The sequence below is a fragment of the Lethenteron reissneri genome, chromosome 34 (assembly GCF_015708825.2).
Source record: "Lethenteron reissneri isolate LAM-NWPU_2019-01 chromosome 34, ASM1570882v1, whole genome shotgun sequence".
Classification (NCBI taxonomy): domain Eukaryota; kingdom Metazoa; phylum Chordata; class Hyperoartia; order Petromyzontiformes; family Petromyzontidae; genus Lethenteron; species Lethenteron reissneri.
In genome coordinates this window covers 5,598,237-5,742,415 of record NC_083812.1, presented here as the reverse complement: position 1 = coordinate 5,742,415, position 144,179 = coordinate 5,598,237, and the positions used below count along the sequence as shown (strand labels likewise).

At 47.5% G+C, this 144,179-nt stretch overlaps 4 protein-coding genes and 1 long non-coding RNA gene across 14 annotated transcripts; 2 read left to right on the top strand and 3 right to left on the bottom strand.

Moving 5' to 3' along the window:
* Positions 1-41,727: 41,727 nt before the first annotated feature.
* On the bottom strand, positions 41,728-93,463 carry NRAP (nebulin related anchoring protein). 2 transcript variants are annotated; one of them, XM_061565098.1, is made up of 54 exons: positions 93,259-93,463; positions 91,949-92,043; positions 90,769-90,856; positions 85,622-85,726; positions 83,464-83,562; positions 82,422-82,505; positions 81,363-81,467; positions 80,009-80,110; positions 79,076-79,171; positions 76,336-76,452; positions 75,469-75,573; positions 74,759-74,869; positions 73,638-73,742; positions 72,770-72,868; positions 71,904-72,008; positions 71,367-71,474; positions 71,137-71,244; positions 70,596-70,793; positions 70,359-70,463; positions 69,948-70,046; positions 69,063-69,167; positions 68,182-68,289; positions 67,947-68,054; positions 66,053-66,250; positions 65,567-65,671; positions 64,725-64,823; positions 63,577-63,681; positions 62,938-63,045; positions 62,693-62,800; positions 61,595-61,792; positions 61,123-61,227; positions 60,378-60,476; positions 60,080-60,184; positions 59,825-59,932; positions 59,589-59,696; positions 58,705-58,902; positions 58,121-58,225; positions 57,619-57,717; positions 56,974-57,078; positions 55,989-56,096; positions 54,848-54,958; positions 54,183-54,380; positions 53,256-53,360; positions 52,005-52,103; positions 51,241-51,345; positions 50,498-50,605; positions 49,060-49,371; positions 47,982-48,086; positions 46,833-46,931; positions 45,960-46,064; positions 45,047-45,154; positions 44,460-44,783; positions 43,777-43,923; positions 41,728-43,106 (listed from the first exon to the last, which is right to left on the bottom strand). In XM_061565098.1, the coding sequence occupies exons 1-54, from the start codon at positions 93,325-93,327 to the stop codon at positions 43,008-43,010; spliced, it is 6,510 nt and encodes a 2,169-aa protein (XP_061421082.1). In that variant the 5' UTR covers positions 93,328-93,463; the 3' UTR covers positions 41,728-43,007. The 2 variants fall into 2 exon arrangements, with proteins under 2 accessions (XP_061421082.1, XP_061421083.1); XM_061565099.1 differs by lacking the exons at positions 69,948-70,046; positions 70,359-70,463; positions 70,596-70,793; ... (1 more) ...; positions 71,367-71,474; positions 71,904-72,008 and having other exon boundaries at positions 93,259-93,462.
* A 7,562-nt stretch (positions 93,464-101,025) lies between these two features.
* LOC133350595 (keratinocyte-associated transmembrane protein 2-like) lies at positions 101,026-106,173 on the top strand. Of its 2 annotated transcripts, none has more exons than XM_061565097.1 (4): positions 101,026-101,638; positions 103,922-104,349; positions 105,423-105,494; positions 105,707-106,173. In XM_061565097.1, exons 1-4 carry the CDS (start codon positions 101,197-101,199, stop codon positions 105,707-105,709), a joined length of 945 nt encoding a protein of 314 aa, XP_061421081.1. In that variant the 5' UTR covers positions 101,026-101,196; the 3' UTR covers positions 105,710-106,173. The 2 variants fall into 2 exon arrangements, with proteins under 2 accessions (XP_061421081.1, XP_061421080.1); XM_061565096.1 differs by having other exon boundaries at positions 105,423-105,550.
* A 2,770-nt stretch (positions 106,174-108,943) lies between these two features.
* Positions 108,944-121,474, bottom strand: VPS26A (VPS26 retromer complex component A). 2 transcript variants are annotated; one of them, XM_061565094.1, is made up of 10 exons: positions 121,335-121,467; positions 119,418-119,485; positions 117,990-118,139; positions 117,725-117,800; positions 116,118-116,274; positions 114,937-115,101; positions 113,328-113,434; positions 112,813-112,881; positions 112,028-112,170; positions 108,944-111,022 (listed from the first exon to the last, which is right to left on the bottom strand). In XM_061565094.1, exons 2-10 carry the CDS (start codon positions 119,439-119,441, stop codon positions 110,921-110,923), a joined length of 993 nt encoding a protein of 330 aa, XP_061421078.1. In that variant the 5' UTR covers positions 119,442-119,485; positions 121,335-121,467; the 3' UTR covers positions 108,944-110,920. The 2 variants fall into 2 exon arrangements, with proteins under 2 accessions (XP_061421078.1, XP_061421079.1); XM_061565095.1 differs by lacking the exon at positions 119,418-119,485 and having other exon boundaries at positions 121,335-121,474.
* Positions 121,475-123,218: 1,744 nt separating this feature from the next.
* LOC133350592 (uncharacterized) lies at positions 123,219-143,696 on the bottom strand. 3 transcript variants are annotated; one of them, XR_009756090.1, is made up of 4 exons: positions 143,600-143,696; positions 138,743-138,940; positions 126,565-126,637; positions 123,219-123,799 (listed from the first exon to the last, which is right to left on the bottom strand). It is a non-coding gene; the product is annotated as an uncharacterized LOC133350592 (long non-coding RNA). The 3 variants fall into 3 exon arrangements; XR_009756091.1 differs by lacking the exon at positions 126,565-126,637; XR_009756092.1 differs by lacking the exons at positions 123,219-123,799; positions 126,565-126,637 and adding an exon at positions 137,693-137,799.
* Positions 128,574-141,181, top strand: LOC133350591 (caspase-7-like). 5 transcript variants are annotated; one of them, XM_061565091.1, is made up of 7 exons: positions 128,574-128,592; positions 133,589-133,701; positions 136,034-136,173; positions 136,761-136,889; positions 137,320-137,495; positions 137,585-137,750; positions 138,781-141,181. In XM_061565091.1, the coding sequence occupies exons 2-7, from the start codon at positions 133,649-133,651 to the stop codon at positions 139,005-139,007; spliced, it is 891 nt and encodes a 296-aa protein (XP_061421075.1). In that variant the 5' UTR covers positions 128,574-128,592; positions 133,589-133,648; the 3' UTR covers positions 139,008-141,181. The 5 variants fall into 5 exon arrangements, with proteins under 5 accessions (XP_061421075.1, XP_061421072.1, XP_061421074.1 ...); XM_061565088.1 differs by lacking the exon at positions 128,574-128,592 and adding an exon at positions 128,610-128,909; XM_061565090.1 differs by lacking the exon at positions 128,574-128,592 and adding an exon at positions 131,423-131,449.
* Positions 143,697-144,179: the final 483 nt, after the last annotated feature.

Below are 144,179 nucleotides of genomic sequence, written 5' to 3'. Positions count from 1 at the left end.
ACTTCACCACGCCGGTTAGAGGCTGGTTGGTGAAGGAACGGGTGTGGGTGGTGGCCAGGACAAGTTCAGACATAACTCGCCACCGCTGTTTGGCCGTGGCCTAGAGACCCACTCGGCTGACCGTCGAGTTCACAGCATAGTGCGCTAAGTACTGCGCCACCGCTCCCAAATGCGCTCGTTTAATCTCTTAAGATATTTCATTAAAATGCACGACGCACGCGTTTGGCCAGGGCACACTGCTAACAACGGAGAAGTGTGGCTTTTGGGAAAGGGGACCGGATTTGGCACTGGGACACAAACACAGGGCCGCAGCGTCTCCGAGTCTCCGCATCACTCTTCTCCTGCTCCTCCACCACCACCACCAACCACCACCACCACCACCACCACCACCAACCACCACCACCATCACGCCGCACATGCAGAGTCCACTAATGAGCGACCATGAATAAGTTAACGCTGTCCAGCGTCGGTGTGAACGCGCAAACTTTATTTCATTCAACGGACGGGGAGGAAAACCTTTGTCATTAAAACACACATATTTGTACCGTTTAAATACATTGTTCTCTATTAAAGAGAGGCTAAAATCTGTCGAGAAAGGCGAAGCTTATTCCTTTCTGTGCACGAAGAATGGTGGGCTGAAAGCCTTGGAGGTAGGAATTAGGGCTGCCTGTGTAAACAGGCCGCTTCTGCGGAGGCTCGCAGATCACCACCCTTTGAGGATAGGCGTCTTTGTGGCGCTGTAACTGTCTCCGCCTGTAGCCAGGGAACTGGGCGCTTCTGAAAGGACCACCAGAGGGAAAAGGGCTGCGACCCTACAAACAATCGCTCCGGTTTAGCCACGGGGGGTGAGCTGAGGATCCCGAGTCTACACCACCCCCACCACCACCACCACCCCATCCCGTCCTCAGCAGAGGCCGCGGCGGTGCTGTCGTGACCACCTACATATAAATAATCCAGCCTACGGGACAATGCGAGGCCGGGTTTTTATGGTGGAATCATTGACTCTTTGTCATGATGGCACATCGGACATGCATGCCTGCCTGGATGTGTTTCACACACACACACAAAAAACGGAAAACTTTATTCGCTTTGTTAACTTTTGTAGCTTGGGATTTTGCCGAGTAATTGATGTATTATAAATTAAGGGGATGTCACTGCCATTTGTCGCACATGCATTCTTTCATTCATGTATGTATGCGTGCGTGCGTAGCATGAATGTATGTCCACGTGTGTTGTGTGTGATTAGATATTGTTTCTTCATAGTCAAACAGGGCTTGCTAAATTTTGATTTAAAGCTTTAGTGACTGCAGGGATTCATATTCTTGGTTCTTTCGGTAAAGTCGCGTAGTCGAAACGTCGTGAGAATTTTTTATGATTTTATATTTATATTATTTTATTATTTCCCTTATACGTGATTTTACCGAAAGAACCAAGAATAGGGCTTGCTAAGTAATTGATTTTAAACACTCCCACCACATTATAGTGGCCGTATACGCATACGTGCTTGCGTGAATGCACGTGTACACACCACGTGTGAGCAATTCTCATTTACTTGTGTGGTCAGGAAGGGTGCAATGCAGCTCAATTATCCATGTTCACGAGTGATGATTCCTTCGCATATTTGGCCACGTGTGATGAAACGCAGCTGTCATATTGGTAACGTTGTAACACTTACTCGGAAACCATATGAATAAGGAATATAATCAAATAATAAAAATAATGGAAATAATAATAATAGAAATAAAATAATCTCTTGGAATTGTGCCTCACTTGATACAGTAAATTTAGCTGTGACGGTCCCACCTGATGACGGAGACTTGTGTTGCCTCCGAAACTTCGTGATTTATTACGTTATTTCTATAATTTTTTTTACCAAACTAACTTTACCGAAAACACCTAAGAGTATGAATCCTTGCAGTCACGAAAGCTTCAAATCTAGAATATAAGTAAGCCCTGCTCTGCTACATCGCTCGAATCTCATCCAAAACCGGACGTCCAGCAGCGCAATAAACACTGCGCGTGACGCAGGAGAGACTTCTGGCAATTGTAATTTATCGTTACACTTCATATGATTGCAAAAGGCTCGTAAGAAAGTGATATACGGTCAACTTAGAGACGGGCAAATTTCATGCGTTTGAAAGAACACGGCCGCTGCAGACGGCACTTTACTGGCAGCAAAATACACGAGCTTACAAAGTCGAAAAACTAATTTCTTTTTTCGATTTAAAGCTTTCGTGACTGCAGGGATTCATCTTATTGGTTCTTTCGGTAAAGTCACGTAGAAGGGAAGTAATAAAATAATAAAAATAAAACATAATAAAATAATTCTCACGACGTTTCGGCCACAACGCAAGCAGCTGTCCTCAGGTGGAGACCAGGTCTGTCGGGGAGAAAGCGTCTGAATGCGTTGTGGCCAAAACGTCGTGAAAATTATTTTATTATGTTTTATTTTTATTATTTTATTACTTCCCTTCTACGTGACTTTACCGAAAGAACCAAGAAGACTAATTTCTTTACCACTGCTTTTTCGGTTTAGTTTGTTGTCCCCCCCCCCGCACACCCTCCAATTAGCGCGGGTTGGCTACGTACGGTGCGCAAGAAGTTCAACACACGCACGTCGACGCAGCATTGCAGACAGCACTGCACTTGCAGCACCACCACGCGAGTTTGTGTGTGGCCACGTCGCTCACGGGACGGTGCCACACACGAACTCCCGTCTCTTAGCCAGGCGCACACACCAAAGACAAAGGCCCCCCGTGTAGCCTTAACAGACTGTTGGGGCAAGGGCCGTGAGCGAGTAGCAACCTATGAAGGCCGGCACGGTACACGAGGGCTGTGGAGTGGCCAGCGCCACGCCCGGCCGCCTTTGTCTCCCCAAGCGGCGATGTTTACTACGTCGCACCAGGTACTCATTTTAGGCTGAGTCGACCTAGGGGATGCCCCCGGTTCGGATAATCGTCACCGGTGTTGGCCGTGAGCGGGAACCGAACTCGGGTCGCCGGGTTTTCGCAGCGCAGCGCTAACCGCTACGCCACCGCTCCCCCCCCCCCCCGCAAAGATAAAGATCCCCCGTATAGCCTGACAAGACTGCTGGGGCAAGTGCTGTTCGCGAGCACTCCCCCGCCCCCCACCGCCAACACCACACACCGCTCGCACGCAGAACGCGACCGCTTGAGAAAGTTGCAGCTGTTACTTGTCGAGGAGAGGAGGAGGGAGAGGAGGGGGGGTGGATGGAGACGAAGAAGAGGAAGGACGTTTTTGAAAACAGCTGTTGTGGAGGGAAGATGCAGCCCTTTAAGGCTGAAGGGGAAAACAAACTTCGTCTCCGCTAATGTGTTTAATTAAGCTGTTTGTGAAGTGTCAATTGTGAGAAAAAAAATTTGTTACACACCCCCCCTCCCCCCCATTCGCTCAAAGGGAGCCGAGCAGAAAGAATCTCCCTGGGCAAACAGCGCCGCCGTCGCCACGACAACGTCGCGATCCGCCGCCCCAATAGGGGGGGTTCAGCATCTTCGACGTCCTTAAGTTGTCTTATTTCATTATTTATCCGCGGCTCCTCCAACTTCATCTCGGGAGTCCTGCGGGTGGTGGTGGTGGGGGGGCAACGGTGCCCCTCGCGGAGGAGCGGTGGCGCCGCGGTTAGCGCGCTCGCTGCTGACGAACCGGGCGACCCGAGTTCGATTGCACGTCTGCTGAACTTCTTTCGCGCCGTACACAGACAACCGTGCTCATCGCAGGGAGCGGATCACAGCGCTCACGGCCACCCACCGCCTTCCCCCTAGGTCGACTCAGCCTTAAATAGAGCAGAGTTCCTTGGAGGGGCGTGTGAAAATTAACACTGGGAAGACAAAGGCGGTGGGGCCATCTACCCCCTCGTTGCGCCGCGTAATAGGCGCTCGCGAACACAACTTGCCCCAACAGTCGTTTTAATCTTCTACGGGGCATTACTTTGTTTTTGTCTCTGGTGCTCTAAGCGAGGGCGCAAGGACACTCAGTTCATTTCCTATTTTAGGGTGGAGCGGTGGTGCAGCGGTTTGCGCACTGTGCTGCGAAGTCGCGAAACCGAGTTGGGTTGACCGCACACGGCTAACGTCAGTGGAGAGGGGGCAGTTTTCAGTTTTCAGTTTCATTTATTTTGTATAGCCCTGTGAGCCATTCGGCTCTTGAATCGGGTGCAACCGCAACAAACAAAAACATGAACAAGAAAACATCTTAAAGTGACTATGCGCAAACAGAAAAATCCAGGAAAACACTGCAAAGTCTTCCAGAAAAAAAGGGTACAGCGAATCGGGGCGATCGGCCCGGGCCCCGCGATTGGGGGGGGGGGGGGGTGCTTCGACGTCGTGGTATCAGGTTTTAAACTTCCAGATAATTTTGAAGACGTCGTGGGGCTCTCCCTGGGGATCAGCCCCGGGCCCCGCACCCCCCCACCCCGACCCAGAATGACGGCCCTGAGAGTGGGAAAACTTCGATTTAAAGCTTTCGTGACTGCAGGGATTCATCTTCTTGGTTCGTTCGGTAAAGTCACGAAGAATGGAAATAATAAAATAATAAAAATAGAACCAAGAAGATGAGTGGGAAGACTGTCGGCTCTGGGCTGGTCCTGACCTACCGCCCCCTCCACTTTCACCAACCCGCGCTGAATTGACCAGCGTGGTGAAGTATCCTCAAACAAGTACACTCAAACAAGTACACTCAAACAAGCATACTAAAACAAATATACTCAAACAAGTACACTCAAACAAGTACACTCAAACAAGTACACTCAAACAAGTACACTCAAACAAATATACTCAAACAAGTACACTCAAACAAGTACACTCAAACAAGTACACTCAAACAAGCATACTAAAACAAGTACACTCAAACAAGTACACTCAAACAAGTACACTCAAACAAGCATACTAAAACAAGTACACTCAACAAGTACACTCAAACAAGTACACTCAAACAAATATACTCAAACAAGTACACTCAAACAAATACACTCAAACAAATACACTCAAACAAGCATACTAAAACAAGTACACTCAAACAAGTACACTCAAACAAGTACACTCAAACAAGCATACTAAAACAAGTACACTCAACAAGTACACTCAAACAAGTACACTCAAACAAATATACTCAAACAAGTACACTCAAACAAATACACTCAAACAAATACACTCACACAAGTACACTCAAACAAACAAGTACACTCACACAAGTATACTCAAACAAGCACACTCAAACAAGCATACTAAAACAAATATACTCAAACAAGTACACTCAAACAAGTACACTCAAACAAGTACACTCAAACAAATATACTCAAACAAGTACACTAAAACAAGTACACTCACACAAATATACTCAAACAATTACACTCAAACAAGCATACTAAAACAAATATACTCAAACAAGTACACTCAAACAAGTACACTCAAACAAGTACACTCAAACAAATATACTCAAACAAGTACACTCAAACAAGCATACTAAAATAAATATACTCAAACAAGTACACTCAAACAAGTACACTCAACAAGTACAGTCAAACAAATATACTCAAGCAAGTATACTCAAACAAGTACACTCAAACAAGTACACTCAAACAATTACACTCAAACAAGCATACTAAAACAAGTACACTAAAACAAGTACACTCAAACAAGTACACTCAAACAAGCATACTAAAACAAGTACACTAAAACAAGTACACTCAAACAAGTATACTGTTCCCAACAGTTGACATTCTCTTCCATTCCTGCCTATGGCAATTTCCTCAGTAGACGAATGCCAAAGTCGAGGTCTGGTAGCCATGAGAGGTCTTCAGCAGACACAGAGAGAGGGGGGGGGGGTAGGAGAGAGAGTTCGTGTTTATTTTACCCCCCCCCCCTCTCTCTCTCCGTCGAATGAACGCAGACTACAGCGGTTTATTGCGCGGTCCATAGTGTTTTGGGGGGGGGGGGGGGGTGTGGTTGCACGGCCACAGTCGCCACACGTCTTGTACACAGACAGCAGTGGAAGTCTGCCAGTGTCGCCGCCGGGCAACGCACGCAGAGGGTGCTGCTGCTGTTATCCTCCCCTCGCCCGGGCGCGCTCTTCCTAGCCCGCAGCGTTTGTTCAACACGGGAGGTTTCCGTGAATGCAGAAGGGAACGTCCCCGCACAGCCTTCTGTTGAGCCACCCCCACCCACCCCCCCCATGCATCCATGCGTGAAGCGCGCGACTTGCAAAGACTGCAGGTGAAACGTGTCCTGACTGTTGGCCCGGCTCACACAGCCATGCCCCTGTGTGTGTGTGTGTGCCCGGGCAGAGGGACACACACACACAACACACAGAGGGGCATGCTTGTGTGAGCCCGGCTTATCCCTTGAAAGTTTCACCCGGCACAGTGGCGCGAGCCAAGGTTTCCTCTGCCTCTGAAATCCCAACAATCGATCGCTGCAGGAAGCCGCTGCGTTGGTTGAATTTGTAACGAGAAAGGGCTACAGCGACTAAAGAGCCATCGTCATTTGCACGTGTATGAACTAACACCACCACCACCACCGCAGCCAACAACCACCCCAAGACCATCACCATCGCCACCCTCGTGTGAATAGTTGTAGTAAAATAGCACAGGATAAGATCTCACTGCACGCTGCCTGTTTTGTTCGTCGAACACGGCTCTTTGAGAGATTTAAAAGTTCCTAATAGATGTGTGTGTGTGTGCGTGTTTATGTGCGTGTGCATATATGTGTGTACTGCAGTGAAGTTATCCTATTTTATTTTTTATAAATCATTTATAGGTAGATGTATGTCACGACTAAACATTATTCGATTTATTCATGAAAATAAATGACGTTACATATAAAATGCACCCTCCGGTCAAATATGGATGCACAACGTAATATAACATGTACGTATTTTACATGTATGTATCGGTGTATATAAATGATTATATATGCACATATTTAGCGATGCCAGACTGCACCACAGAGATCAAACATGGGTTGGAATCTGGGTTACAGCCACCTGGCAGTCACCGGGTTATCAAATGTAGTTAGCTGATGGTCCCAATCAGGTGACCAATAATGTGCACAAAAAACATAATTACATATGGGTATTTCAATTAAGTTTGGTATTTCACTAACTTTCTCTCAATTCCAGCTTTGAGATTTAAATGCAACGAATGGATGAGTGCATCGATTTGATTTTTGGTGACAATGCGTTGTCGGTGTTACACAGGCGACGTTTTGGGCAATGGCGCTTCTTAATAAGCCCATGCGCTTTTAAGAAGGGCCATTGCGCGAATCGTCGCCCATTATATACGCGTAATATATTTGTTGCGTATAACGCCCCCAGTATTCACTCGAAGAGAGAGAATGACTCAGAGACGCGAGGGACCGCAGGCAAGCAGCAAGGCAGCAACGCAACAGCCGGCGCCAATGTGGGAGGAAATCGGAGCACCCGGAGAAAAACTCTGCATGCGAGGGGGAAACACTATATCCCATACAGACGGAACAGGTGGGGTCCAGTTAACGTCTCACCGCGGTGGGTTTTAATCCCGACCCTGACGCCTGTCTATTTGGAGTATGCATGTCTCCCCCCCCCCCCCCCCCCCTCGGTGGTCGCGTGAATGTTTCTCTGGGTCCTCCAGCTGTCCCCTCGTGCGTTTAGAGTATTTAGCTGCAATAAATGTCCACGTGATGAGCTATACAGCTCAATAAAAAATATATCGGTAAATAGTTCGTGTTATTCTGGAAAAGCCAGGGTATAGGCACTTCCTCGGTGCCCACGAGAAGGGGAGTTCACAGCGTCTGCGTGGTGACCCACCAACCCTCGTTGCAACGCATTTCCTTTCGAGGCCACAGGGTTATTGGCGAGTGCGTTGGGCTTCGTGTGCACGTAACAGAGCGCATTTAAGCACGCAGGTGCAAGCCGCGCAGTGAGATTTGCCCGAGCCCGCTTGTCGGCGACAGTGTGAGAGGGAGTTTCACACGCACACACACACAAAACACAAACAAAGATCCCCCGTATAGCCTTACCAGACTGTCGGGGCAAGTGCTGTTAGCGAGCACCTATGAAGGCCGGAACGGTACACGCGGGGGTGGGTGGCCAGCACCACGCCTGACCACCTTTGTCTCCCCAGTGGCGATGTTTACACACCGCACCAGGTACTCATTTCAGGCTGAGTCGACCTAGGGGAGGCCCATGACCGGTTCAGATAATCGTCACTGGTGTTGGCCGTGAGCGGGAATCGATCCCGGGTCGCCAGGTTCATAGCGCAGCGTAGCGCTAACCGCTACACTACCGCTCCCCACACACGCACACACACACGCACAAAGATCCCCCGTATAGCCTTAACATACTGTTGGGGCAAGTGCTGTTAGCGAGCACCTATGAAGGCCGGCACGGCACACGAACACACACACACAGATACACACGCACAGACACGCACACACACACACACGCACACACACGCACGCACGCACACACAAACACGCACACACACACACAGACACGTACACACACACACGCACGCACACACGCACACACACACAGACACGCACGCACACACACACAGACACGCACACACACACGCGCGCGCGCACGGGCGAGACCCCGAGAGGGTTTAAAGCCGCCCAATGTGCTGTGGCTTCTCGCGAGTAAATCCGCTTCACAGAAATGAAGCCGATTAGGCGTCAATTCACGGCACGGGCTGGGGCCGTCTCCGCCGCCCCGCCTGCCAGACTCGAGGCACGAGCGCGCGTGCCCGCGGGCGCGACGCATTCGTGGTCGTCGTCGCAAACCAACTCCCGTGCGATGCGATGACTCGTTACAACTCTAGAACCATATTTTTAGTTTGTTTCGGTAAAGTCACGTAGGTGAAAAAAATTAAAATTAATAAAAGTAAAATAAAATAAAAATCACGACGTTTCGGAGGCAACACAAGCTTCCGTCTTCAGGTGGAACGGTCACAGCCACGACAGCTGTATCAAGTAAATGAGAAATTACAGGAGATACCACTCCGTATATATAATGGTTGAGGGGGGGGGGGCAGAAATGGCCCACTTTTTATTACGGAGTGGTATCTCCTGTAATCTCTCATTTACTTGATACAGCTGTCGGGATGTGACGGTTCCACCTGAAGACGGAAGCTTGTGTTGCCTCCGAAACGTCGTGATTTTTATTTTATTTTACTTTTATTAATTTAAAAAAAATTTTACCTACGTGACTTTACCGAAAAAACCTAAGAATATGAATGCCTTGCAGTCACGAAAGCTGCAAATCTAAAACTCTAGAACCGACTTCGGTTCCGTCTTTTGTTCCTGCTCCCTCTAATTGCCCGTCCGGCCTCCTCCCCTTCTTTCCGCCCCCCCTCCCCCTAATCCGTATCTCGTGATATCACGAATTCCAACTTGCGTCCCGTCCCCGACACTTTTTTGTTTTACCAAGTTGTCAAGTTTCAAGTTTCATTTATCAGGTATAGCCCTGTGAGCCATTCGGCTCTTGAATCGGGTGCAACCGCAACAAAGAAAAAAACTAAAACATGAACAAGAAAACATCTTAAAGTGACTATGAGCAAACACAGAATCCAAGAAACCCGCTCTGACCAGCGTGGTGAAGTATGGTCAAACAACGCCCATCGCCGACACGGGCACGGGGAGGGGGAGGCTTGCGTTGACAAAGGGATGGACATGTAAATCCCTAGCATCCTTCGACCGCAAACGCTTCGCCTTCGTTGAATCACCACACCGCGCGCCTACAGCCACGGCGTATAAATAAATACGCGAATAGTACAGCACCGCCTGTGTTTTCCAAAAGCCCGGAGGCGGCTGGCTGCTCGCTATCGACCGAGTCAATAGACTGCGTAGCTCAAAGCTGCTGCCAACAAGCCTGCAAATTCAAATGCTCGCTATAGTTCAGGGATTCGAGCAACAGCGCGGATCAGCGTCAGCAGCTGCCGGTTGGGCGGGCGGGAGGGCCCACGAGGTGTCTCATCCGCAAACACAGCTGACAATCTGCGGATTCAACGAGACGCTGTTTTTTGTCTTTCTTTCCTTCACGAAGGGTTACGTGGCTCGATTTCGATCGCGCGCTCATGTCAACGTGGAGCACGATCCACTGCTGCGTGAGGTGTGGCGTAGAGTGGTCACGCTTTGGTGTGTGTGCGCGTTGAACTTCTTTCGCGCACCGCACGTAACTTGACAACTCGAGTGAGTTTGTATTATCACCCAACTGATCTGCACGAGTCTCCTTCCTCCGGGTTCTCCACTTTCCTCCCGTAGCACTAAAAAAAACGCACACGCAATGTAACTTCTACGAGCTAAATACCGCGATGCTGAAAAAAACCAATACTCAATTGGGATTACAAGTACAAACAACATTATCGCATTCTAGATTTGAAGCTTTCGTGACTGCAAGGATTCATACTCTTAGTTCTTTCGGTAAAGTCACGTAGGTAAAAAATGAAATTAAAATTAATAAATTAAATGAAATTACAATTAATAAAACCCACCTGATGACGGAGACTTGTGTTGTTTCCGAAACGTCGTGATTTTTATTTTATTTTTATTAATTTTAATTTCATTTTTTACCTACGTGACTTTACCGAAATAACTAAGAGTATGAACATTATCGCATCCTACTAGGAATGATTGACAGGCTCACGAGTTCATACATATGATTGAGATTCAATGAGACTTTTTTGGGTAAACAAGATTAATAATAAGCACCCCTTCTCACGCCGTGCGGGACCATACTTCACCACACTGGTCATTGTGCGTTGCCGAATGCGGGGAGCATAGATATGGAAGTACAGTCCAACAATTAATTTTGTTGCACTGTCCTCCGCTGCCCATCACTTAGCCCCGACGCCTATACCAGCTGTGTGCTTGTAATGTGTTCCCATAGTCACGTGTTTCAAGATGTTGTTTTTTTTCTCTTTCATATGAACATCACGCTCGGGCTATGGACGGGAATATCAGGACAACGTGACGCCTCATCCTTGGGTTCAGAACGCTCCAGAGAGGTGACGTCACGTCACTATTTGTGATGCTTTTTAAAAAAAATATTAATGTATCCACACTCGGGGTGCGCGTTTAATACGCATTGCTAAGAGTGTTCCCTGCACCGAAAGAAAAACACCCCTATGTTTGTAATTCTTATACCGGGCTGAGGCCACCGCAACGGAGAACCCGGTTTGATCGAGGGGTTGTCGGAAGCCCAGATTCAAATCCGGGCACTCCATGTTGCTGTCTCAGTGCATCTAATATTGTATCAGCTCCAGGGCTGCCTAAAGCTGTCTTTAGAACCGGGGTAAATTCCAAACGAGAAGGCCCCTCTCTTAGCCCACCCTTGGGACTTGCTGAGGTCCACTCGGATCTGAGTCCCGAGGCAAATTAAACAAAAAAATCTACTATTTAATTTTTATTTTACCAAGTAAGACCCACTGAGCAATGAGCTATTTTTCAGAAGCGTTCTGGCTATTACAAATGGCAGGTCTACGAAGTGGCTTATCACGTGGACATTTATAGCGGACACATTCTCTAAACGCGCTTTGATTCTAAATGCGCACGGTGGAAACCGGAGGACCCGTAGAAAAATCCACACGAACTCCAAATATACAGGCGTCAGTGTGTCGGTATCGAACCCACGACCTCCTGTAAACCAGGCGAGGTAATTAACATCTTGCCACCGTGGAGTTCTCTTGCCTGAGCTACAACCCCCGCATCCCTCTGCCCCCCCCCAACCCCACTGCCCCCACCGCTTCGCGCTCCTCTAACGGCCCTGAATCGTCCCTCGAGCCAACATTGGGGCATCTCACGTGCACACGTGCCGCCACACGGGCGAAGGCTATTTAGAAAAATGGACTTTTAACACGCAGTTCCAGGATTAACATATTGTCTATGCTTTCTTTGTGATCTCGGGCCAAAACATTTCACGCCATCAAAATCCATTTGTAAGCAAATACAATGCGTGACTAACGCACGTAACCCAAGGATGCACTAAACATAATTTGCTACGTTCTATAGGCGGCGCTTAATGCGCGTGACTCGTTTATAGAGAAACCATTCCTACATTTGCATGAAATAACATTCATGGACGTCTACTCGGTTTAGATCACATGGGGAGCAGTTGCGCAGTGGGTTATATGTACGTAGAACCTCTTTCGCCCCATACGTAGCCAACCGTGCTAGTCGGAGGTGCGTGAGAAAAACAACAAACTAAAAAAGGCAGTTCTAAAGAATTGAGTTTTAAATATAGATGATTTAAAAGTGCAATGCTCTCAGCGGTGTCCTGATACTGGAAGCAAGAGCGTTCTGTACGGTCGCAGAAGCGGATCTGAGAGCGCGCGGTGCAGCGTCAGCGTACCGCGCTAAGAACCCGGACATTCTGAGTTCGATTCCCGGCCACGGTTAACGTCAAGGGTGAGGGGCATCTGGACTGCTTCTGCTCCCCGACCTTCCTCGTCTCACCCCCTCCCCACCAACCCACCCATCCACCTCCCCACGTCCCTTAAATGTAACGCGCGTAGACATTCGCGAGCAATAATTTCCATGACAAAGTTGTTGGGTGAGATCGCGCGGAATATAAATGTGTAGATTACAATTGTGGGTTGCTCTCCGACACACACACACGCACAGGTGTGCTGAAGTTGTAATAAATTGGCACTTTCCGTTCACGTGACAACGTTACCAATTGTCTCCGTCGGGTGGAGAGGGGGGCGGGGTAGGACACATTTACATTCACGCGATCACAACCGAACCAAACTTTATCATGCACGAGGTCGCCCGTGCAATATATGCAGGGAGCATAAGCAGCTTGCGTCAGGTGATTGAAAGCCATTTGCCCATTGTGAACACGCACAAAAAAGGTCCCATTCGTAACACATATTGCATTGTGGTCCCTGGGTGACCGCCGGGGCTATAAGGTCCGGATATACACGCGGCCAGGCGCGCACGGGGGTCCATATAGGAGCTTCCTTACACCGCAATGACGTGTGACGCTAACGAATGAGACAATGAGAGGAGGCGCTATAGAACGAGCGAGGATCATTCACGAGGTCCCCCGCGCGGACCGAACATCTCGACGCGATGAATATACCCGGGGAGAAGGTCGGTGAAATAGAAGGAAATTAATTATCACAGTGAATCCACAGACAGCCATCCAAAGATGAGCTTTGACCCAAAGGGGTGGGGAGAGGGGGGTGGTGGTGGTGGGGGGAGGCTTCCTCTTCCTTGCAATGCGGATCCTTCAAAGCTCTCTGTTTGCTCTGACTTCACCCTCCGCTGGCCATTTACAAAACCAGTCTCATCCATTTGATGCCACCCGTGATGTGTCCGACCTGATAAAGAGGACATTTGTCATCTAGTGACCGGGGCCGGCTGCGCCGAGAGTGCATTGTCCCACATCCACCACATCCACCACATCCACCACATCCCCGGCCCCCCTCCCCTCCAGGCCCCGCGCTCCGAATACGAAACCCGGCTGCCGATCCGATATAGCGGACTGTGTGCCTCCTAACGCCTCGCCTGTGTGGCGTGTCTGTGCGTGTCTGTGTGTGTGCGTGTGTGTGTGTCTGTGCGTGTGTGTGTGTCTGTGCGTGTGTGTCTGTGTGTCTGTGTCTGTGCGTGTATGTGTGTCTGTGGGTGTGTCTGTGCGCGTGTGTGTCTGTGCGTGTGTGTGTGTCTGTGCGTGTATGTGTGTCTGTGGGTGTGTCTGTGCGCGTGTGTGTCTGTGCGTGTGTGTGTGTCTGTGCGTGTGTGTGTGTCTGTGCGTGTGTCTGTGTGTCTGTGGGTGTGTGTGTGTCTGTGCGTGTGTATGTGCGTGTGCGTGTGTCTGTGCGTGTGTGTGTGTCTGTGTGTGTGTGTGTCTGTGCGTGTGTATGTGTGTGTCTGTGTGTCTGTGTCTGTGCGTGTATGTGTGTCTGTGGGTGTGTCTGTGCGCGTGTGTGTCTGTGCGTGTGTGTGTGTCTGTGCGTGTGTGTGTCTGTGCGTGTGTATGTGCGTGTGTCTGTGTGTCTGTGCGTGTGTGTGTGTCTGTGCGTGTGTGTGTGTCTGTGCGTGTGTGTGTGTGTCTGTGGGTGTGTGTGTGTCTGTGCGTGTGTCTGTGCGTGTATGTGTGTCTGTGCGTGTGTGTGTCTGTGCGTGTGTGTCTGCGCGTGTGTCTGTGCGTGTCTGTGCGGGTGTGCGTGTCTGTGTGGGGAGCGGTGGTGTAGTGGTTAGCGCGCTGTGCGACGAACCTGGCCACCCGAGTTCGATTCCCGCTCATGGCCAACACCAGTGACGATTATCTGAACCGGTCCTGGGACTCCCCTAGGTCGACTCAGCCTCAAATGGGTACCTGGTGGGGTGTGTATACATCGCCACTAGGGAGACAAAGGCGGCCGGGCGTGGTTCTGGCCAACCACTCGCTCGTGTGCCGTGCCGGCCTTCATAGGTGTTATTCGCTAACAGCACTTGCCCCAACAGTCTGTTAAGGTTATACGGGGGATCTTTGTCTTTGTGTCTGTGTGTGTCTGAGGAGCGGTGACGCAACGGTTGGCGCGCTGCGCTCCGAAACCCGGCGGCCCGAGTTCGATTCCTGATCACGGCCAATAACAGTGACGGTTATATTGAATCCGGTCCTGACCCTCCCCTAGGTCGACTCAGCATCAAATGCGTACCTGGTGCGGTGCGTGTACATCACCACTTGGGAGACAAAGGCGGGCGGGCGTGGTGCTGGCCACCCACCCCATCGTGTGCCGTGCCGGCCTTCATAGGTGCTACTCGCTAACAGCACTTGCCCCAACAGTCTGTTAATGCTACACGGGGGATCTTTGTCTTTGCCGTTGTGTCTGTGCGTATGTTGCCTGTGTGTGTCCTTGTTTCTGCCGCGCGTGTGTATCAACGTCTCTCGCCACGTGTACACCAGTGGCTCTACCCAGTAGCTCTGCGTATCCGCCCGCGTGCGTGTGCGGGCGCGCGGAACGAGGCCCGCTCGCTCTCAGCACCCTGAGCAAACACGGCTGTGGAGACAGCGTCTCCGGAAAAGTCCGCATTGCGCATGCAAATCTCTCTCTCTCGCCTCCTCCCCTCGACCCATCTCATTGTCCCCGGCTGCTGCAGGTGTCGGAGCACAAGCCCCCCCCCCCCCCACACACCCACCCCCGGTCTGACTTCGCCATTCATCTTATTTGTCCAAGCGCTCGTAATGAAATAAGACGTGTCCGTTCGGCAGATGCACGCGTTCTCCCGAGGGATTTAGATGTCCGCCTGTACCGAGGAACCCGAGGACGTAGAAGGATCCCGGGACAATGCTGCGGACGGCCTTGCTCGCTCTTGCGTGCGTGCAGGTGGACGGAGGAGCAAGAGGGTCACGAACCCTTTCGTCCGTTATCACGAGGAGCCCGGGGGGGATTCAATTCCTCAAGCCCCGAATGTTTTTCCGGGTCACTGCTGCCACACTAACCCCCACCCCCCCGAGTTAGGTGGCGCGTGGATGTGGTGTGCCGGGTGGCGCGTAAATGTTTTTTTTATTTTCCGGGTCGTCGACCAGCGCAGATCCCCGGCTGAAATCAATCCCTCTCGAATACAGCTGCCGAGAAGATCATAAGGTTCACCAGCCACCAGCAAATGGGTGAAGCGTTTGCGCTATGAACCCCGCCCACCTGAGTTGGATTCCAGACCGCGGCCAATATTAGTTGCGAGTGCTATCTGGAGAGAACTTGCCCAGCCCCTCTGCCCCCTATTCCTTCTCTAACCTCTGTACTCACCAGCATAGTGAAGTATGAATTTTGACTTTAAACTGTGGTGACTGCAGGGATTCATATTATTGGTTCTTTCGGTAAAGTCACGTCGAAAGAAATTTGAAAATAATAAAATAAATGTAATTTTAAAAAATCTATTCAAAATAATAAAAGCAAAAACACCCACGACGTTTCGATCGCAACACAAGCGGTCTTCAATTTTTTTTATTGAAATTTAAAAGTAAAATTGTATATTCTTATTTATTTACTTCCTATCTACATGACTTTACCGAAAGAACCAAGAAGTATGTTCGAGCGAACCCCATGACGACGGGGTTTCGTTTGACCATACCTCCCCACGACGCAGCGGATGTCATCATACAGCAGTGGATTGTTCCTTGACCTCACGTGGCTGTCGAACAGAATACGCGTGTTCTCACGACACGTGTTTTGATTAACGGCGTGGAGCAATGCCGGCGTGAGAAGTGCATTTGAAGCCCAACGAGCCAAGCGACACGAATCCTCCACACCGCCACCGCGAGTCTCGTCTCTAGCAGTTTGCCGTGTCAGTCCCTACGTGAAGCTATTATTAGTTCTGTTGCACGGTTGGCGATGCACGGTGCGAAAGAAGTTCAACATACATGCATATTCTGCAGATGTATTCGTTGTCAATTGTTTTCTGACACGTGCGCATTACAATTATGAGCCTGTTAGATTATTTTCCCTCGCCTCTTTCTGCTCCGGAGATGGGGCCATTTGCCAATCGATCGGCCTAAGTTTCAAACAAGACACAGCAATATCTATGGGAGCCCTATTTGGTGTTTGAACATCTTGACACCTGTATTTATTCCAGAAAGTGCCAAAACTGTTTTATTATCAGTACAGTATGATTATTAAATAACTTGATAATGGCGAAAGGGTCCCATAGATATAATTTCTTAACCACAGCTATGCATGCTTGGGTGGTTGCATTGCCCTTGTACTGTTCGGTTTTTGGCGGCCTTTGATCTTGCACTGGTTGAGACAAAGCCATACAAGAGGCTGTCTTTGTTCTAGGTCAATCGATTTCATATGCATCTTTTATACCACACGTCTGTGTGGCTAATCCAAACTTGTTGCCTTGTTTAGTTGGTGTGGGATGACTTGCATGACTTGCATCCCACTGGGATATTTGCACAGGGTTGGTGTACGGTGATTTTTTCTGCAATATTTTTCTGTCTTTTCTTGGATTTTCTGTTTGCACATAGTCACTTTTTTCTTGTTCGTGTTTTTGTTTTTTGTTTGTTGCGGTTGCACCCGATTTAAGAGCCGAATGGCTCACAGGGCTATACTTAATAAATTAACTTTGAACTTTGTGTTTGAACATCTTACCACCTCCTGCATGTATGCCCCTTTTTTCCATCCAAGACACAATAATGTGCAAAAAAAAAGCACACAGCTATTGCCATCGTACATAGACCAAGAAAAAAACATCGGCACTTCCTGAAAAAAAGTGGAAATCTCGTCTGAGATTCCCATCAAGAGTAACTCTCATCGCAAATCTGACACACCGAACAGCAGCAGCGGCGGGCGGTGAAGTGAAGAAGTGACGGATAACTGTGGACCGGTGTCGTACCAATTCATTATTGCTCGACCAGCCACCCGCTGTGGTCAACCAACGTTCACTGCCGCGAGGGTTTGCCTCTGACAAGAGGCCCGGGCGTAGGTTGACAGCCCGAGGTCTATTATCCGCGTATCCGTTATGGAGCGGCGTTGATGCCGAACAATCGCGCGCGGTGTGAGCTGTTGCGTTCTTCTCGGTCTGTGCTCGTCAATGAAATGCTCCCCCCCCGCCCAACCCTCCCTTCCCTCGTCCTACAAAACAGTGGGGCCCACACATATATATTTATATAATTCCCTTTGTTAGCTTTTAATGGTGCCTCAATTAGCCTAAAGTTCCCGTCTGCCTTCACCCGCTGTTTAGAACGATTCAAATAAAACGCATAATTAAATGAAACGAGTTGTACAAATTATTTCAACGTTATTATTATTGTTATGTATTTAAGCGTGCGTCGTTGTCCGGCTCCATTTGTTAGGCGCCGCTTCATATCACGCCGAATTATTTCCCAGGCTTGCTGTTGAGCTGGAGAGTTTGTGCAGCGCGTGACAAATTCGTAGCCGCAAAATAGCCACAAATTCGTAGCCACCATCCGTAACGGGATGGGCGCTTGACGCGGTGTGCCGGGTTGCGGAAATAGTCTCCAAGGTCGCCGAGCCGGACAGACCCGGCTGAAGTGAATCCCTGATTTCGATTTAAAGCTTTCGTGACTGCAGAGATTCATCTTCTTAGTTCTTTCGGTAAAGTGACGTAGAAGGGAAATAATAAAATAATAAAAATAAAACATAATAAAATACAATTCTCACGACGTTTCGGCCACAACGCAAGCAGCCGTCCTCAGGTGAAGAACAGGTCTGTCGGAAAGACAGATAGTCTTTCCAAAACGTCGTGAGAATTGTATTTTATTATGTTTTATTTTAATTATTTTATTATTTCCCTTCTACGTGACTTTACCGAAAGAACCAAGATGATGAATCCCTGATTGTTGCAACGCGCATGTAAATTAACTCGTCCATGCTCCGTTTCGCCACCAAGAAATACAACTTTCATTTGCGTCCTAAATCCCTCCAATGGTCTTCTTGAAATTCTGGGAAACATTTTGTCCAATAGTCCCAGAGGTAAGATGGACCTAAATGTGAACTCAAACAAAGAACACTTTCCATACCCACAATCAATGACCAAACAACCCAGACAATAGCGCAGTGTGCGAACCGCTGTGCCACCGCTCCCTCTAACAGTACAATACTACGAATAATTGTACGCGGGAAAGACTCACCGAGGCTCAATATTATCTCTGTTTTGTTATGCACTTATTCTTTAAGAACGAGCATCATTTGCGGCACCTTGGGGCGCTGAACACGGACACTTGAACGAAAGTCGTGTAAACGCCGTGCATTGTGAAGAAGTAAGCGCATGGCAATTCTTCGATGGACGCGGCGCTAGTGAATTAAAGGAATAGAGAGACACACACGTCGCAAAGCAGAGTGCGACTCCTTGCCTCCACGCAGCGCTATGCACTTGACTCGCTGTAATAACACTGGTCAACAAAAAAAATAACATTTTTTTCTGGCCTGGACTTTTGCAGCTGTTTTAGACTCATTTAAGGGTGCTGATTCCAAATCTGATCTCAGATTTGCTCTATCGCATCTCATTTTAATGCTATCGGCATACACCATTTTCGTTGATTTTACCCGAAATTAACTCTGTCACTTATGATTGCAAGTTGTTGCGAGTCAGTGACTGCTTTAGTGTTAAAATATGGTGCTGTATTTTAAGATAGTGTGTTTATAATATCATTGTATGTAGATATCCACATTTATTTAATATTTTTCTTCTGCAGTTTTTATTGAAAATGCAATATTTGATATCTCAAAAACCTGATGTGATAGACAAAAACTGATGCCAGATTTGGAATCAGCACCCCAAAATTACCTTAAAACCGTTGGAATACCTTATGCCAGAAAAAGTGTGTTGACCAGTGTTATAAAACCGTTGGAATACCTTATGCCAGAAAAAGTGTGTTGACCAGTGTAATCGATGCGGGCTTCCACGATCAGCGCGCACTGAACGCAGAGACCTGCACGGGCGATGCTCGAAAGCGGTCGCTGCCCCATTCACTGAGAGCTGTGCACGCGCAGAGGAGACCGGCGATCTCGTCTGCCGTGAGAAGCCTGCCACGCGTGAATTTCTCGTTGGACGCGTCGACACATCCTACACCACCTCCTCTAACCCCCATCTCCTGCATGAAGGCATCGCCTTTCAGTGTCGTTGAGAGTTGTGCGTATCGCTTATAAGTAGTTTCGTTGGTTATTTTTCGATTTAAAGCTTTCGTGACTGCAGGGATTCATCTTCTCGGTTCTTTCGGTAAAGTCACGTAGAATGGAAATAATAAAATAATAAAAATAAAACAATAAAATAATTTTCGATTTAAAGCTTTCGTGACTGCAGGGATTCATCTTCTTGGTTCTTTCGGTAAAGTCACGTAGAATGGAAATAATAAAATAATAAAAATACAACATAATAAAATAATTTTCGATTTAAAGCTTTCGTGACTGCAGGGATTCATCTTCTTGGTTCTTTCGGTAAAGTCACGTAGAATGGAAATAATAAAATCATAAAAATACAACATAATAAAATAATTTTCGATTTAAAGCTTTCGTGACTGCAGGGATTCATCTTCTTGGTTCTTTCGGTAAAGTCGCGTAGAATGGAAATAATAAAATAATAAAAATAAAACATAATAAAATAATTCTCACGATGTTTCGGCCACAACGCAATAGTCGCTCCAAGCCTGGGGCTTGTCATTCAGACTCTGTCTCCTCGACAGACCTGTTCTCCACCTGAGGACGGCTACTTGCGTTGTGGCCGAAACGTCGTGAGAATTATTTTATTATGTTTTATTTTTATTATTTTATTATTTCCATTCTACGTGACTTTACCGAAAGAACCAAGAAGATCGTTGGTTATTGTTCAATATTTACAGCCATTTGTCAATCCACTGCTGGATGACGGCCTCCCTGACGCCTTGTCGATGTTGTTTGAGCATCACCACGTTGCTCAGTCTGGGGGGATCCAGGTTCCAATACAGTATATCGAAATTACGCGAACTACTGCACCACCGATGTTATTGGCTATATTCATATTTTTAACAAACAAATCGTCGTTTTGGAAGGGCGACAGGTCGAACATTTTTGTGAGCATTTTAATGATGCAGCTGCTAGCAGTAACCATAAACTGCGGCTCGCCATTTAAAATAGGTGGCAGGAATAGCAATATCAAACGATCTGAGCTCTACCAAAACAAAAAAGATAAGCCATATCCACACACTCCATGCTTCTTTTTTTACGATACGCTCAATTGCTGGTGGTATATATTATACGAAGGTGCGTGCTTTTTTTTGGTGAGCAGCGGCGGTCAGGCGGTTATCGCATTGCGCTACGAACCCGGCAGTCCAGGTTCGATCCCCACTCACGGCCAACACCGGTGACGATTATCTGAACCGGTCATGGGCCTCCCCTAGGTCGACACAGCCTCAAATGAGTAGCTGGTGCGATGTGTAAACATCGCCACTGGGGAGACAAAGGCGACCGGGTGTGGTGCTGGTCACCCACCCCCTCGTATGCCGCTAACAGCACTTGTCCCTACAGTCTGTTAAGGCTACACGGGGGATCTTTGTATTTGTTTACGCATGACAGAAAGACAGTGGACAACCGTGCAACATCGATAGCCTCGCTCAAAACTCGTCTCGTCCCTCTTGAACAATGCTCATTATTGACACGCAAACACTTAGCGTTGCCAAAATTAACGCATTCAATTAATGTGCACGTTACCCTCGCTTTGTGACGGGTTCGCTTTGTGCAATTTCGCACTTTATACATTTGATTTATGTTCGCGGCTTACCTATTTCAACCCAAAAATTCGTTTTATGCGGTTTAAATTCACTCCACGTGCGGCTATGCGGCCGGACGTGGCACGACGTTGTTTGCGTGTACTGCTTGCGCGACTCGGCAGCCAGCCGTCTCGTGCGGTTTCGCTTCGCGCGTTCCCTTCTACTGATACCGCATAAAGCGAGGCAACCATTCATCCGCGGGCGTGCGACATGATTCACACGTCCTTAAATAAAGTCCCGCTACTGCCAATAATGCCGCGCCAACTGCAGGGTCAGTGACCGTGGCTCTTATAACAGTCGTGCCTCTTTGAACTCTTTATATATTTCCCCTCTTACTCCCTACTCCTCCTCCTCCTCGTCCACGTCCTTTATTTCATCGTGGAAAACGAGAGCTGTCGACCTTCGCGCGTGAGTCTCGGCTCGATTCTATCAAGCAACAAGTGCACGCGCATTCACGGGACTGTCCCAGTCTGGTGAGAGACTCGTTCACACAGAATAAGAATTGGTGGTGGGGGTGGTGGGGGTGGTGGGTGGGGTGGGGGGTTAGGGTAAAAGGGTGGCGGGGGGGGTATTCTTTTCTCCACCCACAACCTCACAACCCACACCACCCTTTACACACTTTTTGGTTTTATTTAAAGAACCTCACTATCTGTGTTATTTCGTGATGGGATACATTAGAACGGCGCTGGTTAAAAACAAAGGGGCCTGAAAGGGCGATTGTAGTGTCGCTGTGTGCGGCAATAATACAGCGATCGAGGCATTGCACAGATCTTGTCAATCACCGCCGGGAGCTCTTTGCTGCGGGCCTCTGTCTGCAATCACGTGGGGGAAAGTAAATCGTCGACTGCTTAGCGAGCGCGGTGGGTCCACAGGGCAGGGCGATGTTGGGGGTTGATGACTTTGGGAGACGGGATTTAAAAATATATATATTTTTAAAAATATAATTAAAATAATGTTATTTATAACTAATGAGACCTTTTTTGTGTCCGTTTGAAAATTAAAAATATGAATAGGCTTTAGTCTTTTTGGCAAAAAAACTGGTTTTAAGATGTTTTAAAAGATACCTATTGAAAGGAAGGCATCACTTGTGTGGTTATGTCACAAGTATGTGTGGTTAATACAGACTTGATGCCTTGAAATATGTATATATGTGGTGTTTGAACATTTTAACAACGCCAGTTTTAATGCCAGAAAGAGTAAAGCCTATACTTTTTAAAATCAATGTCATTTAAATGTCACGCGTTTCTGAGCACACATGCCCAAAGGACCCAAAAAAAACACCAAGCTGTGAGCAACAAACAGCACTGTTAAAGTGGCAGTAGACACGAGTTAGTACGTGTCTTTAATTGAGAATAATTTGTGTAGCCGCTTCATGCAGACGCGTTGTGCGTCACGCCCTTCACGTTGTGCGTAAAGGCGCGACACTGTCTAGGCAGAGCTCTGTTTCCACACATTGATAACTCATATTTGAGTCAATCCGCCCATTGGCTTTCCAGATAAATATTATCAAGCAACATTTGTGTTGAGCAAGCAGACTCCAAAAACTTGTTTCGTCTCTTCTGGGTCTCATCGGGCAGAGTCGGGCTTTTTAGTTTTTAAACAAATTCCCCGTTGGATTACCAGCTCTTTTTATCAAGACCACTCCACTGAAGTTATGGTGTGGCCCGTGTAACGCGGCTTAAAAAAACTATCGGTCTGGAAAGCCAATAAATTAAGCTGATGGAGCAATACACCATACTTTTAGTCGTGTTGTGGAGACAGGACCGAATTGTGCTTTGAAAGCGAGGTCGCAAACCTGCGGCTCGGAAGCCGCAATGCGCCTCTTTAAGGACACTGCTTCGAAACGTTCTTCATTGAGGACCCACCGTCTCGCATTCAGCACGTGCATTGGCGACTCTTGAAATTAGATTCGAAGCTTTCGTGACTGCAGGAATTACTTTTTGGTTCTTTCGGTAAAGTCACGTCGAAAGAAATGTTATTAAATAATAATAGAATACGACGTTTAGATTGCAACACAAGCAACCATCATCGTCGTATTCTATGATGATGATTGATTGTGTTGCAATCGAAACGTCGTATTATATTATCATTTAATTGATTTTCTTTCTACGCGATTTTACCGAAAGAACCAAAGAGTGACTCTTGAAATATTCGAGAAAAAAAAATTATCTTCTTGTTATTTTGGTTGCCCGACCCGTGGCTTTGCGGTATACGGGGGGGGGGGGGGTCTGTGACACGGGGATGAGGGGGTGCCGGTGCGGGTGGGGGGGTTGGGGGGGTCGGGGGGGCTACTGTGGCACACCTGACCGAGCCGGCCCGGGAGCGGCGGGACTATGGAACAAGCAGCAAGAGCGGAGGCAAATGAGGTCTCATTGCGCTTGGCTGCACAGGAACCCGCGCTGGCAGCCGCTAACACGACACGCCTGGCCGATTGTCAGAGTTATTGACGGACAAGTCGTGCTGCGGCTAGGGGGGTGGGTGGGTGGGCGGGTGGGGGTTAAGGAGAGAGGAGGGGAAGAAGGATGAATGGAGGAGGGAGTTGGGGACGGGGGGTACGCGGTATAGTAGCAGAGATCTTCACCCGCGCTCAATCAAGCGTCAAGTCACTCTTCGCTTCATGGCACAAGCTGCTCGCATGAGTGACGGGCGGTGGATCCGCTAGAGAGGAGGGATGCTGTCTATGCACCGTCGGGTAGCCGCTGTTCAAATGCCGCATTTCAAATACGCATCATCATCGGCGATACGCGCGCGCGTTCACTTGCTGTAGAAATCAACGCGTAGAAGTTTGAGGATGCATCGTCGTCCCGGCGAGCTTGGTAGTTTGGCACAGATTTGGTTTAACGTCAAAACTCCATTGGGCTCTCGGCGAAGTTTCCAACGTCTCCCTCTCCACGCGCGACACCTTTCGTCAATCCGCTGCTGGATAGATGGCCTCCCTCGCTCACGCCGTGCGCGTCGTGGGCGTTCTTTGCTCATACTTCACCACGCTGGTGTAGAATAAGCACGGGATGGCGAAGGCGGGGAGCATAGACGTGGGAGCATAATAGAGTACAACATCGATGGATTTTGACGCAGTGTCCTCTCTGCTGCACACGAAGAAGCCCAGCTCACGAATATCTTCGCAATGCGTGTGTGATCGGAACCTGTTTGTTCGCATGTTTTGCCACAAGCACGTGTGGTTAATGCGGTCTCGATTCCTTGCAACGTCTTAACACAGCTACTGCTTGATCGCCATCAAGGGTACAACCTATTCTCGTTTCTCGTCTCTCTCTCTCCGTGATTTAATCGTCACGATGGACGGATAAATCTCAACGTTCAAACGTCCGTCTCCGACAAACAACGTTACAGCCAACTCAGCTCCGTCTCCGAGTCAGTCTGTCAGTCACGAGGCTCGTCAAGTGAGGGTTCATTCTCAAGGAAAGGAACCAGGGAGGGGGGGCATGCTGCCGATGCCCAGCCAAACAAACAAAACACATCCCTAATTAAAATACTTGTTTTTCTCTCTCTCTCCGATACTTTTTTTTTGCGGATTGTGTTGTCGTTGAAATGTCTCGACTCTCATTGCATTGCACAACATGTGTTTTTGTAATTTAATTGGGAATAGTTTGTAATTTAATTGGGAATGGTTTTGTATATTAATTGGGAATGATTTTGTAATTTTATTGGGAATAGTTTGCGATTTAATTGGGAATAGTTGGTAATTCAACTGGGAATAGTTTGTAATTTAATTGGGAATGGCTTATAATTTAATTGGGAATAGTTTGTAACTTAATCGCGAATAGTTTGAAGAGAAGAGGAATGGGGAAACTTGTGCATCTGGTGATGACCGAGGGGCTTCATTACAATCGAAGCTGTCCGGGTCGGAGCTCCGGAAAATATTTTGCCAACCTCCTCGCCACAGTTTTGGGGGGGGTGGTGTGTGGGATATGGAAGCCCTCAATATCTCCCACGTGACGTTGAGCCCCGACAAAGACGACGAGGCAAACTCGGGGCAGGGAACGAACGTCGATCGCCGGCACGCGCAGAGCGGCGAAACGCGGCTAAGTAATGAGCGGCGCGTGCAATGACAATGCACGCGTGAGCAGCTGCAGCAGCACGACTCACAACCTGCGGAGTGATCACAACCACTGCTGGGCTAGAACGATGCGTCCTCACCGCCGCGATTCGATTAAGAGGGGTTGGGTGATTTGGTTCGATGATCGTTGTTTCGATTTAAAGCTTTCGTGACTGCAGGGATTCATCTTCTTGGTTCTTTCGGTAAAGTCACGTAGAATGGAAAATAATAAAATAATAAAAATAAAACATTTTTACGTTTCGATTTAAAGCTTTCGTGACTGCAGGGATTCATCTTCTTGGTTCTTTCGGTAAAGTCACGTAGAATGGAAAATAATAAAATAATTAAAATAAAACATTTTTACGTTTCGATTTAAAGCTTTCGTGACTGCAGGGATTCATCTTCTTGGTTCTTTCGGTAAAGTCACGTAGAATGGAAAATAATAAAATAATTAAAATAAAACATTTTTACGTTTCGATTTAAAGCTTTCGTGACTGCAGGGATTCATCTTCTTGGTTCTTTCGGTAAAGTCACGTAGAATGGAAAATAATAAAATAAATAAAATAAAACATTTTTACGTTTCGATTTAAAGCTTTCGTGACTGCAGGGATTCATCTTCTTGGTTCTTTCGGTAAAGTCACGTAGAATGGAAAATAATAAAATAATTAAAATAAAACATTTTTACGTTTCGATTTAAAGCTTTCGTGACTGCAGGGATTCATCTTCTTGGTTCTTTCAGTAAAGTCACGTAGAAGGGAATTAATAAAATAATAAAAATAAAACATAATACAATAATTCTCACGACGTTTCGGCCACAACGCAAGTAGACAGACTTGACAGACCTGTTCTCCACCTGAAGACGGCTGCTTGCGTTTTATTTTATTATGTTTAATTTTTATTATTTTATTATTTTCCTTCTACGTGACTTTACCGAAAGAACCAAGAAGGTCGTTGTTTCGTTATCGAGATTACTGTGGCCCCCCCCCCTAGTGTTTGCAGGGGTCACGTGAACCCCGTTATTTGCAATGTTTACAAATCCACATAACCTCGATGCTTTCACACGCACGACTCACTGGAGGCTTCGGTATGACTCGGTGCGTCAACGCATCGCTTCGTCGATGCTTTGTATTCCATATATGCGATGCAATGCCCCATCTACAAAATACGAAGCAGACATCGCAGCGATACACTCCGCTGTTCCTCTCGCGGTTATCTGGCTCGACCACCTGCATGTGGAATTGCAGGGGAGCCGCGGTGGTTAGGAGATGTTAACTACCTCGCCTGGTATACAGGTGGTCGTTGGTTCGACTCCGACCCTGACGCCTGCTGCTGTATATTTGGGGTTTGCGTGTCTCTCTCTCTCTCATCGTCATCAAGGTGGCGAGATGTTAACTACCTCGCCTAATGTACAGGAGGTCGTGGGCTCGACTCCAACCCTGGACGCCTGCTGTATATTTGGAGTTTGCGTGTCTCTCTCTCTCTCTCATCGTCATCAAGGTGGCGAGATGTTAACTACCTTGTCTAATATACAGGTGGTCGTGGGCTCGACTCCAACCCTGACGCCTGCTTGTGTATTTGGAGTTTGCGTGTCTCTCTCTCTCTCATCGTCATCAAGGTGACGAGATGTTAACTACCTCGCCTAATATACAGGAGGTCGTTGGCTCGACTCCGACCCTGACGCCTGCTGTATATTTGCATTTTGCGTGTTCTCTCGCTCACCCTGTGATCGCGTGATTTTTTTTTCGGATCTCTGATTTTCGCCTTCACATTTACAGTATTTGACTGCTAGACACTGCCACATGTTAAGCCACTTCGTTGAGCGATCATGTGTGGCCAGGTCGCTTCTGAGAAAGAGCTATATAGCTCGGCGGCTTTTACCTGGTAGAATAAAACATTGTTTAGTTTTGGTGTGCAGTAGTTCCTCCGCATCCGTATCAGCCATACGAAAGAAGAAGAGGAATGTCACAAATCAATCGGTGGTGCTGCTGTTTCTGCCTCGGCAGTGATGCACAAGCCCAACTAACACACAAAAACAGCTCAACGCATACGTCGATAGGACTGCGCGGCCTTAAAGAAATTAATTATTAGGTATTAGGCGACATTAAAATGGCATTTATTCCTGTGCACGTGACTTTCATGTGCTATAAAGGAGGGCCATTGTCTGAAACGTCGCCTATTTTATTTGTATAGATTTTTTGTCTTCTTCTTCTTTCAAGGCCGCAGTCTTATTGACGGGCGTGTTGAATTTTTGTGTTGTTTAAGTTCGTGTCGTGCCTTTGTTGAGCTGTCAAAGAGCCCCCCGCCCCCACCCCTCCCCCCCCTACAACCCCCTCCCCCGCCCCCCTGCGAGGCTCCGTATCTCCCAGCAGGTAAAGAGCGCCCCCGGGCCGTGCACTTGAACCGCACCTAATCTCACGCACCCGTGGCGAATTCCCATGGTAAGTCCGCAAAATTCCGCCATGAAATCGACCGCCAATTGTAATCCATTGCTTTCCAATGGGGGGGGAAAGAGGGAAGGGGGAAAGGGAGGGGGGAGCCCCTTTCGGAAATGGAGTAGCGCCCAGATGAAAAGTGAGCGGAAGAATGTATGGAATATCCCGCTAATGTGCTTACACTATTTAATGCGCGCAACGGCAAAAGCGTTACCCCCGCCAATGAAAAGGAGGGCGCAGAAGCCGCTGATGGGATTTGGGCCTCGGGGTTGGACCCCCTCCCCCCACCCCCGCTGAGTCCGGGCGCGGCCCCACACGGAGCCCCCCCACCTCCCGCAGTGCGAGCCAAGGTCTCTCACCCCCCCCCCGCCGCTGCAACTCCCCCACCACCACCACCCCCCACGGCCCCGCCCCTCACTCCCCACCCACCACCTCCCATGGCAGCTCACAGCCACTCACCAACCCCAGGCACTTCCCATCGGCCCTGTCCGTCTCTTCTGCCTGTTCGCCCTCGCGAATGTCTCCGTCCTGCCCGCCTACATCTCAACTTCGCTGGTTTCTCGCTCTCGCGTTGGTCTCGTGCACGCGGTCTGTTCAATTGATTTTTTTTAACTTTTTCTTGTTTTTTTCGGTAAAGTCACGTAGAATGGAAATAATAAATTAATAAAAATAAAACATAATAAAATAATTCTCACGACGTTTCGGCCACAACGCAAGCAGCCGCTCTCAGGTGGAGAACAGGTCTGTCGAGAAGACAGGGTCTGAATGCGTTGTGGCCGAAACGTCGTGAGAATGATTTTATTATGTTTTATTTTTATTATTTTATTATTTCCATTCTACGTGACTTTACCGAAAGAACCAAGAAGATGAATCCCTGCAGTCACGAAAGAAGCTTTAAATCGAAATTTAATTAAGTTTAATTTTTATTATTTTATTATTTCCCTTCCACGTGACTTTACCGAAAGAACCAAGAAGATGAATCCCTGCAGTCACGAAAGCTTTAAATCGAAAATTGATTTATTTAACTTTAGCGCTTCGTCTTGTTGGGGTTTTTTTTCACTGGGCTCAACCCTCGTGTAGAGAGAGACGCATTTGTTGGTGAGCTTTGGTCCATACTAAATACAGTTATAATCGGGACTCAGCTGGGGTGAAATTGCAAAGTGCCTTGCAGCCAACCCGCTACCTGAGGCTGCTTCTCCGTGACTTGTTTAGCCAAGTTTCATCCCGGTCGGGCTATCGGTATCAGATACCAAACACACACACACACACATCTCACGATCAAGCACACACACACACGCACATCTCACGATCAAACATACACACACACGCACATCTCACGATCAAACATACACACACACGCACATCTCACGCTCAAACACACACACACATTTCACGATCAAACATACACACACAAGCACATCTCACGATCAAACACACACACACGCACACATCTCACGATCAAACATACACACACACGCACATCTCACGATCAAACATACACACACACGCACATCTCACGATCAAACATACACACACACGCACATCTCACGATCAAACATACACACACACGCACATCTCACGATCAAACATACACACACACGCACATCTCACGATCAAACATACACACACACGCACATCTCACGATCAAACATACACACACACGCACATCTCACGATCAAACATACACACACACGCACATCTCACGATCAAACATACACACACACACGCACATCTCACGATCAAACATACACACACACATCTTACGATCAAACATACACACACACGCACATCTCACAATCAAACATACACACACACACATCTCACGATCAAACATACACACACACGCACATCTCACGATCAAACATACACACACGCACATCTCACGATCAAACACACACACACATCTCACAATCAAACATACACACACACATCTCACGATCAAACACACACACACGCACATCTCACGATCAAACACACACAGCCGGCATAGCTAAGGAGGCATCGGGTTTACAATTGCAAAGTTATACGTTCAACTTAGCTGAAAATGTCTGTCTTTTTGCGAGACTATGCGTCTTTACGTGAGACTATGGGTCTCTGTGCGAGGCTATGGGGCCGTCCATAAATGACGTCACTCGATTTTGGACGATTTTTGACCCCCCCCCCCTTCGTCACACGGCGTCACAAAAAGTCAGACCCCCCCCTCAAATATGACGTCACAAAGCTCTGCCCCCCCCCCCTCAAAAATAAAACATGCTTCAAATCGCAGTAAACTATTGTCATTGTAGTGCGTATTTAATGTGGCGCTGCACTCTGATGTTGTAGGAGAAAACATTTATTTAAAAAGCCTATTTAATTAAGTAGAAAGTGTTGTCTATATTTATTCAAAGTTGCGCATTTTGATGTGACGTCACATTTCTCAACCCCTCCCCCCGCCCTCGTCACACATCGTCACAAATATCTGCCCCCCCCCCCCAGGTGCGTGACGTCATTTATGGACGTCCCCAACGTGTCTCTTTGTAAGTCTCTGAGTCGCCGTGTGAGTCGAGATGGATCACTCTTAGAGTCTGTGGATCGCAGTGCTCTGAAGGAGAATGCTGCTCCCATACTGCATGGCTGCTCTTTCTGTGCCGGAGTTTCTAGAGGTCTTCTCAAGCTAAGGGCCTCTCTATCCACTGCTGGATGAGGCCTTCTCAAGCTGAACACTGCTGTCTTTAGTACCGTATATTGGGTCTTAGCTGTTTTGTTTTGCTCACATACAATCGCTTTATATATATAATTTTTCGACTACTGTGGGATCTAGCAGAAGGAAGCCAGTGATTGCATTGTGTGGTGGCATCAACGATTCTGGTCATGATGACCTCTTCAGCTCTTGACACTGTGGTCGCCCCTGCGAACAATCATCATTATCATGGAATTGGCACTCCAGACAATATTTACAGATTGAATGACGTTTCCCCTTCGTTCAGCCTTATGGTTGGCTGCGTACGGTGCGAACGAAGTTCAACGTAAATACATACAACTGTGACCAGCACCTTCATCAATCTTCGGTGCTCAGTCAAAGACGATTCATTTTTAGGGCGTTATTCTTGTTGCGTTATCGCCACCGCCGCCACAATTATTATCGATCAGGCAGTGATCGCTGCTGTGCCAAAATGACGAGGCGTGAGCGCTAAGAGTCTTACGATCATATTCTTCGGGTCTTTCGGTAAACTCACGTAGATAGGTTTAAAGAAAATAATAAAAAATACAAAAAAAGCTACAACGTTTCGACCACAACACAAGCGATCGTCATCGGGAAGAAACGTTGCAGTTTTTTTCTTATTTTCTTCTTATTTTCTTTGAACCCATCTACGTGACTTTACCGAACGACCCAAAGAATGTGAATTCCTGCAGTCACGAAAGCTTTTTAGTCAAGCCTTACGATTGTCGTCAGCTCGCGACGAACAGAAGGAGGTTCCGAGCGTGCCCGCGTGAGCAGGCAACACGAGCGAGGCCTCGGCTGCCCTCGGCTGCCCTCGGCTGCCCTCGGCTGCCCGGGCTGCCCCCGCGTGCGCACCGACGGCAATGGACTCGTGAGGTTCCTTGGGAGGCCGTCTGGAGTGGCTGTCGAGAGCGGGTCGCGTGGGCCTTCTGCACACGCGACCCACTCGCATTCCCGCCCGCCCGTGTCCTCCCCTCCATGCCCATGGGTCGGGGTCGCTGCCTCCCCACCCCCCCACCAAAAAAATATAAAAAGAGGTCCCTAAAACCCACAGCACCGTGCCCACCGCATCTCACCCAGCCGCCCGCCCGCCCGCCTGCCCGAATCCCCCCACAACCATCGCCTCATTCCCAAAAAGAAAAAAGCCCGAGCAGCTTCAACTCCCCCGCCCTGGCCCATTCACAGCGAGCTGCCACAGAAGTCAGCATTTTGAAGGCTCGTCAGGGACAGCTGTCAGCCAGAAGCGCCGCGGGGATTACGCTGCCGCGCACAAACGGACATGAGCGGAATAGCCCCCAGCCGATAAAAGGACATTGATACTATTAATGAGATGGTAATCTCTCCACGAGGCAAGCACCTCGCCGGCCGTGATTACAGCGCAGTGTCTCCGACGAGGCGTGATCTTAACCAGTTTCTCTCTCGGTGTACTGCTGGCTTACAGCTGGTGCGGCCGCCTCAATGAGAGAGGCAGGGGCCCTCTCTCCCTCTCTCTCTCTCAGCGCATGTTCTCAACCCCACCAATAAAACCCGCGCGTGTGGGGTTTTGGCGACGAGATGTAAGGTGACGGTGCAGGTACTCCGATTAGCTTGCGTATGGTGCGAAAGAAGTTCAACATACTGTGTATGCACGCATACATCGGCCGCTTGGTGTGTACGCGATGTTGAACGTGGTTAAAGGCCCGTGGATTGGAGATGGACAAACATTCCAGCATGGGACCGCAGAGCTTGGGAAATTATTGGCGCAGCTTCTGGCCGCGTTCTCTTCTTGTCTGTGGCTTCCGTGTGCAAATTGTTGCACGTTGCAAATTCAACATTTTGCATGAATGACGCTATATTACAATAACAAAATGCTGTAATCATAATTACTTACACTGTTTCCTTGTGGTCTCCAATCGCTTTCTTCATGGGTATTTCATATTGATGTCTCGATATGTACGTACTGCATGGGAGGCGTGGTATAAATGATACATATTGATGATGATGATGGCCGTGCGTCAAACGCAGACTGCAGACGGCTCTGGGAGTGGTCGCTTTGTCTGGATTTTGTAAGTGAATCTCTGGTCCGATCATGAGAGGTTTAACTCAATTACAGAGGGGTTTTTTTTCTTACATTGTTATGATTATTATCATTACTACTACAAAGTTTAGCAGCTGGGTTCGTGCTACAATGAACTTCGATAGGGCAGACAGTGAGGTCTGATCCGACTTTTTAATTCCCATGCCAGGTGCGGATGAAACACAATGGAGAAACGCTGTCTCTGGCGAGGTCACAATTAATCTCCCTGCAATTGCCTCTATTTATACATTCACCGAGGATGAATCGCAGGCCGAAAAGAGTCGGCTCATTATCCACGTTTCAGTTATATAAAAAAAATCCTGGGTTAATTCCAACGGCTAAAATGCCATATTTTTTTTAAAAAGCTTGTACTTCTAAATAACGCCCCAATATATTATTGTACACATACAAGAGCCCTGTTGTCAATCCACTGCTGGAAGAGGACCATCCCTACACCGCCTTGTAGGTCATCGTATTTATTTAACCGTAATTCACTCCGCTGGTCAGTGTGTGGAGTTTGTTGAAGATCGTTTTTTTTAATTGGTTCTATAAAATGCACGGAACGTAAACGCAATTTGCTGTTATAACTGAACAGGGTTTCTGGCAATCATCGTGTGAGGTTTTTTTTTGCTGAGCACACGGCTCAAAGTCCCCAAAAACATCAAGAGACCAGCAACCAACATCACCAATGAAGTTGCAATAGCTACGAGTTAATACGTTTCTTGGATTTAAAAAAGTTACGTATACATATATACACAAACGAATTATGCTTCACGTTGGAACGTTAAGGGTAAAAAAAAACATTTTTAAACAGAACAAAGAAGGATTTGCCACCCAACGTGAAACACGTTCTGTCTCCATGCATAAATAGTCCATTGTAGTCCATCAGCCAATTGGCCTTCTGGACAAATAATTATCATCAAGCAGCATTTGTATTGGAGCAAGCAAACTCCAAAACCGGTTTAGACCTTCCGAGTCTCATCAGCGGAGCGAGGCTCGTTAAACAAATGCTGCTCAATTATTAAGAGTAAGCACATTTTATTGAATTGAGTGAAGCTACAATAAAGTGGGAAAAGATAACGGTGGGAGGCAATTCCAAAGTCGGGCAGTTGCGAGGGAAGAAGCAGAAATATATTTTTAAAAAACCGACAGAAATTAGCAGCAGATAACAATCCCTCCCCCACAACTCCATCGCACGATTAGCTACCACACCTTTGCACGGTTGGTTATGTACGGTGCGAAAGAAGGTTCTACATCTACACATCCATACAAGTTCTAGATCTATAATATATTTTGCAATCGACCTGAACGATTGTACGCTGCTCAGAGGTCGTCAGTAGTGTATGCCCGCACGTGTTGGAAGTTAGCCGAAGCTTCTAAACATAATTTATTTTGTAAAAACCTTCAGTTGTCACTCTCATGACCCCTATGATAACTTCCACTAAACACAGTTCAGCCTAATAGAGTATAATAGTGTCATAATAATTGGAGGAGGCATGAACAACAGTTTGTGAAAATATTGAGCATTGCAGTGATGGTATATAAAGTGTGTGCATTGTGAAGATTCATCCTTCGGTACTATGAATAAAACAGAACGTACTCTATAGAATGTCCACAATCAGCCATGATTTATCCACTGCTGGAGGAATACCTCCACAAGTCATCGCCATCTCTGATGTTCTGGTCAAGCAACAATCCATCAGGCTTCTGTACACAAGCTGATCCAGGAGCTCCATCTCTCTGTGGTCGACGTTATCTCATAGATGTTTCCTCCTCCTCTGGCTGCAACTCCATTATTAGTATTCTTTGGGTCTTTCGGAAAAGCCACGTAGATAAAAAAAAAAATTCGACCACCAGCCTTCATGCCCTCCAGCGACCTCTCCTGCCAAAGCACAAAGTGCCATTACACGTAAAGTACTTGCCAGAAATACGGTCACTGCATCGTGCGTTTTCAGATGTGCTATCGGCTGCCGTCTGGAATGCTCTTGCTTCCGATATTTCTCATGGTTTTCCAAAATCGCTCAAACCTGACCTTCACCTTTATTCCAAAATATGTCTCGACTTAAATCGCAATCAATATATCCCATGGGTCAAACCACTTTTAAAATGGACGAATGACCCTCTCCCAACGTCACATTTGAAGATGTACCACCTTTCATAGTGTAAGAAAAGGGAACGATCCTGGATGAGATAGTGTAACTGTGGATATCATCAAACAAGCAGGATCAGTTGTCGGGACAACATTATTAGACCCGTTTCCTAAATTCTTACGTGTAAATAAAATACCTTAATCGTTCTTCGATTGAAACAGTGATACAAATTACTTCTAGAATGTCAGTCCCATCAGCCTCTTATGCACGTGTATATTCTGTTCACGAAGATCATTAGAATAATAATAATTCAACATTTAGAGGCCAACAAACCGCATGAGCAGGCCAGGTTTAATGAAGATTTCTTTACCATCGAATGCATGCAAACTGTCAATCAGATTTGAGAAAAGTCATAAATGGGAAATATCGTTGTGCCTGACCGTTGTAGACTATAAAAGGGCATTTGCCTGAGCATAAATTTATAAAATCATCCAAGCTATCACAAATAAAGGCTTTGATAAAAAATATATATACGTTTAACATTTCTAACAAATTAGTCATTACAGCCTTTTGTCAATCCAATGCTGAATGAAGGCCTCCCTACGCCATGTTGTTTGTGGTTGCTGTTCAACCATACTTCACCACGCTGGTCAGTACGGGTTGGTGAATTGGGGAAAGGCCAGGAGGGGCTCAGACATCACTCTCCACTGATGTTAGCCGTGGCCAGCAATCGAGATGTTAACTACCTCGCCTGGTATACAGGAGGTCATGGGTTCGATCCCAACCCTGACTCCTTTGTATTTGGAGTTTGCGTGTTCTCCCCGCGGACGCGTTGATTTTTCTCCGAGTCCTCCGGTTTTTACCTCCATGTTTAAAAACATTCGTTTTAGAGTATTTGTCTATTATAAGTTTCCTCCCGATAAGCCACTTCGTTGGGCTATCATTTGTGGCCAGGTCGCTGTAAAAAAAAGCTATACAGCTCAGTGCGCCTTACCTGGTAAAATGAAAAGTTTCGTTTATTTCGATTTGGTGGTGTTCATTCAGATGCTGTCTTTCCGACAGACCTGTTCTTCACCTGAGGACGGCTGCTTGCGTTGTGGCCGAAACGTCGTGAGAATTATTTTATTATGTTAAAAAAAATTTATTTTATTATTTCCCTTCTACGTGACTTTACCGAAAGAACCAAGAAGAAGCTTCGTTTAGTTTAAAACTCAAGTTTTCCTACTCCGTAGCCCAGTGCGCTAACCACTGCTCCACCACCCCGCGGGAGAATAAATCACCTTGCCGGTATTACATCAGAATGGAGGACATTGGTAAACACGGGAACACTGCACCCAGAGGGTGCGGGCGTGGGGACCGGAGTTGAAGAAATCCTGGTTTAGAAAGATGCAGATGAGTTGCATAAAAAAACAACGGAGAGAAAAGCGGATACTATGAATGTTAAATGTGAATGAAGGGGGGAGGGAGGGTGGGTGGGGGGGTGCTGGTGGGGACTGTGGCTAACTGGGGGGGGTGGGGGGGGAGCTGCCGTGCCCATGTCTGGGTGCCAGCGGCGTGAGTCCGTGGCCCCACACAGGGCTCCCTTGTCTCGGTGCGCTCGGTGGAGGGAGGAGAGGAGAGAGAGGAGAGGGGATGGGTGGGGAGGGTTGGCCTCGGAGCTGGTGTCGCGCCCTCCCCTCGCCGTATAATCATGCCCCTCGTTTCCCATCGGATCAGCTCCGTCAGTCGCGTCGCACACAATCCGCCCATTTATTTCAATCACACCAAAGAGGGATTAATATATTAGCGCCGCTCATAATACTGTACATGTCACGCACAGGCAACTTCGCATAATAAAGGTTAAGTCTACTGTTTGCACGAAAAAGTCAGCCACCCCGAACCCTTTCTCTCACTCCTTTTTTTTTCATCGCCGGAGGGCGAGAGAAGTTTTTTAGAGGCACAGGGACGGATGGCGCGGGAAGGGGGGGGGGGTGCGGGCGGGCTGGGGCAGGAGGTGGGGGTGGGTGGAAGAGGTTTTGATGCCGTTCGGTGCGGATCTGACACGGGGTACGACCACACACAGCAGCAGTAGCGCGCTATGCGGCTCCAGCGGCGTCTGGTCGAAGGGCATCTCCCCCCCTCTTTTCATTCGCGTTTTTTTTGCCCGCAAGCGGTCGTGACTGCGGTCGTCGTCCCCCCCCCCCCCCCCTCATGGCATTAAGACAGTTGTTAAGGATTTAAGGTGTTAGGCAGCTGCTGTGCATGCGTTTAAACGAACGCGATATGAATTTGACTCGGCTCGCCAACACTTCCCCGTGTAACAGATGCACGCGCTCAGAGTGTCCGATGAGAATTCACATCTCTTTGTCCGCGAGTGTGTTCCGACTTACGAACCGTTCGACTTACGCACGGGCCTCGGGAACAAATCATCGTCGGGAGTCGAGGACTGCCCGTGCGCTGCTGGATGAAAGCCTCCCCCACGACGTGTCGCTCGTACGTATTGTTTTGACCATACTTCACCACGCCGGTCAGTGTGGGCTCGGTGAATGCGTAGGGATCACGGATGCGTGAAGCGTCTTGAGATGCCCTCGGTATTTTAGACGCCGCGGCAAAATTCAAACGGCATCTTAGTGTGTGGCACAAATTCATCAAAACCTGAGCTTGAATTCGTTCACGTTAACGGTCGATGCTCAATGCGAAACGTCATCGAGGCGAGAGAGACCTCAGCGCGGCTCCACAAAAGAAGGGGGCCCACGTCGCCGAACTAAGGAGCTCAACGCCAACGTTGATTCGCGGCGTTGACGAAGACGAGGAGACGGACGTGGTGGCCGGACCTACCAGTTGCGCAGCGCTTTCTCAAAGGCAATGTCGCGAGTCTCAGGCGACTAGCTTCTGAAGCCGCTCGGCAAACGAACCTCCCTCGAGAGTGCGAACGATGCACGTGCAACTTCCAAGCACGGAGGCAGCAGGGATGGGGGTGGTGAGTTTAATTTTCGCATCGGTACGCAGAGCCTAGGGCCGGATTAACCCAGGGGCCCTCGTTCTGCGGGCCACCCTTTCGGACCTCCATTCAACGTCGCAGGAGCAGCAGAGCGACGGTCGCGCGACCGTCGGAAATGTTTTGTGATCACATTGGTGACTTTTTTTTCGATTGAAAGCTTTCGTGACTGCAGGGATTCATCTTCTTGGTTCTTTCGGTAAAGTCACGTAGAAGGGAAATAATAAAATAATAAAAATAAAACATAATAAAATAATTCTCACGACGTTTCGGCCACAACGCAAGCAATAATACAAATAAAACATAATTAAATAATTCTCACGACGTTTCGGCCACAACGGTTGTTTGCGTTGTGGCCGAAACGTCGTGAGAATTATTTAATTATGTTTTATTTGTATTATTGCTTGCGTTGTGGCCGAAACGTCGTGAGAATTATTTTATTATGTTTTATTTTTATTATTTTATTATTTCCCTTCTACGTGACTTTACCGAAAGAACCAAGAAGATTCGTGACTTTGCCAAAGCTGAAGCTGGGAAAACTCTCTTTTTTGGGGGGGGGGAGAAATTAAGCGTGGCGAGTGATGAATTTACCTTCAGTACGAATCACAATGTGTATATTCATCTTCTTGGTTCTTTCGGTAAAGTCACGTAGAATGGAAATAATACAAATGTTGTTTTATTATTTAATTATTTCCATTCTACGTGACTTTACCGAAAGAACCAAGAAGATGAATCCCTGCAGTCACGAAAGCTTTAAATCGAAATTTAATGTGTATATTCTACACGGGTAAGTAAATAAATAAAAGCATGTGGTTCATTTTATGACTTCGTACTTTTTTGGTTGTTGCAGGACAGTGCGTGATACTTGCACGTAAGACTTGGGCAACTTCCCTCCTATTCGCCTTCGGCCCCATCATCATTTGAATCGGGCGCTGGCAGAGCCGCAACGATTGCCGCTCTCTGCCGTCGTCTGAAGCGCGGTACTTTCACCAGCATCGCCGTAACGCGCTGCTGCTGCTGCTTCTGTTGCTGCTACCGTACCAAAACCCCCTTACCTGAATACAGACCAATCCAAACCTTATTGGTCGCACCGTGCCGTTAAAAATCTCAACGTTCATCCTACAAGCTCCCATCACAAAAGAGAAAACGCAAACAAAGAGACAAAAACATTTTTATTTTCTGCCCGTATTGAGACGCATGTACGGCCGTATGGACCTGAAAACTCAATTTCCCTGCACAAGATCACGGGGTAAACCGTCTGGCTTGACATCTCTGCAGCACGACTACTGCGGGCGACAGAGCTGGAATTGTGCTTGCGATAATAAAGTCTCCTTCTAACGACGACGCCGCAGCGCACAGACGGACTTTCCACCCTGCACCCCGCCACCCACCGAGAGAATTCCGGAGCACGCTCCCGCATCTTCACAAAGGGGCACGTCGCTCATTACACCTTACAGGTACAGTCCGTGGACGGTCCGATGCTATCTCTCTGCCCATTCGAACAGGCTCCTTTGTCACGAAGTGGGCACGGGGTCACATTTGCATGTGGAATGGCTCTGTCAGTATCGATGCGGTGGCAGCGAGAAAGGTGGAAAGATTTTCCTGGGCCGCGGTCCATCGTGGGAAGCCACCGCCGGCGAGGCTGCGAACCCATTCCGACTGCGGGATTTAAACTATTTAAAAGTACATGTTTTTTTTTTTACCAGGTAAGGCCCACTGAGCTATGTAGCTCTTTTTCAGAAGCGACCTGGCCACAAATGATCGCTGAACGAAGTGGCTTATCGTGTGGAAACGCACGGCGTATTCCTAAATGGGGAGGGAAAAACCGGAGGATCCGGAGAAAAATCCACGCGACCATGGGAAGAGAGAGACACGCAAACTCCAAATATACAGTAGCAGGCGTCAGGGTCGGCATCGAACCCACGACTTCCTGTATACCGGGCGAGGTAGTTAATATCTCTGGCGAGATGAATTGGATTTGGTCTCACCGCCTTTGCCCCAGGGGCGTCTCTCAGCGAGCCCCCCCTCCCCCCCCCGCGTCTTGTGCCACGTGTGTGGCTGCACCCCACTCAACACGAACGCTTCTGCTCACCTGGCACAGGTGTCGGATCCGTCTGTCTGACGCCGCCTTGGGCCGCCGATGTGGGGTACGGGAAGGCATTTTAACTCAGCGTAAAACCCGACGCGTGCAATTCACGCAAACCCTCGCAAACCGAGGGCCGAATAATAACCTTGGTAAAAAAAAATGCGAGGATGGCACACGCGGGGCATTGCCCAGCCAACGTGAACGATGAGGCTGGAGGTCAGGCAACTCGGTTTCCGTGCACATATGTATGTTGAACTTCTTATGCACCGTACGTAACCAACCGTCTCTCTAATTCGGAGGTGCCAGCCGTGGCGGGATGCGTCACATTGAGCCGCACCTCCGCCACCCCCGCGAGCTCAGACAACGCGCAGCCCTCTCCGTGCTCCCCGGCACCGAGGGGCTTGGGGTTTGTGAACGAGGGAGACAGTGGGAGCCGGCGAGAGGGTCACAAGGTCAAATGTTAACGACCAGCGGTGGCAAGGGACGTGCGCGAAGGGGGGGTTGGAAGGGAAACGCCCCAGGGAGTTTCTGTCGCTTTTCACTCATCATGATTTTGCGGCCCCATGAGAGGCCCTGTACCCATTGATTTCATCGGCCCACGCCGCCGTTATTGCTTCAAGCCGTTTGCTTTTTAGTCAACCCGAAAACAGATGCCCCACATAAGGGGCCAGAATGTTTATGAGATGCACTGCAAACCACACCGCTGTGCCTGTGTGATGTATCAAGCACAGCAACACGCGTCTCCTTGTTTGTTAAAATAAAGCGCCTTTGTGCGTGCACCTCTCAAACGTTCACAGAATCTTAAAATTCACGTCAAATCCCGCAGTCATGATATGGCCCTTGCTCTTTACTTGCGGCACGTCACTGCGCTCATTAAGTTCCAAGTAAAATAAGCCTAGGGAAGCCTTCATTGTCCGGCAGCGGATAGATTATGACCAGTAGCGATCACGCTGATAAGGATATTTCCAAGTGGCGGGTACAAACCATAAAACAACACGGCACTCGAGTTGAACGTCGCCGTCAATGGGTGCGCAGTGACTTCTCAAGGCGGGCGAGTGCATTTCAAGCTTGGCTCCGAACGGCCCAGGCGTTCTACGCCGGTCTCGGCAGACAGCATAGAATGTCCCGTAGCCATTCGGTGCATGTCCCGTGGGGGGACACCTAAGCAGGGCTCCGCGTGAGCCAAACCCAGGCCAGAGTTCATCTTCGTGCGCGGAATGAGACGCAACTGTGGCTGAAAGAAAACGAGGGGAGGCACCGAGCGCCTGAGCTCTGCTCTCACAATGAGCCCGAAACAGGAGGAGGAGGATTTTTTTTCTCTCTCTCCGAGACTCGGTTGTTGTAATTATACCAACGAAACGTCACGGCACTCGAATAGTCAATGTTGCGGGTTTACTCTCCAACGCTCCGGTGTGCTAAACCAGTAACGTATTTGAACGTTTCTGCTCACGTGACAAACCTTGCTAATTGGCTGGTGTCGGGGTGTGGGCAGGATTAACGACGCGATCTAACCCCCAAAAACCTCTATTATGGGTTAAGCATTCTGCGTGTTAAACTAAGCCGTTTCCTGTCGCCACTCTCCCAGAGATGCCGCTTGGTGTGTGGTCAGAGGACTGCGCCCGGTTGTCCCACTGTTAAAATAAGCGCCCAGTTCGCGAGTCAATGCCGGCTTGCAAATTATTGCACAGTGCTCGCTCGGACTGCAACTCTGGGGCCCGTAAGGCAAAGGGGTGGTTTGCCGGTACCTACTTGGGGCTGGCGAATTCCACCAGGATCCACCATGGGTAGTGTTCACCATGAGCAGAAATGTGAACGTATATATTATTTTATTGATACACGTAAAACTGTATTTTCATATTCTGTAGGTGTGCCATATCGCATTCGCGTTTTTGTTCAAAACTAATATTATCTATCAAACGCACTCATCATCGTGCCCTTCTTTCACAACGATATTTGTCTCATGAACAGCTACCACGGCGACCTTCAGATAAAACGTTCGTAGAAAATCACTGTTAGCATTTGTCCCCCTGGGTGGTATCCATACAACATTTTTGGCCCAATGGCTCAAGGCACAATTTGCCCAAATCATCCGTAGCTACGCCGCTGCTGCTGCTGCTGCTGAAATTAACAATAAATTGACACCGAGCATTAATTTCACGTTCATGTTTAATCAAAGGACACTTTCCAAACACCGTACCAACAAACCTTGTGCTCATGGTTTATTGCAAAGCATCATAATGTTTAGTAACATTATTGGCGTATTTAGGAAAACAGGCGGAAAATGCTGACTTAAAAGTATTCATTTAAATCTTTCAATAAACATCACTCGCTATGTTTCACTTGCTATCTCGCACACCTCTGTCCGACTTCCTTTCCTCATGCCCCTTCACAAATCACTTGAAGATCCATTTGCACTGTTTGGCTAACATCACCTGTTTTGACACTGTTGTGACATCGCTCGTATGGCTTCGCAATAACAACACGAAAACAATGATCCTTACTTCATTCCACTGATATCCCAACAGGCGAAGATTGGTTACCGAGGTGATGGTCGTTTAACCCACCCAGAACAGGGATGATGTGTCTTCTTGATTCTTTCGGTGAAGTCACGTAGAAGGGTAATAATAAAATAATAAAAATAAAACATAATAGAATAATTCTCACGACGTTTCGGCCACAACGCAAGCAGCCGAGACGTCGTGAGAATTATTTTATTATGCTTTATTTTTATTATTTTATTATTTCCCTTCTACGTGACTTTACCGAAAGAACCAAGAAGATGAATCCCTGCAGTCACGAAAGCTTTAAACAGGGATGATGTGCTTTGTCCACCCTGACCGAGATGTGAACTCACAACCTTGAACAGCATTCCCCGTACGGTGTCTCATTGCCGACACCGCCGCTAACCTCAGAGCTACTTTCCTCTATCCCCCACCGCGATCTCACAATGTACGCGTGCACCTTCACAATTAACTTACCGCTCCACAGTTCACCTGATCATTAAATATACTTCGTCAGCAAAAAAAAAATGTAGCAAAACACACCTAAATTAGCACAGTCGTTTGCCGGCAACATTATAAAGGATTTACACTTAAAGTAATCCGTCACTCAAACAAAACCTGAATAAAAATACAGCAATAATAACAATCATCGTAAAAGCACTGCTATTCATTCCGCGTGCGGAAGAAGTGATGAGTGGGACGTGCAGCTGCGGTGTTTAAGCCGCTCTCTGAAAACGCGTGACGGTGACCGTGTCAGCTCTCACTCACGTGCCGTGCTTCTGTACGAAACCATTCATAAATATGTTCGTGTGGGGGAGGAGGAGAGGGGGGGTTGGTGGTGCGGTGGGAGGGGGGCTGTACGTAAGACATCGTTTAACTGTGGCGCTGCGCCAGGTGCGGTGCAGCCACTGGGCACGACCCTTGACCTCACATCCGCTTGCCCCGCCGCTTGCTGTGCAGCACCTCGAAGGCGTCCGGCATCACCTCCTCTCCCTGGACGCGCTGCCGCTCCATCTCCGCCTTGGGCTGGTGGGACCCCGGGGGTGTTAGGGGGTCGAACGGCCGCAGATTGTGAACTTGCACCAACCGATGCGGTCATCTCTCGATTATCCGCGAAAATGGAGGGCGGTGTTGGCCGAGATGAAAACCAAAAAGCTCGGGATAATTGAAAACATGTTCAAATTTACTAAAGAAAAAAATTTACTAAAGATTACATGTGTTGAATGGCGGTGAAGATGCAGATATAGTACAATAAGTTTTTTTTACTGGTCGTGTTTCAATACAGTAGGAGCTGTAGTAAAAGAACAAGCACTTGTTCTTACTTAAATAAAATGAAGAAACTATAGATGTACCATACACCCCCTGGCGATTCAAAGAATTGATAAGATTGTTGTTGGCTTTTACCGTCTTGTTTGTATTGCTTTTGTGGGGTTTGTCACCGTAACTTTCTACAGCGTTGGTGATGATGGTGGTGGTGCCGATGGTGGTATTGGTGAAAATGATCATTACGGCAGTTGAAATCGTGCCAATAATGTGCATGGTGATGCTGGTGGTGTTGATTACGGTGGTTGTGATCATGGTGATGATGGCGGCGGTATTCGTGATAACGATGATGACAGTGGCGGTGGTAGTGACAATTACGACAGTGACGACGGCGATAACGATTACGACGAAGATCACGTGGTACAATCCTCACCTTCGCGGGGGGCAGTCGCTGCGGCCCGCCCGAGTCTGCCCCAGATGCTGCCCTCTCTGCTGCCCTCCGTGCCACCTCCACCTTGTGTGAACCCGGGGGCACCCAGCCCACACCGCGCATCCACGCCAGGTCTGCCTTGTAGCGCTTCTGTAATAGCAGGCGGCAGACGGGGAAGGGGGAGTGAAACGACGACTTGCCTGAGCACGTGCATGCTCCTGTGAGAGTCGCGAATCTTCTGCGCTCGTGTCACTACCCTCTACTACAGACGTAGGGGGTGTTTGCCTTGCCCAGGCATCGAATAGGACTTGCAAAATGCCTTTGGCCGCACGCTACACCCCACGCACACACATTGACGTTCTACCAATAGTTTATCGATTTGTTTACCTCTCCTCTACTTTGCACTCCTACCGCGTTGTCTTGTTTTGTTGTTGCAACGTTCTGACCCGCCCCCTACTGAACAATCTGTGAAAAAGGGCTTCATAGCTCATCGGATTCCTCCAGTATTACAACTAAAAATTCTGATTCTAAACAACAAGGGGTCACCTTTACAAGTGACTGCGCAGAAACAAAAGAGAGGGCCCTTCACCACCTCGCCTGTCCTCATAGCGCGCCTATCCCGGCACGAGCGCCGCGGCAGCAGCAGCATCGCCGCCACGGTGCGACGAATCACGTTGCGCACGCACCTCGCTCTGCAGCGAGTGGGAGTGCTGGGCGTGCTTGATGGACAGCTGCTCGGAGGTGGCCGTCCCGGAGGCCACAGGCTGCCGGTAGCCCACGTCGCTGGCGTGCTCCTGACTCCGCTTGGCGTGCACCAGCGAGGCGACGTCGGCCGGCAGCGAGTAGTGGCCCCCGGTGGCGACGCGCGCCTCGTCGTAGTCGCGCCGCTGGCGCAGCGAGCTCTGCATGCGCGACGCGCTCACCCCGTGCAGGATGCGCGCGTCGCCGCTCACGCTCTGCGTGCCCACCAGCCGCCCGCGCTCGCGGGCGAACGTCTCCTTGTACTTGTACTGGGGCGGCCAAGCGGGCAAGCGGAGAGAGAGAGGCGGGCGGGGGGGGGGACTGGTTTATCGGCTGCCGTCGTCGTCGTTGCAGAGAGATGGGAACGGGTTTATGTTCAAGTGTGTGTATGTTGAACTTTTGTCGCACCGTACGTAGTTAACCGTGCTAAGCGGAGGCGTGCGAGGGAAGGACAACAAACTAAACACGAGTAGCAGTTGAGATGAGGTGGAGGAAAGGAGGGGGGGAGGGGGTGCCGGCGCTGGGAGCTCACGTCGCTGGCGATGTCGCGCGAGGCGCGTGCCGTCTGGAAGGAGAGCGCGTCAAGGCGCAGGTCGTAGCCGCGTGCCCGCGCGCTTCTCGACGACTCCCGGTACGCCCTCTGCCACACCGCCGCGCGCGTGGGGACGAGAGATTTTTGATTGAACACGAAGTAACATAACGAAAATGAGTACGCATTTTTTTTAAGACGTCGCAATAAAAAATCACGAATATTTTCGTCACGTAAACAGGCATCCCTTCGTCAATCCACTGCTGGATGAGAACCTCCCCCACCTGATCCCCCAGCCGTCCTCACGCTGACTCAGAGTCTCTCTCTCTTATTGCTCCTCTTCGTGCCAAGAGTGAAGTCCAAACTTTACTCTGAGATCACTTGCTGTCGCCGCTCCCCGTTATTGGAACGAGCTCACCTCGTGACTTCGAATAGAATAGCTCCCCTTCCCGGCCCTCATTTAAATTCCTTACTAACTCGTTTGTTGTTCCTCGTGCGCTGTTGCCCTTGATTGCATACCTTTGTTGATTTCTATTCATTGTTCTGCATTTTCAGTTATTGTTGTGCTGTATGATAACGATGTAGCATCTCTTATAAGGCACTCCACGGGTCTCTCTTGCTAAGCAGCATATGGCTGAATGTTACGCGCATCGCCAAGTAAATCGCAACTGCGCGGTCATCTGACCACAATTCACCAAACTGGTCAATGCAGCTTCAAGGCGGAGGTGGTAGTGGTGGTGGTCGGCGTGAAATCGACGTGGGAGCTCAACAGTCGGAGTGCAGTACAACAACGGATTCTGCCGCACCGCCTTCCGCTGTCGACCCCGTAGCCCTGTACGCGTGTCCCCCCCCCCCCGCCCCCCCCGCCCCCCCGCCCCCCCCCCGCCCCGCGCCTCTGCGGTGCCGCGAGTCTCACGTCGCTGCTGTGCAGGGCGTTGGCACGAGCTCGCAGGAACTCGGGGTGGTCCGGCGGCAGCGTGAACGCGTGCGAGCCGCCGCTTGCCGCCGAGCGGTACGCCAGCTGGGCACGGGGGGGGGGGGGCGGGGAGTGGGGGGGGAATGGGGAGAGTCGAGGCACCGTTCATCTTCACGCCGTCGACACCATGAAATGCATTTCTGCAAAGTGGTCGCTGCTGCACAGTCGGAGTTTGCGTGTTCTCTCTCTTTCTTTCTCTCCCCGTGGTCACGTGGATTTTTCTCCGGGTCCTCCGGTTTTTCCCTCTACATTTCGAATCAACGTGCCTTTAGAGTATATGGCTGCTATACATTTGCACGTGACACGCCACTTTGTTGAGCTATCATTTGTGGCCAGGTCGCTTCTGAAAAAAGAGCTATACAGCTCAGTGGGGCCTTACCTGGTCAAATTAAAATGTAGAAACTTTTAGCCTGTGTGTGTGTGTGGCCGGCACTTTTATCATCCCGCTGCTGGATGACGAGGGTTTCTCCACACCGTTGCGGATCGCTATCATGACCCCCTCTCTGTCGAGGGTAGAGGTGCGAAGTTTGCGAATTGTGCAATGCCAATTGGGTAATTTGACGGTCATTTTCAAATTTGGCAAATTTGGACGCTTTCAACCTGGAGTTGGGCAGCGTCAATAAGATTCTGGACATCTGTGAAAAGGAGCTTTGCAGCTCATCCAGTCTAAATAAAGATCGTTTGTACGTACGTACGCATGTTTAGCTTTCTCTGGCACCATGCATCACCGACCGTGCTACTCGGAGGTTCTGAAAGATTCTGAGAGCTCCCGCGGCCGCTGCCGCGACGAGGACCAGGGCGTGCACTACTCACCTCGCTCGACTTCTCGTAGCTCGCCTTGGCGTGCAGGATGTCGGGAGAGTCCGCGATGCTCGTGAACTGAAAGTTGTGCGGCTGCTGCCGGTACTTTTTCTGAACGGGAAAAATTCATACGAGTGAAAGGAAAAAAGCGTACGTGTAAAATGAGTTTGCGAGCAACGACTGATGAAAACGGTGACGGAGAATGGCATCTTCCTTTTGTGGTGTCAACGTGATGTGCGAGGGTAGTCAGTGTCGGAGACTCGGAGTGGCTGAAGCCCCCTTGCCGTGAACCCGTCCGTCCACCTGAGTTTGAGTCTCACCCCATGGCTGAGTGACCGTAACTCAACCGGTTCCAACTCACCCGGACTAGCGTGGTGAGGTATGGACAAACAACCCCCCATGACAAACGGCATTGGAAGGCCGTCAAAGGACTGTAAATTATTATTATCGTTATTCGTACTGAGATTCATACTGGGTGCTACAGTGGTTAGAAAACGTGACTCACAAATGACAATCGCAAGGTTACAAGTTCAAATTCCCATCTGGGTTAAATGTAACCCTTCAATAGATGTAAACTTTAAATGTAATTCAAAGTTAAAATGGAGTCAGTAACTCAGTTATACGAGTACCACTTTTTTTTTCTTGGTTCTTTCGGTAAAGTCACATACAAGGGAAATAATAAAATAAAAAAAATAAGACATAATTAAATTATTCTCACGACGTTTCGGCTACAACGCAAGCAGCCGTCCTCAGGTGAGGACGGCTGCTTGCGTTATTATTTTTATTCTTTTATAATTTCCCTTCTACGTGACTTTACCGAAAGAACCAAGAAGATGAATCCCTGCAGTCACGAAAGCTTTAAATCGAAAAGAGTACCACTTTGTCGGAAGCCAAAAGAGGCTATTCTATTGACACCTGCCATATTAATTCCACCACTGGTCCACGGCTGTAAACAGTTCAGTGTTGTCACAGAATCCAGTATGACATTTCAAAATGCCATATAAAGAAATGCGCCTTTAGTTTGACCTCTTGCTGCCTTGGTCACGATCGCTGCAGGGACACGGACCACAATGAAGGCTCGCGCAGTTTAAATGAGAGGGAGTGTAGGGTGCTCGTGGCTCCCACGGACACTTGCAAATCAATTGGAGCTCCAGCACTCACCTCGCTGACCAGCTGACCTGCCCTGAGGGCACCCTCCATCTGCACGGAGCCCTGGGGGAGCCAGCCCACGCCCTTCAGCTGAGACAGCTCGGCCTTGTACAGCGACTACGCACACAGGACAGAGACAAAGATCGCCTGTGTAGCCTTCAACAGACTGTTGGGACAGTGGCTGTTAAGTGAACACCTATGAACGTCGGCACTGTGGTGTTGGTGTGGCCAACACCACAGTGGGGGTGCCGTGGTGTTGGGGCTGTGATGGTAGGGTTGTGATGGTGGCCCGTGGAGGTGGGCTTTAGTGGTAGGGGTGTGATGGTAGGCCCATGGTGGTGGACCGTGGTGGTGGGGGTGTGATGGTAGGCCCATGGTGGTGGGCCGTAGTGGTGGGGGTGTGCTGGTAGGCCCATGGTGGTGGGCCGTAGTGGTGGGGGTGTGATGGTAGGCCCATGGTGGTGGGCCGTAGTGGTGGAAGTGTGATGGTAGGCCCATGGTGGTGGGCCGTAGTGGTGGGGGTGTGATGGTAGGCCCATGGTGGTGGGCCGTAGTGGTGGGGGTGTGATGGTAGGCCCATGGTGGTGGGCCGTAGTGGTGGGGGTGTGCTGGTAGGCCCATGGTGGTGGGCCGTAGTGGTGGGAGTGTGATGGTAGGCCCATGGTGGTGGGCCGTAGTGGTGGGAGTGTGATGGTAGGCCCATGGTGGTGGGCCGTAGTGGTGGGAGTGTGATGGTAGGCCCATGGTGGTGGGCTGTGGTGGTGGGGGTGTGATGGTAGGCCCATGGTGGTGGGCTGTGGTGGTGGGGGTGTGATGGTAGGCCCATGGTGGTGGGCCGTGGTGGTGGGGGTGTGATGGTAGGCCCATGGTGGTGGGCTGTGGTGGTGGGGGTGTGATGGTAGGCCCATGGTGGTGGGCTGTAGTGGTGGGAGTGTGATGGTAGGCCCATGGTGGTGGGCCGTAGTGGTGGGGGTGTGCTGGTAGGCCCATGGTGGTGGGCTGTCGTGGTGGGACTGTGACGGTGGCCGTGGTGATGGGGCTGCGATGGTGGCTCATTGCCACTGGAATCCTGGAACACCACGACACTGACCTCACTCTGCAGCTGGTAGGCCCTCTTGGCGGCCAGTATCTTCATGTCTTCGGGCAGCGCGGTGTAGTGGTGCAGCAGGGTGCGGTAATCCCTGTCGCTCGCCAGACTCTGGGCCTTCTGCGCGTGCAGCAGCTGCAGCATGTCATTGGGCAGGTGCAGTGCCCCCTTGGTGTCCTCGAAGCCGCGGCGATAACCCTGGCCGCTGCTCAGCTGGCTGGCGTGCAAGCAGTGCTGCAGGTTCTGGTCGCCCTCGGCGCTCTGCGCCCCCACGTGGCGGCCCTTCTGCCTCTCAAACGCCTGCCGGTAGTTGTACTGCAGGCAGAGAGTGACACGGAGCTCGGTTTTCCAGACAAGGTTGAAGGCGTTTGTGACTTAGCCCTCTGTTACTCGTTAAGATGATGCAAGTATGAACATCGTCGTACAATAAAGTTGTGATGCTCATAGTTCAAAGGGCTGCAACGAATCTTGGAGACGCACACCAGAGCCAAAATTACAATTTGCAAATATGTGAACGTGCTTTATACTAACGGATACCCGTTGGCTCAATACTGCTGATGAAATATTTACCAAGACAAAGGAGTATTGGCAACTGTTACAAAATGTGGGTTAACATCACATCGCACAAACCACTACCTACAACCACCTCCCCCCCAGTAACTAGCGGAGTAATCAAATCAGTAGAATTATTATGACTAAGTTAGCACGGATTATTACTCACTTATTCGAATTCCTACTAATGGCTAGAGCTGACCAAGAACTCAATAGTTATTGTCAAGCAGACAATGCACTTAATTTTCAGGAAACCCACAGCGACCACATGCAGGCCGGTGCTGCGTGAAGCTTGTGCCGCAAAGGGACAGCTGCCACATTGGCCAGACTGCAACAGGCCATCGGAATGGCTGAGATGAGAGCATGAGTTAAGAAGTGCTCCGAGTTGCTGGGGCATTTAAATGCCCTACAAAACCAATCTCCTTAAACACTGAAATGCATGGAAAACGCTGTGAACTAGAGATCTTATCTTTCCTTCCATGGATTTATATAGCGCCTTAGTCCCAGGCGCTTTAAAATAATCATAAAATTGTACATTAGATGATAGTGGTTAAAATAGAGAGTGTGTTTATTACAAGTTGTGGTGTAATTATGGTGACAGCAGGACAAGGTGGGAGTGGTCAAGGAGGGATTTGGGGTAGGGGTAGTGACAGGGGTTGGGGTAGGCCTGGTCGTAGCTGTTTGGCCGGGGCAGGGGACAGCAGTAGGATAGGCAGGGGAGGAGAGATAGTTTGTTTGAAGGGAGGAAGAGAAGCAGGTCAGTGGAGACGATTATCTTAATGTGCAGTTGGAGTTTGTTCCAGTGAACTGGATCAGGAAGGGAAGATGAATGAAAGCGTGACTGAGATGAGTGAAGTACTGCAGCACAGACGCGTGCACCTCGCCTCACCTGGCTGGAGATCTCCTGCGAGGACTTGGCCGCCTGGAAGGGGATGTCGTAGGCGTGCAGCGTGTAGCCCAGCGAGCGCGACTTCCTCCACAGGTCGCGGTACTGCGTCTGAGTGCCACACGGCAGACACAGTTCACACGCACGTGGCGGGGGTCCGGGACCGTTACAACATGCATCGTACAATCCGCCCCATCGCCGTGTCCGCAGCAGAGACCATACCGAAATTTTTTTATTTAATATAATTTTTTTTAAACCCACTCACATGGGATTATACGACGCTATTTTTTTATTTTTTGACCAGGGACGGCCCACTGAGCTGGCCTGGCCACAAATGAAAGCTCAGTGAAGTGGCTTATCACGTGGAAAAACCAGAGGAAGTGAAGAAAAATCTACACGACCAAATATGCAGGCGTCAGGGTCGGGATCGAAACCACGACCTCCTGAATCCCAGGTGAGGGAGATAACATCTCACCACTGCGGCACCCCTGAACAAATTAAATCTCAAATAATTGCAGAATATATCATAATTGACGTTCTCGCGGGAGTTGGGTTTTTTTTCTGAATGGTTAAAACCATCATAATAAATTGTGTTTATAAACTCTGCTGCAGAGCAGTGTCACCCAGAGCAGAACCCCACCCTTGTGTAAAGTGTCTTGAGCCACAAGACGACGAGAACCCCGCTTATTTTCTTCAAAACAACGTAAAGAAACCAGACCCTGCAGAGCAAATCGCGAGCCACTTACATCGCTCAGGTTGTGCGTGTTGATCCGGGCCTGAATGTGCTCGGGCAGGTCAGAGGTCAGGGTGTACTGGTGCTGACTGCTCATCCCAGCCTCCCGGTACCGCCGCTGTGGACGGGCAGAGCAACCGCACGCTACGAATCGCTGCGCATTCACACCCTCCATACCGTGGCTTGCCCCGGCAATTTTGTTCAATTTTCAAGTGCAATTTAATTTGAGGGACTGTGTGTTGCATTGGTGTGATCTGGGACTGTTCTTGTTACTGTTTTGCTGCCTTTCCCAAGCTTTTGCACTTGGTATTCACAAATCGGCAGGAATTTACGTACTGATGCAATTTGTATTAATATATCTTCTTGGTTCTTTCGGTAAAGTCACATAGAAGGGGAATAATAAAATAATAATAATAAAACATAAATAAATAGTTATTTTGTTATTTTATAATGGTTTATTTGTATTATTTTATTATTTCCCTTCTCCATGACTTTACCGAAAGAACCAAGAAGATGAATCCCTGCAGTCACGAAAGCTTTAAATCGAAATTTTATTTCTTTTTAGTGGCTTGATCATCTTTCATCTATGTTTCCCTCCAGATGCTTTTTGTATTGTCTGTTGTTATTACTTGCTCCGACTGGACATCTGTGAAAAAGAGCTTCATAGCTCGTCAGATTCCTTCTGCAATATAAATAAAGATTCTGATTCTGAAAGGCCAAAATGGCCACAGAACGTTCAACGGCTCGCCACCACCGGTCCGTTGGCGGCTCTCTCACCTCGCTGGACTGCAGGTACGCGTTCTTGGCGTGCAGGATCCCAACAGAGTCGGCCACCATGGTGAACTTCAGGGCGTCCGGGTGCTGCCGGTATTTTTTCTGTGGCGAAAAAAAGACGATAATCTCGGCGTCGCATCGCCGCCGTGGCCGTGCGCGGTTGCGCCAAGGCGGGCCGTGCCCGTGGGGTCCCCGCGTGCCGATTTTTGGTCGTCAAGAAAAATGTGGGACGACAGACAGATAAATACCATTCCACACAACAAATCGATATCATCGTGATGATTTGATAAATATTGCAGCTGAGATCCCTTCAATTAGACGTCTCTCGTCGCGACCCAACAAACATTACGTTACACGTGTTGCTCGCTCTCCAGGTCAGGTCAACACGGTGGCGAGGGCGAGATGTTAACTACCTCGCCTGGTATACAGGAAGTTTTGGCTTCGATCCCGACCCTGAAGCCTGTATATTTGGAGTTTGCAAGTTCTCCCCGTGGTCGCGTTGATGTTTCTCCGGGTCCTCTGGTTTTTCCCTCTACATTTAGAATCAACATGCGTTTAAAAAATATTTGGCTGCGATAAATTTGGCACATGATAAGCCACCTCGTTGAACTATCATTCGTGGCCAGGTCACTTCTGAAGAAGAAGCTAATGGCTTAGTGGACTTTACCTGGTAAAATTAACGTAGATATTTCATAAATGTGATATACTTACCTTTTCTATACTTTGCACTCTTATCGTTTTTTTCATATTGTTTGTGATTGTAACTTTCTGACCTGCCCCTACTGGACATATGTGAAAAAGAGCTTCACTGCTTCCACCTGCATAAATAAAGAATCTGATTCTTAGGCAGGGCGCATTGAGCAGGATGATGATAGTGATGATGAAGATGATAATGATAATAATGATGTGGCACTAATTTCTCAGTTTAACACAAACAAAAAGACAAGTGCTGTTAGCAAACACCTATGAAGGCCGGCATAGCACATGAGGGAGTGGGTGGCAAACACAATGCCCGGCCGCCTTTGTCTCCCCAATGACGATGATTTTACACACTGCACCAGGTACTCATTTGAGGCTGAGTCCACCTAAGAGAAGCCCAAGACCGGTTCGTAGCGCAGCCCGCTAACCACTACACTACCGCTCCCCACAGTTTAACAAACAAACACACAATTACTGGCCGAAGAAAAAACAAACGACCTCAGCTGCGTTCATTTTGCGGATCGCGAGTTTGCCATTTTGTTGCGGGCGCCTCACCTCGCTGATGATGTCCCCCGCATGCTTCACGTACGCGGTCTGCAGGGATCCAAGCGGCGTCCACCCAACGCCACGCAGGGCCCCTCCCTCCGAGCGATACAGGTTCTGCCACCACCGAGCAGAGCCGAGCCGTGAGGACGCGCGGCAATCACTACTCTCATTGCAACTGGCTACTCTACGGGACGTCTGGCAAAAAAACACATCACCGAGCTGAAGCGTGTGCAAAATTCTCTGGCACGTGTCGTGACGGGTACTGCAGGATCGGACCATGCCCGTGCAGTGCTCGCCGAGATGGATTGGCTTCCGGTTGCCGAACGAATACGTTGTTTCAGGTCGCACTCATTGCACACAAGCCACAAATAAACCAAATTGCCTTTATGATCTCGTCAAGGAACATAGAACCATCACACGTGAAAAACTCATTTCTTTAGAGCTGCTTCATGTGTTTAGTTTTTGGTGTCCTTCCCCGCACCTCCAGTTAGCATGGTTGGCTATGTACGGTGCAAAAGAAGTTAAGTCTAGATGTAAACGTGCAAAGCTCCAGTGGCTTCCTAATATCAGAAGGAAGAGTGGCCACAACAGGGCATCTGAAAGCGTGCGATGCAGCGAGAATTGAAGGTGACCTCAGAGGTAACTCTATGATATCCACTTTCGTGGGCCTTTCTCTATCATGAAACGCGGCACTGCTCTGCAAGATATCCCGTTCGGATACTTTTGTCTGATTGCCTGGCACCGAGGGCACAATTGGGATTTAATTGGGGGAAAAGACAAGACTAATATTTTGCAGCTGCGGAATCTGGCAGAGGGTATAAAGAGTTGGCGAGGCACGGTGGCATCAACGGCTCCAGCCATGAGGACGCCTTGATCTTTTTAAGACCCGGAAAAAAAAACATTACACGTGCGCTTTCGGAGAACGCCGTTACTCACGTCGCTCTGCAGCTGGTGGGCCTTCTTGGCCCACTCCACCTTGAGGTCAGAGGGCAGCGCGGTGTAGTTGTGCAGCAGCGTGCGGTAGTCCCTGTCACTGGCCAGGCTCTGCGCCTTCTGCGCGTGCAGCAGCTGCAGCATGTCCATGGGCAGGTGCAGCCGCCCTTTGGCCTCCTCGAAGCCCTTCTTGTACTCGCGCTGTGGGGACGGTGGTGGGGGGGAGGGAGAGTCCAGGGACTATGAAAATGTATCGTGGAGTGAGATACGGTACCAGAGTTCCACGATGAGACTTAACCACCCGCGTTTTCCCCTCTAAATAATCATGAATAATAATACTGCCATTTGTTTATCCAAGAAAGCCTCACGGAGCCTCAAACCTCTCTCTTTTAGGAGAATCGTTCGTTGCCATGCTTGGCCAATTCGAATTCAACGAGTCCATGGCTAGTCGGAGGAAACCAGAGTACCCAGAGAGAAAGAAAAAAAACTCTCCATGCATGTCAGGAGTTAACATTTCAAAATCGCCACAAAGGTGGATTGAGCCCATCACGGTGCCGCCATCTCCTGGCCACACGTTTCCTTCCGCGTGAGATATCGGATGACGCAAACTCCTCGGTGTCGTCCCGGCGGTTGCGTGCGCCTCGTTTTGCTCCCTGCTCGGTGCGTACGTCGCTCTGCAGGTGTGACGATTGCAGGAGGTGCAGGAGGTTGAGGTTCTGCTTCGCCGACGCTCCCACATAGTGGCCCTTGCGCTTCTCAAACGCTTCCTTGTACTTGTACTGTGCGCGAGGAGGGCGTACACACACAGCTCCGATTAGCGCGCCTGTCGAAGTATGGTGCGAAAGAGGTTCAACGTACGTACATGCAATGTACGCACGAGTGGGCTGATGTATTAGCCGCATCGTAGCACTGCACGCCAGTGCTGATTAAATATAGCCACAGCAGACTAACAGCAATACGTGTACACAGATGCACGTACTGCTGTGTTAGAGCTATAAGATGAAGACAGAGATCCCCCGTATAGCCTCTACAGACTGTTGGGGCAAGTGCTGTTCGCAAGCACCTATGAAGGCTGGCACGGCACACGACGGGGTGGGTGGCCAGCACCACGCCCGGCCGTCTTTGTCTCCCTAGTGGCGATGTTTGCACGCCACACCAGATACTCGACCTCGGGGAGGTCCCAGGACCGGTTCAAATAAGCGTCACTGGTGTTGCCAATGAGTGGGAATCAAACCTGGGTCACCAGGTTCGTAGCGCAGCGTGCTAACAACTGCACTACCTATTCTTTGGTTCTTTCGCTAAAGTCACGTAGATAGAAGATAATTCAATCAAAATAATAAAAGTAATACATTACAAATTTATAAAAACCTGAAAACTCACGACGTTTCGATCGTCATCAGGCGGAGATGTGTTGCAATCGAAACGTCGTGAGTTTTAGTTTTTTTATTACATTTTTGTATTTTTTTTTTAAAATCCCATCTACGTGACTTTACCAAAAGAACCAAAGAATATGAATTCCTGCAGTCACGAAAGTTTCAAGTCAAAAGTCACTGCAATACCGTTCCCCACAACAGCTGTAGAGGTGCACATGCTGACACAGCTTGCGTACACACCACCAGGAGGATTGAGACGGAGCCATATCGCAACTACACCAATGTACACACAGACACAGCTCCACTACGTAGACGGTCACGACGTAGCCCCATACAGCCACACCGCAGCGAGGGGATCGTAGAGAAGCGGCTACGTTCCAGGCGCAGCGGGGTGCACGCTGGCGCGTCGTCGTCGTCGGAGGAGGAGGACACTCACGTCGCTGATGATCTCGCGGGAGGCGCGGGCGGCCTGGAAGGGGATCGCGTCGGGGTGGAGGTTGTAGCCGCGGGCGCGGCTCTGCTGCCCCAAGCGCCGGTACCCGCTCTGCACGCAGCACGGAGCGCCGGCACAACACGCTCGTCACGCTCCTCGTCGTCTCACTCGTCATCCAACTCCTCGTCACACTCGTCATCCCACTCGTCATCCCGCTCCTCATCCCACTCGTCATCCCACTCGTCATCCCACTCATCCCACTCGTCATCACATTCGTCATCCCACTCCTCATCCCACTCCTCATCCCACTCCTCATCCCACTCCTCATCCCACTCCTCATCCCACTCCTCATCCCACTCCTCATCCCACTCCTCATCCCACTCCTCATCCCACTCCTCATCCCACTCGTCATCCCGCTCGTCATCCCGCTCGTCGTTATGTTCGTCGTGACACGCGCCAACAGCGCCCGCCCCCGACAGTCTGTCGCGGCTCTATGGGAGATCTTTTTTTTATGGTTTCCATATTTCAGTAGGAGCTCAGCACAGAGCACAAACCGCGACGTGGAGCCGGGAGGGGGGGGGGGGGTCCCGAAACTCTGCGGACACAAGTCCCGAATTCTGTGCTCGTAAGTTGAGAGGATGGAGGGGATTGGGCTCGCTGGGAGCTGCGAGCGGGGTGCCTGTCCTCTTACGTGGGAAGTGGAAGATGAGGGAAGAAGAGCTAAATTCTGGATTTGAAGTTTTCGTGACTGCAAGGATTCATACTCTTTGGTTCTTTCGGTTCTTTCGGTAAAGTCACGTAGGTGAAAATAAATAAATAAAATATAAAAAATTTAAAGTCACCGACGAGACTTTACTGAAAGAACCAAAGAGTAAGAAGAGCTTAGGTAAGGGAGTAAGTAGAGGGAGCGGGGGGGGGGGGGTCTATGGTGGATCGTTATCTGTGTCCTTTGCAAGGGCAGGTTGAATGTTGGAAGCAGCAGGGGGACCTCGCTGATGTTCTGCGCATTGGTGCGCGCGCGGGCCATCTCGGGCAGGTCGGCAGGCCCCGTGTAGCCGTGCTTGACGGCCTCCCCGTCCTCCCGGTACAGCCTCTGCCAGCGACAGCACGTGTCACGCACGGTCAGGGTGGACACTCGGATTGAAGTGTGGGTGGTTGTGTGGGTGTGTGGGCCTTGTTCGCCATGTGGCGATGTAGCGAGTAGCGGCGGTGTAAACGGTTAGCTCGTTGCACTACGACGCCGGCGACCAGAGTTTGATTCCCGCTTACGGCCAAAACCAGTGACGATTGTCCGAATCGGTCATAGGTCTCCCATAGGTCGACTCAGCCTCAAATGAATACGTGGTGTGGTGTGTAAACATCGCCACTAGGGAGACAAAAGCGGGGGGGGGGGCGTGGTGTTGGCCACTCACCCCCTCATGTGCCTTGACGACCTTCATAGGTGCTCGCTTACAGCACTTTCCCCAACAGTCTATTAAGGCTGCACGGGGGATCATTGTCTTTATTTCGGGCCATGTTTGTACAGCAGACCAATTCCTGATCCGTGAGTGATTTGATCGTATGCATATGACGATAATAATCGTCACCGTCACCGTCATCGTGACTGCGGCCAGAGAGAGAGGGAGAGACTCACATCGACCGCTTGCTGGTAGCTGATCTTGGCCTGGTTCATCTCCGGAGTGTCCAACACTGACGTGAACCTCATCGAGTTCGGGTGCTGCCGGTAGGATTTCTGAAAAGCCGCACAGGAGCACAGAGGAGCGAGCGCGCCGTCAAACGAATGCCGCGAGGTGACCGCGGCGGAGGTCCCGGGGGGGGCACTCGAGATTTCGTAGAGGGTTGAACATTTCGTGGCAACCGTCGTCCCCAGACGCTGAGGTCACTGGATCTTCCCCGCAAATGCAGGGATAGAGGAGCTCACGAGAGCGAGGCCACTCACGTGGAGAGAAGTTATGGGTCCGTTTTTGTGTTTATGGTGGCAGGGAGTGTCTGCGAGGGTGAGTGTGACTGTGAGCGTTCGGGTGAGTTTGAGGATGAGTGTGGCTGTGAGGGTCACTGTGTGAGCGTGGGGGTGAGTGTGGGAGTGATTGTGTGAGTGTCGGGGGTGACTGTGAGGGCGAGTTGAGGGCTCTCACGTCACTGACGAGCTCGCCCGCACGCTTCGCCTGCTCCACGTGCACCGAGCCTTGGGCCGCCCAATTCACTCCCCGCATCCACGCCAGGTCGGCGCGGTACTCGGTCTACCGCAAACAACAACAACACACAACACAAACAAACACACACAGCCGTGAGCCACCGAGCCTCCCTCCAGCAGCTCGAGCAGCACCGAGTGGACGCAGGCCACGTGACGCCGTCACGATGAAGGGTTGTAAATCCACGCGACACAAACTCTGCGGGGCGCTCACTCTAAACGAAACTACAAACGATTTTTATTTTACGAGGTGAGGCCCACTGAGCTGTTTAGCTCTGTTTGTCAGAAGCGACCTGGCCACAAGTGACAGCTTTAAAACGCACGTTAATTTCGAATGTGGAGGGGAAAAACCGGAGGACCCGGAGAAAGATCCACGCGGCCACGGGGAGATCATGATGACTTCAAGTATACAGCGAGCTTCAGGGTTGGGATCGAATCCACGACCTCCGCTATACCAGGAGGGTCATGGGTTGTGTACAGGGCAAGGTAGTTAACATTTCCTCACGGAGGCGCGGGTCGCTCACTCACGTCGCTCTGCAGCTGGTGGGCCTTCTTGGCCCACTCCACGTTGAGGTCAGAGGGCAGCGCGGTGTAGCGGTGCAGCAGCGTGCGGTAGTCCCTGTCACTGGCCAGGCTCTGCGCCTTCTGCGCGTGCTGCATCTGCAGCATGTCCATGGGCATGTGCAGCCGCCCCTTGGCCTCCTCGAAGCCCTTCTTGTACTCGCGCTGCGGGGACGGCGCGGGGTTGGGGGGGGGGGCAGAGAGAGTCCAGGGACGATGCAAGTTTAATTCAACACAGGTGGAGCGAGGAAATGGTCCCTTAGCTGTGACCGCCGCTCCGACATTTACTCCCGGATGACTCGAGTTGCTTCGTGTCGTTCGTGACGTTAAAATGCACGAGTTGTTAAAACGAGTTGTTCTGCTGCGATTAAAAAGCAAACAAACGGAATACTTCGTTTGGGAGTCATATTTGTATTGTGTTGCTATACTCACTTCGTCTGCTAATGTGAATGTGGAATGAAAATAAGCAGCATGCATCGATGTCTCTTAAACCATGTGTTTCTAAAAGGAGCCTTTTCAAGCCTTGAGTTTATCGTTCACCATCAGCCAATCTCACTGAGTCTCAACATGTTACAGGCAGTTGCTGCATTTAAATATTTGAGCCAATTCAAGACTACGTGCAGATGTATCCATATTCATCCAGAGACGACGATGCAAGTGATAAAACGAAACTATGGACTCTACCAACTCATAACTTCCATTGGGTCACATTGGTTGGAAGTGAGATCTGGTGCAAATAATAATATTTTAAACCACACTCCGGACATTCATCAAGAACACTATAATAGGCGAGGTTTCAAGCAATGACCCTTCTTCATAGCATGTAAAGCGTGACCGTGTGCACTCCTCACCTCGCTCATCAGCCTGCCGGCGTGCATGGAGTGCAGGGTTTTGGTGTCGTACTCGGACGATCCCACGGATCGGCCTTTGGTCTTCTCGTAAGCCTCCCGGTACTTAATCTGCGCGCACGGAACATCCGGCACGTCAGCCGCGAGCCTCCGCCACGCTGCCACGGTCGACGGTAGCCGTCGCTACGCGGGAAGCCGGGGGGGGGGGGGGCAGGAACCGAGTCGCGGGAGAAACTCACATCGCTCGCCAACACCCCGGAGGCACGAGCGGCGAGGAGCGAGATGTCGTCCATCTTCATCTCAAAGCCCTTGCCCTTGGTCTTCTCCCACTGCTCGCGGTACTTGATCTGGAACGGGAACGGCCGAGGCAAGGGTCAAGAACACAGCAGACACGGGGTCAAGAGTCCTCTGAACGACTCCTCAGCACTAATATTGTGTCCAGGTGTAAAGAAGCAACCAAGTAATCTGTTTTGTGTCACGGCCGTTGAACTCACGTCGCTGAACGCACTGGCGTTGGCTTTGGCCTGCAGCAGGTCTGGGGTGTCGTGCGTCAGGGTGTAGTGAGACTTGTTCTGCTCGTACTGAGAGCGGTAGCTCGTCTGCACAGACAGGTAGAGCGCAGAGTTGGAGAAATACGCAAACACAGGAGAGTGTCCAAAACACGTTCATTTACACACACAAAAAAGCCATGCACATTTGCAGCAACATTTTTTTATACTCTTGGTGCGAAATTCAAGTAGAACGGTGGCTATCCTCTGCTTGAGTGAGCGGCGGTGCGTGGGTCTCCCGTACGTCGCTGAGCTGGTGGGCGTTGATCCGGGCCTGCGCCATCTCTGGAGTCTGCGACACGCTGGTGAACTTGAGCTGGTCCACGCGCTGGCGGTACTTGGGCTGAACGTACACACACACAGACGCACACACAAGCACAGAGCGCGGTTAAAGATTTAAGGATTCCCATTCATAGGGTTCTTAAATGCCCCAGGAACTCAAAGTGACTAAATGCATAACATCTTCATCTCGACCATTCCAATCCCCTGCTACAATCAAGTTAAGAGGACCCCCAGTGGCAGCTGTCCTGCGCAGCACAAGGGGAACGCAGCCTCGGCCTGCAAGTGGGCATTAGCCGGCAAAGTATGCAAGCGATGTTGCTTTGCAGCTTCCCGATTATGTAATGCGTCAGTGAATTTATCAAAATGTGAACTACTACATCGGCACGGATGGCCTACTTTTTCGAATAGCGTCACGGGAACCTTTAACGTCCATTGTGATTAATGCACCTGCAGTATTAACCAGGGCGGCCATGGGGTTCTAACAGCGAGGCTGCGTTGCAATTGATTTATTTCTTAACATTGATTTTTCTTTTTACCATGAGGCTGTTTAACAAGCAGCAAGCACGCTACCACGCGACCACATCCCAGGTAGAAGTGCTGAACCGGTTACTCCTGAGACGCCGCACACGGTGGTAGATTCTAAAAGACGATCTCGTACTGGTGCCGGAGTGGTTTGTGACGAGGCCCTCGACGTCACCGATCCTCACCTCGCTCAGGATGTCCCCGGCCTTCTTGGCCTGCTCCATGTTGAGGCTGCCCTCCGCCCCCCAGCCCACGCCCCTCATCCACGTCAGGTCCGCCCTGTAATCCGTCTGTGCGGAGACACACAAAGGCAAAGATTCCCCGTGTAGCGTTAACTCTTGGGGCAAGTGCTGCGAGCGAGCACCTATGAAGGCCGGCACGGCATACGAAGGGGTGGGTGGCCAGCACCACGCCAGGCTGCCCTTGTCCCCCCAGTGGCGACCTAGGGGAGGCCCAGGACCGGTTCAGATCATCGTCACCGGTGTTGGCCATAGCGCAGCGCACTAACTACTATGCCGCCACTTCCCACAGAGAGACACGCGCACACTCGCGTACACATACACAAACACACACAGTGACCGTCAGCGACAAGGGTGGCTCTGGCTGGAGGGCTGAGGCCAAGCAAGCGAGCACGAGCCAGGCGGGTCGCTCACTCACGTCGCTCTGCAGCTGGTGGGCCTTCTTGGCCCACTCCACCTTGAGGTCAGAGGGCAGCGCGGTGTAGTTGTGCAGCAGCGTGCGGTAGTCCCTGTCACTGGCCAGGCTCTGCGCCTTCTGCGCATGCTGCATCTGCAGCATGTCCATGGGCATGTGCAGCCGCCCCTTGGCCTCCTCGAAGCCCTTCTTGTACTCGCGCTGTGGGGACGGTGCGGGGGGTGGGGCATGAGTGAAAAATTAAATATATTCTAAAAAATTATTTTCCAAATGGCAGTCCAATTTTGCTGTCTGCGTCGTGTGATGAGACGAAGTCGCCGTACGGAACTCTCGCAGAGCCGTGAGTCACCCTGTGTGTGTTTCGAGTGTCCCCGAGAAGGGATATTATGGAATACTTTTGATATTCCTTCAAGTAAACGAAATATCCTTGCCTTACGCTTTTGCAAATTCCCACACCTTCATAGAGGAAAATATTCAATGAGATATTTTGTAGGTAGCAGAGGTGGTAATTAAAAAATGAATATCCAGTTTTTTGTGATGGCGTCTCGAACTTGTGAATCTTATCCTACCGAAACAAAATTTAGATTGCGCCTTAACCAAGGCGCTTTACAGAGAATAAAAAATGTAATGGCGGTGATGAGGTGAATGAAATAGATGAGAGTAAGCAATGGGGGCAAATCTGTGATGATGCGTGAATTCGGTCAAAGCGAAGTTGGTGACAGTAAATTATGTTGAATGGATTGAATGCATGAGTGACAGCCATATGATGAGTATGTTCTCTTTATTCTTCCTTTAAGGTGTTGAGTTCAGTCGGGTGAACAGGAAACGAAGCAACTCAAGAGACTATTTACGGAAAACCCAGAGCATAGCCGAGGACGGCAATCTGAACGGCGCTGAAGCGTGAGCAGAGGTGGCACGAGGCTGACCATGTACGCACAAATATTGTCACGCCATTCCTAAACAATTTACCAGCTCACAGCCAGCCCCGCTGAATGGCTAAGGAACCTATTATATTCTTTATTAAATATGCGTAAGTTCAACGAGCGCACATTTTCTTTTTTCAAGGAGTAATTTCTACCCCAGACCGTGCGCACTCCTCACCTCGTTCATCAGCCTGCCGGCGTGCATGGAGTGCAGGGTTTTGGTGTCGTACTCGGACGATCCCACGGATCGGCCTTTGGTCTTCTCGTAAGCCTCCCGGTACTTAATCTGCGCGCACGGAACATCCGGCACGTCAGCCGCGGGCCTCCGCCACGCTGCCACGGTCGACGGTAGCCGTCGCTACGCGGGAAGCCGGGGGGGGGGGGGGGGGGGGGGGCGGGAACCGAGTCGCGGGAGAAACTCACATCGCTCGCCAACACCCCAGAGGCGCGAGCGGCCAGGAGCGAGATGTCGTCCATCTTCATCTCAAAGCCCTTGCCCTTGGTCTTCTCCCACTGCTCACGGTACTTGAGCTGCGGGTGAGAGGTGAGCGCACGCAAGTAAGCAGAGCGCACCTCCGATTAGCACGGTTGGCTATATAGAAGTTAAACGTGCGTACAATGTGAAAGGCACGGCACACACTTCCTCCGAACGAAACTTTCACTCAGCAGCGACATGAGCTGCGAAACACTTCACTGCCAATATAATTGCGGCGGCTGTCACCCTGGAAGAGATACCGTGGCCGCTCTGTCTCTACTCCCCAGATCCGAACCTGGACCGGCCAATTAACCCCTTTGACACCGACCGGGTTGGCTCGAGGTTGTTCCACCAGTTGACGTCGTTTGATTCCCACCAACCCTCATCCCCACCCCAGCTTCCTTTTCCTTTCCCACCTGTTGGAGACTGACCAATGCGCTTTCGCAGACAAGGGGATATATTGTGATCACGTTTCCTGAACTGGCGAAACAACTCGGCGCACCTGTTATTCAAGGTGCGTTTTAATCCAACGTGAACGAAAACGAATCGCGTGTTGTGCTTTCTCTAGAACGCGACGCGGAACTCACGTCGCTGAAGGTGCTGGCGTTGGCTTTGGCCTGCAGCAGGTCTGGGGTGTCGTGCGTCAGGGTGTAGTGAGACTTGTTCTGCTCGTACTGAGAGCGGTAGTTCGTCTGCACACACAGCAGATGGACAGTGAACGAGGGCGCATACGCACTACTTTTTTTGTTCTGACAAGACGGTCCTTTCCGACTATGGGCATTCTGAAGCAACGTTTGGCACCCGCATTGATTGAAGGAGGCAATCCCTAGAGGTGGCAAGGTGGCATAGCCCTGAACTTGCACCACTGACATCCTGGGTGTGAATCCCAGCAGCTGCCGTGATCAAAACAGATTCTCAAGTGTAGGAAGTTGATGGTCTCAGCTTGGTCGTCTATGACTGGATGGAAGACTTGATTTTTTTTTTATCCACGTGTTTAACTCTTGGCTGTAAGAATTCAAATGATCAGTTTGGGAGTCATGCCGGTGTGAAAGTGCCGGTAAGGATGAAGGATTTCAGAAGCAGCTCCTGTGATGTTCCCATCCGCAGATCGTCGTCGAACACAGGCCGACGCACCGCTCTTAGAGCGTTCGGAATGGACTATTCATCGCATCCACAGCGCGGACAAAAAGATCAACGAACGTGAAAATCAAGTAGGCCAATTTTGACCGGTTTCGACTTCTTCTTGGTTCTTTCGGTAAAGTCACGTAGAAGGAAAATAATAAAATAATAAAAATAAAACATTATAAAATACAATTCTCACGACGTTTCGGCCACAATGCAAGCAGCCGTCCACAGGTGAAGAACAGGTCTGTCGGAAAGACACCACTTGGTGGTGTTCATTCAGACGCTGTCTTTCCGACAGACCTGTTCTTCACCTGAGGACGGCTGCTTGCGTTGTGGCCGAAACGTCGTGAGAATTGTATTTTATGTTTTATTTTATTATTTTATTTCCCTTCTACGTGACTTTACCGAAAGAACCAAGAAGATGAATCCCTGCAGTCACGAAAGCTTTAAATCGGTTTCGACTTGCTCAGCAAGGTTAAACAGGAATATTAGCCGTCGTCGCTCGCGCCCGATGACCCAACGTAGACGAAAGGCAATCGGAGGATAACATTTCCCTGCTCCCTTCTGACCCCCGCCGGCCCCTTCATCAACGTCCTCTTCCAGCACGTACGTCACTGAGCTGACGCGCGTTGATCCTGGCCTGCGCGATCTCCGGCGTCTCCGACACGCTGGTGAACTTGAAGTCTTTCGCCCGTTGCCGGTACTTGGGCTGAGAGACGTCGTGAAAACAACAACAACAACAACAAAAACACGGACGAAGATAAGGACAAAGTTTCTCCACCCCCCCCCCCCCCCCCGCGACGCCACACGGAACTGTCGGCGCTATTCAGAATCGGGATATTTATGGAGACTGGAGGTATCCGATGGGCTATGAAGCTCTTTTTCACAGGTGTCCAGGAGGGGCGGGTCAGCAAATTACAACAACAAACAAGACAACAACAAAATGCATTGCCATCAATGAACTCTCATCAAGGCCATCGCTTAACGCGAGGAGGTCGCGTTACCATCACGACGCCCGACCAGGTTTGCCTTTGCAGTCCTGATGTTTACACACTGCATCAGCCGCGCATTTAAGGCTGAGTCAACCTACGGGAAGCCTAGAGCAGAATCAGTTACTTCTTGCCAGCTGTGTTGCTTTTTTCCCGCACCTCCGATTAGCACGCTTAGCTACGTACGGTGCGAAAAAAGTACAACATACGTGCAAGGCTAAGAATCTAAACAGGAGTTTTTCTAATCATCCTGCAACAAAAAAAACAACAACCGTCCCACCGTGCTCATCGATGAGCACGCAATGCACAGAGAAGAGCACAGGCGATGACAAAGGAGTTGATGAGATTTGCAGAACAACGTCAATGGAAGACACAGAGGCGTTGGTGACACTCCGAGGAATCCCCACATCACAGACCCAATCAGCAAGTGAAAAAAAAAGTTATGAGGTCGGCGTTGCCCCACCTCGCTCAGGATGTCCCCGGCCTTCTTGGCCTGCTCCATGTTGAGGCTGCCCTCCGCCCCCCAGCCCACGCCCCTCATCCATGTCAGGTCCGCCCTGTAATCCATCTGTGCGGATACACACACAAAGACAAAGATTCCCCGTGTAGCCTAAACAGACTGTTGGAGAAAGTGCTGTCACGGCACACGAGAAGGTGGGTGGCCAGCACCACGCCCCCCCACCGCCTTTGTCTCCCCAGATGTTTAAACACCGCACCGGGTACTCATTTGAGGCTGAGTGAATCTAGGTGGAGGCACAGGACCAATTCAGATAATCGTCACCGGTGTTGGCCGTGAGTGGGAATCAAACTCACCCAGATAGTAGCGCAGCGCGCTAACTGTTGCGCTACCGCTCACGTACACATGCACGCATTGCGAACGGAATACAGGATGGAGGCTAGAGGCCAAGCAAGCGAGCACGAGCCAGGCGGGCACGGGTCGCTCACTCACATTGCTCTGCAGCTGGTGGGCCTTCTTGGCCCACTCCACGTTGAGGTCAGAGGGCAGCGCGGTGTAGTGGTGCAGCAGCGTGCGGTAGTCCCTGTCACTGGCCAGGCTCTGCGCCTTCTGCGCATGCTGCATCTGCAGCATGTCCATGGGCATGTGCAGCCGCCCCTTGGCCTCCTCGAAGCCCTTCTTGTACTCGCGCTGCGGGGACGGTGGTGGGAGCCACATCAGGAGTGCTCAACAATGAGATCATAGTGCTGAGATAAATCACTCGAAACCCTTATTGCATGTGAATCAACCGGGCATCATCCCACAGTGCAGAAGGTCAAACATAATCTTGAAGAAACACCGCCTACTCTGTATATTGTTTCCTCTTCAGAGCAGTGATGTTGACGATGATGCTGGATGTAATTACCAGCGAAACGTCACGGAACTCAAATTGTAAATGTTGTGGATTCACTCTTCAACACACTGATGGGCTGGAGTAGTAACTAATTGGCGTTTTGTTTACGTGACAAATCCCTTACTGATTGGCCGTGTCGGGTGGTGGAGGGTTTCGACAAATTTATACTTACGCGATCTAACCCAAAAACCTTTATTGAGAGTAACATTGGTCGCGATAGCCTGCTACGTGTTAAAACGAACACATTGAGTTACTATTATTTGCTTTGTGTGCCGCTACGTGAACACCGCATCACAAAACTGCTGTTGTTCAATTAAAAAGAGATAAGCTGTCACTGTCATTGGGATGTCATCGTGTAGTTTTAGTTTTTGTTGCCGAGATCCAGATGAGCTCGGATATCCACACCACGCAATACTACGACGAGACTGAAGACTGCACAGGTAATAATAATAATGCCATATATCATGTGACATCCTTTGCCAGTACCAAAATATACTAATAGGGTTTTTCCCCTTTCTTGTGTGCGCCTTTTGGCATCATCTGGTCGAACACCATATGAGACTAGGCTCTAAAGAAAGCTGTCTCTGGTGTGGACCAATCAGTTTCAAAGACAATGCATAAATTATCAGAGTATTGTTTTTTGTTTGCATTTGACTGCAAGTATTGTGGTTAATGTAAGCATGATTCCTTGCAAAAGGTGTCAGTTTTGTTGCCAGAAAAAAGGGGAAAACCCTATTATAATAATAAAGCCCTTGACCCAGCAGAACTTCGTCTAGACTCAAAACCCTCTCTGGGAAGGGGGTCCTGAGTTGAGGTCGATTGCTTCATTTCACGTCATGACAGACAGCTCGTGAAGCAGGGGCAACGCCAACTGCGGCCGCAGAACGGAGCAAACGCCGGAGCACATGGGTTCACCCGCCGCTCATTGCGAACAATTAGCAGCAGTGGCTCTTCACACATTTTCAGAGGTGGAGGGGGGCCGCCACTTTCGCCGATAAGACATCATCAGCGTGCGAGGGCCCCCACGCATTTGATAACCATTGGGATTTGACTGAACGATGATGCTTATGATAGGGGGTGTTTGTCACTCGTTGTGTATTGTCGGGGGGGGGGGGGGGGGGGCACGTCAGGGGCCGCACTTAAGGCCGCCGGTGGCCCCGCGGGCGTTGCAATGAAGAACGCTGATTTAGCGGCAGCACCAAAGCGATCCTGCAGGTGACAACCAGTCCCGCTGGACGGCTAAAGAACGTGGACATCGATTTAGAACTTCTGTTGCTGTTCCCAAAATCGGTTGGTCCTCTGCGCAGCGCGCCGCACGAAAGAGCAGAGGTGGCACGAGGCTGACCATGTACGCACAAGTATTGTCACGCCATTCCTAAGCAATTTACCGGCTCACAACCAGCCCCGCTGAATGGCTAAAGAACCTATTATATTCTTTGTTAAATATTTTTTTTCAAGGTGTAATTTTTACCCCAGACCGTGCGCACTCCTCACCTCGTTCATCAGCCTGCCGGCGTGCATGGAGTGCAGGGTTTTGGTGTCGTACTCGGACGATCCCACGGATCGGCCTTTGGTCTTCTCGTAAGCCTCCCGGTACTTAATCTGCGCGCACGGAACATCCGGCACATCAGCCGCGGGCCTCCGCCACGCTGCCACGGTCGACGGTAGCCGTCGCTACGCGGGAAGACGGGGGGGGGGGGGGGGGAGCCGAATCGCGAGAGAGACTCACGTCGCTCGCCAACACCCCGGAGGCGCGAGCGGCGATGAGCGAGATGTCGTCCATCTTCATCTCAAAGCCCTTGCCCTTGGTCTTCTCCCACTGCTCGTGGTACTTGAGCTGGTGAAGGCAAACACGGCGTAGAGGCACCAGTCATAAACGACGGCAACCGTTCGAACGTTCCCGAACGAAACTGTGTGAGGGTTTAAAAAAAAAGGTTCAAGCCCTAGTGTCTTGGGAGTCGGTTAGGATGTAAAAGGAGAAATGTATAGCCACGCAGCAAAACAACAAAGCCTGAATTGTCACAAACACGGTGATCGATGTTATTTCCAAGAAGCGTATATAACACTGGTCAACAAAAAAAAAAATTTCTGGCCTGGACTTTTGCAGCTGTTTTAGACTAATTTCAGGGTGCTGATTCCAAATCTGATCTCAGATTTGCTCTATCACATCTCATTTTTATGCTATCGGCATACCCCATTTTCATTGATTTTACCCGAAATTAACTCTGTCACTTATGATTGCAAGTTGTTGCGAGTCAGTGACTGCTTTAGTGTTAAAATATGGTGCTGTATTTTTAGGATAGTGTGTTTATAATGTCATTTTATGTAGATATCCACATTTATTTAATATTTTCTTCTGCAGTTTTTATTGAAAATGCAATATTTGATATCTCATGATGAGATAGACAAAAACTGATGCCAGATTTGGAATCAGCACCCCAAAATTACCTTGAAACCGTTGGAATATCTTATGCCAGAAAAAGTGTTTTGACCAGTGTAATTAATGAAGGTGATGACGGTGAGACTGATTAGGTTTTTTGTTGTTCAAGGATCGTTTCACCGTCGAAACTTTTTAAATCGTTGCCGCGCGACGGCCGTCCGGTGTCTTACGTCGCTGAAGGTGCTGGCGTTGGCTTTGGCCTGCAGCAGCTCAGGGGTGTCGTGCGTCAGGGTGTAGCGAGACTTGTTCTGCTCGTACTGAGAGCGGTAGCTCGTCTGCACATTCGGGAGACACGGTGTGAGCAAAGACACACTCGCAACAGCTCGAGGGTTCTGCGCGTTTTTTTGTTTTTACTATTTATATAATCAAACATACACGTTTGATTAATATGAATGCGATGAAAACAATTCTGCCAAAAAGTTTTGAGGCTATGAAAGCACAACAGCGATGCTGCCATGCATAATTTGTTGAGATGACAACACCATTCTAGCATATATCCTGCACAGTCCGTGAACGGCCGCGAGCTGGATATAATAATGTCCCTCTAATCTTGATGCGCAAAGGATGCCGAGACTTTTTGTTGTGCTCTTCAGATCCAACGTTTTTTTTAATAATTACCATCGTGTTTCTGCCCCGCACACATTTTCCTGGCTGATGTGGTTCAGTGCCGGATTAAGCTAGTGTGGGGCCTGTAGCATATGTTATTAAGCAGCCCTAAGTAAAAATAAAACACGTAAATATTAAAACACACATTTTTTACTTGCATAGTAAAGTAATTGTACTTTTTTATTTACTATACATTCAGATAATACGACAAATCGCTAACCTTAAACACCCAGTCGTTCGTAAAAGTTGAAGGCAGTATAGTACTATAGTAATAGAGCAAGTGCAGAATCACTGAACTGGAATTGATAGCTTTAAAGCATTTAGCGCGGGGCCCTTGAAAATTGCGAGGCCCGTAGCATGTGCTACTTTTGCTGCTAGGATAAAGTGGCACTGGTGCGGTTTCTTATGAGCTAAACAGAAAGAGTTTGATCAACTCAAGTGATCCGTACGTTGCTGAGCTGGTGGGCGTTGATCCGGGCCTGCGCCATCTCTGGAGTCTGCGACACGCTGGTGAACTTGAGCTGGTCCACGCGCTGGCGGTACTTGGGCTGATCGCACAAACAACATCAACAACAGCAGTAGCAGCCGCCATTCACCACTGAGTGAAGGTGACATCACCGCAGCGATTGTGCCAGGCTATGTGCACTTTGAGGCCACTAGCAGGAGGTCACCCGACAGACCCCATGTGTTGTGGGCGAACCGACCGAGATGTACGCATAAACGTACACATGCACACAAACACGGGTTAGATGCACACAGTCATTCCTAATAGGCTGCAAGATTCTGGTTTTATTCACGCAATCTTAACATGGGTGCTCGTGGAAGTTTGTGATGAGATCGTGGACATCATTGAGGCCCACCTCGCTCAGGATGTCCCCGGCCTTCTTGGCCTGCTCCATGTTGAGGCTACCCTCAGCCCCCCAGCCCACACCCCTCATCCACGTCAGATCCGCCCTGTAATCCATCTGTGCGGACACACGCGCACACACACGTACACACGTGCACACGCACACAGTGACCGTCAGCGACAAGGGTGGCTCTGGCTGGAGGGCCGAGGCCGAGCAAGCGAGCACGAGCCAGGCGGGTCGCTCACTCACATTGCTCTGCAGCTGGTGGGCCTTCTTGGCCCACTCCACCTTGAGGTCAGAGGGCAGCGCGGTGTAGCGGTGCAGCAGCGTGCGGTAGTCCCTGTCACTGGCCAGGCTCTGCGCCTTCTGCGCATGCTGCATCTGCAGCATGTCCATGGGCATGTGCAGCCGCCCCTTGGCCTCCTCGAAGCCCTTCTTGTACTCGCGCTGCGGGGACCGTGGGGGGGAGGGCAGGGAGAGTCCAGGGAAGATTGGAATGGGATAAGTAACACTCACACTGCCGCACAGACCCATTCGGCTACATTCACTTACAGGCAATGGATGCATATGAGAAAGAAAATGGTGTTCTCGATCGACGAATAACTGGAATGGGTCACGTTGGTTGGAAGTGAGATCTGGTGCAAAGAAACATATTTTAAACCACTCCGGGCAGACACAACGCATTCGTCAAAAACAATGTGGCCTTAAACAGAAAAAGTATATATACGGTAATAGGCGACAGACAATGACCCTTCATAGCACTTAAAACCTGACCGTGCGCACTCCTCACCTCGTTCATCAGCTTGCCGGCATGCATGGAGTGCAGGGTTTTGGTGTCGTACTCGGACGATCCCACGGATCGGCCTTTGGTCTTCTCGTAAGCCTCCCGGTACTTAATCTGCGCGCACGAAACATCCGGCACGTCAGCCGCGAACCTCCGCCACGCTGCCACGGTCGACGGTAGCCGTCGTAACGCGGGAAGCCGGGGGGGGGGGGAGCCGAGTCGCGGGAGAAACTCACGTCGCTCGCCAACGCGCCGGAGGCACGAGCGGCCAGGAGCGAGATGTCGTCCATCTTCATCTCAAAGCCCTTGCCCTTGGTCTTCTGCCACTGCTCGTGGTACTTGATCTGGTGAAGGCAACCGCGGCGTGGGAGGCATCCATCATGATTCCAGGTTCCACGAAGCAGCAGAAACGGAAAAACAGACACGACACACAACACCTACTCACACCAATGTCTGCAAATGCACTTCGGCGGGAGTCTGAACACTCTTCCGATATTAGGAAGCCACTTGAGCTTGCATTTTTTAAAATCTAGATTGAAAACTCATTTCTTTAGAACTGCTTTTGTATTTAGTTTGTTATCCTTCCCCCCGCACCTCCAATTAGCACGGTTGGCTACGTACAGTGCGAAAGAAGTTCAAAATACATGCGTACATTCTTACGTTCCCACGAACACCTCCGCTTAGCACGGTTGGCTACGTACGGTGCAAAAATCGCTCAACGCACGAATGTACGTACGCACACACGAGCCGACGCCGAGGTAACGAGCACTCACGTCGCTGAGGAGGTCTCCGCTCGCCTTGGCGTGCTCCATCTGCGGGTTGTCCTGCGTGATGGTGAAGCGCGTCTTGTTCTTCTCGTAGTCGGCCCGGTAGTTCATCTGCGGAATGCCGCGGGGGGGTGGGGGGGGGGAACGAGGCGACGACGTGAGAAATGCAGCGCTTCTGCGGGCTGCGCCGCGCGTCGTTCGGCAACGTTGGCCGACGTTTCGCTCCGCGTGCAGAAGTGGGCCTTTTTCAGGAGTTCCTGGAGCAGTTGCTGAAGTAGCTGCCGGCCGCGAGAAGCGGCACTTCGGACAGTGCACCCAACGACGCGCGGCACGACCCGGAAAACCCATCGCGGCACGAACCGCGACGGCCTACGCAGCGGTGCGGTTACGAATGCTCTCGCCGCATCCTCGACGATCTGAACGTTCTTCCCGGACTTCAAAACTTAAGCAATTTTTAAAAAATATTTTAGCAGGTACTGCGCTATACGGCTCTATTTCAGAAACGACCTGGCCACCAAACGAAGTGACTTATCACGTGGGAATTTCTAGCAGCCAAATGCCCTAAACGCACGCTGATTCTAAATGTGGAGGGGGGAAAACCCGGAGGACCCGGAGAAAAATCCACGCGACGACAGGGAAAGAGAGAACACGCAAACGCCAAGTTTTCCATGCGTCAGGGTCGGGATCGAAGCCACGACCTCCTGTATACCAGGCGAGGTAGTTAACATCTTGCCACCATGGCACCCACAAGCTCATCACCCTGGCACAAACTTCTCCTTCGCGAACACAGCCAAGCTCCGTCCCATCCGCGAAAACCACCTCAGTTTTTTTTTCCTTCAAACGACCCTGACCCCCCCCCCCCCCCCGCGTACGTCGCTGAGCTGGTGGGCGTTGATCCGGGCCTGCGCGATCTCGGGAGTCTCCGACACGCTGGTGAACTTGAGCTTCTCCACGCGCTGGCGGTACTGGGGCTGTGGAAACACGGGCAGCCACAGTTCTAGCAGCGGCAGGCGTCATCCTAGGGCGCCGGAGTCCCTCGATGTACGGAATCGTCACGCTGTCCTGTCACGCGCGGTGGCGCACGTTTCTAATCGAGCAATTCGTGAGTGAGGTTGGTGGAACACACAGAGATGGAGCTATTGAGTATGGATGCAGGATGAGGATTTATTATGCATCGTGTAATCGTACAGTACGCGCGAGATACACGTGACGCACACCAAGGTATAAGAATAGGTTTGATCCTTTCTGGCAACTAAACAGTTTGTGTTAATATGTTAAAACACCAAACTGAAACCTTTTTCACGGAATCATGTCTGCATTAACCACACATACGTACTTGTGGTCAGAATGCAAACAAAAAACATGCTCTGACAGTACGTGCATTGTCTTTGAAACTGATTGGCCCACACCAGAGACAGATTTCTTTAGAGCCTCGTCTCAAACAGCGGTAGACCAGAGGTCAACGCCAAAAGGCGAACAGCACAAAGACAATGCCACTGTCATGTGTGGTTCACGCAGACATGATTCCTTGCAAAAGGTTTCAGTTTGGTGTTTGCACATATTAACACAAACTGTTTAGTTGCCAGAAAGGGTAAAAACTGGTGATATTTGCTGATAGTGGCCTAGTATGATTGGCTTGCTACGACGGACGGCCATTGAATGCTTAATGCTGTAGTCAAGTGCGCTGTGCGGGTGCGTGATGTTTCAGACGTCTCCATACGAGCGTGTTTGCGTGCTTACGTCACGGTACAGCTCCTGCTTTTTGTGCGACTCGTACGCGGGCGTGACGGTGGCTGGGAAGTTGACGTACGCCTTGTCCTCCTCGTACTCCGCGCGGTAGTTCCTCTGCGCAGAGAAAATTCAATCCCCAGAACTTCTTTCGTGGTGCTTGTTTAGATGAGTAAGGACAAAGTGTCAAGATCGTAGTGCGCGCGTCTCTTTGCACGTGTGTTGAACTTCAACGGAGCTGTGCGCCGGGCGGCTAATACACAGCAAGTTGGCACAGTAGTGGGCACAGGTGGTGCATCTGCCGGTCATATCAGTCAGTCGAGCCATGGCACCTGGGTCTGTCCCAGGTGACCTCCTGTCAGCGGGCGTTCGACACTTCGCGTGGTCTTATAGTTCACGTGGCCTTCACTGAGGGGGGCGTTTCTGACACGTCCCCCTCAGTGAAGTAGATGTGATAGCTGCCTCCCCTGGTGCTTTTTCATTGCAGTTTCATGACGAGACCAGCGAGCCTAAATATCTTTATACACATACGTGAAATAAGTTACCTGGAGTATGGAAGGCGAGGACATGAAATGAAGGGGTCTACAAACATTACATTGGTAAGATACTGAGATAGTAACAGGCACGCGCTTATTGCCTGCGCTCCATTCAGTTACTGAGGGGTTGCGCAATCAGAGGGGAGGCTGAGCTCGTCGCTGCCTCACCTCTCGTCTCTCCCTGTATTTGCAGCGGAGCTCCGCAAATTTGGCGATTCTGACTATAAAAATGATTGGAATCGTACAGAAATGACATTTATAACACAGATCAGCGGAAAAATCTGAATTTTTAGTTTCTTATTTTTTACTTTTCTTAACAGCTATTTTCATCGGAGTATGACAGGTGAGGCTGTGCCTCCCCTGCCTCCCCGGACCGCACGTCCCTGGTGGCCTGGCACAAGCGCCGTGGTGACATCACCGCCAATTAGTGGCGAACGGCGGTTGTGGTTGTTCTGTTGAACTTCCTTCCCACCGTACGTAGCCAGCTACGCTTGGCGCAAGCGCGTTGCCGAGGGTTAGATTGAGCCCAATGCTGCAGCTGGCGCCATCTCGACGAGCCGGAGGTTGGGCAGAGGTGGACGTGGTGGCTGGGCTCACCTTGCTGGCCAGATTGGCCACCTTCATGCAGTGCTCGGTGCGCTTGTCCACCATCGCCACGCCGGCGTAGTGGCCCTTCACCTGCGTCTCGTACGCCTCCTTGTACTTGAGCTGCTCGCCGACACCACGCGAAGACGCGACGATACTTAATAATGACACTTCCATTTTTACATCACGTCATTCGTGCCAACAAGGATCCCGCAAAACGCTCGATGTAAATTTGTTGACCAATACTCTTTGGTTCTTTCGGTAAAGTCACGCAGGTAGAAAAATTAAACTAAAAATAATATGTCACAGAGTTTTTATACCGACGTAACTTTACCGAAAGAACCAAAGAGTATGGATTTCTGCAGTCACGAAAGATTCAAATCAAGATCGTTGACCAATGTCTTTTTTTTTGTCTCGGCCTCGCTGTGCGCTGCGTTGCACCGCTAGCTGAGTAGTTAACCTCGTTAAACTCAATAAATGACGTTTGGAGTCGGACGTTCATCCTGGCTCCGAGGGTTTATTGAACGCGAGGTTAACTACTCAGCTAGCGGTGCAACGCAGCGCAAAAAGCAAAATGCGCGTCGTGCAGCCCCCGTCCACCCAACGCGCGGGCCGAATGAAGCGAAGCGTGACCGCGAAGCGTGAAGAGCCGCCACGTTTCCGCGAGGGCCCAACCGGAGCGCGCGGTGGGATCCCGGGCGCCGCGCGCGTGCGACGCTCACGTCGCTGGCGAGATCCCCGGCCTTGCTGGCGCTCTTGAACTGCTGCGTCTCGCAGTAGTTCACGCTGTGCCCCTTGGCGCTCTTCATGTCCCTCCGGTACGCGTTCTGTCGAAAGTGGGGGGGGGGGCACAGGGGGGGGGGCACAGGGATTGCCCGCGAGGGGTTCACGCTCAGCGGATCGCAACGCAACGGCTGCGTTGTCGTTGTTGTTTTACTTTACTCTCGCTGATGCTGGATACTCGACCTGCAGTATACAACCCACATAAATATGACGCGATCATTTTTATGATTATAATTTGATTTCACATTTACTGTATTATTAGTCGTCGGCAGTCCCTCGGGGTCCGAAGATGATGTCCATCAGCTTTGGTGGTGGCTCTTGATGGTGGCTGAGGAGTCCAATTCTGGATCCGCGGATCTTCGGGCATTGGTAGAAAAACCTTTTTCCAAATCTAGATCGCTCAAATGGCAGGTTGGCCTCGAACATGCGGCTCCAAACGGTCTAACGGAATTTTCGATTTAAAGCTTTCGTGACTGCAGGGATTCATCTTCTTGGTTCTTTCGGTAAAGTCACGTAGAAGGAAAATAATAAAATAATAAAAATTAAACATAATAAAATAAAATTCTCACGACCTTTCGCCACAACGCAAGCAGCCGTCTTCAGGTGAAGAACAGGGCTGTCGGAAATACAGCATTCAGACGCTGTCTTTCCGACAGCCCTTGTATTTTATTATGTTTTATTTTAATTCTTTTATTATTTCCCTTCTACGTGGTCTAACGGAACTGAGATTCTTCAGCTTCACTTGATTGCATTATAATTATGGTTGTTGTTGTTATGAGTGGTGGTGATGTCGCTGTGGTACTGACCTCACTGACGAGCTTGTTGACCTTCTGCGTGCGTTGCAGCTCCAGGTTTCCCTCACTGTGCAGCGAGTGGAACCGCGCAGCGCCCTTCATCTGCTCCCTCCCTGCCTTGTACTTGACCTGCGCACGATGCACGCGCGAGCCTGCTCAGACGACGCTCACCGACATCGCTCACCTCTACACCAATGGAACCTCATTTGCCAGTAGAAAAATATGATAATTGTTTTTTTTACCCTTTTATCTGGCAACAAAACTGACACCTTTTTTTACAAGGAGTCATGTTTGCATAGACCACAATACCTGCAGTCGTAATGCAAACAAAAAACACAACTCTGATAATGTATGCACTGTCCTTGAATTTGATTGGTCCACACCCGAGACAGCTTTCCTTAGAGCCTAGTTTCACATGGTGTTGGACCAGATGACGCCCAAAAGGCGCAGGTGTCGAAAAGGTGTCAGTTTTGTTGCCAGATAAAAGGGTAAAAAAAACAATTATCATCGCTCACCTCCCCACCCACACACAAACGATCGCTCACCCTGCCTGCTTCCCATCACCACTCCGCTTGCTCACCCGCTAATTCCCGAGAAGGCTGCTGTTTGTTATGCGACACGATCAGGACCAGTTGGCAGCTATGGAGGTAACTGAAAACCGAATTTAAATAACACTCCGACTGCAATTAGTCACTCTGCATGGAGCAGGGAGAGGAAAGTACAGCATCTCACGTACACTGATACTCAACCCATACCCCTTTGGCACATCGCTATGGAAAAAAAACTAAACTACCCTAGCATCTTCCAAGAGTCTTAATTTCCAAGAGTTTTGTATCCTTATGTTTTTAACGTAAGCCCCTAGGCACACTCATTTCAGTGCAGCCAACGGGATTCGATTCCAACGGGGGAGTGGGAGGGCCGATTGACTGCACCTCTATTGACGGACTACTGCATAAAATTTCGATTTAAAGCTTTCGTGACTGCAGGGATTCATCTTCTTGGTTCTTTCGGTAAAGTCACGTACAAGGGAAATAATAAAATAATAAAAATAAAACATACCAATCTATATAATATTATTTTATTATGTTTCATTTTTATTATTTTATTACTTCCCTTCTACATGACTTTACCGAAAGAACCAAGAAGATGACTACTGCATCGCTACGGTGCCGCGGCACGAGACGATGATGACGCGGCTTGAGTATCAAGGGTAGAAGTGCAGTCCCACGGTATCTCGGTTCGAGCCACTGCTGGCGAAAAGCCCTCCGGCTCGAGGCAACTCTCGAGAGAGCCCCTCTGGAGGGTGTTTTGAATCAATCAGCCACGCTGTCCGGACGCCGCTAGAACAGGGGTCGGCAACCTGCAACTCCGGAGCTTCGTGACCTTCTCATATTGACGTGCCATTGTGGCTCCTGAAATATGACTTTTGCATGAATTTTAAATTAAAAGCTCCACATGTTTCGACTTAAAGCTTTCGTGACTGCAGGGATTCATCTTCTTGGTTCTTTCGGTAAAGTCACGTAGAAGGGAGATAATAAAATAATAAAAATTAAACATAATAAAATAATACAATTCTCACGACGTTTCGGCCACAACGCAAGCAGCCATCCTCAGGTGAAGAACAGGTCTGTCAGAAAGACAGCGTCTGAATGAACACCACCAAGCTTGGCAGCGTATATTTAAGCTGGGTTAGGGGAGGAAGAGCGCCTTGTCAAGGCTCTTCATGTTATTTCGGATGCCGACTCCTGGCATAGAAGTGGGAAAACCTACAATTTACACCCAGGTATTAAAAAGGAAGTGCCCACCGTAAATTTAGTGGGAAATAGCTCTTTCCGACGAGCGGTCACGAGGAGGGGGGGGGGTGGCAGTGGGGTGTGGGGTGGCAGTGGGGTGGCTAATTATAACCGTACAGTTTCATGGGGGTTACGCGGTCGCAAATAACCGCGGGGACGCTCCCGGCTGGCACGACAGGCCGGTCCACAAATCTATCTGGAAGATTCTCTGAAATGCGTGGGGCATGCATCACCCTCCGAAAACTCCGCCGGCTTCGTGGCCGGCGTTAAATTACGGGCTCGTGCAGACCTTTTATGAGCCTGACTAGCACCTGGCTCAGCCAGAAAGTACTTTGTCAAAGACTGTTTTATCCTCTTCAAATCTCACAGGGCTTACATCTTAGAGCTCCAAGGTCCTGCCTGCATATCTATACGGCCTCTGGACTCGGGTGACAAAAACTGCGCTTGCCACCGGCGTAACCAGATTTCTGCCACCAGATTCCCCGATCACTAACCGCAACCACATGGCAATACCACCATCGCCTCCTCCATCACCGTCTCAATCACGGACACCACCACCACCATAACCGTCAGCCTCAAACGCCCGTCTGCCTTCTCTGCCACCAACACCACCATCACCACCACCAGAGACAAACACCAGCATCACAAAAACACCAAAACAGCATCACCACCTTCTCCAGCACCCCTCCAGTAATCATAATTTTGACAACAACAACTGCCGCTCGCCACTAAGTGGTGGTGACATCACCACAGCTCTTGTGCCATGCCAGGTGCACTTTGAGGCCACATTTCTCATCACCACCTCCCACTGTTAAATGAATAGGAACACTGCTTTCGCTGTGCCCCCAACGCCCCGTGCCCGCCTGTCCCCCCCGTGTCCATCCCACCCCTCCGCCCCCTGTGCCCCCGCCCCACTCCCCCAGCAGGCGAGGCAGTAGTCGGGTAGGAGAGGCACTCACGTCGCTGGCGAGCTCGTGGGCTTGCTTGGCGCAGCGGTAGCCTGGGGTCTCGTTGGCCGGGAACGAACCGCGGATCTTTCTCAGCTGACGCCCCTCCTGTCGGACAACACGCACGGGGGGGGGGGGGTGGGGGGCATTGGAGTCTGTGCATCGCCTGAATAAGTCTCGGAGCTTTTGTACACGTAATGCACACGCGTGTGTGTGTTGTAGAGGTTAGCGCTGCGCTGCGAACCTGACGACCCGGGGTTCGATTCTCGCTCATGGCCAACACCGATGACGATTATCTTAACCGGTCCTGGGCCTCCACTAGATCGACTCAGCCTCAAATGAGTACCTGGGCGCGATGTGTAAACATCGCCACTGGGGAGACTAAGGCGGCCGGGCGTGGTGTTGGCCACCCACCCCCTCGTGTGCCGTGCCGGCCTTCATAGGTGTTCGCTAACAGCACTTGCTCCTACAGTCTGTTAAGGCTACACGGGGGGGGGGGGGGGTCTTTGTCTTTGTTGTTAAAAAAACACACAAAGTGCACACGCATAAAAAGATACAGATCCCCCATATAGCCTTTACAGACTGTTGGGGCAAGTGCTGTTCTAGAGTACCTACGAAAGCCGGCACCGCACACGAGGGGTTGGGTGGCCAACACCACGCTCGACCGCCTTTGTCTCCCCAGTGCCGAACCAGGCACTTATTTATGACTGATCCAACCTAGGGGAGGGCAAAGGACCAGTTCAGATAATTGTCACTGAGCCGGAAACGAACTCGGGTCGCCGGATCTGTAGCACGGTGCGCTAAGGGAGCATTACATTGAGTAGGTGCGCAAAAACCTGTCAAAACTTGACCCCTACCCCCATCGGGGGAGCAGTGGTTAGGGTCCCTTAGCCTATCGCTGAATATGCTTATTACTAACGCCTCGTGCCATCCTAACCCACCCACCTGTTGCTCCTCGATGACTCTCTGAGCGCCGGCGGTGATCTCCAGCCCTCCGCTCGCCTGGTGGCCCTTCATCTCCTTGTCGTACGCCTCTCGATACTTCACCTGCTCGCGCACGCAGCCCCGGACACCCCGCTCGGTCTGGCACCACTCACCCCGGACACACCGCACGGCACGGCACCACTCGGGCCGGGCCGCACTACTAAGCATGGCACCACGCAAGGCGGACGCACCGCTCGGAACGGCAGCTACCGGCCACACTTCGGCCGAAAGACCAGCACGCACTAGAACGTCAACCGTGGAGAGAAACGCGAGCAAACGAGACCACCGAAGGAGAGACGGAGCGGTAATCTCAGGGAAGCACGTGGGAGTATCGTGGATTCACAGCGCATCACGAGGTGCTTGTCAAACAAAATAATGTTTTTGTTTTAAGAATGATTAATACATTTAGATTTTACCGGACTCTCATCGTGGAGATGGAGCAATGAAATCAGCTCGTGTGCAGTTGCCAGGTGGATTGTTACATTGCAGGAATGTGAGAGACTGCGACGGCTTTGGGAGGCCTTCGTCCAGCAGTGGATTGAACATTGCCAAAGATGATGATGATGGATGAGTGGTGGAAAAAAATACTAAACGTTCACCATCATAACTAACTCCAGAAATGCACGTATTCATTAATTTGCAAGCTTATACATTATGCACAACTTGGAGTGGCTGTACACCCAATTGTCTAAACGCTTCTCAGTGTCCCAACGTACGTTGCGCAATAGCTGACTTAAATCCTCAGTAATGTCACGTGACGAATGCATTTCCGAGTTAAAAAGTGCCAAACAACAGATTGCAATACAAGTATTGAAGAAAATTTGTAATTGTATGATGAAGAACAACACCCCCAGCAAAGTTTTCAATCAGTGGGCGTTGCTTGCTATACCATAAGGATCATAGACACTGCCAGAAATCCCTCGGGAATAACAAAAAAAACAATAATGCCACAAGCCAACAATACAGCCCCATCAGGCCAATACAGATGCTGTGGAAGTTACGGCAAACCACGTCGGACCGTTCGGTGGAGCGCATGCAGACTGCTGCATCAAAAACTAAATGTAGTTGTAAATGAACATCTCCGTCTTAAATCCAGGTGCGCGCCGTCCTTCACGGCAGCCGTCAAGACAGCTCAAGTCCGTCGGCAATGCCGTGACGAGGTCGTTTATCGGCTGGCTGCATATGAGCTGCCAGCGCCGATTAATAACAGGCTCCAACTAATAACGGTGCCAGTCAGTGCCGGACTAAGCTCGTGCGGGGCCTGTAGCATGATGTTACAAAAGGGGCGATCTTTGTACGCGTGCGCGCGGCTCACCTCGCTGGCGAGAGCGGATCCGACGCGCGCGTGCCGCATGTCCCAGCTCTCTGCCACGGACGTGAATTGATCCTTCTTTTCCTTGAACTCGCGCTTGTACTGCACCTGCACACACACACACACATCCATCCACCCATGAGGCAAGCGTAAACACTCTCACCCGCCTGCCTCGCTGTGACTTCCACTTATTACTGTTGTTATTATTGTATACAGCTTTTATCATTTTCACCGGAGGTAGCCAACTGCGCTCAGCGGAGGTGCGGGTGGAAGGACAACAAATTTAACACAAAAAGCAGTTCTTAAAGAAGTGAGTTTTTAATCTACTTTAGATTTAAAAATGCATAGCTCCAGCGGCTTCCTAATATCGGAAGGAAGAGCGTTCCAGACGGCCGCAGAAGCGCATCTGAAAGCGCGCGATGCGGTGATCCGTCTTTGTTCGACGCCTAGACAAAAGCCGCTGCTGTGAAGATGACCAGAGTCTGCGTGATGGTTTATGCTCCTTCATGATATCAGCAAGGTATTTTGATTCATTTGTGTCAAGCACTTTGTGCGTAACGAGTACGACCTTGTAACATATTCGTTGGGCAACCGGAAGATACCTATGTGCTTCTTAATTCCATTCGCCTCTACGGGACTTTTTTTTTGTTCCATTTGTGTGAGGTGCGATAGACATGAAGCAATCAATGAGGGTTACGATGACGACGATGATATGGGTGTGTGTGTGTGTGTGCCCGTGGGGAGCGGCAGTGTAGTGGTTAGCGCGCTGCGCTATGAACCCGGCGACCCGGGTTCGATTCCCGCTCACGGCCAACACCCAGTGACGATTATCTGAACCAGTCCTGGGCTTCCCCTAGGTCGACTCAGCCTCAAACGAGTACCTGATGCGGAGTGTAGTAAACATCGCCACTAGAGAGACAAAGGCGTCGGGCGTGGTGCTGGCCACCCACCCACCCCCTCGTGTACCGTTCCGGCCTTCATAGGTGCTTGCTAACAGCACTTGCCCCTACAGCCTGTTAAGGCTACACGGGGGATCTTTGTCTTTGTGCGTGCAGGACATACATCGCTGACGTTCTTCTGTGCCTGCACCATGCGCTTGTACTCGGGAGTCTCCGTGTAGACGAGATTCCCCTCCACCAACATCTCCTAATGAGGGATGGGGCATCACGACACACGCAGCCAACGTTTCACCTCCAGCAGGTAACAGACGTCCGCCGAGCATTTGCCAGCTGCAGCTAGCAAATCTCCAATGGCAAACAATTGTTTTTGCACTGATTTATATTTGCTTCGTTGCTGTTCTATATTATTATATTTATTTTACTTTCGTGACCGAGGTTTTATCTTGCACATTTTTTTTTTAATTATCCTCAACCCATTCGTTAACAACACCGTCTTAAAAATAAAAAGAATACAATATGTGTTGATATTTTTTTCGCACCATACTTAGCCAACTGTGAAAGGATTTCAACATACAGCATGTAGAGAGGCATGGCCTCCTGAGTTATCAGCTGTTTAAGCAAATAAACTTAGTAAACAACATCCCCACATAGTTTTTTGAGTGTGAACGTTTGGAATACACAAACAGACAATGGTATTTCCAGGAACATCACTTTGGGGTTTAAGAGTCAACTCTCAATTATTCAGGGTAAATGCAGGGGACCAAGATTAAACGAAAACACAAAAATGCAAAACGTAATTAAATTATACGATGAAATGTATTCACTAAACACGTCATATTTCACTGTCAGGTGGTGCATGATCCTAACACAACTTTGACAAGATCTTTATGCGGCCTAAATTAAATATCAACGATGAATCAATGTGCTTATTGTTTACCTATGTATAATGGGAGAAATATAAAAAAAATAATGCGCGTTCTGTTTGAATTGTTTCTGAAAAAAATCGGTCAAAAGTGGGAACGGACTCACTGAGCCTCGACGAATGAGTAACATCTGACAATGAAAACCAGCACGGCTCGCAGAAAGATTTATATTCCAAAGCTCGGTTAATCCACAACTGGGGTATTCCACCCGACACAGAATCTCGAGTTGACTGCACGACACGCGGGGGAGGTGTTGTAAGAGTGTAGCAAGGTTGTGATCACCTGCTCATAGAGTTGTTCGCTCGCGGAGTTCCTGGCGATAACGTCGGGAGGGAGATGGTAGAACTCCTTCTGAGCATCCCATGACTTTGTGTACTCCACCTGCGGCACAAACGCCACCTCGGTTACGAGCCATCAAGCTTCAGCAACACGGGCTTCGAGTACTTTCCACCTCCGAATGGAACATTTTTTTAACGTGGAGGAGTGTTTGTTAAAACGCAACAAATACAACGAGTGCACAATAACAGCACGATATATTTACGTTTTTTATTATTATTTTAATTACATGCTTTTATTTAACTCACTCCAAAAAATAAATCTTGTAACTCAACTTTAACCCACTTCCCAATGTGCTATCGACTGCAAACTTGAAATACCTATGTCATACTAATGACAACACTATATTCTATCAGAAAAATCCAAAACATATATTTTTAAACATTTTACACGCTTTTATTTAACTTACTCTGTGTGTTGTCGTATGCTAAAATATTGTAACTCAATTTTAACCGTATTTCCAATGTCCTATCGACTGCAAACTTGGTATAGCTATGTCATACTGATGACAATACTATATTCTATCATTGAAAATGAAAAATATATATTTTTAAACAATCTTTTTAACGGCTCTAATTGTCGACGCTCAACTCGCGTTGCCTGTCAATCACCACGGTCCCTTACGTCACGGCAAGCCTCGGGGAGCCACGCCGAGGGACGGGGGATGTGGAAGGAGGGGAGGAGCGATGGAGGAAGGGCAGCTCGGACAGTACATTTCATTAAGCGTGTTTTTTTTTTAAGTATTTTTTAATATTTTATTTCTTCTCATTTTTCAAATCACGTTTTGCGCAGGTCACACCAATGTGTGGGGCAGGCCACGTGCAGCCCACTTTGTCCACGCGCTGCTGGATGGAGGCCTTCACGCGATGTGCGGATTCTTGGGAGTTGGTAATAGCGGGAAGCATAGAAGTACAGCGCAACGCTGTGTTTGGATGCGATGCAGACCGCATAAGGCTCCACAGTACAATCAATGTGTGCGTGACCTGCCTGATGGGTCACAGTTGTTACAATGCAATAGTGGACCGCCACAAGGGCTGCAGATGTACACATGTACATGCAACAAAGGTACTGGCAATTTCTGACTCAAAGGGATAAATATAATCGCACCTCGCTAACCTTGCTTGAGCATCGAAAATACTGGCTGAGGGTTGTGGAGGTCGAGCGGTAGAGCCCCGATGGTTTATAAACTATAAATAAATAAATAAATACTATAAACAAATTTTATTTCACCATGTAAGGCCCACTGAGCTATATAGCCCTCTTTCAGAAGCGACCTGGCCACAAATGATAGCTCAACGAAGTAGTTTGTCATGTTGAAAGTTAAAGTAGCAGCCAAATACTCGAAACGCATGTTTGTAAATGAGGAGGAAGACCCCGGAGGACCGGGAGACAAATCCACGCGACCACGGCGAGAGAGAGACACGCAAACTCCAACTATACAGCAGGCTCTAAGAAAAGCTGTCTCGGGTGTGGACCAATCAACTGCAAGGACAGTGCATATCATTATCATTATCAGAGTTGTTTCTTTTTGTTTGCATTTTGACTGCTTGTGTTGTGGTTATTGCAAACATGATGCCTTGTATAAAGGTGTCAGTTTTTGTACCAGTTGAAAGGGTAAAAACCTATTACTAGATTTTGCCACTGGTAAAGGAGGTCTTATAGAGTAGTATACAGCAGGGGTCAGGGTCAAGATCGAGCCCACGACCTCCTGCATACCAGGCGAGGTAGTTAGCATCTCGCCACCGCGGCGCCCATAGACGTGAAACCATAAACACACTATCATTCAATTATAACAATGGACTGTGTTGCACTGCCCCTTTGCTGACCGCAGCCTATAACAACCTGTTCGTGCAAGGTGATCACGCATCCAAGCGCTATCCAGGCTTAAATTCCTGCTTAACTTTCCAGATCTTCCAAAACGGGACATTATAACCTGGTGATTTGGTCATAGCCATCATTGGAGAGAGAGAGAGACACGCAAACTCTCAATATACAACAGGCGTCAGGGGTTGGGATCGGAACCCACGACCTCGTGCGTAACCAGGCAGGCGAGGGAGATGTGAGCGGGGACCGGGGTGGGTGGGGTGGGTGGGCCCTACGTTACCTGGCTGGAGAGGTGAGCCACTTGTCGGATGTGTTCCATCTCGCGCGACTGCATGTCCCAGTGGTACTCGGTGCGGAACTTCTCGCTCGCCTCGCGGTATTTGTTCTGCGCGCACAACGAGGATGGGACGCCCTGGTCATGGCGAGCTTCGGGATCGGCTCCGGTGTGTGTGTGCACGTAGCTGTATCATTGTATGTGCTGTGTTTGCGCGGCGTGCACGTGGCTGTATCATTGTACGTGCTGTGTGGGTGTTGAAACTTCTTTCGCGCCGTACGTAACCGGCCCGCGCTAATCGGAGGCGTGGGGGAAGGACAACACATCTGAACACAAAAATAAATTCTAAAGAAAATTAGTTTTTTTATGTAGTATCGTGCAGTGTATTGCAGTGTATAGTGTAATGTATTGTGGTGTATAGTGTTGTGTATTGTGGTGTATCGTGTAGTGTGTGGTGTAGTATGTATGTTGAACTTATGTCGCGCCCTATGTAGCCCTAGGATCGGCGTCAATCGCTTCCGAACGCCGTCGAAGCAAAGTTGAAAGCGCGTGTGCATTAGCTCGGAAGTCGCGTGCGGCTCTGTGAAGGGCTGCTGCTGCTGCGTCACGTTCTTGATCAAGGACCGCCGTCCCGTATTCACCGCATTGCATCGCCTCTTGAAATTTTGAGTTTGTTTTTAACATATACCCCAACAAAAATGTCGAGTTATTTTCGTTGCCGACTCCCCCCACCCCCGTCCCTCTGTCCGTGACAGGAAGACGCAACGTTGCAAGCACCCTGAGCTCGAACCTAGAGGGTGAGTTCAGTCGGTGTTCGGGACTATCCCTGTTGAAGACCGGACAAATCCATCAGATTGTAGGTGTCTCACACTTGGAGGTGTAGAGCGAAACGACTACAGGCACTGCATTTGCGAGAATGCAACTGCATGGATACCCATGGGATATATGAAAACACAACGTAGCCGTCGACCCATACGGTTTTATCCCCGTATTCTTGTACAGGGAAACGGCGCACAGCCGTTTCAATACGGGCAATTTAAAAAAAAGTGTCTATTTGTTTGTGTTTCTCCCTTGTGATGGAACTCTGTAGGGTGAACGTTGAGATGTATAAGGGGTACGGGGTGACCAATAAGGTCTGAATTGTTCTGTAGTAAGTAAGGTAGGGCACTGATAAGGGGTGGACAGGAATGACATAACAATTACCCGTCGGCCTCCTTACTCCTAATTAAATACAACACTTCCAAAGTTAAACACACATACTGGAAAGTGTTGCAGAATCCATGCGTTACACATTATATATATTTTTTCCGAATGTGTTATTGTTTACGCCGTAGCAGACAGATACGGACATAAGTCTGTCCGTGCTACACGCATGCATAAAGCTATGCGTTAATTAATTAAGTACCGTGCAGCCAATAACTGTTGGTGGGGGGGAGCGGTGGCACAGAGGTTAGCACACTGCACAGTGGGCTCAGCAACTTGAGTTCAATTCCCAGCCATGGCTAACACCAGTGCCCACTGATATGTGGGCCCGTCATTACCATCCGGCACTGACCAGCGTGGTGAGGAAAGTTCTAACAACTTCTATGATCGGCTCGGGAATGGACGGGCTTCATCCAGCAGTGGATTGACAAAGGGCTGTAAGTTATAGTTTATTGTGACTGAAATGTGCTGTAAACGTCAGTGTATTTATATTCGGAATGGAACGATTCAACACCCCAGGGGGTGTAAATGATTTGCCAGAATTCAGATCCGTGATTAAAAACGAGAATATTTATTTTCGCCTTTCTTTATCGCTTCCTTCACATTGTTTATGTTTTATTTTGTCTCGGTTGTGGTTTTGATTACTCACGAAGCCCAATTTTAACATTAGCGTCGCATTTGCTTGAAAGGTATAGAATCACATATTGGAACCTCCTTTGCCAGTAGCAAAATATGATCATTGATTTTTTTTTACCCTTTTATCTGGCAACAAAACTGACACCTTTTTTTACAAGGAGTCATGTTTGCATTGACCACAATACCTGCGGTCGGAATGCAAACCAAAAACACAACTCTGATAATGTATGCACTGTCCTTGAAATTGATTGGTCCACAGCCGAGACAGCTTTTCTTAGAGCCTAGTCTCACATGGTGTTGGACCAGATGACTGGGAGCTTGAGAATACATTTCAATCTCAGAATCCACTAAGTTGCACGCTTTATTTCCAATATGAGAACAAGCTCCCAGTCACGCCCAGCTTAATTCCGGGTGCAAAATTGCGTCCGTTCAAAATAAAATCGACTTCGAGAGGAGGGGGGGGAAGTAAACCTCAGAATGTTAACAAAATAATCTCAGGAGCTGTCACTGGATCCCACGGGAGCTCAATGCGGCCTTCTCGCCGTAAACAGCTTCGGCTTCAGCAGCAGCAGCAGGAGTGGCAGAGACAGCTGTGACCGTGCGCGCAGCGTCTCTCTCCTGCCAGCCAGCCAGCCACACTTCGCGTGGACTCAAGGTGGCACCTAGCCCGGCACAAGCTCAGTACCCGCCACTTGTTAGTGGCGAACGGCGTTTGTTGTTGTTGTTGTTCGTGTTGTGTCAGCGGTAGTCAGCACACACTGGTGCTGAGAACCCAGGGGTAGTGGTTAGCGTGCGCCGCTACCAACCCGGCAACCTGGGTTCGATTCCTGGCCAAGGCTCGCATCAGTGTCCAGTGATATTTGAACCGGTCCTGGGCTTCCCCTATGTCGACCCGGCCATAAATTACGACCTGATGCGGTGTGAGTGTTAGAACATCAGCGCTGGGTAGATACAAGCATCTTAGGCGTGGTTCTCACCCCAAAATCCCCTTGCACGCTCTTCCAACCTTCATAGGTGCTCGCTAACAGCACTTGTCCCCACAGTCTATGTAGGCTATAGGGGGGTCTTTGCCCTTTGCCTACGTGAATGTACCTTAGTCTGTGCTTGTTTACTGCTGTGTTGTTGTTTACGTGTATATGCGTCGTTTGTTTGTACATAGGCGCGGGCCCAGAACTGGATTCAGACATCAGTCGGCACTGATGTGAGCCGTGACCAGGAATGGAATCCAGATAGCTGGGTTTGCAGCGCAATTTGCTAGCCACTACTGTCTACATTTTAACGCGCAGGCTTTCGCCTTAATAGTAACGAATTGGCACGTGCTGTTTACGTGACAAACCTTACTAATTGGCTGTGTCGGGTGGTGGTGGGTTTAACGACACATTTATATATTTATGCGATCTAACCCCCCCCCCCCAAAAAAAAAAACCTGTATTATACTGTGTACATGTTACATGTGTAATAAAAGGACTCAGACACTTCTTGCTGACTCCGTGTCCTTTATTTGGGGTTCGCGTTCTCCTTCCCACACGGCACTCCTCCTGAGACTCTCTCCCTGGCAGCCCCACATTTGCCTTCGCTCCCGTAGCCTTCCACGCTCCTGCAGCTCCGCTGCAGGCTCTTGGTACAGCCCTCTGGCTGCTCCCCCAGCAGCTCCATCTCTGCTCCCTGTTCCTCCGTGCGTGGCGATCTCGCCACCTCCCAACGTCAGCCCTTCGTGGCCTCTGTGGCTATCTCGCCATCTCCTACCTCAATCCTCCACTCTCTCTTCCACCCCGCTGGCTGGCGCCGTCATGAGCCCCTCAGCCACCAGGCTGAGGCACGGCGACCACCCAACGTGTTCACCACCCTTCACTCCCCCGACTGCCCCAGATAGCTTCCTGTCTCCCCGCTATAACTTCTCCCCCACGTCACCCTGACTCCTCCCTCTCGGATCGTCATATCCGCCCCGCCCATTTACGCCCGCATTACACATGTACACGTGTGTGTGTGTGCCGAAGCAGCCTTCATTGGTGCCCGCTAACAGCACTTGCGCGATAAGCACGTCGAGGCTATACGGGGGATCTTTGGCATTGTGCGCTAATGGGGCCCTGCTAATGGTGGGTGGACAGGTCACGCCACTTGAGCTTCGCCCAGAATAACCTGTCACCTCATCCGAGGCCACAACAACAGCTTCACTGTTATCCATGTGACGCCTCGGTTTGGAATCTCATATCGAGTCTCACTCGTGCTGAAATAGGGACTCACTCACGCTTCAAGCACACGGCCAGGAGAAGCAAACGGCATGCGCACTGGAGCACGGCATTTAATGCTGCTCTAACTTAACATTAGATTAGTCTGGTTAAATCCACAATGCCGTAATGACAATGCGATCTCCTCTACCTTTGGCCGCATCGACTGGATTGCGAACGATCCGATCAGATCTCAGCACTTGTCCAGGTTGAGCCCTGGATGAGTGCTGAGCTCAACAAGTGTTACAGGCTGCCGCCGTGCTAAGCTGTGGTCAGCAGAGGGCAGTGGAACACAGTCTATTGGTTGTGTTCTGTTTATATGGCCCCATATGTACACTTCTTATCTTCACCAATCCCGTGCTGAAGTTTAGTCCAATAGCCCCCCACGTTCCACGCAGCACGGTGGAGGTCCAATAATTGATTGTACATTTAAATAATTCAATTAATTCACATTTTCAGGAGGTGTCCTGCTTTGGGCCCTGTATTGATCAGACACAGGCGAGCATGGTCACAGTTCGAACGGTTCGATCACAGTTTGGAAGGGTGCCAACCCTAGGGGCTAAGCAACAACGTCCAGGAACTTGTACCCAGGCCCAAGCTCCTGGGATGTAGCGATGAGGTCAAGTGGATGTAGCCATGAGGTCAGGTCGATGTAGTGATGAGGTCGAGTGGATGTAACGATGGGGTCAAGTTGATGTAGCGATGAGATCGAGTGGATGTAGCAATGAGATCGAGTGGATGTAGCCATGAGGTCAAGTTGATGTAGCGATGAGATCGAGTGGATGTAGCGATGAGGTCGAGTGGATGTAGCAATGAGATCGAGTGGATGTAGCCATGAGGTCAAGTTGATGTAGCGATGAGGTCGAGTGGATGTAGCGATGAGGTCGAGTGGATGTAGCGATGAGGTCAAGTGGATGGAGCCATGAGGTCAGGTCGATGTAGTGATGAGGTCGAGTCGATGTAGCGATGAGATCGAGTGGATGTAGCGATTAGGTCGATGCGATGTAGCGATGAGATCGAGTGGATGTAGCGATGAGGTCGAGTGGATGTAGCGATGGGGTCGAGGCGATGTAGCGATGGGCTCACCTCGCTGGCATTGACGCTCTGCTGCTTCACGTTGAGATTGAGAGGAGTCTCCAGCACGCTCGTGAACTTGTTGGGTTTGGGACAGTGCCTGCGCAACCAAAGCAATGAAGCGTGAGTTCTCGACATCAATAGACCGGGCACACGTGCAATAACACACTTAGTCTACAGGTGGACGACATTCCGTAGAAGTGCACTTTTTGGATTACACCAAAGACTTGTTGGGAAGAGACAGTTTTGCATAATTACTCTTTGGTTCTTTCGGTAAAGTCACGTGGAAAGAAATTAAATTTAATAATAATAGAATACGGCGTTTCGATTACAACACAAGCAACCATCATCAGGCACAAATGAATGAGAAAACAAAGTAAACTTGGAAATATAATGCAATACAACACAGAGAGTCGGCCAACACAACAGTCAACACCCCACCTGGTTGATTACGTTCTTCCAAAGATTGCTAAATTTGAGAGAGAGACAAAACATAGACACGGAGACACACAGACACACAAGCAGAGAGAGACTCACACAGAGACACACAGAGAGAGAGACACACACACATAGGCACACATTTTCTGTGTGCCGATGTTTTGTCTCTCTCTCAAATTCAGCAATCTTTGGAAGAACGTATTAAACCAGGTGGGGTGTTGACTGCTGTGTTGGCCGACTCTCTGTGTTGTATTTCATTATATTTACAAGTTTACGATGTTTGTTTTCTCATTCAAATGTTAAACTGCCTGTTTGTGCGATTAATGTTCTTCCAGAATCTTCCAGTTATCGTCCACGGGCATGAGAATAAATCGGAACCACCTAAGGTGCCTATTTATTTATATGGCTAATACGAGTTGATTATTCGATAATCCGCTCATTTCAAATGGTCATCAGGTCATGGAAAGATAAAGAAACTGGAACCACAAATGTTATGCCACCTCAGGTGGAACCGAGAAGTGAAATATCTCGTCTGGGCTCATGGGACTATTCATGGATTTGTTTTTAACAACGTCATGTTGTGAACACATGTCCATCACTGTACACTGCCAATTATGATCAAGTGTAAATAAGACACGATAGTATGTCCTGTTGTAGTGCATGTGGTTCCTCCTTGGCTTCCTTAAATCTTATGCAGAATAGACATATAGCATCAAAGTGAAATACAACAGATGTCACAGATGTTCAGACTCACGCATGGCAGTACGGTCGCTTCTCGAAGCTTTTGAAGTTGTTGACTGTGAGCACCGTTTCACACTCCTCGCAGTAGAAACACATCTTGTGCCATGTCTGTCAGGACAGAAAGCAAAAGACATTTTACAAGTGCACATCATCCATGAACACAATCAGGCCAAGTTTCAAGAATATCAGAATTTTTGTACTAGGCTATGTAGTTTATTTTTAGGTAATAGGTTCGTGTGATGGTCCTGCAGTCACTAGAGGCCGCTAAATTCCCCACAATGTAAAAAATACATTATTAATTCAAATCTCAACCTAATAGCTGTGGAACAATCAACCGTTACACCTCTAAAAATTGGTATTACCGTACGGTACTTATATTTCGTTTTTTACTCTGATGTATTCACATGTGGAACTTATAGAAATGGGACACATTGGCTGTATTTGATTAATGTAGTGCATTTGATAAGCTAATCTTAGCACGTTCTTAAATGTGATAAAAAACAAACGGAATATATTTCTAACCAACAATGTGAATACACTTAAATATACATAGAGTATGTTTTAGGCTGATAATATACACTTGGGTTACAGAAAATCTAATTTTGTATTTAAATATCCCGTCCAAAATTAACATTTTGTCACAGCTTTAACATATTCAATTCTAAATATTAACACCACACGCACCTCCGAAAAGTATAATCACTTTTAGTACCGTGTTATATAGCCAAAAATAATAGCAGCTATGCGACATCCTTTAATGCCAAAACAAAACTTTCCCAAATGTCTAATTCCCATCAACCGTTGCTCTCCGTGGCATCCAATTTACACAACGATTTGTACAAAAACATGACTGAACAAGACTTTCCAATGCATTGTAAGATGTTCCGCATGTTATGGTGAGATGTTATCTCCCTCGCCTGATAACGCAGGAGGTCACGAGTTCGACTCTGACCCCGACGCCTGTATATTTGGAGTTTGTGTGTTCTCCCTCCCCATAGTCACGTTGACTTTTCTCCGGTTTTGCATTCCACATTTAGAAACATGCGTTTACATTATTTGGATAGTATACATCCCCACACTTGATATAAGCCACTTCGATTAGTTATCACGTGTGACCAGGTCGCTTCTAAAACGAGCTCATAGCTCAGTGGACTATACTCGGTAAAATAAAATAGTAAATGCATGTACGTATGTTGAACTCCTTTCGCACCGACCGTGCTAATCGGAGGTACTAATAGTTAGTGCGACTTATCCCACATAACTTGAGATATAACATCAGCCGTTTGTCTTATTTTTAAAAAAGAATAGAAAAGAATATCTTACCTGGCCCAGGCAGTCAAGTTTTTCCAGTGGGTAAACTGGGTGCTGGCATCGTGCACACGGCTTGTTCATCTTGAAATCTCAGGCAAGAGTACGAAACACTCAAAAATCACCGCTATCTCTTCCACACTCAACGCACACGCTCAGATCCAATCTACTACTCACGCTCGCTTCCCAACTGCCCGTTTTCTCTCTCGCTGCCTCTGCTTGTCGGTGGCTATTTTCAGGGCATCATGTCGCCCGGCTAATCTTAGCCCAGCCGGGAATGTGCACTGCCCAATAATACCAAGTTGCCGTCAGAGGTCAGAAATTAAATATTGCTGCAACCTATCTCAATGTACAGTCGTTTTTTTGTTGTTGTCAATTTCCTAAGCATTCTGTGAACAATAATCAGTCGCGTATTTTAAGCAAGTGTGCATTATGTTGATTCTGACCGAATATGGTGTGTGAAACTTTTCTCCGTAGTTGGCATGGTCTTTTTTTGGGAAGCTGAACAGATTTGATCTATTTAAATCCAATCATGCGCTCTTGCTGCTATATTAAATTGAAACGCGTGTTCAAACACACTTTGTAATTATAGCATGCTGATGGCTGCTAATATCCCATTCAAGAAGTTTTTCCAAACAACTGCAAAATGGTACATGTCCTTCCATCAACACCGATGAGTTACAAATCTATATTCAGTTCTGTATTATTAACTGCAACATTCATCATATAATCATTATTTTCATCAGCCAGGATCTACCCACTGCTGGATGAAAGTCTTCGTCAGCTTTCGCCATCGTTTATGGTCCTGTGAAGAAAGAATCCATCTCAGCTGCTGCCTATGGGCTGATCTCATCGCTCCATCTCCGCGGTGGACGGGACCCTCAAACGCGTTCCCTCCTTTTGCTGTCACTCTGTCGTGAGTCTCAACCAGAGGTCGCAAACGGGTTTGATTCCTTACCCGTACCCGTACCCGGCCGTACTAGGGTCGTAAACGGGTACCCGTACCCGTACCCGGCCGTACCCGTACCCTACCCGTACCCGGCCGGGTACGGGTAGGGTACGGGTATCGGGTACCTGATTGCGACCTCTGGGATGAAGCCATGTTGTAGGCGCGGGTGGGTTGATTCTAGGAACTTGAATTGTGAGAAGAGACAAGACGTTGGGAAATGAGTGACAAACAGTTACTCACCAGTGACTCACGGTCTACCCGTACCCGTACCCGGCCGCACCAGGGTCGCAAACGGGTACCCGTACCCGGCCGGGTACGAGTAGCCGGGTATCGGGTAGGGTACGGGTATCGGGTACCCGGTTGCGACCTCTGGTCTCAACTACCGGACATCGTCACTTCCAGTGACATCTCCTGCCCAGGCCCACTCACTTCTCATAACTGTCAATATGGTGTCTCTGTTGACTTAAGACAAAGATCTCCCGTATAGCCTTGGCAGACTGGGGTGTGATCGTGGAACGGATAAGCACGCTGCGCTCCGAACCGGTGACCAGATTCCCGCTCACGGACAACACCAGTGACGATAAACTGAATAGGTCCTGGGTTTCCCCTAGGTCTACTCAGCCTCAAATTAGCACCTGGTGCGATATGTAAACATCGCCACTGCAGAGACAAAGGCGGCCGGCCGTGGTGCTGACCACCCATCCCCTCGTGTGCCGTGCCGGCCTTCATAGGTGCTCACTGACAGCACTTGCCCCAACAGTCTGTCAAGGCTATACGGGATATTGTTGTCTTTGTCTGTATACATGCGTTCTCTAATCCTTGTCCCTCTTCTTGTATCCATGTGTAATTCCAAATCTATCTTTCCCAACGCTTGCTTACACACTTTTCATCTTTTGTTCAATTGTATTAGTTCATGTTTTGTTTCTGCTCCGATGTCATCGCAGGTGATATCGTTGCAAACGTATTTATTTAGGTACATTGGTATGTTGATTTTCATTTTTAAGTTCAGTTTCCCAAAAACGCTCAAACCTGCTCATGTCTGCATCTTTATTTCATAATTATCTTGTTAAGTCGTCCACCGTCAATCAATGACGTGGGTCGGCACACTCTGGTGTGTATTACAGTTGTGTCACTCCGGCAGATGTTCTCAATTGTCTAGCGAACCTCTTGTCTGTGACTCTTCGTTTGTTGACTTTTATTCTGAGCCTCGCTGTAAGCCTCCTTCATGTACAGTACTTTCTAGACATTATTTTAATGATTCTCATATTGTAGAATGGAAATAATAAAAATAAAACATAATAAAATAATTCTGTGAGAATGGAAATAATAAAAATAAAAACATAATAAAATAATTCTGTCAGAATTATTGTATTATGTTTTATTTTTATTATTTCCATTCTACGTGACTTTACCGAAAGAACCAAGAAGATGAATCCCTGCAGTCACGAAAGCTTTAAATCGAAAAAAAATAATATCATATTGGATTTTGTTACTTTCTTCATTCAATCTCATTGTCGAGGTTACTTTTTATTAACTGTATAACATTATTTTTTTATAATTTAAAAATATAGTTTTTTTTAGGTGACAAGAATCAAAGGCTCGATTGAAGTCTACAAAATAAAATATAATCTGCACATTCTCAGCTCTTCTCTATTTTCTCCCGGATAGTAAACAAAAATCACTGCAAACACTTCTTCTCTAAGTGCTTAGTGGTTTTCCCTTTACACATATATGCCTGCTCATCCTCATAAGCTACACACTTTCCCTCGAGTGCTCAGTGTTGTGAGATGCAGTCTGCATGAATGATGCTATTTAAAAACACGTATTAAGGAAGCCTATCACTCAAACCTTATCATCGATCAGGGTGCATGTTATCTTCTGTGAGGTGTGATTAAATTAAGGGGAGAAGAGGGCAAATGGAGATGTCATGGAATGACCATGGAAGTCTTCACATGGAAATGCCATGGTAGAATAATTCCATGGAAATTCCAAAACTTTCAATGGAATTTACATTAAACCTGTTGGTAAAGTGAACCCGTCTGACAATGGACGCGGTGAATTCTCTATGTCACTCAACGACCCCTGATGCATATTTTATAGGGGGCCCGAGTAGGTAACAACGAAGCCCTGCAATGTCTTGCTAACTCCACTACTTTGCACAAGGGCTTCCACTAGAGGGAGCTTGAGTGATTGACTAAAGAAAATGTAGTCGATTTTCATTTTTATTTGATTTAATCGACAATCGGACGAGTGACCCCGTCTTTACCTACTCATGGAATTTTTCTAGAAAACGCGATTTTCAAAAGTAGCTGTGGCTGTGCACTGAACCAATAAAACAAAGCAATGCAAACAAATGTTTGATAATGATTTGCTTGACTTTCGGACACAGAGAGCCACAGGAAGCCACAAGTTCCATTGCCACCAACTGCCAACCCACAAGACCACAGACTTAAACGAGCTGCCACACAAAAGCATTGCGTAATGCAGTTAGTTGTATATCGTTACTGTCACATAGTGGGATATGGTATATTCGCATCCCCCACCCATACATTTTAAACGGGTTCGTTGTGATGAATAAGGGTGGTCAGTGCCGTGCCATAAACACACTGGTTTAAGAAACAAACACTTCAATAATTACAGGTTTAAGAAACAGGCCAAAGCTCTACATGAAAGACAATCCACGTTTTCAGCAGCTGTGAAACTTAAGTCACAGAAAAGGGCACGTACTTTTGAGCTCACCCAGCCCCATGAATATTCTAGAATATTCTGGTTTGGTGACGTACGGTCCACGCAGATAGTTTAGTGCCAAGGCACACTGATCTGTAAGGTCAAGTGTGAGTACTGTACAGACTTGTTTTGTTTGCAGAGATGAGTCTAAAATGTGATATGTGTGGAACTGGTTGTGTGTGTGTGTGTTTTCTTCACATTAAACTGAGCGTGCCTGTGAAATAATAGTCATCCCTATTCATGACCACCCACAGCAGTTTCATAGAGTTGGTGGGGGGTCAACTGCCCCATAAACCATTCTACAGATTTTTTTTTTACAAATGTTGAAATTGTATATAAAGTAATTGAAATGCTTTAGTACATCACATTTTCGATACATTTCACATGATATAATTGAAATCATGTATTGTATATGCAATGAATATTTTCCCAAAATTAATCACTTCAATCTGACCCCTTCCAGAAAGTTTAATCTGGGTGCCTAACTGCGACCGCTCAACACAGATTCAATCCCTGATAGTTGTTATCGTCACGTGCTATGGTACAGTTTGAGGTTTATTCCGAATGTTTCCATTGCTTTCATACAATTCTGCCTGCACAGAACAAGAATACTGCACGACTCCGTGCTTTGAACAAAATTCCATTTCCAATTGAACTGAGTTGACCTTTTCTGTTCAGTGTTCTTGTTCTCAGTTGGCTTACCTGGCCTATTATTAAGGTCATTTACCTGAAACAGATGTTTACCCAACGCATGGATATCATTCGCTAAGCAAACCGGATCCATTCTAATTGTTTATTACTCTTTAAACAATGTGTTTGGTATTGGACTTTACTCTCAAACAGAAACCCCTCCATACACAAACAAACCTGGTGGTTACCACGCATCTAATCTCACGTATCAACACAGTCGTACAACTGGCATTGAACAACCATCACGTGCAACATTTACACGCAGATTACAGAAAATTTAATACACTTTTTTTGCGTGTTGCATTGAGTGAATTGACATTAGATTGCCGTGGTATAACCTCATACCTGTCAACCCCTTATCAGTGCCCTACCTTACACCATTGGAACCTCATTTGCCAGTAAAAAATATAATTGGTTTTTTACCCTTTTATCTGGCAACAAAACTGACACCTTTTTTTACAAGGAGTCATGTTTGCATAGACCACAATACTTGCAATAATAATGCAAACAAAAAACACAACTCTGATAATGTAGTCTCACATGGTGTTGGTGTTGGACCAGATGACGCCAAAAGGCGTCATCTGGTCCAACATCATGTGAGACTAGGCTCTAAGGAAAGCTGTCTCGGGTGTGGACCTTCAAGGACAGTGCATATATTATCAGAGTTGTGTTTTTGTTTGCATTATGACTGCAGGTATTGTGGTCTATGCAAACATGACTCCTTGTATAAAAGGTGTCAGTTTTGTTGCTAGATAAAAGGGTAAAAAAACAATTATCAGTGCCCTACCTTATTACAAAAACCAGGACAGGCGGCACCTCTACCCAGAGGCAGGAAAATAAAAATGGTTCCAAGAGGTGTGTGCCACCACAGCCACACGGCACACGAGGTGGCCAGTGTTGTTCCTCTCATCCTGTTCCCCATATGCTGTTAGTCATTCCTTTATTTTGAGCAATGCCGGTAATAACTTTCAGACATTATCATTTTCAAATGTTATTTTACACTTGTGAACTTCACACATACATACCTTTTCGATGTAAAGCTTTCGTGACTGCAGGGAAGCATATTTTTGGTTCTTTCGGTAAAGTCACGTAGAAGGGAAATAATAAAATAATAAAAATATAAAACAATAAAAATTCTCACGACGTTTCGACTGCAACACAAGCAATCGTCGTCAGGTGTGAAATCCACAGCAAGAACATTTGATTTCACACCTGATGACAATAGTTTAAAGCGATTTGAAGCATGTTTTATTTGGGGGGGGGGGCAGAGCTTTGTGACGTCATATTTGATGGGGTGGTCTGACTTTTTGTGACGCCGTGTGACGATGGGGGGGGGGGGGGGTCAAAAATCGTTCAAAATCGCGTGACGTCATTTATGGACGGCCCCTTATCTACACTGACCTCTGCTTTCACCACCATCTCAATTGTTGTTGTGACTCGCTGACTCGCCCATGTTGTGGACATCTGTGAAAAAAAAACGAGCTTTTTCACAAGCTCAACGTATTCAGTCTTCGGACTTCAACATTTTGATTCAATAAACAATGTCCGGTTCATCTCTTGCTGCAGTATTAACCAGTGTAGAATCAACTCTCGTTCATTTGCCGTTATCTCCGGAAACCGTGTGCGCGGACCTTAAGAAATGTAACGAGATCGAAATTGTGGGCCAATGACGTGCATGCCAACAGACAATGCGATACTGTCACGCCTCTGCGTTATCCACTGCTGGATGAAGGCCTCACCCCCCCCCCCCCACTCAGTGTCAGTCATTGGGGGTATGGTTTGACCATACTTCACCACTCTGGTCAGTTCGGTTTGGCGAAGAGGGCGGGAGTGGGTTGTGGGGGGGGGTGAGTTTAGATATCACTCCAAATTAAAGAAAATATTTATTTTACTGGTAGGAACCCACTGGTTCCACCAGCCCACAGGGGATTATTGTGTCCGTCCGTCCGTCGTGCAGGGAGGGGCTGGGTGGGGTGGGGCTGGGTGGGGGGTGGGAGGGGTGGGGCTGGGTGGGGAGGGGAGGGGCTGGGTGGGGGAGGGGTTGGGTGGGGGAGGGGCTGGGTGGGGGAGGGGTTGGGTGGGGAGGGTGGGGCTGGGTAAGGAGGGGCTGGTCACCCCGTGGTGCCCTTATAAAACTCAACGTTTAACCTACTCACGCCGGCTTGTGCTCGCCCTCACAGTCGGGCATATTTGCGGAACACACCACGCCGCCGTTGACCCTGGCCATTGACCGAGCAACCCAACGTTCCTACCAGCTCCCTCCGCAGGAATGTGTTTTATCACGTAAAGCCCACAGTGCGCTAACCACTGAGCCACCGCTCCTCCCGTTACGTCTAATCGATGTGCCAGGCACAATCGCCGCGGTGTACGCGCTTACGGAGAAGGGCCATTTGTACGAACCCGGCCCTTGTTTATGCGCATACTTGGTTTTCAATTTTTTAAGGCCAACAGTGTCGTTGACGATTTTGTTAGAGCAATTGTTTAATACGCTCGTATAAACGCGCGTGCGGTGTTGGGGGAGTCTAATCCACTATGCGCATGCGGTGTGGGGAATCTAATCCACTATGCGCATGCGGTGTAGGGAATCTAATCCAATACGCGCATGCGGTGTTGGGGGAGTCTAATCCACTATGCGCATGCGGTGTGGGGAATCTAGTCCACTATGCGCATGCGGTGTAGGGAATCTAATCCACTACGCGCATGCGGTGTGGGGAATCTAAACCACTATGTGCATGCGGTGTGGGGAATCTAATCTATTATGCGCATGCGTTGTGGGGAATCTAATCCATTACGCGCATGCTGTGTGGGGAATCTAATCCACTATGCGTATGCGGTGTAGAGACTCTATGCGGTGTAGAGACTCTACTAGAGTCTCTACACCGCATACGCATAGTGGATTAGATTCCCCACACCGCATACGCATAGTGGATTAGATTCCCCACTATGCGTATGTGGTGTAAAGAATCTAACCCACTACGCGCAGGCGGTGTGGGGAATCTAATCTACTACGCGCATGCGGTGTGGGGAATCTAATCCACTATGCGCGTGAGATGTGGCTAATCTAATCCACTACGCGCATGCGGTGTAGATAATCTAATCCACTACGCGCGTACGATGTGGGAAATCTAATCCACTACGCGCATGCGGTGTAGATAATCTAATCCACTACGCGCGTACGATGTGTGAAATCTAATCCACTATGTGCATGCGGTGTGGGGAATCTAATCTACTACGCGCGTAAGATGTAGGAAATCTAATCCACTACGCGCATGCGCTGTGTGAAATCTAATCCACTACGCGCGTAAGATGTGGGAAATCTAATCCACTACGCGCATGCGGTGTAGAGAATCTAATCCACTACGCGCATGGGATGTGTGAAATCGAATCCACTACGCGCATGCGCTGTGGGGAATGTGGATGCGTCACGCGGATGTGACTCGCCGCGTGTCCGGGGCGGTGCGAGACGGACGCTCAAGAGGACGAGACACGGAGCGAGTTCACGCCACGCACGGGGGTCACTCCGCCTTCTCGTCTCCACGTTAGAACGTCGCTTTCACCAACAACCCCCGCTCGTCTCCCCGCCCGCCATGAGGAGGGCTCGTTGTGTGTACGCGGCGCTGGCGCTCGCTCTCGTCGCTGCGCTGTGCGACGTTGCATTCGCTGCTCCTGATCCGTCACCATCCAGCGAGACTGATGGTGTGATACCCGAAGAGGCCAATATTCTGGCAGCCACCAAGGAGAAGGGTGTGACAACCACCCAGGGCAAGGGTGAGGAGGTAGCCAACCAGAAAAAAGATGTGGCAGCCGCCCAGGACAATGATACGGCAGTCACCCATGGCAAGGATGGGGCAAACACCCAGGTCAACGGTGGGGCAAACACCCAGATCGAGAATGGGGCAGTCACCCAGGTCAAGGATGAGGCAAACTCCCAGGGCGGGGATGAGGCAGACACCCAGGCATCAACCCAGAAGACCGCCAAGCCAACATCTCCGACTGCAAACGTGCCGACGAAGCCATCGACCGTGGCAGGTGAGTTTAACTAAAGCCAGAAGTCCCCATGCCTGCATGGGGTCACAATCGGGATATTTATGTACAACGGGAGGAATCCGAAGAGCTACGGACGGAGCTCTTGTATCACCGATGTCCATTTGATCGGCTTGCTCAGGAGGCCGTCTTTAACGTAGCTTCTATTTCTGCGCCTATTCATCATCGTCACATCTCACACATCTCACGGCATCTTCCCAGCTCACCCTAGTTGCATCTTCTTTTAGTTCTTAACACGAACCGACTCGCAGCCGATCGATGTAATCGAATACAGCGGCTTGACGAGAGGGCCCACACACTCCATGTGGAGCGTCGGTGGACGAAAGCGTGCCGTCAATTTTGTGTATTTGTTTAAACAAAAAGTGAGCAATGCATTTAGTTCGCGATAAATAATTTTATTTTGGGGGGGGGCGGTGTGGTTAAATCGATAAAAATGTAATTTTAGTCGCGAAAGCCTTACGTGTTAAACTGCGTTTTGGTGGCGAGGGAGGTGTAAACGCTTATTTTGGTACCACTGTTTTAGACGATGTTGCAATGGTGCTCGTCAATGACATTGCCACCGTAGAGAGTAACAGACACACACGCCGACGTGTTTGCTGGCTTTTTTGTAAAAAAAATATCTATCATCACCATTGGAACCTCGTTTGCCAGTAAAAAATATGATCATTGTTTTTTTACCCTTCTATCTGGCAACAAAACTGACACCATTTTTACAAGGAGTCATGTTTCCATAGGCCACAATACCTGCAGTCATAATGCTGGCAAATGGCAAATGAGGTTCCAATGGTTGTAAATGCTTATCCCGAACTCTCATACTCTGATGGTGCATTGTCTTTAAGTTGTGTGCCTTTTGGCGTCATCTGGTCCAACCCATGTGAGACTAGGCTCTAAGGAAAGCTGTCTCGGGTGTGGACCAATCAACTTCAAGGACAGTGCACATTATCAGAGTTATGTTTTTTTTGCATTATGACTGCAGGTATTGTGGTCTATGCAAACATGACTACTTGTAAAAAAATGTGTCAGTTTTGTTGCCAGATAGAAGGGTAAAAAAACAATTATAATATCTATCATCGTTGCCCGTATTTGAAAGCGGCACATTGATCGGGGCCTTTTGGGGTCATATGCTGCCCCCCCCCCCCCCACCACTGGGTTTGACCACTGGGGTTGGGCCCCCACTGGGTTTGACCATCGCTTTCGTGGCAGCGGTGAGTGTGGCAAGGTGCCACTTGAGCTGACTTCTGGAAAGACGACGAGCTGTAGAGGAGTGGGCTTTCATTTGGTCTGCCCCCTGCTTCTCAGTACTTCATTTCATAGTTTACCTGCCTGTTTTCTCTCGCATACCTTGACATCCACAACACTTTTACCCACAAAAGCTCGGTAAAAAAAAATCCTAATCATGTATTGTTGTACGCGTGTGTGTGTGTGCGTTTCCCCGTGTTAGTTAGGACTTAAACGGTGGCTTGGTATGAGAATAGGTTTTCCCCTTTTTTCTGGCAACAAAACAGGTGTTAAGATATTAAAACACCAAACTGAAACCTTTTACAAGGAATCATGTCTGCATTAAGCACAATACTTGTGGTCAGAATGCAAACAAAAAACATACTCTGATATAATATGCATTGTCTTTGAAACGGATTGGTCCACACCAGAGACAGATTTCTTTGGAGCCTCGACTCAAAAGGTGTTAGACCAGAGGACGCCAAAAGGAGTATAGCACAGAGACAATGCACTATTACAGTAATGAGAGCTCGGGGTGAGCTGCTACATTATAACCAATTCTCATATTTTGCTACTGGCAAAGGAGGTCCCATAACGGTGGTTTTGGGTGTTTTCGGTTAGTTTAGCGAGAGTACTTGCTGGCGTGCTGACGCAGTTATCAGCACGCTGTGCAAAGAACCAGACAAAGCCCCTAAGTTCGTTTCCTGCCCTCAGATACCATAAATGGCGTGTGAAATCTGAACTGGTCTTGGACTCTCCGCCACTTCACCAACTCGCACTAAACGGTGTGGTGAAATATGGTAAAACAACCCCCATTACCTGCGCAACGTGGGAGTGGGGGGGAGCCTTCGGGCAGTAGTGGATTTCACAATAGGGCCGCCCATTTTTTTTACTACATTTTATAGATCAATTGTATTTTTCAAACGGTTTAGGCGTATTCCATGTGTGCGCTTTAATTGGAAAATGAGCCAAGCTAAACACCATGTGTTTGTGCATTGTTAAACTGCTGTAGAGTACCATCTTTGATGTATTTTATTAACCACTTTTCAGGAAAAAAAGAGCCAACGACGACGACCAGTAAGCTGCCAACTACAGTCGGAGGAGTTCAGACACCTGTTAAGACAAAAGTCGCAACCTCTACATCTTCTCCATCGACCACCATCGTGGAAGAAGGCAACAACAGCATTAATGAACCACAAGAAGAAGAAGAAGCCAATGTGCCAGAAGACGACGATTACAACAACGTGGCAACTGACCAGGGTGACGATAATGATGACGAGGACGAGAATCCAAAGGATGCAGACGATGATGACGAGGACGCAAACCAACAAGATGCCGACGAATCATTGCAAGAAGTGAAACCGCGAATCGACGTCTTGGCTGACGATGAAGAGGAGGATAGCCACTTCATCACGTACCTGGTGGTCGCTGCAGCCCTGGTTGCCGTGCTGTACATCGGCTACCACAACAAGCGCAAGGTGAGGCTAACGGATCACACCGTCGTAGACCAAAAAAAATGCGTCCTCGGGTTACGTCTATCGTTCGCCACGACACCTGAAATTTCGCGCCTCCATGCCAGGAGCTTCCTCAGGAACTGAATTCAAGAAGGCTCCCACCCCTCCCCGCCCCCAGCGCCTAGAGTAGCGACACGGCAGACGTCAAGCTGAACCGCAACCCGAAAACATTGGAAGGCTGAACGGCACAATAGCACACTTGTTAACATTCTGCCAAAATCCACTGTTTTTGTCAAGTTGGTGATGTGAAACGGTGGTGTCGTGTAGGGTAGTGCCCTGTGATATGGATTGACAAATGGGCTGTAAATAGTAACAGTAAAATATGATTCATAATTCATTTCGGGTTAGATCGTGTCGGTATAATGTGCACGTGACAATTTATTTGCTTGCTTTTCAACATTCTGGTTAGCGGAAAGAACTATAATTTAGCATATTTGCCCACATGACAACTTGATTTGATTGTTTCTCTCGGATGGTGGAGAGTTATAGTTGAAACAATACATTATACCTACACGATCTAGCCAAAATTAAACTACTGTATTCATGAAAACAAAATATTGGTCGTAAAAGCGAATATATAAAATGAATCGTAAAAAGTCAAGTTGGTGTCCTAAAAACTAAGTCACGTGGATATAAATATTTTTTCCCAATTTGTTTGAATAGTAACTTAAATGAGGATGTGACCCAAACAGCAGATAACCCTTTGTCGATATGGGGCTGGGTTGTCTGACAATTTAAGCTTTGAGAAAATAAGACCTCCAAGTTGCAGTCAAGCATTCTGGTGATGCCATCCCTATATATTTGAATAATAATGTGTCTATATCTTTCAATCACTAGATAACCTGGCCATGGTTTTAAGGTGTTTTCCGAAAGAAAGATTGAAACACATCCAGACATCTGGGGAGACACACAGCCTAGATATTGGTGTTGTTTGGGGTGAATATGTTGACATATAGGATAAACATGTAGGCCCAAACAAGTACAAGAGCCTCTGGATCATGATTAGTTTGTGATGATATTACATGTTTTTTTTACAGATCATGTCAAATTGCATTGGGAGAAAACCCTCCACTGGGCAGCGGACCAAATATCAGCGTCTGGATCAGAACGTGAGTGAAGCCATGCCATCGCTCAAACGGAGTCGGGACTTCAACATCTAACCATAGTATGTCATTGTATTGTGTGTGCATGCGCACCAGACTAGAGCGTCATGTTATTTTAAAGTCATAAACAGGACTTTTTTTTTTTACTTTTGCAGTACATTATTCTTGCAATGTGGTATCAGTTTTAGAAATTAAAATACCACACGTTTCTCTTTCAGTGATCGGAGCCTGTGAGTGCTGTGCAACCTTTGCACACAACAGCCAATGGAAACAATTCAAGCATCAATCCAATCATCCAGGTGTACGAGGAAAAGACATCAATAATGCTACAGCGTGTGCACACATTAAAAATATATATACATATTTAGTTAACAGGTACTGATTTATACTTCAATAGTTTGGGTTCTTTGGGATATGAAGACAATCCCCTTAAATAATGTTTTTATTTTTCTTGCAACGTTGGCATTGTATATAGTGTGATGTGGTGCATAATAGTCCCAGACCTTCACAAATCAGATGAGATCTTTGGGAAAATTGCATTGGTTTGAATATGCAAAGTGAAGTTTAATCGGATATTAAACTTCGTTAAATAATGTCGATTCCTATGATCTGAATGCTTTTGTTTATCAGATTTTGTTAATTGGTGAATGTTATTGAGTACTGGTAATAAAATATGGTGGATTCACGTCTGACAAGTTTGTGTTCTATAACTTAAAAGGTGAAATGTTTGAAAAATCATGTCATGCAAACCAAGACAACAATTTTATGCAATAGTAAGAAATTGATACATTTGTAATTTTTCCATAAAGTAAAATGAACATTGGTTGAATGCATTTTAATTGGTAGTCTACGCGAACTATTAAATCTGGAGTATATTTTTAGTTGGTGGGTGCAATTCACGTACAGTCTTGACTAAGGAGCTGTCAAGCCTGGCAGTGTTACATCTTGGCGGAGCCCGTGGAAAGATGCATCAACTCTTCCATCACCCCCTTATCTGTTGCTTGTGTACATACTTTGGCACATCAATGTAAGTAGTATTATAAATGTCATAAATAATGCAAAGCCCTTAGTCAATCCACTGATGGATTAATACTTTGTCTCATCAGTCCCATGGGGTTTGTCTAACCATACTTCATTATGCTGGTCTTTACTTGTTGGTGAAAGAGATGGGTGTCCCAGGATCGGGTCGAATATCAATTGCAACTTGGCTTTTACCATGGCCAGCAATTGAACTCGGGTCGCCAGATTCATCGCACGCCACTAAACTGCTGGACCACCATTCCACCCCAGAATATATACTTTACGGACTACTTCAAATGTAAAGGTGTGTACTAAAAACAATCCATGTCATTCTAGTACAACTCATTCAGGAGGTGGGAGATGACGTGCGACACCCATATTTGGTATGACCCTTATTTTTGCCATAATGACAAGTGCTCGTGTCACACGGTGTTTAAGTTCAACTTTTAAACTGGATAGATCTGGTGCAGAAATGGAAGCACAGGCGAATTGATTTGGTAGCGAGTTAAATCTAGATTTGGTGGCGAGTGCCATAACTGCAAGGATATTCGGTAGACAAAAAGCAAGCTCAAATGTTGATTTGAAAAATGTTGATTTGCAAAACGTGCACAAGTGGTTCGATATCAATCATAATGAATCCTGTATGCTAAAAGTAAATTAATCTTCAGCCACGATCGATTTACTGCTGGATGAAAGCCTCCCCAAATCACGATCCTGTGATGCAACAATCTACCCGGCACCTGCACAAGAGCTGATCTAATTGCTCCGTCTCCTCATTATGTTCCCTCCCTGGAATGCAATTCCATCATTCACCACTGGTCATCATCCCTGCTAGCAACTCGTCCTGTCCAAGCCCACTTGGCTTCGTCAATTGCCTTTAATCTGCTTGTTTTAGAATCCTTTTGTTTCTATGTATGTCATTCCAAGCATGTACCTCTATGCTTCTGTGCACTCTGCTTCAATTTGCTTCATTAATATCCACTTTTCTGATCGAAAGGTCAGAGTAGGTAATATACAGTCACGCCAATCGTATATTAATCTTGCAACATGATCATCTTAAGTTAGTTACAGATGTCAGCAGGCAAGTCAGTGGTTCCATGATTGCACATCTCTATAAATGTGTGAGCATCGTCTCGCAATCGTATTGCATCTTGGGGTTTAAAAAAGGCAATTATACCGATATATTCGGTCCAATGGCCTAATGACAGTGACTGTTCAGTCTTCAAGTATGTTCACGTCTTCTATCTCAAACAAGTTCATTTCCCTATCGTTTCATCTCTGATATCATGTTGCTCCTATCAGCTGCCTTTTTACCTCGTCTGGATACCCCTTGCCCCATCGCTATATTATCCATTTCTCTAAGAGTGACTTTGGTATTCGTGAAATCGCCCCACCCCAACCGCCCTCTTGTCTCATACCCGTAAACCCCTTATTAGTGCCTCCCTTATAAGACCAACTCAGACCCTATTGGTCACCCCGTGCCCTTACAAATCGCAATGTTCATCCGACAAAGTCCCATCCCAAGGGAGAAACAAATAGCAAACAAGTATAACCCGTAAAAACAAAGTTTTTCACTATACATCCTTTATATGCGTGGCTTGAGATGGCTGCCACCTATGGGTCAGATGATTGCATTGCACCATTAAGCAATTGGTAATTAAATATATTTTTGTCCTAAAAAGTGTAAAATTTTGGAAAACAGTTTCACGAACATTAATTGTCACGCACAACGAGTCTGTGTGGAAAATGTCAGCTCGATTGGATCACGGGAAGTGAGTTAAAAAACGACCGAAAGATTTGCACGGTCCTAAGCAAGCAAGCGAACTTAATATAAAGGAATTTTAAAATTGGCGGTATTGAAACGGCTGGACGCCGTATGGACCTGAACTCAATTTCCCTGGACAAGAATTCGGGTGAACCGTATGGGTTGACGGCTATGTTGTCTCCACCCCCCAAGCTCCACCACTCACACGTCGTGAACGCCACTAAAACCCATGCACCAAGGTAAAAGGGTGGCGGCAGCAGCGACTCCAGTTGCACGCCCGAGCAGAGCAATGCCTGCACGGAGCACGGACTTTTGATGCGCTCGTTATTTCAAAAAGAACACAGTGGCCACGTGGCGTCAAACACCCTTTAAACACCTAATCCAAACCGCTGCAGTTGAATCCCCCCCCACCCCCCCGTGCCATGGGCAGTCATGGTGGTTTGTTTGACCACGCTCCACGAAGCTGGTCAGTCCGGGTTAAATCGGTTACAATATCGCTCGCAAACAAGAGTGGGGTATTAAACAAGCGATCGGAACTCGGTTCGCCAGGTGCACTGTGTGCAGTCTTCAACAGGTGAGCAAAACACCGCTTCATAAACATGGCTTCTTAGTGCACTCATAGCAGGTAGCGTCTTAACCACAAAAGCTATTTGGTCTCCAATACAAAAACCCGTGTAAAATGCTCAATTAGCAATTTTATTTGCATAAAATGCAGAAACAAAGGGAAAGGTGTTGAATTTGAAATAACACAAAAATATGCCTCAAATACCTATATTTAGCAGTTGACGTTGCCAATATTTATATAATCATTCCCATTCACGTGTTGTCGTTTGGCATAAGTCATAGCTCTTAATCTGCAGTTGCTAAATAACAGTAAAGCCAGCCACACTGCTCGTACTCCGATTACTGCGTGGAGTAGTGGACTGCGTGTCATTTAAGCAAGAAAACCACTACACTGGCACACAATGTACAAAAAACTTTGCTTTTTATACTGCATATTAAGCGTTTAACAAGCATGCTTTGATAACAGCTCAGAAAATGAAGGCAAAAACATTTGGAATTGGCAGCGCAACCTTTGTTAATACAGCACAATTTTGTTTTAGAATGACCTGTCAAGAGCCACTATCACCCTTTAAGAATGGCTTCCTCATGAATAAACATTTATATAAATGTATATTTTTTTCAAGGACCTTCATGCCATTAATACCCCAATATACCAAGTGTCACAATGAAATTTTTCCTTTTCAAGTCAAGTGTTTTACAATCGAGTGAAATACATGAGATTTGGACTTTGCCCAATGACTACAAGCAATTGACTTTAGCTGTAATGTTAGCATATGTAGGCAGAGAGAATGCATACACACCGCATCATATCAAGTTTATAGTAAGTTTGGAGCATGATCGAAAGGTTTAAACAAATGCATAATATGCGATAACTGCATGTCAATAAAGTCACTGAACTCGCAGATATTCAGGCGCTATTCTTGGTAATATGTATTTGTGGTATGTTAAAGATAGAGTTTTATACAAGTTTATGATGGATATATACAACTTTTTTTTATAACCTTTGCCGACTGCTTGATGGTTCAGTGGTATACAGTACTGCGATTTGATTGAAGAACATGCAGACAAGGGTACATATATAACCATGGACGTGATTTAAGATAGTAACAAAGTGAATCTGATGACAAGAGGGCATGCGGTTCTAAATAAGTACACGTGTGCAAGACTTACACGGGCAGGGTAATCACACAGCAGCGCTGATGATATACAACACAGCAGATGAATCATTGGATATCGGTGAATATGCGACATCTTCTTTAGGCTGACATTAGTGCTGCACTTTTTTTTAACAAATAAAATGTTGCACTTTCGGTGGTAACTGTCAAGTACAGACAGAAAATGTAAACCAAAATGATCTTCATTATTTTTTCTCTCTCATTGAAAGACGGTAATGTAGGATGTGCTTGCCGTTGCATGATACTTTAAAACTGTTTGTGGGCATAAAGTGCTATGTTTTAATGTTGTGGCTAATTTTAAACCGAATAAACCTGCATCTTAAATGTGGCTAATGCATAGCCTCCAAACGAAATGACGCAGTGCCTCGCACAGCGCATGATCATAAGCAAAGTTCCTTATTGTGATATTGTTAAAAACTAATAAGGATAATAACCATTACAATCAGAATTGGACAAATTACAAATAACCTTTTAGATTATAACCGATTATGGGAAAAACGAAAATTGCAAAAACGATCAAGATAATTCAGTAAAATGTGCAAAACAAAGTACAACACGTTTGTGAAAAATGAAGCATTACTTGAGAAAACAAAAACATGACTTTACGTATGAATATGTACTGCCAAACACATAAGAAACACACCCAAATGAAATGACTTTGCTCACAGTTTTACTTTGAAACCGAGATGAACTTTCACCACCATGTTTCCCAGGTCTCAAATAGTGAGGAAACTGAGACATGGATGTTCCGGAATGTGAAAGTTCGGTGTTTATGTCCAAATCATGCAAAAAAAATAATTTGGTAAAACCTCCAAATCACACAGCCTGCACGTGGACACACAAGGGGAAGAAGTTGGGAGGTAGCGATGGGTTAATCAAGACAGATGAAAGAGCTGGCCAGTGAAACATCATATCTCAGCTTGATGGGCATCCTGAGTTGTCGATTCGTAATGGTATGCGTACGGTCTTCTCTTCATCTTCTCTGGAGCCTTCCTCCATAACACCACCTCCTGTGAACAGCCCAATATACTCTGAGCAAAACGTACATATATCCATCACACACAAAATGAAGACGGTCACTGCATCGCGTGCTTTAAGATGCACTTCTACGGCCATCTGGAATCCTCTACCTTCCGATATGAGGAAGCTACTGCAGCTATGGACTTTTAAATCTAGATTGAAAATGAATTTCTTTAGAACTGCGTGTTGTTTTGAGTTTGTTGTCCTTCCCCTGCACCTCCGATGAGCATGGTTGGCTACATACGGTGTGAAAGAAATTAAACAAACATACAATTGGTGCGCAGTGAGGAAAAGCAACACTTTTCTTCCCAATTACATGATTCCACACTTGCTTTCCCTTAAGTGTACTTTTATTTGCCCGTTTATTCAATTTAGCAAAACCCTAGTAAACCCTTTCCTTAGAATTCTCAGGAAATGTGTCTCTCTAGTTATTACACTCCTTATTTGTCATCTCATGTAATGGTATTACCATGGACTTTTTCCAATCATGTGGGAAATGCTCCCTCTATCCCATACAGCTTTGATTATACAGCTACTCCAGCATCTGTTATCCACCTTCTTTCAACACTTCAAGCAAGAATGTTGGAACACTCCTGCTGCCTTACCCAGTTTCAGCTGTTAAAAAAGGTTCAAAAGTTATTTAAGATTAACTTGTGACCCCTTATATCCTCATGCCACACTTACAATATACTTTATTCACACACAGGTAGAGAGATTTAAAACAGTTCAAAATTATAACCATGCTCATAAACCTCTAACCCTTATGATCCCCCCCGGGCGATGTCAATCTTTTGTAGGCCTACGAAATCCTATCCTGATTGGCAAGCTCTCGGTTGACAAGCAACATGGCTAATAAATACACTGCACGTGTGGGTGAAATTGAAACAATACACTACACGTGGGTGAAATTTGGTGACGGGAAAAAAAGCAGGCACACGGTCGGTCCGCTCTCGCCAGGCGTTCGCGTTTGCCCACGTCCTACACCTGCCACGCACCTGCTGCTTGAAGTATCGCCGGTCTTCCTCATCGATGAGCACCAGGTTGATGAAGTAACGCACAGAGAACTTCTTGTTGACGTCTCTCATGGTGGGGGAGAGATCGTAGCCGGCGAGGAAGAGTCGGATGGGGATGGACTCTCCTGTGCGAGCCACAGCAGTTCGGGTGGTTACAACCGCGCAGGCATGCAGTAGCCCAATGTTTTTTTATACAAGCTTTTTACACAGCAAAGACTGTGGGGTTATGCTACGACATGAACATCAGAGGGCAATGCAGCAAACTCTATGCTCTACTGTACTATGCTACCACATCTAAGCTTCCCTCCTTCACCAACCCACATTCACCAGCGTGATGAAACATTGTCGAATAACCAATCACAACTCGAAGTGTGGCAAATCCCTTTATCCCACATTTGGATTGTACACATGTACATGCACAGTACAGTGGTTATAATGCATTATAATGCTTGAGTGGTCATCCCTGTCGAGTTTTGAATAAGGTTTTATTTTGAAATTGTCATTATATCCCATAAAATAAGAAGATATAATATAACCAGTTTTGATTTGCAGCTTTCATGACTGCAGGAATTCACTCTTTGGTTCTTTCGGTAAAGTCACGTAGGTAAAAAAGGAAAATATATTTATTATTTACTTTTCTATCTACGTGGCTTTACCAAAAGAACCAAAGAGTATAACCTGTTTTATTGATATATTTGGAAGTCATGAGGTGTATTGTATGGCTTCTTTATTTTATTGACGAGTTCAGACAGACACAAATCACTCACCCTTAACGGGGGCACCGTCCATAATCTCGTACTTGGCTATGGTCTCGCTTTCTGTGGTCGTGCTTGGACCTGCAGGGACAACAAATAAACCCATTGTTATCAGATCTTTAGTCACCAATGCATGCCCAATAGTCACATGGACACTAAAACTTACAACTGTGTATCACCCGAGTAGTGAAGTGTCACTGGAATTGGAATAAAACTGTATATAATAATACTTACATTTTATTCACAACAAAGGTTTGTTGGGGTTAGATCGCGTAAATATCAATGTCGTTAAACCTGCCACCACCCCAACAAGCCAAGTACGATGTTTCATTTATATATAGCGTCATTCATGTGAATAACATCCCATAAAGTGAATAAGATCATGCTATATCAAGTTAATGAGTAATTTGTATTAACTGCATTTGATAGCATATGTGGATGCAGTTAACTAAATTAATGAAACATTCGATATTGTGATGAATGAGTGTTGTGTCCTAGGCTCTCAGCCACAACACTGTCCCACTCACCACCACCCGTGATCTCCTTCTTGATGAGCTGCAGTTCCATGTGCTGGATTTTGATCCTCACAAGCAGGAAGTAGATTTTACCCACAATCACATCCTTCAGGTGATACCTGCACAGCAATGCCAAAACCATCAACTATCACACTTGCACGCATATAACACTTCACAAATGGTCATTACCTATCAAAGATCATAATTTCTACAGCTTTTTGGTCATTTCCACATCAGCAATCAGCTCACTGAAAGGAAAAAGTTAATGTTATCGATGACTAGAGCTGGCATATTCTTGCAGGAATCACATTTGATTCATACCATTCCATTCTGCATTATTCCAGCATAAATTGCAATTATTATCTGGGCAACTCCTTACATACATGAGTCAGCATCTAATGATATGGTAGTTCCTATAGTCCAAGTAGTAGTAGTAATGATGGATATTCCAGTATTCCAGTGAATCCGAGTATTAGTCCCGGTGGTCCCAGCGATCAAAGTGGTGCTGGCCCGTGGGTCATGGTGGCAGTTCTGGTGGTCCCGTTGGTAGTCCCATTGGTCCAAGTAGTCTTAATGGTAGTCCCAGGAGTTCTGGTGGTACCAGTAGTCCAAGTGGTAGTCTCGGAGGTCCCAGTGGCAGTGCGGGTGGTGAAATATTCCCAGTGGAAGTCCCCGGTGGTGCGGCTGGTATTTACTAGAATCGCCATTAAAACAAAACCTGGGCACCAACAATACACTGCAATGGTGCTGCCACTGGACTTGGCCACACATCTTGCCGAAATGCCAAGCTGAATTGGTGGTTGTTTCAATGGTGATTCTCGTGGAATCACCCAACATTTATATTACCAGTAAAAATGTATAAATTCAACACCGGAGAACTAAAACATTGTTTTTGAAAACCAAGTTGATTAAAAAAATAAGTGTTTCCCTGTCACTGAAAAGGAAGAAAGCTCTTCATGTTTTGGTGAACGTGCGTTGATTGAGGAAATACCAAGGTGTACAACACATGGCTTAAATATATTTGTGATGGGTGGGGCTGTGTTGATGTTATTGTGACAGCATACTGTGTGGGTCTGAGTGAAGCCAATGGTTTCAATAAGTTCAATGCTTCCTCAAAGTATTAAATTTTCTAGAGGGTTTTCAGAGGTTAAAAAATAGCAGGTTATCTCAATCAAGTGTACTATTTTCAGTGTGAGGAATACTTAATTCCCTTGGAAGCCACTTCGTGCTCTGACAAGTCACCTGGGGTGCCACGGTGACGAGATGTTAACAACCTCGCCTGGTATACAGGTCGTGGGTTTGATCCCCACCCTAATGCTTGTATATCTGGAGATTCCAGGCTTTTTCCATTGTCACGTGGACTTTTTCTCTGGATCCTCCTATTTTTCCCTCCACATTTAGAAACACGCATTTAGACTATTTCGCTGCTGCTATAATTTTCCAAGTGATAAGCCACTTCCGTTGAGCTATCATTTGTGGCCAGGTCGCTTCTGAAAAATAGTTATATAGCTCGATTGGCCTTACCTGCTAAAAGAAAATAAAAAAATAGCTTTTAGTTTAACTGGCCACCTCCTGTTTCATACGATTTCAATGCAGAGTATTAACTGAAACCTGGACTCACTTGGACTTGTTGTACTCAAACTCGATGTGCAGGCAGTCCTCGATGCCCACCTCCATCTTGATGGAGCTGTTGACATCCGGGTATGTGGAGAGCTGGTGAACCACAAGCTCGTACTCCTTCACAATGTCCGTCAAACGGCGGGCGATTGTCACTTTCAAGTAATACCTACTCGCACAGCCAGACATTAGGAATAGACACGTGCATGTGCAATTTAAAAACATGTATTTGCGCAGTCATTCAAATCTAGACTTGCACTAAATGGGAATGCACAACATAATGAGACTATAGTAATTGTAATAATCATATTCTTTGTTTACCCATAAAAGCATCACCGAGTGACAAAACACTTTTTCAGAAGGGGGCCTTGGATTGGGTTGTGCTTTGGTCAATTTCATTTCAACGAGTGGTTTGCATACGAAAGGAAGACAGAATCCTCAGAGAAAACCCAGGTATGAGGGAATAACACTCAAACGTCCATATACCACACCTGTAAGAGAATGATCTAATTTAGATGTTTTGTACATTTGTATGATCTTTTTCTGAGATATCACTTCTTCAAAAGTGGAATTCTTATAATGAAAAGAACTGCATATATACTACAGTATGCAAATGAGGCACATTCTCAAGCCCAGACTAATCTGCACACGCTAATGTACCCAGAGAGTACGTACTTCTTTGTTTACCATGTTTTGGCTTCGTAACACGGAGAACGACAAGAACAGCAATACATGTACCATTTTTTTCGTAAAAATATTTTACCGAGATGGTCCTTTGAGATCAAAAATCGCAAGGGTGTTTGGGGTGTCACTCGACACATTCATAGCAAGCACGTAATGACTATTTTATCTTGAGACGTTACAGATATTGGACTGTTCTTTGGTATGAGATGCTTGAGTATCTACATCTGATCACAAACGGAATAGGGGAATCTTACAACAGCTGTGGTAATACTCCAGATATGTCAAAAACGTTTTATCCCATATAGTCACAGTAATGTAGATCGTTGCGAACTTTCTTCTTGACTTGGCTGCAGTCAATGCTATACCTCTATTGGTTTGCACCTCATTTTAAGAAAAACAATCAACGGCCAAGCTGAAAGTACAGCGATGGTCATTGTTAATGAAAGCTTGGGCGGGGGGGAAGAGTGCTCGTAAAAAAAGCTCGTGGGTGAGTCAACTCACCGGAGGCGCACGTTGGTGCCGGTGTACGACTCGTAGGGTTTCTCCACCTGCATGAAGTCAAAGTCGTAGCTGCGGCTCTGCGTGAGCTCCCCGGGCAAAGCCAGCTCCTTCACCAAACTCACAAACTCGTGGGTGTTGCTCTTGTCATAGAATAGCTCTGAAACAACACGAGCGCCAGAGCCGTGCAGCAAGTGTGAATATCATCGTTTGCTTGCTCGATGGCTGCACGTACATGTTCGGCTATTTGTCAATCCACTGTTACAAATGAAGGCGCTCCTCCCCCCATGCTGTGCAGCTCATGGGGGTGATGTGACTATACATAACCATGCCGGTCAGCGAGGGTTGGTGAAGGCACGGCAGAAGTTCCAGTTCCAAGTTCATTTATTAGGTATAGCCCTGTGAGCCATTTGGCTCTTGAATCGGGTGCAACCGCAACAAAAAAAAAACATGAACAAGAAAACATCTTAAAGTGACTATGTGACTAAGTGCAAACAGAAAATTAAAAAAAGACAGCAAAATATTGCATAAAAAATACCGTACACCAATGCTGTGTGCAAAAATCCCAGTGGGAAGCAAGTTAAACAACAACAACAACCACAAGACAACTTAGATTAATGCCATCAGTCTTACTCTGTACTACAACAAACATGGCCAAACCAATACACTTCTCGAAATCACCAAAATAAAGAGATGGGGAAGCATAGGAGTACGTTACGATGGATTGCGTTGCATTGCCCTCTACTGCATTTACACCATGACTAAATAAATCGAAATGCACCCCATTAAATCAGTCCCTTTACAGCCAAGCAAGGAGGAGCCTGGATAGTTCTTGGATGGAGCAACCGCTGTGTATAACCGGTGTTACAGGCTGCGAAGCTAGCTATGTCTGGCTGTATACCGAATAGTTAATTGGGAGTGCAGCTGAAGCTGACCAATAACGTGTTTTTTATGGTGACAAAAAAGTATTTGATAACGGGAAAAATCCACGATAAAAAACAACAGTTGAGTGACGGTATGATGATATTAGAGGAAAGAGATATGGTAAGACAAGATACTGTACTGAGACATCAGTAAGAGCTAAACAATAGCTGGTGACGACAATAGTTACAGCGACATATGAGACGGTCAGGCATGTGAAGAGGGGCGGATACAACAGAAGGGGTTATGGGTAAAGAGAGACGCAAGCAAATCAAACGGAAACGAGCACACTGCACGTCATTATTTTTGGGGAACAGAGGTGCAGTGGTTAGCACACTGCGCTGTGAACACAGTGAACACAAGTTAAAATCGCAGCCATTGCTGACATAACTGGCGAGTGACATCTGAACTGGTCCCTGGACCCCCCCCCACCTTCGCCAAACTCGCACTTACCAGAATTAAGTCTGGTCAAACAACCCCCGTGACTAACACGCCATCGAGAGGCGTTCATCACAACCGTGCTTGACACGGGGCTGTCAATGATTAAAAAACATGTTTAAAGAGGAACATGAGAATGTCCGCTTGTACGTACAGTATTGACAAAGTAATATAGCTACAGTGCCCATCGGTTTGATTTAAGACTGCACATTTCGTATAGTTTGGTGCAGTTAAAATTATGTAAGGCATACCAATCTGTCCAATAAACTCTATCCTTATGCCATTGTGCTCCAGCCTCTTCCCTGACTGCTTCATGGTGATGTTCACCTGCAAACAAACCACAAGTTGAAAAAAAAATTTATTAATAGGAAGCAATAACTCTATACTTTGTACTGTTAAAAAATTATATGGGTTGAAAAAACATGAATGCTTAATTTACTTAAACAATGTAAATGCATAATTTACTTGATACATTTATTCCACTGCGATACACTTAAGGAAAGCAACAGAACTTACCTTTCCGGAGACGGACTCGCCGTCAAAGTACAAAAAGTGCTTCTCCACCTTTCCATCCTCGGTCTTAATCTCGGCAGTCTTTCTGGTCTCCGCTCCATCCAACACAATGTCGATCTCGCAAGAAGGGCCCAGAAGTCCCGTGAGGAAACTCTGTCACAGCCGCAAGCAGAAGGATTTTCGAGATTAAATACATAAGATAGGCATGCAGCACAGCACAATGCAATTATCTTCAATATAAACACATTCACATTGTGCTATGGCCAGTGTGGAAACCCGACTCCATAACAGCCCCCATTATTTCATCAATGCACCCACATTGTTTATAACACAATTTGAATAGTTAAGCAGCCACTGCTATATAATAAACAAATCACGGCACACCAGCTGAAAATAATGATTTATTATGTACATAATTTTTTTCATTCTTTGGGTCTTTCGGCACGTAATTTTTGGTTGATAACAAAGTAATGTAGAACATTTTTAGCATTTTCATGTCTCATATTTTAAAACCTATGACCAAATCTCCCCAAATGTGCCCGATCAAATCTCAGAAAATAAGTTTGGGCCTGGCTCGTGCATGGAGGGTCAACCACCATGCGTAAACAGGCTGTTTTAGACTATGGGGCGATGCTGTTGGCAGCAGAGGGCCAGAAAATATATTGTTGTACTGTGCTTCTATGACACCACGCCTATGCTCCACACCTTCACTGACTTGCGTGATGAAGTATAATCAACTGACCTCCACAAAAGCCCATGGCATAGGGAGGCCCTCATTTGGCAAAAAACTGACAAAACAGCTATACACATCAAGCTTGTGATAGCCGAATTGAAGAAAGTCATCACCGCCTTGTAAATCAGTAGCAGATCATAAAAAATGTTTACAAATCATTTGGTGATAGTGCATTGGCATTACTGCACAAGCACAAATAACAAAAACTTACATTCATCAATAACACCACTTAAAAAATACGACCAGTTATACAAGTGACAATTTCGGCAATGACCCTTATATTCATAGCACGTCACGTATTACATCATTGTCTTGAAGGTGGTCTTCTTGACGATTTGTGTTGATTCAAATACGTACACATTTTACATTCAAATTACCATAAATTAGTTAATTGTTACTCCTGTATCACCGCAGCAAATGTTAGATAATCCTGTCATAAGGCGACAAATCTGGCACATGCAAATGTAACACATCACGTGCAAAATTGCTCAACTCATGACATTGCTAAGTTAGTGTAAACACCACCAACGAAGTTACAATAGAAAACATTCCAGCCAACAAGTTTCCACCGTCCAGAGATGCTCCACTTTACTCAAGTAAAAGGTTGCATTTTCAGGTTAAGGCACACACTTTTCAGCTGGGGTTAAGGTTTTGCTGTGATAATGATGGTGCGCAAACCACGAGCCTGCACAACTTACAGCCGTAGCTTTAAGCGTGTCCATCGGCAGCCAGATTGCCTTCTCCGCGGGATGAGTAGCTACTGTGACTGTACGAGACCCAGCAGCGTGACATTTTTCAGCTTAGATTTGTGCCATGGCGACTGATGGTGCTTGTTTCATAATGGCAATTACAAGAAGAGAGGCTCTTATGCACATATCACATGTAAAACATGTGACTTGTCATAGTCAGCAGTAACTACCAACAAAGGGCACTCTGTCATCGTGTTGTGTGACTGTCCTTCTGTAGGCACTACGCATTTTCAATGTTTTATAACAGCAAACACGTATTAAAATGTAACACTTCTAACACTTAAAAACAGGTGACCTCTGGTTAAGCACTTAAAATAGGTGGCATATATTGGCCGATATTAAGCTTTGAGGACTGTGTGCACTTTCGTGTCTTTATAAAAAATTAAATATGTAGTACTAATTTGAGTGTGTAGACTTGTAATGTTGGGATCATTTTGTTTCAATAAACTAAGCGATTTATTCAAAAGTAGTTGATAGGTATTGTTGCAGCTATCGCAGATAAAACACATTTCCATTTTGACTTCCACACATGGCAGATGTTCTTCATTACAAATGCTCATATTTGGATGCTTTTCAGGATTTTAAAAATCCATTTTAGATGCTTTACTGGACTTGTAAATTCATTCCAAGTGAATGCATTGTCAAATGTAGCACTTATTTTACAATTGCTTATTTAAATGCAGACGTTGCTATATGCATCGCAAGTGTATTACAATAATATGCCTGCAACGTATGTAATCAAGACTTTTAATGTGCGCACTTAGTCTGGCAAGTTGAGATTATAACGTTTAACAGCTCCCACATTACACTTTTTTTTCCAAACAAGGCGATTAACACTGTCAGTGTTTATTAAATTACTGTGCAATTACCAGAAACCAGTCGGTAATGGTTGCTTGTACATATGTAATGTGAAAAAAGTAGGTGATGTGTGTGTGTGTTTCAGTCCTTCAATAAACCAGATTGCATCCGATTAAAATGCTTTAGCAAGACCCTGGAATAGAATAGCGCACACTTATGCAAACATCGATACAATATCGGACATTTTAAAAAGCCATCACATTACAAACACATCCCTGATGATAAAATAAACAATCATGGCACTGTACTTGTTTTCACTTTTAAAATGCATCCCTAAAACACACACACACACAATTACCTTGTAGATACAATACTTAAAAGAATATCGAGGCATGTGTTCCGGGTTGTCGAATATACATTGTTTAAGCTTTATTAACAAAGGAACTCGATACTCACAAAGCTAGTGGAACCTCATTAATGTACGCGTTATCAAAGGGTATTTTAGGCGTGACTGCACCGGCGTTCCATAATGACGAGCTTGGTCGTAACTTTACACAATTTGCCCTTTCTCATGAACGATTCTTTTAAAACGGCGATGTGAGATCCTGGGACGACAGCTTAGGCAGCACGTACTTAGAACATGAGCCCTCGTTTGTTGTCTCTTTAACTAGGACGAAATTGCATTGCGACGCCGAGCAATTACTCAGGCGATAAACTGAGTGTAAATCAATTACATTTCCGTATAAACATTAATGCCCCGATGGGCTAATTAAGCGAGGTGGTTTAACTCTTTAAGACACTTTACCATTAAAAACCCCGTCCCAGCACACACACAAATGCACTACATCCACGACCTCGAAAGTCAAAGCGGATCCCCGGCAGGACTAGGCCGAAGCCTCGGTATCGCCTAGTCGCCCAAGCCGACAAGCCCGCGCTCAGGCCCGCTGGGCGAGGCGGCGAGAAGCGGTCTCGCTCGGATCGGCGGTGATCGACGGGAAGAAATATTTTTTTTTAAAAACCTCCCCAAAAAACACGTAATCCGCTGTGCAACACCAACACCGAACTCACCATGCTGATCCGCGGTCCCCGCGATGGAGCGTTAAAAGTTGCGTGTTTATTTTTTACGCTTTAGTTTATTCAATAAGCGTCCACCCAGCCCCGCGTCAGCACTGCAAGGGGATCTCGTGACCCGCACCACGTGACGTGCCGCCGCTTTGTCGGCAAGCTGACAAGAGTTGCTGTTTCTAAATCGTCTCAGCGGCTGACGGGGCATTGATATCAGCTGATGATGGGCGATGATATCAGCTGCTGATGGGCATTGAAATCAGCTGATGATGGACGATGATATCAGCTGCTGATGGGCATTGATATCAGCTGCTGATGGGCATTGATATCAGCTGCTGATGGGCATTGATATCAGCTGATGATGGACGATGATATCAGCTGCTGATGGGCATTGATATCAGCTGATGATGGGCATTGATATCAGCTGCTGATGGGCATTGATATCAGCTGCTGATGGGCAATAATATCAGCTGATGGTGGGCATTGATATCAGCTGATGGTGGGCAATAATATCAGCTGATGATGGGCAATAGTATCAGCTGCTGATGGGCAATAATATCAGCTGATGGTGGGCATTGATATCAGCTGATGGTGGGCATTGATATCAGCTGATGGTGGGCATTGATATCAGCTGATGGTGGGCATTGATATCAGCTGATGATGGGCATTGATATCAGCTGATGATGGGCAATAATATCAGCTGATGATGGGCATTGATATCAGCTGATGATGGGCATTGATATCAGCTGCTGATGGGCAATAATATCAGCTCATGATAGGCAATGATATCAGCTGCTGATGGGCAATAATATCAGCTGATGATGGGCATTGATATCAGCTGATAATGGGCATTGATATCAGCTGCTGATGGGCAATAATATCAGCTGCTGATGGGTATTGATATCAGCTCATGATGGGCAATAATATCAGCTGCTGCTGATGGCAATGATATCAGCTGCTGATGGGCATTGGTATCAGCTGCAGTGGAAGTGGCACAAGCAAACTAAGAAAAATCCCAGCACCCCTAATAGCCCAAGGGGTCCTAGGCTCGTGAACAATATGAGTGAACCAAATATCTCGAATTTAAATCCTAATAAACATAAAACTCGAATTACTGCAATCTATCGAATCCCTACCTTGTTTGAATGTCTGATTGTTTTCTAAATCTATCTTGTTTCCGGGTAGCGAAGGCGAGGGTTGGTGGTTGAGCATAGAAATGTTAAATGTCCCTAAGATGCCAAACCGTGGACTCACCAGAAGATGGCAGTACAGCAAGTGGACTAATCGCTATTTCTTTTCATCAATACGGGGATTGTGTTGCCCCCCCCCCCCCCCCTCGTGTACACGGAGCTTCTCCTGGTGCACTGGTTTACTCCCACTGGTATAAACTCTCATGAAATACCAACTAAAAACTACGACAGTATTGCGCCTACAACCCCTCTCATTTGACTACATTTCTGTCTGCAGAATTTTGTATCTCGGATACGGTATCCCATCTCACTGTAACCCTGCGTTTTATCTGCATTTGTCTAATGTCGCTACGCCTCCATCTCTTGTCTGCATCTCTTTTGTCATCTTACGAGGAGGTTAGAAATCGAAAGAGGGATCCCCAAAAACGTTGTCTGCTCATGGCCACCAAATGGTTCAGCACCATCATTGATCTGCTGCTATCCTGTGAGCTTTTACTATAAACTCTAGCTGAACTAAACATTGTAGCAGCTTAACGAGAATTTGGAAGTGTTGGCTGACGAGAGAGAATGCTAACTGGGTTTTATATGGAACTCGTTGTCTCTCTGTCTCACTGTTGCATGTCAGTCCATCAGTCACATGTGGTCATATTTATTTTATGGTGACCTCAGACAAGACCATAGTATAGCTCTACAGGAACTGTTGATAATTTTTAAAAATACGAGGCTGAGCGGTTTTTTGTTTGGACACATTTCTGCGTGTTGTTTGAAACACATAGTTGTTCCAGACTACACTAGTTTTCTATCACGGGTGTTCACGTTATTTACAAGCAATGCGGTATCCGAAGAAATCGTTATCATAAATAAGTCAGCAGATACAATCGTAGCATACATCAGCTGGGACTAACACAACGGACTCAACTTGAACTTCCACACCAAGAGCTCGAACATTCAAGCGTTGTTTTCGGTGGGTTCTTGTGGCATTTAGGTACTTACCATACCGACACACACACCGACAGAGTCTTGAGTGGCTTTCATAGCTCGAGGTCAATTTCACATCTTAGATATTCATTGCAGCGACGGGAATGTGTACGTCATTTAAACAACATAATTCATATATACTATATATAGATGATCTTTATACGTATAGTGTTACAGTACAATTTATACATTTTTTAACTGCCCTATCATTCAAATACGTTTCCCTAAGAAGTGTATTGTAATGCACTGCTTCCCAGTCCTCTTCATCCCACAGCGCGCATTCGGGGTGTCTCGATCTTCCTGGCACACCGAACCAAAGAAAATCGGTCCCACTAAATACCACAACATTCCTTCCTTTCATGTAATTCCGAAAATACTGCCACACTGGTTGAGAAGCACTTTTGTCGTGTGCTAATTTTAAATGTAGATATTTCGACATTCAAAACAAACATCAACTAACTGATGACGGACGATTGCTTGTGTTGCGATCGAAACGTCGTAGTTTTTTTGTTATTTTCTTTTAACCCATCCACGTGACTTTACCGAAAGACCCAAATAATATAATATAACTATCAGCCCATTGTCAATCCACTGATAGATGAAGGCCTCCCAACGCCGTCGGGCATTGTTTGGCCGTAACGTCACCAATCTGATAAAAAATAAACATAATAAAATAATTCTCACGACGTTTCGGCCACAACGCAAGCAGCCGTCCTCAGGCGAAGAACAGGTCTGTCGGAAAGACATTCAGACGCTGTCTTTCCGACAGCCCTGTTCTTCACCTGAGGAAGGCTGCTTGCGTTGTGGCCGAAACGTCGTGAGAATTATTTTATTATGTTTTATTTTTATTATGTTATTATTTCCCTTCTACGTGACTTTACCTAAAGAACCAAGAATATGAATCCCTGCAGTCACGAAAGCTTTAAATCGAAATCTATCCACGTGACTTTACCGAAAGACCCAAATAATATAATATAACTATCAGCCCATTGTCAATCCACTGATAGATGAAGGCCTCCCAACGCCGTCGGGCATTGTTTGGCCGTAACGTCACCAATCTGATAAAAAATAAACATAATAAAATAATTCTCACGACGTTTCGGCCACAACGCAAGCAGCCGTCCTCAGGCGAAGAACAGGTCTGTCGGAAAGACATTCAGACGCTGTCTTTCCGACAGCCCTGTTCTTCACCTGAGGAAGGCTGCTTGCGTTGTGGCCGAAACGTCGTGAGAATTATTTTATTATGTTTTATTTTTATTATGTTATTATTTCCCTTCTACGTGACTTTACCTAAAGAACCAAGAATATGAATCCCTGCAGTCACGAAAGCTTTAAATCGAAATCTATCCACGTGACTTTACCGAAAGACCCAAATAATATAATATAACTATCAGCCCATTGTCAATCCACTGATAGATGAAGGCCTCACCAACGCCGTCGGTCATTGTTTGGCCGTAACCTCACCAATCTGGTTCGTGCCAGATGGCCCAGGGCCAGTTCTGACATCATTCGCCAACAATGTTAGCCGTGGCCGACAAGAAAACTCACGTCCCTGGGTTCCTCGTTACCCGACACATCACAGTGAAGTCCAATTTACCCTCCAATGTGTTTTACCTGCTTTTTGTTACGTGTGCTTGTGCACCACTGCCAATGCAGCAGCAGCATCATCACGAAGTTATATGTCTTTTGGTTCTTTCGGTAAAGTCACGTAGAAGGGAAATAATTAAATAATAAAAATAAAACATAATAAAAGAATTCTCACGACGTTTCGGCCACAACGCAAGCAGCCGTCCTCAGGTGAAGAACAGGTCTGTCGGAAAGACATTCAGACGCTGTCTTTCCGACAGCCCTGTTCTTCACCTGAGGAAGGCTGCTTGCGTTGTGGCCGAAACGTCGTGAGAATTATTTTATTATGTTATTATTTCCCTTCTACGTGACTTTACCTAAAGAACCAAGAATATGAATCCCTGCAGTCACGAAAGCTTTAAATCGAAATCTATCCACGTGACTTTACGGAAAGACCCAAATAATATAATATAACTATCAGCCCATTGTCAATCCACTGATATATGAAGGCCTCACCAACGCCGTCGGTCATTGTTTGGCCGTAACCTCACCAATCTGGTTCGTGCCAGATGGCCCAGGGCCAGTTCTGACATCATTCGCCAACAATGTTAGCCGTGGCCGACAAGAAAACTCACGTCCCTGGGTTCCTCGTTACCCGACACATCACAGTGATGTCCAATTTACCCTCCAATGTGTTTTACCTGCTTTTCGTTACGTGTGCTTGTGCACCACTGCCAATGCAGCAGCATCATCACGAAGTTATATGTCTTCTTGGTTCTTTCGGTAAAATAATAAAAATTAAACATAATAAAATAATTTTCACGACGTTTCGGCCACAACTCAAGCAGCCGTCCTCAGGTGAAGGACAGGTCTGTCGGAGAGACAGCGTCTGAATGAACACCACCAGGCTTGGCAGCGTATATTTAAGCTGGGTTGGAGGGGGAAGAGCGCCTTGACAGCTTAAATATACGCTGCCAAGCCTGGTGGTGTTCATTCAGACGCTGTCTTTCCGACAGACCTGTTCTTCACCTGAGGACGGCTGCTTGCGTTGTGGCCGAAACGTCGTGAGAATTATTTTAGTATGTTTTATTATTTTATTATTATTTTATTTCCATTATACGTGATTTTACCGAAAGAACCAAGAAGATGAATCCCTGCAGTCACGAAAGCTTTAAATCGAAGTTATATGTCTCCAGGAAACACCCCGTGAGGTCCATCCACCCCCACCTCTCTCTCTCTCGCCGAAAAAGGCGTGCCTCGGCATGCTCACTGCCCCGTCAAAAAATGCAGACTAGAGTAATGATACAGCTGACTATAGCCAGGTCATCTGGTCAACAGCCTGTTGTGTAAGTTCGCTCCAGTAATTAAATGTTTAACTTGTAATTCCGTGGCAAAAACGGGGCTTTGCCCTCGGATAATATTTGGGATTGGGTCCTCTGTTCCAGTCAACAGTATTGGAGGGCCTTCAATATGACGCTTATTTAGCAGGAACGCCTCACTGGAGTCTCACGACTCTTTCCTTCCAGGAGGGTCTGCCGAGCTTTGGGGCCGTCCATAAATGACGTCACGCACCTGCGAGGGGGGGGGGGTCAGACATTTGTGACGATGTGTGACGAGGGGGGGGGGGGGTGAGAAATGTGACGTCACATCAAAATGCGCAACTTTAAATAAATATAGACAACACGTTCTACTTAATTAAATAGACTTTTTAATAAATGTTTTCTCCTACAACATCAGAGTGCAGCGCCACGTTAAATACGCACTACAATGACAATATTTTAAAGCGATTTGAAGCATGTTTTTTTTATTTGGGGGGGGGGGGGCAGAGCTTTGTGACGTCATCTTTGAGGGGGGGTCTGACTTTTTGTGACGCCGTGTGAGGAAAGGGGGGGGGCGTCAAAAATCGTCCAAAATCCACAGCAAATTTTATTACTGTGGATCATCAGGTGTGAAATCCACAGCAATAATTTCAAAAAAAAAAATTCTTGCTGTGGATTTCACACCTGATGATGATTGCGTGTGTTGCAGTCGAAACGTCGTGATAATTTTATTGTTTTATATTTTTATTATTTTATTGTTTCTCTTCTACGTGACTTTACCGAAAGAACCAAGAATATGAATCCCTGCAGTCACGAAAGCTTTAAATCTAAATTTATATTGGCACTGTTTAACTCTTTAAAGCGCTTGAGTGATATCACACCATTGTCCCAAACACGTATTTACCAAGATAATTAATAATACGTACATGTATATAGCGCTTTTCATCAAGGATCTCAAATCGCTGTACAGGACACAGCAACAGCAGCAGACACTCAGCATGAAAATAATATTATAAATACATCTTAAAAAGAATTTACTTAAAGAACTGAACATTTAATAAGCGGGAAGCGTATAATAATTGTTTTTTTACCCTTTTATCTGGCAACAAAACTGACACCTCTTTTACAAGGAGTCATGTTTCCATAGGCCACAATACCTGCAGTCATAATGCTGGCAAATGGCAAATGAGGTTCCAATGGTTGTAAATGCTTATCCCGAGTCATGTTTGCATTGACCACAATACCTGCGGTCGGAATGCAAACAAAAAACACAACTCTGATAATGTATGCACTGTCCTTGAAATTGATTGGTCCACACCCGAGACAGCTTTTCTTAGATCCTAGTCTCACGTGGTGTCGTGAGCCTTTTGGCGTCATCTGGTCCAACACCATGTGAGACTAGGCTCTAAGAAAAGCTGTCTGAGGCAAGATGGTTCACTGGATTTGTAAGTTAACAATATGATTTTAAACTGTATTCTACGTGAAACTGGAAGTAAGTGTAGGGAGGCCAAAAGGGTGTAATATGATGTGAAGAGGTGTTATGGTTAACACCCTTAGCAGCCGCATTTTGAACATCCTGCAAATTGATTAGCACCTTTTTAGCCACGCCAGGGAGTAAGACATCACCATAGTCTATGCGAGATAAGATGAAGGCATGGACCAGCTTTTCTGCATCTGAGGCAGAGAGAAGGGATCGGATGCGTGAGATATTCTGAATATGAAAACATTGTTTCTGTGATCTTTTTAATATGAGCCTTGAATGACAAAGTGGGGTCACTGATGACCCCTAGATTTGTGACTTCCTGTGCCGAACTGATTACATGACCGTCAATTGTAATGTTGAATGGTGCAGCTGTACGATAGATGACTTTGAAGTCCAACACTCTCCTGTGTTGTATTTTGCCCATGTAAATTGTTCAATCCAAAGGTGGCAACTCTACGGTCCGCACAGGTAAATCCCATGGGCGGTGCCAGACTGGACCACGTCAATTCACCTTTCAACAGAGGCCACACACACACACACCCGATAAGCGACTGGCAACACCCACATTAGCTGACGCCCAAAAATATGTAAAATGATATTGCATTCAAACATGACGTGCACAGGTTGGCTGGCCTATGAGAGAGAGAGAGGGGAAATGCCACAGTGACGGAGGCCTATTTATAGGCAGGTCAACAACAGAGGCGCATAGAGCGAGCTGGCAGAATGTGAGTACATTCATCATTTGTTTTATGCTGTATTGTTGTCCTTCAGCAATAACATTACCAGTTAAATCTAGCGTCTCGCCTAACATAATTCTGTTTGCAAAAAAAATACTTGCCTGTAAAATGTACCGCAGTTTTTATTTATTTGGGAATAGTAAAAAAATCTATATTGTGAAATAAGCATAGAAACCCATAATAGAGTTTTTTTGGGAGGTTAGATCGCGTAAATATATAAATGTGTCGTTAAAACCCGCCACCACCCGACACAGCCAAAAACAACTTCTATTATGGATGAAAGCCGACGTGTTAAGAATAGAAATGTAAGTCGCTATACTGACACAATTACCGTTGCATACAATTTATGAAACTCGAAAGAAAACCAACGCTGAAAGAGATAGCTGCGTATATTTCTGAAATGTTTCTTAATTATAAGTAGTTAGATCAATTGTACTGAGTATATCAAGTAGTGTACGGTGCGAAAAAACTTAAATATTCGTACACCTTGGTTGTATAGAAGAGTTGGAGTCTCACACATAAGCAGCTATATGGATAACTAATGAAAACAGAAACATGTTGTATACCTCAGCAGTCTGTTATTGTAGTGGTTAACTGGCAGTACAATATGATAGGAAGTACAAATAAATAAGAATTTACCTGATGGGATGGATTCAATCTCAACACAGTAGAGAGTGTTGACTGCCCCACCAGCGTAATAACGCGCTTCCTATTTAAAACAAAACCTGTACGAATAAACTATAATGTAACATTTCCTTGTACAGACACAATGGGGAGTCCATCGTATTTTGAAAAACTATATCGTGCTGTAGATGTATCGGCATATGCCAATCACATTTTACTCCCCTGAATTACTCAGTGAAATATTAAACATTTATTGACAAACAAAACATTATTGTTGCTAATAAGTTACTTGGTTACAGTTTAACAGCATTATAGGGTGTTCAGTGAGGTCCATCAAAGTCATAGTGAGTTACTGCTCAAATGAGCTTTGAGGCAGATATCGTCCCCCCTTTACAGCCCAGGGCCACTAGTGGAAATTCCACATTCCTATGGCAAGAGGCGAGTACAGTACATATATCAAAGGACAACCATTGTTGACTTCCCCAACAAATGGTACCCATTTTAGTAGAATGGTATTCATAGGTGTCCATCTATTGTAAAGTTCATTTAAATTGTTCCATCAACTGTGAAAAGTAAGCTTAAACAATGACATATAATCAATGTTACAGTGTCCTAAGTCTGTGGCCATTCTTATTGCCTGGAAAAAAATCCACAAATGTTTAATTTTAAACAAGGGGCAGTTAATAGCATAACTTGGGTTGGTATGTAAAAAACGCATTTGCTGCCAATTCAGTTTACTGTGCCCTAGAAACTCTGCCATGGTCAGGCTACATGCACTGCTGCATGAATGTCAGCTCCTCCCCATGTTGTGTCAATCATACGGGTTTGTTTTAACCACACTTCGCATTGCTGGTCGATGATGGATGGTAAAATAGGGAGCAGCATGGATGGTTGGTGTGAGATTTGCTCAGGAATCCAACTCAGGATCACTGGGTTCAGTGAATTACCCAAAGCCGGGGCGTGGTGAAGCTGTTATGATTTGGTCGACACATATTTGTATACTGTGCTGTGTTCAATGCATTCCCTTTAACGATGTAATGCCACCCATAACAGACGCCACACACTCCATTGTTTTTACTTAAGATATTTCGCTTCTAGTTGTTTTGTTTGTATATGTGATACAGTATACGAATTCTAAAAGCTCAATCAAAGTTAAAGTGAACACAATACACCATTGTGTATTACATTTTTTGTACATACCTGCCAGTAACACACTTACTATAGTTATATGCTGTGGCTGTAATCTCCAGATTGCCAATCGTATATATGACAGTGCGATTTAGTAACCTTTATAAAACAATTTCGATTTAAAGCTTTCGTGACTGCAGGGATTCATCTTCTTGGTTCTTTCGGTAAAGTCACGTAGAAGGGAAATAATAAAATAATACAAATAAAACATCATAAAATAATTCTCACGACGTTTCGGCCACAACGCAAGCAGCCGTCCCGTCCTCATGTGAAGAACATTCAGACTGTCTTCCCGACAGACCAGCTCTTCACCTCAGGACGGCTGTTTGCGTTGTGGCCGAAACGTCGTGAGAATTATTTTATTATGTTAAATTTTTATTATTTTATTATTTCCATTCTACGTAACTTTACCGAAAGAACCAAGAAGATATTATAAAACAGTACGTAATTTTGGGAGGGGTCCTCAATCATCCAAGGCCCAGAGGCTTCAGAATCTCAAACCCACACATTAATCAGGCCCTGTTCATAACCAATGCACTACTGTTGCAGTGGATACAGAGGGTGGTACACCTTCAGTGAAAATAAAATCATTGTAGCATACAACAGTGATAACAGCACATTGTTACGCTGTACCACCGATTAGACCTTTACCAGGTTAGGGTAAAGGCTAAACCGGTTCAACTCACCTTGAAACAGAGTTACACAATTTCAGAACCCATCTTATGTCGAGGCTGCTGATATGCAAGATGCTTTAGATAACTTAAATAACTACCTAATGCAGTTCAGCACTTATTTTCCCTTTGCATATTCGTTTCTGTTTTAAATAAACCTTACTTATAAAATATTAAGTTTTGGAGAGTTAAATGTAGATCACAAGAACATCTGGACCACCCTGTACCCCCCCCCATGTCTATCTATACCCCCGATTAGCACGCTTGGGCAGGTACGGTGCGGAAGAAATTCAACACACAGTACATACATACCTGCCTTCACCAATCCGTACTGACCAGCATGGTGAAGTATGGTTAAACCTGTACGTACATCCGTGGGATGTTAGAGTTATACTGGTTAGACCACACGACATTCTTGACTTCTGTGTAATGTAGTTTCCATGCTACTGCTGGTCTCGTGGCAATTGCATTGTTGTCGTTACGTGTGCAGTTTCGCCTTTGTTGTGTGCTTCAGTGTATGTTTGCCGTTTTGAACTGTGTCCTGTATAGGAGTGGATGTTTACCGATTTTTTTTTTTTTAAAGCTCGACTAAATGTCACTGCTGCAGCAGCGATTTCCCCATGGCCGGGAAGAGAGTCGCAGATTGCGAATCACATAGGAATTGGCTTTTGTGGTATCTCCACTGGCTGTCTTCGCAGCCACCACTGAAAAATAGCGGGCACGTCGCAGTGGATTGTGTCGTTTTGTCGCAGCTTGATACTGAGCGAGCCAAGTTTCGAACTTCAAGTTGAAGTTCATTTTGGTTCAACCAGGTGAGGAAACTCGAGCGAACAGGATGAGACTCATTCGCGAGGGCGATATGGGGCACGAGCCGTGATGTATATGATTTGATACCGTATCTCCAATGCAGTCGCGATTTCGAGGTGCCGAGACACTGGGGTATTTGAGATGATAACAAAGGAATCGCCCAGTAAGGAAGTGAGTACAGCCCAAATATAGTGTTCAAAAACGATGCAGGACAGTAAACACAACGAACGAGAATAAACAGCATTGTAAATGTGTGATTGAGACTGCTGTACTATATTTTTGTCTATTGAATTTTTATGTTATCTGAAAATAAAGTGGCTTTTAAATTAGTCTTAAATTCATGAATTGCGAATGCGCTGAGAATATGTCCAGGTTATGTGTCCCAAACCATGGGCACCAAAACACCAAATACCCATTCAGTAATGTAATTACTGTATATACAAAAAGTAATTTTACTAACTATGACCTTAAACTCTTAGGTTTTTTCGGTAAAGTCACGTAGGTAAAAAATTAAATTAAAATTAATAAAAGTAAAATAAAAATCACGACGTTTCGGAGGCAACACAAGCTTCCGTCTTCAGGTGGAACCGTCACAGCACGAAGACGGAAGCTTGTGTTGCCTTCCGAAACGTCGTGATTTTTATTTTACTTTTATTAATTTTAATATTATTTTTTACCTACGTGACTTTACCGAAAAAACCTAAGAGTATGAATCCTTGCAGTCACGAAAGCTTCAAATCTAGAATTAACTATGACCTTATTGAGAATAAACATCAGCAGCCATCGGAATCACAATCTTTATTTATCCTGGAGAAATCCGATGAGCTATGAAGCTCGTTTTTTCACAGCTGTCCTGTAGGGGTGGCTCATAAAGTTACAACAACTAAATAAAATAAACAGTATGAGTGCAAAGTATAAGAAAGGTAAGCAAATCACGAAAAATAAATACCTAAAATAGATCGAGATCAATCCACAGCTGGGTGAAGGCTTCCCCAAGCCGTCACCAAATCTCACGATCCAGCGCTCCATCTAGCACCCGCGTGCACACGAGCTTGAGTGATTGTATCAGCGATTTAATACAAAAATAAACATACTAACTGCCACATTTATTCACCATTGGAACCTCATTTGCCAGTAAAAAATATGATAATAGTTTTTTTACCCTTCTATCTGGCAACAAAACTGACACCTTTTTTTTTTTTACAAAAAGTCATGTTTGCATAGACCACAATACCTGCAGCCATAATGCAAACAAAAAACATAACTCTGATAATATATGCACTGTCCTTGAAGTTGATTGGTCCATACCCGAGACAGCTTTCCGTAGAGCCTAGTCTCACATGGGTTATCAGAGTTATGTTTTTTTGTTTGCATTATGGCTGCAGGTATTGTGGTCTATGCAAACATGACTCCTTGTAAAAAAAAAAAGTGTCAGTTTTGTTGCCAGATAGAAGGGTAAAAAAACTATTATCAACATTTATTCACTTGTGTTGTTTTTTATAAATCGTTACAGTGTCAGCCTTTTGTGGTGCTTTCTCAATAAGGAAGTAACACCGTCATTTGATCATTTGCTCCGGGGCTTAAATTAATCATCGCAGAGCAAAGAGGTCACTTCACTCATTTTTGACAACAACCAAAACAACAGGGTTTGCCACGAGTCCGGTCGAATGTCTCTTTCTGCCCCCACTTTGCAGCCCTACCGTCGTGCGTCACGTGTCCAGAGGCAAAGGGGCCTGCTGATCTCGGAGGCTGCAATGGACAGCAAAGATGGGAGAAAGGCCATCAATCTTCCAAATATATTCAGAGGGTGAGAGCTGTTCTTTCTGTTACGGAGTTCTGCTGTCCATGATCCAGACACACGTGTGTGAGAGGCACCTGTCCACTTGGAAATCACAGCATGTCCTCTAAATTGTCTTATGGTTGTTATTGTTTGACTTGCATCCCACTGGGATTTTTGCACACAGCATTGATAAACGGTGCTTTTTCTGGAAGGCTGTTTTTTCCTGGATTTTTTTGTTTGCACGTAGCCACTTTAAGATGTTTCTTGTTCATGTTTTTGTTTGTTGCGGTTGCGCCCGATTCAAGAGCCGAATGGCTCACAGGGCTATACCTAATAAATGAAACTGAACTGAACTGAAAACACCAGGCTGATACAAGGGTTGAGAACCTCGATAATATCCACTTTCTTACCAAAAATACCCCAGTATTTACATTTATGCCGTTGACATTTTGTATTTATTTCTCCAGTATATTGCTTTTGTTATTATAAAAAATGCTATGAAGCATCTACAAAAACTAACCAAAAGCACTGAAACCACAGAACACAACAAGTATTCGAACTCGCAAGTCAATGCCACGATAGTTATTGCACAGTACACGTCCAGTACCATCAGAATCTGAATATTTATTGATACTGGAGGAATCCGATGAGCTCTGAAGCTCTTTTTCACAGATGTCCAGTAGATTTTCACAGATGGGACTTCCTGGCACAAGCACGTGGCAAGTTCCGTGCTTACACAGCTCGATGACAGCACTTACACAAGTGCTCACGTCCCACGCTTTTAGGCGTTCTTAGATAATTATTACTGAGGGTCACAACACCTGGGCAGTGTCAAAGACCATCCCCTACCCATGACTCATAATCCTTAAAACTAGCCAACGAAGACAAGCACAGACAAACACGAGACTATCGGGAAGCGTACGTAATCATAATCCAATGTGGATTTATGCAGCATCTAAATGTGTCCGCATCTCAGGATTCTGGACAGAAACGGTGGGAATATTATTGCATTTTGTAAAGCGAAGCAGTCACAGCGGTCGAGGAATGAAGGAAGCTTTTGAGCCTGGACTTGAACAGAGGCGGGGGGGGGGGGGGTCGACAGCACGCATGCCTTGGAGAAAGGAGTTCCAGACTGTGGGGGCAGCGGAGGAGAATGAGCGACCTCCCACTGAGTGAAGGTCGGCTTTGGGTTTTGACAGAAAGCCGTGCCTTCTGTTTTATAATTTAAGTGACTGAAAGCCCGTTGCAAAATAGCCAGAGGTGGGACAAAGTCATTGTTATGCAAGTCCAAGTCGAGTCTGAAGTCATCAAATTCATGACTCGAGTCTGACTCGAGTCCAAGTCACATGACTCGAGTCCACACCTCAGAGGTGGGACAAAGTCATTGTTATGCAAGTCCAAGTCGAGTCTGAAGTCATCAAATTCATGACTCGAGTCTGACTCGAGTCCAAGTCACATGACTCGAGTCCATACCTCAGAGGTGGGACAAAGTCATTGTTATGCAAGTCCAAGTCGAGTCTGAAGTCATCAAATTCATGACTCGAGTCTGACTCGAGTCCAAGTCACATGACTCGAGTCCATACCTCAGAGGTGGGACAAAGTCATTGTTATGCAAGTCCAAGTCGAGTCTGAAGTCATCAAATTCATGACTCGAGTCTGACTCGAGTCCAAGTCACATGACTCGAGTCCATACCTCAGAGGTGGGACAAAGTCATTGTTATGCAAGTCCAAGTCGAGTCTGAAGTCATCAAATTCATGACTCGAGTCTGACTCGAGTCCAAGTCACATGACTCGAGTCCATACCTCAGAGGTGGGACAAAGTCATTGTTATGCAAGTCCAAGTCGAGTCTGAAGTCATCAAATTCATGACTCGAGTCTGACTCGAGTCCAAGTCACATGACTCGAGTCCATACCTCAGAGGTGGGACAAAGTCATTGTTATGCAAGTCCAAGTCGAGTCTGAAGTCATCAAATTCATGACTCGAGTCTGACTCGAGTCCAAGTCACATGACTCGAGTCCATACCTCAGAGGTGGGACAAAGTCATTGTTATGCAAGTCCAAGTCGAGTCTGAAGTCATCAAATTCATGACTCGAGTCTGACTCGAGTCCAAGTCACATGACTCGAGTCCACACCTCTGAAAATAGCCGCGTTTACATTTGATCTGCCATGTACGTGAAAATATTTTTTTGGTGTAGACTGGCAGGCATGTAGGAAGGGAGTGCCATTGGTTGAGAAAACGAGAGTTTAATAAGTGAGCAGGGCAGCCTAACCCGCGCAAACAATATCTCCGACCGTTTTCACGATGCAGTGTGGTGAACAGAGCGTTTTAACGATGCGTGTGTGCCCTTCGTTGGGCAGTGCCGGGACGTACGGCAAACTTGGCGATCAGAAATTGACAGATGACATCGATTGGACTTCCTCGGCGCAGTACAACATGCACTTCCAGGTCAAGAGCAAGTGCATTATCATCAACAACGAGAACTTCTCTCCGCAAACAGGTGCGCTCAACACACCACACACGGTAAGATGGATATACTGGATGTAGAAGTTACTCCACAGGCTCCAGATTAACATCAACGATCACTCCATAATGCTTAGGAGACTATGTCCTTGTGTGGGTTGGCAATAATATGGTGGGTTTTTATTATGGGTATGCTGCAGTTGTGTATTGGTAAGCGGCACTGGCCGCTGCTTCCATTCGATTTTCCGGGGCACAGCATTTGCAACGATTGTGCACGTTTATTAAATACCCCAGCCCTTGTCCACATGCCAGTATAAATGAGTGCACTACAAGTGAGTCAATCGGCTGGTTGCGTGTGGTCGAGTAAAGTGTGGGTACTCACCTCCTCCAAGACGGTTATGGTGGAAGAGTAGACCAAAGTACACCCGAGACCAGCTCTTGACGAGCTCCCTCGAGCGAAGGCCCTTCGTCTACGAGCGGTGCGAGCGAGTAAATAGTAGGGTTGCATCTTTGCCTATTTTTTTTTGTGGACCGCACGTAATTGTGTGGCTGTGGGAATGCTCTCCCTCTGTCTCCCTCTCAAGCCGACGAACGCTGTTTTTCTTCTTCTTCCTCCTCCGGTAGGCATGAATCGCCGGAAGGGCACAGACCGGGATGCCATGCAGCTGAAAGTGTGCTTCGTGAGCCTGGGCTTCCAAGTGGAATCGTATAAAGATCTGACCTGCATGCAAATGGTCGACAACTTGAAAAAAGGTACTGTAGGAGACGCAATGCATGTAGTTTCCGTCGCGGTGTCGTGAAGGGCAGCAATTGTTTAAATCACCCCGAAAGAAAATTCATAAAAAAATACATGGGATCAGATTTTTTTTAATTAAATGCCATGCATGTTCGGCCATGGTCGGGGGTGGAATTCAGAAGTCGAGCAGTACAAGAGAAGTATGTTGACCTGCAGCGTGGGTGAGATGAAACCATCAGTCTGGTGGAGAGACCGAGTCTTCGGCATGGGCGGAGGAATCAACGAGTGAAGTTCACCGCGAGAACTGGGTGCTCCAGCCGCAGATACGACCACAGTCCAGAATGTTAATCGTGCCCAGGTTTGCTCGTGCGAAGTTTCCCGAGCACGCGCGTGGCTGTTGCGCGTTGTACCCACTGCCCACACCCGCGCGCTTTCTCCGCAACGCAGCGTCGAGCGAGGACCACGGCACCCGCGCCTGCTTCGTGTGCGCCATCCTTAGCCACGGGGAGGAGGGCGTGCTGTACGGCACCGACGGCACGCTCCCCGTCTCCATCCTCGCAGAGATCTTCTCCGAGAAACATTGCCCCTCGCTGGCCGGGAAGCCCAAGCTCTTCTTCATACAGGTCAGGGGTCACTCTGTCTACCGGAGTTAGCCCGCTGTCCCAGCCTTCACTGCCGAGGGCACCAATAAACAAGGCGCGTGTCTTCGCAGGCCTGCCGGGGTAGCATGTTTGACGAGGGTGTGGACCACGTGGACGGATTGGGGCGCAGCGACGATACGGACAACCGAGGCCACTCCAAGCCAGTGGAGGACTCGCTGCTCCCCAGATACAACGTCATCCAGCCCGATTTCCTCTACGCCTTCTCCACCGTACCAGGTGCCGCCGCCGCTGGTGTCGTCACTCGCCGGCCCAAGCGCTTGTCTCTCTGGCACATTTTTTTGGGGGGGGTTGTTACCGCGTGCTATTTGGCACGATGTCTGACGGTACATGTCAGTAACCGAACTGAGCAGCTTACATTCTCCTTCGATTGGCCGCTCAATTCAGTTCCTGAAGGAGCTCCCAGCACGTGGAGCAAAACGTCGGACATTGTGCATAACAGTCAAACAATATGCGGCACAATCCGAAAACGCATCGGAAAGCTGCGTAGCGCAACCTGGGAAGATCTACGCAGCAACAGAAACCCCCGTTTGACCTTCCCACTCGGTGTGTCTGTGTGTGTTTGGGCAGTGGTGGGGAGTGGTGGCTCAGCGGTTAGCGCTACGCTGCGCTACGAATCCGGCGACACGGATTCGATTCCCGCTCACGGCCAACACCAGTGACAATGATCCGAACCGGTCCTGCGCCTCCCCTAGGTCCACTCAGCCTCAAATGACTTCCTGGTGTGATGTGTAAACATCGCCACTGGGGAGACAAAGGCAGGCGGGCGTTGTGCTGGCCACCCACCCACTAATCTACCGTGCAAGCCTTCATAGGTGCTCGCTAACAGCACTTGCCCCAACATTCTGTTAAGGCTATATGGGGGGATCTTTGTCTTTGTATGTGAGCAGTGGTGGCACCGTGGCTTGCACACCGTGATTTGAACCCAGCAACACAAATTCGATTCCTGGCCATGGTTAACATCAGTGTTCATGATATCTGGTCCAGTCCGATGCCTGCCCTAAGTCGACTTAGCCTTAAACTAATATCTAATGTCATGTGTAAAAATCACCACGCCCTCATGCACAGGGAAAACCAGGACGGGTGCCCACCCTTAGCCAGGGCCATTCACCAACGAGCCCTAGGCCATCCCATGGGCGGCTGGGGCCCTTTATATGAGCCAGGACATCATGGCTGGTTCAGCACACACCCCGGCGACACCCCTCACTCACCAGAGCACGCCGTGTCTGTCTCTGGCTCGCACCTGCAGGGTACTACTCGTGGCGCAATGAGGAGAGGGGCTCCTGGTTCATCCAGTCGCTGTGCGAAGAGCTGCTGAGGAACAGCTCGCAGTTGGAGCTCGTGAAGATTCTCGTGTGCGTGAACCGCCGCGTGGCCACGCAGTACGTGTCCTGCTCACGGGACATCACCTACAACGACAAGAAGCAGATTCCGTGCATCATGTCCATGCTCACGCGCGAGTTCTACTTCAAGTAGCGAGCGAGCGGAGGAGCGAACGCCGTACTTTCCGCAGAGCCTCCTGGAGTTTGGCGGAGTGACTCTTTTCATCACGAGGGAGCAGCCCTAACGGGGAAAATCGCCCCTTTTTTTTGCATGGAAGGGAAATCAACTGAAATCATGCAACCGGATGGACTAAACCAAGGGTGGTGAATTTAGGGGCACGTGATTTAATTTCATGCGGCCCATAGGCACGAGGCCTAAGCACTTTGTTGTCTTTCCCTCGCACCTCTGATTTAGCACGGTTGGCTACGTACGGTGTGAAAAAAAGTTCCACATACATACGATGCGGTCTGCAAACGATGTTCAATCCGTCACTGCAAAGATGTGGGGCGGTCGAATCGGGTAAAAAAAAGGGGAAATATTTTCGACCTGGCAACTTGTGTTTCTAATTTTTGTCGCGCTCAGTCACTTGTGTCACTGCGAGTGCCTCGTTCAACGGCAGAGGAGACGAAAGTGCATGTTCATTTGCCCCACCAAAGGAATTTGAAAGTTAAATTCCCACCCCTGGACTAAAAGATTTGTGTAAAACTATGTTCAATCAACCGAATTATGACCCATCTCATAGGGTTAATAAAAAATGTAATAGTTCGACTAAAACAATATATATTATATTTCGATTTAAAGCTTTCGTGACTGCAGGGATTCATATTCTTGGTTCTTTTGGTAAAGTCACATAGAAGGGAAATAATAAAGTAATAAAAGTTTATGGCTTTATTTTTATTATTTTATTATTTCCCTTCTACGTGACTTTACCGAAAGAACCAAGAATATAATATATATTCTCTCAAGTAAAAAATGCTGTTATCACATTAACACGAGTTGCAGTGTTTGTATCTTATGTACAAGTTTATATATATACATGAATTTAGAATTGTGAAGACTTAGTTTTCTGTTTGCTACAACTAGATTACGTGCTCATATTAGCGTAGACATTCGTCACTTCAGCGCGTGTGCCTCGGGGAGAAATGATGACCCCTCATGCGCAAGTTTCTTTAGATTGGGTTTCGATTCATCACAACGCGCCCGCTTGCTCCAAAGGTCAACTTTGTAAGCTTCAATGTATAATCACGTCCGCGCGCGTTCACATCTACGTGTTCATGTTGAATTTCTTTCGCACCATACGTAGCCAACCGTGCTGATCGGAGGTGCGTTGGAAGGACACAAACAAACTAAACAGATGAGCCTCAACCTTGATTTGAAGCTTTCGTGACTGCAGGAATCCATACTCTTTGGTTCTTTCGGTCAAGTCACGTTGGGTATAAAATAAAATAAATCACGACGTTTCGGGCGCAACACAAGCGTCCGACATCAGGTGGAACAAGCGATGAGCCTCATCGCGACTGCAACGCGTGGTTTGATCCGCCTTGACGCAATTGTCGACTAAAGCAATTTGGGACATTTGCTTCATTTTCTTCACTCCGCCATATAGAAATGTTTACTCATTTAATAAGTGTAAAGCCAATCCTCTCGTGCATATCCGGTGCATGGTTACTATGTAATGCGTAAGAGTAATATTGTGCTTCACGAATTTTCAGAGGTGGGGGGGGGGGGGGGTCACTTTTGCCGATACGACATCAGTGCGAGGGCCGCCACACCGCCTGCAATTGGCCGGAACTAAAGGCCCACCCGGGGCCGCCAGTGTCCCCCGGGCCTTGCAATGAAGCCCACTGGCCTGGCACGTGGCCTCCACTCGGCGCAGAAGCAGCGAACAGGACCAGGTCGGCATTGCTCTCTCTCTGCATGCTGCCTAAATCTTTGAGCACTGGGAGTGTCATTTTATTTGTTTTTATTGCTTTATTTTCGATTTTCTCAGGACAAAAAAAATTGTGGAGGAAGGTCCCACGTGATTTCGAGAACACGTCCTCATGCATGAGGAGTGTCCGCATTACTTCAGGCAGGTGAAGAAGCAAAGACTGAACAAAATCTCATTCTCCAATCCAGCTTTAATAACAGTGGTATATACAGGCGAACCCGATTATATATATTCAATCTCACCGATACCTATTAACATTTGATTGAACATAGTGCAAGGGGAAATTGCTCCATATCTCACAGGGAAGTGCATTAAAATGATGTATTGAATATCGTCGGACGCTACATATGTAAAGGGCTTTGAAATGGATAAATAAAGGTTCTCTAATTGCTCCGCATTGTTTTAGTTGCGTATCTGTTGACGGATCACCCCTTTGGTGTGACATTAAGAAACACAGTCGGTCAGCCTTAGGCAATGAGCTCAGATTTGGAATGCAACGCAACTAGACCGCCCCGATTCGATGTACCATCGGGACCGCTCTGACAGTCTGTGTTGGATACCCCTATTATTATACAGCGGAGGAGGCTCGTGAAGGACGCTGCTACTGGGCAGTTGGAGGCAGTCACCCTCCTGCAACAACGGAGGGCAGAGGAGCGACGCTCACAACAACGAGCGGAACGCCGGGCGGTTAACACACAGCGAATTGGCACAGTAGGGGCACAGGTGGTACATCGGCCAGTCATCTCAGTCGGTCAACCCCATGGCACCTGCTGGGTCTGTCCCGTGACCTCCTGCCATTGGGCTTTAAAGTGCACCTGGCCTGGCACAGGCGCCGTGGTGATGTCACCGCCACGAAGTGACGAATGGCGATTGTTGTTGTTATACAATTCAATTTTGCTCAACTCCAGTCATCGAGACCCCCCAGGGTCCGCTTTCTCATGAGTAGCAATCTTAAATCTTGACTTAAAGCTTTGGTGACTGCAGGAATTCATATTATTTGGGTCTTTCGGTAAAGTCACGTAGATGACGATCGCTTGTGTTGTGATCGAAACGCCGTAGTTTTTTGTTATTTTCTTTGAAACATTTACGTGACTTTACCGAAAGACCCAAAGAATAGTAGCAATCTTGTTCTATTCATATGCCAATGAAGCCACTGCACACACCCGATGGTTGGCAAACACGGAGAAGTCTACCCGTGGGGGTTTTTGTTTGTTTTGTTGGGGTCGTGTTGAGTGCTGTGCTGTGCAATGAGAAACAACGTTGCTGCTCCACAACACAGACTGGGTCATCGCAGTCCACAGCCGCAATGCAAGAGTTGGGCACAGTGGCGGCTCCTGCAAAATCTCTCAGGGGGGGCAAATGTCTGGATGATTAAGGTCCACCCATGCAATGAATAAATTAACAGCTTAAGCATGTAAAGGCAACTTCACTTCTTTAATATTAATGAAAAATAAAGTGACTCTTACAATACATTTTGTTAGTTTATATACTCACTATTAAAACAAACCACTCAAGTTTATTTTATTAAAGATTCCACTCGGTAGCGATAAATTATATTGTTGGATGAAACGTGCTTACGTATGATGACGTAAGCACGTATGATGACGTAAGCACGTATGATGACGTAAGCACGTTAGGGCATGCCCTCCCGGAGCCATAGAGAATGCATTGGAGCGCCCCCGTTCGAAAAAAAACATCTTTCAATGTAAGTCTACTAGCTGTACTACCCGGCTTCGCCCGGGACTTGTATCCACCACGGCCGGCCGCCTTTGTCTCCCCAGTGGCGATGTTAATACGCCACACCAGTTACTCGTTTGAGGCTGAGTCGACCTATGGGAGGTTCAAATAATCTTGACCGGTGGTGGCCATGAGCGGGAATCTAACTCGGTTCGCCGGGTTGGTAGCGCAGCGTAGCGTTAACCACTACACCCACCGCTCCTCACACACACAGACGCACAGACACACACACAGACACACGCAGAAACACACAGACAGACACAGACAGACACACAGACAGCACGCTAACCACTACACTACCGCTCCCCACACACCACACATGCACACACACAGACACACACACAGACACACACACACAGACACACACACAGACACACACACAGACACACACACACAGACACACACACACAGACACACACACACAGACACACACACACAGACACACACACACAGGCAGCACGCTAAGCACTACACTACCGTTCCTCCTACACACCACACACGCACACACACAGACACACACACAGACACACACACAGACACACACACACACAGACACACACACAGACACACACACATAGACACAGGCAGCACGCTAAGCACTACACTACCGTTCCCCCTACACAACACACGCGCGCGCGTCCATAGGTACACATACACGCGCTTGCTGCAGACACACACATACACACACATACATACACGCACATACACACAAACACATACACACACATGCATACACACAGACATACACATACATACAAACACACACATACATACACACAAACACATACACAATACACACACACATACATACAGACACACACATACATACACACAAACACATACAGACACATACATACACACATACATACAGACACATAGACATACACATAAACACATACACACATAGTCATGACCCGGCTTTGCCCGGGACTTGTATCCACCACGCCCGGCCGCCTTTGTCTCCCCAGTGGCGATGTTAATACGCCACACCAGTTACTCGTTTTGAGGCTGAGTCCCTCCCTCGCCACTCTGCCTCCCTCGCCACTCTGTAGAGGACGTGAAATTTGTATGAATTTACCTCAGAGTGGCGTGTTGGGTGTCGAGGCCTAGCACCGTGCAGAGCCTCCCGCCTTGCCTGATTTTCCCACCCGGCGAACGCTGGGTACAGGTGCCGGTCCCCCCCCCGCCCCCCGCGCTATTAAAAATGGCGTCCACCCCGCGGAGAAAAGTTGCTACTCGTTGCCAGGGGCAACCGCCGTCCAATGAAAGCGGCGAAGGCGTGGCTAGCCGTTGCCAGGGGCAACCGCCGTCCAATGAAAGTGCGTATGGGCCAAAGTCCACACACACAACAACAACAACCGCCATTCGCCACTAAGTGGCGGTGACGTCACCACGATGCTTGTGCCAGGCCAAGTGCACCTTGAGGCCACGTGAAGTGTCGAAAGCCCGCTGGCAGGAGGTCACGGGGCAGACCCAGGTGCCACGGGTCGACTGACCGAGATGACCGAGATGACTGGCTGATGCACCAACTGTGCCCCCTACTGTGCCAACTTGCTGTGCTTTAGCCACCCGGCGCTCCGCTCGTTGTTGTGAGCGTCGCTCCTCCGCCCTCCGTTGTTGTTGGAGGGCGACTGCCTCCAACTGCCCAGTAGCGTCCT

Bases quoted from the DNA above. Each gene is read 5' to 3' on its own strand.
- NRAP (XM_061565098.1), bottom strand. From the start codon at position 93,327: ATGAACAAGCCGTGTGCACGATGCCAGCACCCAGTTTACCCACTGGAA. The intron at 66,251-67,946 runs GTGAGGAGTGCG...CCGTCCCCGCAG, and splicing joins CCGGCAGGCTGATGAACGAG to CGCGAGTACAAGAAGGGCTT. The intron at 59,697-59,824 runs GTGAGTTTCTCC...CCGTGCGCGCAG, and splicing joins CCGGGGTGTTGGCGAGCGAT to ATTAAGTACCGGGAGGCTTA.
- LOC133350595 (XM_061565096.1), top strand. From the start codon at position 101,197: ATGAGGAGGGCTCGTTGTGTGTACGCGGCGCTGGCGCTCGCTCTCGTC. The intron at 101,639-103,921 runs GTGAGTTTAACT...ACCACTTTTCAG, and splicing joins GAAGCCATCGACCGTGGCAG to GAAAAAAAGAGCCAACGACG. The intron at 104,350-105,422 runs GTGAGGCTAACG...TTTTTTTTACAG, and splicing joins GCTACCACAACAAGCGCAAG to ATCATGTCAAATTGCATTGG.
- VPS26A (XM_061565094.1), bottom strand. From the start codon at position 119,441: ATGGACACGCTTAAAGCTACGGCT. The intron at 118,140-119,417 runs GTAAGTTGTGCA...CGGCTGTGACAG, and splicing joins ACACGCTTAAAGCTACGGCT to AGTTTCCTCACGGGACTTCT. The intron at 116,275-117,724 runs GTATGCCTTACA...GTGTTGTTTCAG, and splicing joins AGAGTTTATTGGACAGATTG to AGCTATTCTATGACAAGAGC.
- LOC133350591 (XM_061565088.1), top strand. From the start codon at position 128,877: ATGGATGAAAGCCGACGTGTTAAGAATAGAAAT. The intron at 128,910-133,588 runs GTAAGTCGCTAT...CCCACTTTGCAG, and splicing joins GACGTGTTAAGAATAGAAAT to CCCTACCGTCGTGCGTCACG. The intron at 133,702-136,033 runs GTGAGAGCTGTT...TTCGTTGGGCAG, and splicing joins CTTCCAAATATATTCAGAGG to TGCCGGGACGTACGGCAAAC.